The 135,487-nt window shown below is 43.0% G+C and overlaps 2 protein-coding genes across 7 annotated transcripts; both read right to left on the bottom strand.

Annotated features, from left to right (window-relative positions):
- Positions 1-32,786: 32,786 nt before the first annotated feature.
- kifc3 (kinesin family member C3) lies at positions 32,787-76,597 on the bottom strand. 6 transcript variants are annotated; one of them, XM_084016268.1, is made up of 22 exons: positions 76,325-76,597; positions 56,755-56,875; positions 54,048-54,190; positions 52,369-52,489; positions 51,133-51,209; positions 47,304-47,429; positions 47,048-47,197; positions 46,450-46,710; positions 45,969-46,142; positions 45,512-45,659; positions 45,302-45,432; positions 43,814-43,925; positions 40,819-41,000; positions 40,616-40,720; positions 40,187-40,317; positions 39,160-39,283; positions 38,835-38,964; positions 37,464-37,693; positions 37,232-37,384; positions 36,966-37,095; positions 36,330-36,388; positions 32,787-33,579 (listed from the first exon to the last, which is right to left on the bottom strand). In XM_084016268.1, exons 2-22 carry the CDS (start codon positions 56,834-56,836, stop codon positions 33,571-33,573), a joined length of 2,778 nt encoding a protein of 925 aa, XP_083872394.1. In that variant the 5' UTR covers positions 56,837-56,875; positions 76,325-76,597; the 3' UTR covers positions 32,787-33,570. The 6 variants fall into 6 exon arrangements, with proteins under 6 accessions (XP_083872394.1, XP_083872391.1, XP_083872393.1 ...); XM_084016265.1 differs by lacking the exon at positions 76,325-76,597 and adding an exon at positions 59,826-60,047; XM_084016267.1 differs by lacking the exon at positions 76,325-76,597 and adding an exon at positions 59,826-60,047 and having other exon boundaries at positions 47,364-47,429.
- A 3,891-nt stretch (positions 76,598-80,488) lies between these two features.
- On the bottom strand, positions 80,489-133,163 carry cngb1a (cyclic nucleotide gated channel subunit beta 1a; the record flags this gene model as incomplete). Its single annotated transcript, XM_084005408.1, has 40 exons — positions 80,489-80,571; positions 80,863-81,053; positions 83,937-84,083; positions 85,742-85,860; positions 86,520-86,603; positions 86,962-87,059; positions 87,388-87,547; positions 87,791-87,932; positions 88,563-88,685; positions 89,433-89,497; positions 89,680-89,766; positions 90,769-90,819; positions 90,897-91,105; positions 91,557-91,769; positions 91,922-92,070; positions 92,321-92,407; positions 93,204-93,357; positions 94,811-94,850; positions 95,509-95,659; positions 97,797-97,913; positions 98,587-98,628; positions 98,983-99,120; positions 100,260-100,354; positions 100,756-100,877; positions 112,352-112,379; positions 112,465-112,525; positions 114,218-114,401; positions 114,487-114,578; positions 116,277-116,340; positions 116,430-116,454; positions 116,581-116,692; positions 117,003-117,017; positions 120,980-120,999; positions 121,104-121,194; positions 130,148-130,199; positions 130,277-130,316; positions 130,517-130,664; positions 132,437-132,513; positions 132,855-132,982; positions 133,142-133,163. 40 exons carry the CDS (start codon positions 133,161-133,163, stop codon positions 80,489-80,491), a joined length of 4,026 nt encoding a protein of 1,341 aa, XP_083861534.1.
- Between the last annotated feature and the right edge of the window lie 2,324 nt (positions 133,164-135,487).

Here is a 135,487-nt window from a genome sequence, read left to right as displayed (position 1 = left end):
GACACCGGTTATGAGCGAAGGATGGGATACGGGAAAGAGGAAAGGAAATGAGGAAGGAGGATGAATGGGAATATTCTGTTTTATAAATTAAACACAATTGGATGTTAATATGGACACAAGAAACACAAATTGATAGGGTGCAAAAATCCATTTTTATTTGAAATACAAAGGATATACAAATATAAACACATTCGTATTGAAGAGGGGATATACGAACACATTCGGAGGGGAGAGAACAAATTAATTCGTGGACGTGGGCAGAGAGTATATAAGGGAGAACAACAGAGCGAATCAGTTTGGCTGAGAATTTCGGAGGAGCAACATCTCCCCATCACAAACCCAATTCGTGGAAAACTTCGGAGGAGCACTATCTCCCCATAACACAATTTAATGAGTACTTACCTGCATTGTGAACTTACCTACAGTTGGAACTTACCTGTGGATGGAACTTACCTGTATGATGGCCTCCTGAAGAAGTCTAAAAACTAGGACGAAACGTCGACGCCGCATACAGAAGATTATTACTGCTAACAGAACAACATGAAAGCCAAACAAAAAAAGTTAAAAATAACACAAAAAAACGGTAAAAACTGAAAACAACAACAAAGAGGAGAGTGGTGTATTATAAAACAAGTTATACTTGATATAAAATTTAATTTAATAATAAATATACTCAAGTAGATAAAACCCTACGTTATTATATATATACACCGCTACGTTACAAGCCCTATTCGAGGGAACGGAGAGGGGCGTCTGACCATCCCCACGTAGATGGACCGTGCATTCGGGGGGACAAGTGCTTGCACCTGTCCCCCCAACCCCCTTCATAACCCTAACCAGCCAGTGCCTCCGTGTGGTTTGGTTGGGCGTCCCTCCCCCTAATAAGAAGCTTAATTAAGCTAACCTACCCCTTACTCTAGCCCTAAACCTAAAACCCAATTGACATGGAGCCCTAACTCTAAGGCCCAGACCCCAATCCCAGGATTCTTCCCGACTTGGCTCCTAACTCTAATTCCTACTGCCTAACCCGGACTCTAACCCGTAATTTGGCCCTAGAGGCCCTAAAGGGATTTTACTGTATATAGCCTGAACGTAAATCCAAATGGTGGTTACCGTAGGGAGCCGGAACGTAAACCCAAATGGTGGTATCAAAGCTAACATGAATATACAAGGTACACTAATTTGGACACCGGTTATGAGCGAAGGATGGGATACGGGAAAGAGGAAAGGAAATGAGGAAGGAGGATGAATGGGAATATTCTGTTTTATAAATTAAACACAATTGGATGTTAATATGGACACAAGAAACACAAATTGATAGGGTGCAAAAATCCATTTTTATTTGAAATACAAAGGATATACAAATATAAACACATTCGTATTGAAGAGGGGATATACGAACACATTCGGAGGGGAGAGAACAAATTAATTCGTGGACGTGGGCAGAGAGTATATAAGGGAGAACAACAGAGCGAATCAGTTTGGCTGAGAATTTCGGAGGAGCAACATCTCCCCATCACAAACCCAATTCGTGGAAAACTTCGGAGGAGCACTATCTCCCCATAACACAATTTAATGAGTACTTACCTGCATTGTGAACTTACCTACAGTTGGAACTTACCTGTGGATGGAACTTACCTGTATGATGGCCTCCTGAAGAAGTCTAAAAACTAGGACGAAACGTCGACGCCGCATACAGAAGATTATTACTGCTAACAGAACAACATGAAAGCCAAACAAAAAAAGTTAAAAATAACACAAAAAAACGGTAAAAACTGAAAACAACAACAAAGAGGAGAGTGGTGTATTATAAAACAAGTTATACTTGATATAAAATTTAATTTAATAATAAATATACTCAAGTAGATAAAACCCTACGTTATTATATATATACACCGCTACGTTACAAGCCCTATTCGAGGGAACGGAGAGGGGCGTCTGACCATCCCCACGTAGATGGACCGTGCATTCGGGGGGACAAGTGCTTGCACCTGTCCCCCCAACCCCCTTCATAACCCTAACCAGCCAGTGCCTCCGTGTGGTTTGGTTGGGCGTCCCTCCCCCTAATAAGAAGCTTAATTAAGCTAACCTACCCCTTACTCTAGCCCTAAACCTAAAACCCAATTGACATGGAGCCCTAACTCTAAGGCCCAGACCCCAATCCCAGGATTCTTCCCGACTTGGCTCCTAACTCTAATTCCTACTGCCTAACCCGGACTCTAACCCGTAATTTGGCCCTAGAGGCCCTAAAGGGATTTTACTGTATATAGCCTGAACGTAAATCCAAATGGTGGTTACCGTAGGGAGCCGGAACGTAAACCCAAATGGTGGTATCAAAGCTAACATGAATATACAAGGTACACTAATTTGGACACCGGTTATGAGCGAAGGATGGGATACGGGAAAGAGGAAAGGAAATGAGGAAGGAGGATGAATGGGAATATTCTGTTTTATAAATTAAACACAATTGGATGTTAATATGGACACAAGAAACACAAATTGATAGGGTGCAAAAATCCATTTTTATTTGAAATACAAAGGATATACAAATATAAACACATTCGTATTGAAGAGGGGATATACGAACACATTCGGAGGGGAGAGAACAAATTAATTCGTGGACGTGGGCAGAGAGTATATAAGGGAGAACAACAGAGCGAATCAGTTTGGCTGAGAATTTCGGAGGAGCAACATCTCCCCATCACAAACCCAATTCGTGGAAAACTTCGGAGGAGCACTATCTCCCCATAACACAATTTAATGAGTACTTACCTGCATTGTGAACTTACCTACAGTTGGAACTTACCTGTGGATGGAACTTACCTGTATGATGGCCTCCTGAAGAAGTCTAAAAACTAGGACGAAACGTCGACGCCGCATACAGAAGATTATTACTGCTAACAGAACAACATGAAAGCCAAACAAAAAAAGTTAAAAATAACACAAAAAAACGGTAAAAACTGAAAACAACAACAAAGAGGAGAGTGGTGTATTATAAAACAAGTTATACTTGATATAAAATTTAATTTAATAATAAATATACTCAAGTAGATAAAACCCTACGTTATTATATATATACACCGCTACGTTACAAGCCCTATTCGAGGGAACGGAGAGGGGCGTCTGACCATCCCCACGTAGATGGACCGTGCATTCGGGGGGACAAGTGCTTGCACCTGTCCCCCCAACCCCCTTCATAACCCTAACCAGCCAGTGCCTCCGTGTGGTTTGGTTGGGCGTCCCTCCCCCTAATAAGAAGCTTAATTAAGCTAACCTACCCCTTACTCTAGCCCTAAACCTAAAACCCAATTGACATGGAGCCCTAACTCTAAGGCCCAGACCCCAATCCCAGGATTCTTCCCGACTTGGCTCCTAACTCTAATTCCTACTGCCTAACCCGGACTCTAACCCGTAATTTGGCCCTAGAGGCCCTAAAGGGATTTTACTGTATATAGCCTGAACGTAAATCCAAATGGTGGTTACCGTAGGGAGCCGGAACGTAAACCCAAATGGTGGTATCAAAGCTAACATGAATATACAAGGTACACTAATTTGGACACCGGTTATGAGCGAAGGATGGGATACGGGAAAGAGGAAAGGAAATGAGGAAGGAGGATGAATGGGAATATTCTGTTTTATAAATTAAACACAATTGGATGTTAATATGGACACAAGAAACACAAATTGATAGGGTGCAAAAATCCATTTTTATTTGAAATACAAAGGATATACAAATATAAACACATTCGTATTGAAGAGGGGATATACGAACACATTCGGAGGGGAGAGAACAAATTAATTCGTGGACGTGGGCAGAGAGTATATAAGGGAGAACAACAGAGCGAATCAGTTTGGCTGAGAATTTCGGAGGAGCAACATCTCCCCATCACAAACCCAATTCGTGGAAAACTTCGGAGGAGCACTATCTCCCCATAACACAATTTAATGAGTACTTACCTGCATTGTGAACTTACCTACAGTTGGAACTTACCTGTGGATGGAACTTACCTGTATGATGGCCTCCTGAAGAAGTCTAAAAACTAGGACGAAACGTCGACGCCGCATACAGAAGATTATTACTGCTAACAGAACAACATGAAAGCCAAACAAAAAAAGTTAAAAATAACACAAAAAAAACGGTAAAAACTGAAAACAACAACAAAGAGGAGAGTGGTGTATTATAAAACAAGTTATACTTGATATAAAATTTAATTTAATAATAAATATACTCAAGTAGATAAAACCCTACGTTATTATATATATACACCGCTACGTTACAAGCCCTATTCGAGGGAACGGAGAGGGGCGTCTGACCATCCCCACGTAGATGGACCGTGCATTCGGGGGGACAAGTGCTTGCACCTGTCCCCCCAACCCCCTTCATAACCCTAACCAGCCAGTGCCTCCGTGTGGTTTGGTTGGGCGTCCCTCCCCCTAATAAGAAGCTTAATTAAGCTAACCTACCCCTTACTCTAGCCCTAAACCTAAAACCCAATTGACATGGAGCCCTAACTCTAAGGCCCAGACCCCAATCCCAGGATTCTTCCCGACTTGGCTCCTAACTCTAATTCCTACTGCCTAACCCGGACTCTAACCCGTAATTTGGCCCTAGAGGCCCTAAAGGGATTTTACTGTATATAGCCTGAACGTAAATCCAAATGGTGGTTACCGTAGGGAGCCGGAACGTAAACCCAAATGGTGGTATCAAAGCTAACATGAATATACAAGGTACACTAATTTGGACACCGGTTATGAGCGAAGGATGGGATACGGGAAAGAGGAAAGGAAATGAGGAAGGAGGATGAATGGGAATATTCTGTTTTATAAATTAAACACAATTGGATGTTAATATGGACACAAGAAACACAAATTGATAGGGTGCAAAAATCCATTTTTATTTGAAATACAAAGGATATACAAATATAAACACATTCGTATTGAAGAGGGGATATACGAACACATTCGGAGGGAGAGAACAAATTAATTCGTGGACGTGGGCAGAGAGTATATAAGGGAGAACAACAGAGCGAATCAGTTTGGCTGAGAATTTCGGAGGAGCAACATCTCCCCATCACAAACCCAATTCGTGGAAAACTTCGGAGGAGCACTATCTCCCCATAACACAATTTAATGAGTACTTACCTGCATTGTGAACTTACCTACAGTTGGAACTTACCTGTGGATGGAACTTACCTGTATGATGGCCTCCTGAAGAAGTCTAAAAACTAGGACGAAACGTCGACGCCGCATACAGAAGATTATTACTGCTAACAGAACAACATGAAAGCCAAACAAAAAAAGTTAAAAATAACACAAAAAAAACGGTAAAAACTGAAAACAACAACAAAGAGGAGAGTGGTGTATTATAAAACAAGTTATACTTGATATAAAATTTAATTTAATAATAAATATACTCAAGTAGATAAAACCCTACGTTATTATATATATACACCGCTACGTTACAAGCCCTATTCGAGGGAACGGAGAGGGGCGTCTGACCATCCCCACGTAGATGGACCGTGCATTCGGGGGGACAAGTGCTTGCACCTGTCCCCCCAACCCCCTTCATAACCCTAACCAGCCAGTGCCTCCGTGTGGTTTGGTTGGGCGTCCCTCCCCCTAATAAGAAGCTTAATTAAGCTAACCTACCCCTTACTCTAGCCCTAAACCTAAAACCCAATTGACATGGAGCCCTAACTCTAAGGCCCAGACCCCAATCCCAGGATTCTTCCCGACTTGGCTCCTAACTCTAATTCCTACTGCCTAACCCGGACTCTAACCCGTAATTTGGCCCTAGAGGCCCTAAAGGGATTTTACTGTATATAGCCTGAACGTAAATCCAAATGGTGGTTACCGTAGGGAGCCGGAACGTAAACCCAAATGGTGGTATCAAAGCTAACATGAATATACAAGGTACACTAATTTGGACACCGGTTATGAGCGAAGGATGGGATACGGGAAAGAGGAAAGGAAATGAGGAAGGAGGATGAATGGGAATATTCTGTTTTATAAATTAAACACAATTGGATGTTAATATGGACACAAGAAACACAAATTGATAGGGTGCAAAAATCCATTTTTATTTGAAATACAAAGGATATACAAATATAAACACATTCGTATTGAAGAGGGGATATACGAACACATTCGGAGGGGAGAGAACAAATTAATTCGTGGACGTGGGCAGAGAGTATATAAGGGAGAACAACAGAGCGAATCAGTTTGGCTGAGAATTTCGGAGGAGCAACATCTCCCCATCACAAACCCAATTCGTGGAAAACTTCGGAGGAGCACTATCTCCCCATAACACAATTTAATGAGTACTTACCTGCATTGTGAACTTACCTACAGTTGGAACTTACCTGTGGATGGAACTTACCTGTATGATGGCCTCCTGAAGAAGTCTAAAAACTAGGACGAAACGTCGACGCCGCATACAGAAGATTATTACTGCTAACAGAACAACATGAAAGCCAAACAAAAAAAGTTAAAAATAACACAAAAAAACGGTAAAAACTGAAAACAACAACAAAGAGGAGAGTGGTGTATTATAAAACAAGTTATACTTGATATAAAATTTAATTTAATAATAAATATACTCAAGTAGATAAAACCCTACGTTATTATATATATACACCGCTACGTTACAAGCCCTATTCGAGGGAACGGAGAGGGGCGTCTGACCATCCCCACGTAGATGGACCGTGCATTCGGGGGGACAAGTGCTTGCACCTGTCCCCCCAACCCCCTTCATAACCCTAACCAGCCAGTGCCTCCGTGTGGTTTGGTTGGGCGTCCCTCCCCCTAATAAGAAGCTTAATTAAGCTAACCTACCCCTTACTCTAGCCCTAAACCTAAAACCCAATTGACATGGAGCCCTAACTCTAAGGCCCAGACCCCAATCCCAGGATTCTTCCCGACTTGGCTCCTAACTCTAATTCCTACTGCCTAACCCGGACTCTAACCCGTAATTTGGCCCTAGAGGCCCTAAAGGGATTTTACTGTATATAGCCTGAACGTAAATCCAAATGGTGGTTACCGTAGGGAGCCGGAACGTAAACCCAAATGGTGGTATCAAAGCTAACATGAATATACAAGGTACACTAATTTGGACACCGGTTATGAGCGAAGGATGGGATACGGGAAAGAGGAAAGGAAATGAGGAAGGAGGATGAATGGGAATATTCTGTTTTATAAATTAAACACAATTGGATGTTAATATGGACACAAGAAACACAAATTGATAGGGTGCAAAAATCCATTTTTATTTGAAATACAAAGGATATACAAATATAAACACATTCGTATTGAAGAGGGGATATACGAACACATTCGGAGGGGAGAGAACAAATTAATTCGTGGACGTGGGCAGAGAGTATATAAGGGAGAACAACAGAGCGAATCAGTTTGGCTGAGAATTTCGGAGGAGCAACATCTCCCCATCACAAACCCAATTCGTGGAAAACTTCGGAGGAGCACTATCTCCCCATAACACAATTTAATGAGTACTTACCTGCATTGTGAACTTACCTACAGTTGGAACTTACCTGTGGATGGAACTTACCTGTATGATGGCCTCCTGAAGAAGTCTAAAAACTAGGACGAAACGTCGACGCCGCATACAGAAGATTATTACTGCTAACAGAACAACATGAAAGCCAAACAAAAAAAGTTAAAAATAACACAAAAAAACGGTAAAAACTGAAAACAACAACAAAGAGGAGAGTGGTGTATTATAAAACAAGTTATACTTGATATAAAATTTAATTTAATAATAAATATACTCAAGTAGATAAAACCCTACGTTATTATATATATACACCGCTACGTTACAAGCCCTATTCGAGGGAACGGAGAGGGGCGTCTGACCATCCCCACGTAGATGGACCGTGCATTCGGGGGGACAAGTGCTTGCACCTGTCCCCCCAACCCCCTTCATAACCCTAACCAGCCAGTGCCTCCGTGTGGTTTGGTTGGGCGTCCCTCCCCCTAATAAGAAGCTTAATTAAGCTAACCTACCCCTTACTCTAGCCCTAAACCTAAAACCCAATTGACATGGAGCCCTAACTCTAAGGCCCAGACCCCAATCCCAGGATTCTTCCCGACTTGGCTCCTAACTCTAATTCCTACTGCCTAACCCGGACTCTAACCCGTAATTTGGCCCTAGAGGCCCTAAAGGGATTTTACTGTATATAGCCTGAACGTAAATCCAAATGGTGGTTACCGTAGGGAGCCGGAACGTAAACCCAAATGGTGGTATCAAAGCTAACATGAATATACAAGGTACACTAATTTGGACACCGGTTATGAGCGAAGGATGGGATACGGGAAAGAGGAAAGGAAATGAGGAAGGAGGATGAATGGGAATATTCTGTTTTATAAATTAAACACAATTGGATGTTAATATGGACACAAGAAACACAAATTGATAGGGTGCAAAAATCCATTTTTATTTGAAATACAAAGGATATACAAATATAAACACATTCGTATTGAAGAGGGGATATACGAACACATTCGGAGGGGAGAGAACAAATTAATTCGTGGACGTGGGCAGAGAGTATATAAGGGAGAACAACAGAGCGAATCAGTTTGGCTGAGAATTTCGGAGGAGCAACATCTCCCCATCACAAACCCAATTCGTGGAAAACTTCGGAGGAGCACTATCTCCCCATAACACAATTTAATGAGTACTTACCTGCATTGTGAACTTACCTACAGTTGGAACTTACCTGTGGATGGAACTTACCTGTATGATGGCCTCCTGAAGAAGTCTAAAAACTAGGACGAAACGTCGACGCCGCATACAGAAGATTATTACTGCTAACAGAACAACATGAAAGCCAAACAAAAAAAGTTAAAAATAACACAAAAAAACGGTAAAAACTGAAAACAACAACAAAGAGGAGAGTGGTGTATTATAAAACAAGTTATACTTGATATAAAATTTAATTTAATAATAAATATACTCAAGTAGATAAAACCCTACGTTATTATATATATACACCGCTACGTTACAAGCCCTATTCGAGGGAACGGAGAGGGGCGTCTGACCATCCCCACGTAGATGGACCGTGCATTCGGGGGGACAAGTGCTTGCACCTGTCCCCCCAACCCCCTTCATAACCCTAACCAGCCAGTGCCTCCGTGTGGTTTGGTTGGGCGTCCCTCCCCCTAATAAGAAGCTTAATTAAGCTAACCTACCCCTTACTCTAGCCCTAAACCTAAAACCCAATTGACATGGAGCCCTAACTCTAAGGCCCAGACCCCAATCCCAGGATTCTTCCCGACTTGGCTCCTAACTCTAATTCCTACTGCCTAACCCGGACTCTAACCCGTAATTTGGCCCTAGAGGCCCTAAAGGGATTTTACTGTATATAGCCTGAACGTAAATCCAAATGGTGGTTACCGTAGGGAGCCGGAACGTAAACCCAAATGGTGGTATCAAAGCTAACATGAATATACAAGGTACACTAATTTGGACACCGGTTATGAGCGAAGGATGGGATACGGGAAAGAGGAAAGGAAATGAGGAAGGAGGATGAATGGGAATATTCTGTTTTATAAATTAAACACAATTGGATGTTAATATGGACACAAGAAACACAAATTGATAGGGTGCAAAAATCCATTTTTATTTGAAATACAAAGGATATACAAATATAAACACATTCGTATTGAAGAGGGGATATACGAACACATTCGGAGGGGAGAGAACAAATTAATTCGTGGACGTGGGCAGAGAGTATATAAGGGAGAACAACAGAGCGAATCAGTTTGGCTGAGAATTTCGGAGGAGCAACATCTCCCCATCACAAACCCAATTCGTGGAAAACTTCGGAGGAGCACTATCTCCCCATAACACAATTTAATGAGTACTTACCTGCATTGTGAACTTACCTACAGTTGGAACTTACCTGTGGATGGAACTTACCTGTATGATGGCCTCCTGAAGAAGTCTAAAAACTAGGACGAAACGTCGACGCCGCATACAGAAGATTATTACTGCTAACAGAACAACATGAAAGCCAAACAAAAAAAGTTAAAAATAACACAAAAAAACGGTAAAAACTGAAAACAACAACAAAGAGGAGAGTGGTGTATTATAAAACAAGTTATACTTGATATAAAATTTAATTTAATAATAAATATACTCAAGTAGATAAAACCCTACGTTATTATATATATACACCGCTACGTTACAAGCCCTATTCGAGGGAACGGAGAGGGGCGTCTGACCATCCCCACGTAGATGGACCGTGCATTCGGGGGGACAAGTGCTTGCACCTGTCCCCCCAACCCCCTTCATAACCCTAACCAGCCAGTGCCTCCGTGTGGTTTGGTTGGGCGTCCCTCCCCCTAATAAGAAGCTTAATTAAGCTAACCTACCCCTTACTCTAGCCCTAAACCTAAAACCCAATTGACATGGAGCCCTAACTCTAAGGCCCAGACCCCAATCCCAGGATTCTTCCCGACTTGGCTCCTAACTCTAATTCCTACTGCCTAACCCGGACTCTAACCCGTAATTTGGCCCTAGAGGCCCTAAAGGGATTTTACTGTATATAGCCTGAACGTAAATCCAAATGGTGGTTACCGTAGGGAGCCGGAACGTAAACCCAAATGGTGGTATCAAAGCTAACATGAATATACAAGGTACACTAATTTGGACACCGGTTATGAGCGAAGGATGGGATACGGGAAAGAGGAAAGGAAATGAGGAAGGAGGATGAATGGGAATATTCTGTTTTATAAATTAAACACAATTGGATGTTAATATGGACACAAGAAACACAAATTGATAGGGTGCAAAAATCCATTTTTATTTGAAATACAAAGGATATACAAATATAAACACATTCGTATTGAAGAGGGGATATACGAACACATTCGGAGGGGAGAGAACAAATTAATTCGTGGACGTGGGCAGAGAGTATATAAGGGAGAACAACAGAGCGAATCAGTTTGGCTGAGAATTTCGGAGGAGCAACATCTCCCCATCACAAACCCAATTCGTGGAAAACTTCGGAGGAGCACTATCTCCCCATAACACAATTTAATGAGTACTTACCTGCATTGTGAACTTACCTACAGTTGGAACTTACCTGTGGATGGAACTTACCTGTATGATGGCCTCCTGAAGAAGTCTAAAAACTAGGACGAAACGTCGACGCCGCATACAGAAGATTATTACTGCTAACAGAACAACATGAAAGCCAAACAAAAAAAGTTAAAAATAACACAAAAAAACGGTAAAAACTGAAAACAACAACAAAGAGGAGAGTGGTGTATTATAAAACAAGTTATACTTGATATAAAATTTAATTTAATAATAAATATACTCAAGTAGATAAAACCCTACGTTATTATATATATACACCGCTACGTTACAAGCCCTATTCGAGGGAACGGAGAGGGGCGTCTGACCATCCCCACGTAGATGGACCGTGCATTCGGGGGGACAAGTGCTTGCACCTGTCCCCCCAACCCCCTTCATAACCCTAACCAGCCAGTGCCTCCGTGTGGTTTGGTTGGGCGTCCCTCCCCCTAATAAGAAGCTTAATTAAGCTAACCTACCCCTTACTCTAGCCCTAAACCTAAAACCCAATTGACATGGAGCCCTAACTCTAAGGCCCAGACCCCAATCCCAGGATTCTTCCCGACTTGGCTCCTAACTCTAATTCCTACTGCCTAACCCGGACTCTAACCCGTAATTTGGCCCTAGAGGCCCTAAAGGGATTTTACTGTATATAGCCTGAACGTAAATCCAAATGGTGGTTACCGTAGGGAGCCGGAACGTAAACCCAAATGGTGGTATCAAAGCTAACATGAATATACAAGGTACACTAATTTGGACACCGGTTATGAGCGAAGGATGGGATACGGGAAAGAGGAAAGGAAATGAGGAAGGAGGATGAATGGGAATATTCTGTTTTATAAATTAAACACAATTGGATGTTAATATGGACACAAGAAACACAAATTGATAGGGTGCAAAAATCCATTTTTATTTGAAATACAAAGGATATACAAATATAAACACATTCGTATTGAAGAGGGGATATACGAACACATTCGGAGGGGAGAGAACAAATTAATTCGTGGACGTGGGCAGAGAGTATATAAGGGAGAACAACAGAGCGAATCAGTTTGGCTGAGAATTTCGGAGGAGCAACATCTCCCCATCACAAACCCAATTCGTGGAAAACTTCGGAGGAGCACTATCTCCCCATAACACAATTTAATGAGTACTTACCTGCATTGTGAACTTACCTACAGTTGGAACTTACCTGTGGATGGAACTTACCTGTATGATGGCCTCCTGAAGAAGTCTAAAAACTAGGACGAAACGTCGACGCCGCATACAGAAGATTATTACTGCTAACAGAACAACATGAAAGCCAAACAAAAAAAGTTAAAAATAACACAAAAAAACGGTAAAAACTGAAAACAACAACAAAGAGGAGAGTGGTGTATTATAAAACAAGTTATACTTGATATAAAATTTAATTTAATAATAAATATACTCAAGTAGATAAAACCCTACGTTATTATATATATACACCGCTACGTTACAAGCCCTATTCGAGGGAACGGAGAGGGGCGTCTGACCATCCCCACGTAGATGGACCGTGCATTCGGGGGGACAAGTGCTTGCACCTGTCCCCCCAACCCCCTTCATAACCCTAACCAGCCAGTGCCTCCGTGTGGTTTGGTTGGGCGTCCCTCCCCCTAATAAGAAGCTTAATTAAGCTAACCTACCCCTTACTCTAGCCCTAAACCTAAAACCCAATTGACATGGAGCCCTAACTCTAAGGCCCAGACCCCAATCCCAGGATTCTTCCCGACTTGGCTCCTAACTCTAATTCCTACTGCCTAACCCGGACTCTAACCCGTAATTTGGCCCTAGAGGCCCTAAAGGGATTTTACTGTATATAGCCTGAACGTAAATCCAAATGGTGGTTACCGTAGGGAGCCGGAACGTAAACCCAAATGGTGGTATCAAAGCTAACATGAATATACAAGGTACACTAATTTGGACACCGGTTATGAGCGAAGGATGGGATACGGGAAAGAGGAAAGGAAATGAGGAAGGAGGATGAATGGGAATATTCTGTTTTATAAATTAAACACAATTGGATGTTAATATGGACACAAGAAACACAAATTGATAGGGTGCAAAAATCCATTTTTATTTGAAATACAAAGGATATACAAATATAAACACATTCGTATTGAAGAGGGGATATACGAACACATTCGGAGGGGAGAGAACAAATTAATTCGTGGACGTGGGCAGAGAGTATATAAGGGAGAACAACAGAGCGAATCAGTTTGGCTGAGAATTTCGGAGGAGCAACATCTCCCCATCACAAACCCAATTCGTGGAAAACTTCGGAGGAGCACTATCTCCCCATAACACAATTTAATGAGTACTTACCTGCATTGTGAACTTACCTACAGTTGGAACTTACCTGTGGATGGAACTTACCTGTATGATGGCCTCCTGAAGAAGTCTAAAAACTAGGACGAAACGTCGACGCCGCATACAGAAGATTATTACTGCTAACAGAACAACATGAAAGCCAAACAAAAAAAGTTAAAAATAACACAAAAAAACGGTAAAAACTGAAAACAACAACAAAGAGGAGAGTGGTGTATTATAAAACAAGTTATACTTGATATAAAATTTAATTTAATAATAAATATACTCAAGTAGATAAAACCCTACGTTATTATATATATACACCGCTACGTTACAAGCCCTATTCGAGGGAACGGAGAGGGGCGTCTGACCATCCCCACGTAGATGGACCGTGCATTCGGGGGGACAAGTGCTTGCACCTGTCCCCCCAACCCCCTTCATAACCCTAACCAGCCAGTGCCTCCGTGTGGTTTGGTTGGGCGTCCCTCCCCCTAATAAGAAGCTTAATTAAGCTAACCTACCCCTTACTCTAGCCCTAAACCTAAAACCCAATTGACATGGAGCCCTAACTCTAAGGCCCAGACCCCAATCCCAGGATTCTTCCCGACTTGGCTCCTAACTCTAATTCCTACTGCCTAACCCGGACTCTAACCCGTAATTTGGCCCTAGAGGCCCTAAAGGGATTTTACTGTATATAGCCTGAACGTAAATCCAAATGGTGGTTACCGTAGGGAGCCGGAACGTAAACCCAAATGGTGGTATCAAAGCTAACATGAATATACAAGGTACACTAATTTGGACACCGGTTATGAGCGAAGGATGGGATACGGGAAAGAGGAAAGGAAATGAGGAAGGAGGATGAATGGGAATATTCTGTTTTATAAATTAAACACAATTGGATGTTAATATGGACACAAGAAACACAAATTGATAGGGTGCAAAAATCCATTTTTATTTGAAATACAAAGGATATACAAATATAAACACATTCGTATTGAAGAGGGGATATACGAACACATTCGGAGGGGAGAGAACAAATTAATTCGTGGACGTGGGCAGAGAGTATATAAGGGAGAACAACAGAGCGAATCAGTTTGGCTGAGAATTTCGGAGGAGCAACATCTCCCCATCACAAACCCAATTCGTGGAAAACTTCGGAGGAGCACTATCTCCCCATAACACAATTTAATGAGTACTTACCTGCATTGTGAACTTACCTACAGTTGGAACTTACCTGTGGATGGAACTTACCTGTATGATGGCCTCCTGAAGAAGTCTAAAAACTAGGACGAAACGTCGACGCCGCATACAGAAGATTATTACTGCTAACAGAACAACATGAAAGCCAAACAAAAAAAGTTAAAAATAACACAAAAAAACGGTAAAAACTGAAAACAACAACAAAGAGGAGAGTGGTGTATTATAAAACAAGTTATACTTGATATAAAATTTAATTTAATAATAAATATACTCAAGTAGATAAAACCCTACGTTATTATATATATACACCGCTACGTTACAAGCCCTATTCGAGGGAACGGAGAGGGGCGTCTGACCATCCCCACGTAGATGGACCGTGCATTCGGGGGGACAAGTGCTTGCACCTGTCCCCCCAACCCCCTTCATAACCCTAACCAGCCAGTGCCTCCGTGTGGTTTGGTTGGGCGTCCCTCCCCCTAATAAGAAGCTTAATTAAGCTAACCTACCCCTTACTCTAGCCCTAAACCTAAAACCCAATTGACATGGAGCCCTAACTCTAAGGCCCAGACCCCAATCCCAGGATTCTTCCCGACTTGGCTCCTAACTCTAATTCCTACTGCCTAACCCGGACTCTAACCCGTAATTTGGCCCTAGAGGCCCTAAAGGGATTTTACTGTATATAGCCTGAACGTAAATCCAAATGGTGGTTACCGTAGGGAGCCGGAACGTAAACCCAAATGGTGGTATCAAAGCTAACATGAATATACAAGGTACACTAATTTGGACACCGGTTATGAGCGAAGGATGGGATACGGGAAAGAGGAAAGGAAATGAGGAAGGAGGATGAATGGGAATATTCTGTTTTATAAATTAAACACAATTGGATGTTAATATGGACACAAGAAACACAAATTGATAGGGTGCAAAAATCCATTTTTATTTGAAATACAAAGGATATACAAATATAAACACATTCGTATTGAAGAGGGGATATACGAACACATTCGGAGGGGAGAGAACAAATTAATTCGTGGACGTGGGCAGAGAGTATATAAGGGAGAACAACAGAGCGAATCAGTTTGGCTGAGAATTTCGGAGGAGCAACATCTCCCCATCACAAACCCAATTCGTGGAAAACTTCGGAGGAGCACTATCTCCCCATAACACAATTTAATGAGTACTTACCTGCATTGTGAACTTACCTACAGTTGGAACTTACCTGTGGATGGAACTTACCTGTATGATGGCCTCCTGAAGAAGTCTAAAAACTAGGACGAAACGTCGACGCCGCATACAGAAGATTATTACTGCTAACAGAACAACATGAAAGCCAAACAAAAAAAGTTAAAAATAACACAAAAAAACGGTAAAAACTGAAAACAACAACAAAGAGGAGAGTGGTGTATTATAAAACAAGTTATACTTGATATAAAATTTAATTTAATAATAAATATACTCAAGTAGATAAAACCCTACGTTATTATATATATACACCGCTACGTTACAAGCCCTATTCGAGGGAACGGAGAGGGGCGTCTGACCATCCCCACGTAGATGGACCGTGCATTCGGGGGGACAAGTGCTTGCACCTGTCCCCCCAACCCCCTTCATAACCCTAACCCTAACCCTAACCCTAACCCTAACCCTAACCCTGAATCTAACCTTGACCTGACCTTTACTCTAACCCTAACCACTATAACCCTTGCCTAAACCTAATTCTAACTCCTAAAATAATTTTAACCCTAACCCGAACTATAGTCCTAACCCTAATTGGTTTCATCACTATGGGATAATTTTAATTTAATTTAAAATACATTAAAAACTTCATTATCTATATATTTGGCATTTTTAGGGTTAAAAAATCTAATTCGGCAATGATGGGGTTAAAAATCTAATTTAAAATACATTAAAAACTTCATTTTCTATATTGGGCATTTTTAGGTTTTAAAAAAATCTAATTCGGCAATGATGGGGTTAAAAACATTTAAAAACAGTTAAAAAGGGTTAATTAATTCATAAATATATAATCACAAAAAAATAATTAATTCATAAATATATAATTACAATAGAGTATATACATAGTAACATGGGCAAATGCAATTGGCAATACAATTCATATGGAAGGGACGGAACTAAAAGGATACTGCTTTAATACATGGTTCTCTAAGGGCAAAATTACGTACGAAGACGGAGGGTATAAAAGGAGGAGCCTCGTAGGAGAGCTCATTCCAGCCTTGACCAGCGACAGATGCAGTCCTCATTCAGCAGACTCTCTGACAAGCTAGCCAACGCAGTTTTCAGTGTGCCATTACCTGAAGAAGACCTTCTTAGGTCGAAACGTTGTATTTTTTCTTTGGCACACCTTCCTTAGTTATTTATCATCGAAAACAACTTGATTTCATTTAAAAAACAATTTTATTTCATTGAAAACAATTTTATTTCATAAACATCAACAACAATTTAAGAACTTTTTATTTTCAACAGCTTCCTTTTTGTGGAGGAAGACACCGTATTTTTTCTTTGGCTCACTTACCTTAGTTATTTAGTAAAAACAATTTTATTTTATGTAAAAACAATTTTATTTCATTGAAAACAATTTGATTTCATAAATATCAACAATAATTCAAGAACCTTTTATTTTTCAACAGCTTCCTTTTTGTGGAGGAAGACTTTTTCAGTTGCTCTTTATTAAAAACGATAAAAAAAACAACAAAAAAATTTAAAAATAAATTAATACTTTAAAAAAATTGGAAAGAGATGGAGGATTGGACCGAGGTGCGGTACGGCCGTAGGCGCCGTCGCCCTCGCCAGCCCCCCTGGGACCAGGGCCATGGACGGTCTGAAGGGTGGAAGGACCGAGCACCCACCTTCTCCAACCGGAGGGGGTTTCAGGACCCCTACTCCAACCGGAGGGGGTATCAAGACCCCTACCCTAACCCAACATCCAGAGACGGAAAAACACTCACACACACCTGGTTCATCACTTCCTGCTGCACGGCTGACAGCCTGTTCGAGCCACGGTGGTCCAATGTGACCTGCGGTGGACCAAAGCACAGTGGTGCTACCACGAGAGGGTGTGGATCTCCAGACTCGACTCCACACATCTAAGGGGTCTCAATGATAGGTAGCCGCTGTTTGTACTGTGACGAGGGATGGGCCGCGCACGGGATAAAAGCCGTCGATGGACTGTGCATCGGACTCCGCCGCTGCTTCGCAGCGTCGGTGTCCAAAACCCTCTTCTCCCCCTGACAGGGTTTTCGCTCTCACCCTCCACAAAATTTAACTAATGATTATGCTTAAGATAAGCATAAACAGGAGGGAATGTTATAAGAATTTTGTATAACCTCATGTCTTAAAGTTTTCTTAGTTCACGTTACAGCTTTATGTGTTGAACTGTTTGATAACATTTAGGTCAGCAATGGGGAGACTAAAGTAATAGAGGCCTGGTAGTCATGATGTCTAGTTCTGCATGAAGATTAACTGTCGATGACGCATCATCTCCTGTGCCTTTAAAAGACTCAAGTCACAACAGTGATTTGAGCACTTCCTCTGTAGCATCCTCACACGTTGTTGCACTGTAACTGCTCCTCTTGTCCAAGATTAAAGTCAGACGTCGACTTTACTTATGTCTCCGATCTCCTCCTTGGGTGAATTTATTCGTTTACGGAAAAATTATTTTAACAGGGTCCATCTCTGGTGAACCCCACTGCGACCCCCAAAGTCTCCGTGGCCGTCAATCCTACTCTGCCTCCCCAAGCGTCTACAACCAATCCATGTGTGTCGATGCTTGATCAGGACATTATTGAGACATTGGGTTCAGAGGATGAGGGAGAAAAAACTGGAGACCCTTATGTTAGCACACCGGTGAAGAAGGAAGCTGACGAGGAGTCAGAGGTGGACATGTTGGACTCAGACTATGCTGACACAGAGCCCCCACCACCCCCTCCTCCTCCTCCTCCCCCCTTCCTCTCCCCTCCCTCCCTCTTCCCCATCACGGGATACCAGAGACCACTACCCACAACGGGGATCAGTTTGACCCCAAGACACAAAACCACGGTTCAAACTAAACTGGAACTGGTTCTGAAAAAAACGCTCTCTTCTCCCAACGAGTCGAAGTGCAAACCCACCAGACACCCCAACACGACTAAGAAGTTGCAGTCATGGAGTTTGCATATAGTCAAGAAATGGATTGTTATAGGTGACTCCAACGTCTCTAGACTCCCACCATTCTCCGCTCCAGACTTACAAATCGATAGCTTCCCAGGTGCCACACTGAGACACGCAGAGGCTATTCTCTCCACAGCCACGAACACCACAACAGTGGACATAATGCTTCTCTCTTTCGGCTTGAACAATAAGGGCCAACAAACCACCGACACGGCCGTGAAAGAACTGCAAAGACTGCTCAAGACTGCCAGAGTCAGGTTTCCACATGCGGAGATCTTGGTCCCCGAGATCAACTACTCCAGAAGCCTCCCCCACAGAGAACAGACTATTCTCACACATCTCAACCAGTACATTACTGCGAACTGTAACTTCATTGAAGCTTTACCACAAGACAAGTTTCACACTGAAAGGGACATGGTCCACTGGACCCGAGCCACAGCAGTTAACATCTCAGAGCACTGGGCTGACCACCTAAACTAGACTTCCCCACAAGCCTTCATCAGGAGGGGAATAGTAGTAATAATAATTATAATAACAAAAACAATAATAATAATAATAATAAAAATATTATAATTTTGGCTAAAAATTTCAAATTAACGGACGCACAATTTGCCCTGCTTAACAGGGGTCTTTCATTTATCCCCTCAAACGGATGCAACAAACAAATTGTATACCAAAGCAGGTTTGACAGACAGACATCCAAAAGTATCACAGAAAACTAAAACTATTTCCAAGATAAACAAGACTCGAAGCCGCCACCCTTCACCCCAAAATCGGTCTGGACCCCTCCTGTTGGTAAGATTCCCACAGCCATCAATGATCTCATCAGAGCAGATATCTCACATTTTGACACTGCTTTTAGAGTTCTTCCTGTGAAGCCGAACCTCCTCCCTGGAGAAGTTGAGGCACTTAAACTGCTGAGCAGTAACAAACACATTGTGATTAAACCGGCTGATAAGGGCAGTGCAGTTACCATCATGGACAGGTCACAGTACCTTTGGGAGGGTTACCGGCAACTAAACAATACACAGTATTACACCAAGTTAGACAAACCTATCTATTTGTAAAATTTTTAGCCACTAAAGGAGTAGTGTCTGTTAAAATAATTACCCGTTGGTATAGAACTGGAGGAAGGAGATCGGAGTCAGCTCAAGGTCCAAACAGGGATTTAATCTTGATCAAGAGGAGAATTCACAGAACAACATGCTGGTCTGTTGCAAAGTGTAGACTCAACGTATTGTGAGACAAACATGATATTTATCCATCTTCTTGTGGGTGTGTTTTCACTCAGTTCACAGGGATGGAAGTCATAAACTCCGATGTTTATCTAAACCTTGCATGGGTCGCAAACCCCACCTGGGTCATAAACCACACCCATGTCGCAAAACACCCATGTGTTGCAAAACACCCACAAATGGCCACAGGCCACACGTCACAGGTCACAGGACACATTTACATTCACCAAACCTTCTCATGTGTAAGTCTTCAGTTCAGATGCCTCTCATCAAGAAGTACAAAATTTCCATATCATATCCCTCCTGTTTATGCTGATTCTAAGCATAATCATAACATACATTTTGTGAAGTGTGAGAGCGAAAACCCTATCAGGCAGTTCAAAACATTCTTATTATCCATTATCCTTCTAGAAAGGGAAACTCTCTCACGGTCCCGCTGCCCCGGCAACCACCCACAGGTACTCCATTTAACAAGGCACAGAAATTATATAAAAATAAGCATAAATTCAAAAGCATTTTGATTACATTGTTGCCCCCAAAAACAAAACATAAATGTCCTCGCCAAGCTAGTCAACCTATCGGGCTTGGCTACGGACCTATCCCTACCTAGTTAAACTATCCCTTGCACGTAAAAAGAACAAAAACAATGGGGTCACCTTCAATATGTACAAATGCTGTGAATATTTTTCTCCTAAGTGGCTCTAGTCGGCCAATTCAGAAAACTACAACTTCAGTTAGATTTTCTGTAGTCTCATCATAATCAGTAGAATAAACATATAACAGCAATTATCTCTTAGTCCGTAGTGTCCTTATCCTCATCAAAGAGGTTACCATATAAATCATCATCTGTCAGATCAGAAGTAACATTTTCTTGTGCTGCATTCTCATAGTCCCCTCGGTGATCATCGGTGATGGGGATCCTTTCATACAGCATAGTTGTTTTAGTCACAGCGGTGTCAATGAGTCTCTGTAACAGTCCTCTCAAACAGGGGATACAACAACATCCACAAACGATTAGAATGGTAATCATTACGGTTACAGATAACATCATAGTTTTTATAGAACCTGCCCATTTTCCAAAAATGTCCTGGAGCCATCCTGTCAGAGGATCTTCAAAACCAGAGTTTTCAGCTAACTCTGCAGATAGAGAGGTTAATCCATTCAACGCCTTAGTGATGCTGTCATCAGGTGCTGTATTGTTAGGAATAAACGTACAACACATATCTCCAAACATTTTACATACTCCTCCTTTTTCAGCCAACAACATATCTAACGCCATCCTATTCTGCCATGCCATTAAACTAGTCTTATCTAACTGTTGATGTATGCCCCCAATTGCTTCCTTAGTGTAATTTAAAAATCTTTGTTGGTTATAATAGACGTAATTTATCCAATCCACATTCTTATTAACGGTTACCCACCAAGCCAGGAGTGATTCAAATCCTGCAGCAACCTGATTTCTGGCTTTAAACTCATCAGGAACACCTCGAGGAACACCAATTGCATCTATATAAACTCTGCTGTCAAAAGATCCTGCTGGTGCATTTCTTTTTGTTCGTAAATTATGTATCGCCACTTTTTCTAATGCCATTGTGTCATATGGTAAAATATATGTCGGCATTAATAATTGTACCATAGCACAAGTTCCCTTCCAATCAGTTGGTAATTTTGCTCTGAGTATCTTACCTCCACAGAACCACCATACATCAGCTCTGGCCATGGTTTGATCATTCACTATGCCATCAGTGACATTGCTCTCGCCCTTAATTACATTAATGATGGTTTTACAGGTTGTCAATACTCCTACTGACACAGTACCTCTGCTTCGTGTCAAGCAGGTATAATTCCCGGTGTATGGCGTAAACCAAGGTGGTTTAATCTGTGATGACACTGGAGGGAACAGAAGTTTCAAAGTAGTGCAGTTTGTAGCACTCTCTGATTTGTATAATTCTAGCATGCAACGAAAACCTTTTGGATCATTATCTGGATTAAGGGGAAAAGGCACTGTGCCTAACCCCGGCCTGGCTGCTGCACATGCTAGACAATTGGAAGAGGATAACTTGCTGTTTCGGGCTGTGTGAACGATCCATTGTAGCCATACATTTGAGTCTGTGAATCCTGTTTCTAGGGCATACGTTTCCTTCATATTTCTTATGTCTATATATTTTACAGGATTATTTTTTATCGAAGTCGGTTTGGTTGGTGTGGCTGTTACAGATATTGTCTGATTTCTTGGGCTTGGGGACACTATTATATGGAATATCCCAACCTTGTTTATTCCACTCCCCCCATGCTCCTATACCTGGCCTTGTGTCCCTATATTTGAAATAAGGAATGCAATTGTGGTCACACATAAAACAGTTATCAAGCATAGCTTTAAATCCGGCATGGTGAATGTTTCTACTTATCTGACAGTGGTATTTGTGCTCTTTTGCAGTGTGTGAGATGGATCCAAGTCTGTCTTTCAGCTATGCGGACTGCTGTGGGTGTAGACAGTAACACTTGATAGGGTCCTTCCCAGCGGGGAGCTGACCAATTCTTTCGTCTCAGGACTTTGATAAACACCCAATCTCCTGGGTTTATTGGCCCTCCTGTTGGTGCTGGATCTGTAGGAGGAGATACTGTAGACATAATACTTTTGTTCTTCATCATTTTTGACATGTAGTCAACGATTGTTTCAGTCAATCTTGTATCATCTCCCTTTGTATCTATTAGCGGGACCCTAAATGGCCTTCCATATAATATTTCAAATGGTGATAATCCTGTACTGTTAGGTTGAATGTGTAAGCTTAATGCTACAGCTGGTAGACATGTTACCCAACTCTTCCCTGTTTCTTCCATAGCCTTCCTCAGTTTTGCTTTAATAGTTCCATTGTTTCTTTCCACCAGTCCTGCTGACTGTGGACGATGGAACCTGAGTTGGATTGGAAATATTTCCGATAGCTTTTGTATTACTTGATTCCTAAAATGAGGACCGTTATCACAATAAATCTTTTCTGGAAAACCATACCTTGGAGCTATTATTGTAGCTAGAATTTTGGTCACAGTTATTGCATCATTGTTCACTGTTGTAAACTGTTGTAATTTCTACCCATTTGGAGAACATATCCACTATTACTAAACAATATTTCTTTCATTCGGCTCTGTTTAATTCAATAAAGTCCATACAGATACATTGGAATGGGTATGTCGCTTCTGGGAATTTACCTGGTTTAGGACGTAGTCTACCTTGAGCATTATGTTTAGAGCAAATCAATCATGAGGCACAAATTTTTTTGTGTAATTGTGAAATCCATATGTAGTAAAAATGTTCTCTATTGTGGATACCATCCCTCCTGTTGAGACATGGGTAATCCCATGACTCAATATCGCAGCAAATCTAAATAAATTTTTTGGTAGTATAGGCTTTCCGTCGAGGCTCTCCCAAATCCCCGTTTCTGTCTGTGTGGCTCCTTTATTTCGCCACATGTTTTTCTCAGTCTCAGGTGAACTATTTTGCATGTCTCTCAAAATGTCATGATCTATATGTGTAAGCGTAGTCTCAGTAGTATAAATGTCATCTACATTTTTCTGAGTAGCAGCCGCTCGTTTTGCTTCTTCGTCCGCTTTTTATTCCCCATTGAAATAAAATCTTTACCCGTAGTATGTGCAGCACACTTGCATATTGCAACTTTTCTTGGCAGTTGAATGGCATCCAGTAGCTGCAAAATGAGATCTTTATGTGTAATAGGTTTCCCTGTAGATGTTACCATGCCTCTATTTTTCCACTGTTGTGCAGACACGTGAAGTGTCGAGAATGCATACTGGCTATCTGTATTTACAGTTATATCTTTATTTCTCCCTATTTTGCACGCCTCTGTAAGTGCAACAAGTTCTGCTGCCTGCACAGAGAAATGCGACGGTAAGGAGCCTGACTTCAAAACCTTGTCAGATGTTACTACAGCATATCCACTTACATTTGTCCCGTCAGGATTCTTTTTACATGAGCCATCTACAAATATCACAATATCAGCAGCATCAAGTGGTACATCGGTGAGATCTGGTCTTGGTAAAACTCTAGCACTAATTTCTCCTACACAATCATGTGCTATTCCATCTGTTTCATTTGGTAGCAGGGCTGATGGGTTTAATGTAGTGCATCTCTCTATAGTGAGATGTGGCTGTGACAGTAGGATAGTCATACAACTAAGATGTCGCGCTGGTGTGACATGTGACACCATAAGTGTCAGTGGGTGAAATAACACTATAGAAGCAGAACTCTGCACACTGAGTGCAGCTGCCTGTACTGCCTGCAAGCAAGGTGGCATAGCCTTTGTGATGTTATCAAGTTTTGATGAATAATATGCAATAGGTCTCTGTTTTCCTCCAAATGGTTGTGTTAGAACACTAGTCATAAAACCAGATCTTGCATCGCAAGTCTGAACAAATGGCTTTGAGTAATCAGGGAAAGCTAATACTGCAGAGCTCACTAGAACTTGTTTGAGTCTAACAAAAGCATCATTAGTTTCTTGAGTCCATGTTATTTTGTCTTGAGCTGCCATAGGCTGGTCATATATAGCATTTTGGAGCGGTTGTGCTATTTCAGCATAATTAGCAATCCATTGTCTGCAAAAATTAGTCATACCTAAGAAAGACATCATTTGTCTTTTGGTTGTAGGTTTTGGTGCTTGTAAAATAGCTGTTTTCCTTTTCTCGTCTAGATGTTTACCTGACTGTGAAATATTAAAACCTAAATATTTTACAACCGTTTGCCACAATTGTAATTTATTTTTGCTGACCTTATGTCCTTGTTCAGCTAAGAACTTTAATATAGCTAAGGTATCTGTTTTACAATCTATTTCAGTTTTAGACGCTATTAAGATGTCATCCACATATAATAGTATCTGACTTTTACACAAATTTTACAAATTACAAATTTATTACAAATTTTGCTAAGTTTGCGGACATGGCCATAGAAAAGATAGTTGTCTGTAGGCAGTCTACCACCGCCTTCATCTTTTCTGATTATTCTAATTGTTCTGCATGCTCCCGTATCGCATAGAAAACATTTTAAAGTTTTATAATTGTTAACCAATAATCTGGTGATCGGTAATCGGTTTTTGAATCATGCTTAAAAATATTTCAGCACTTTCTAGTGAACATACTTCTTCTTCCTCATCTTCTGTGTCTTGGTGTGTGTGTGTGTGTGTGTGTTCATGCATGACCTGATTTATTGAAGTCACGCCGATGAATCATCAACTCGTCTGGGTCTCCCTGCTCCTCCTCTCCCCCGCCAGCCTCCTTGACCTCTGCCCTTTGGAGCTCTGCGTTCTTGAGCCCAATGTCCAAATTTACCACAACTGTAGCAGCTCTCATCTCCAAATCTCCGTCCTCCCCGTCCTTCTCCTCTTCCTCTCCCTCTCCAGCATCCACGATTGACATTGCCTCGGAAATACACATCAGTGAATGAATTAGCATAATTTTCATCATCATCATCATCATCATCCATGACAAATATTTCACTTGCCTTTTTTGTTCCGCCTTTCTTGGCTTTTCATGGTCAGTCGTAGCTTGTATCCCAGCAGTTCCAACACCAATTAGGTGCTTCCTACGGCTGTTGCTATCGGTGCAGGAGTGGAGAGAGTAGATGCGAAGAGAGAAGGAGGGCGAAGGAGTGGAGCTGAGGCCTGGACAAGAGGCGGTGGTGGCTGAGGGATGATGTACGGGGGAGGGTGGAGACCCAGAGGCACATACTTGTCATCCTGTTTATCTCGGTTGGAGTACAAAACAGGATAAAGTTTATTACATACTGAATCTTTTTCTTTTCCTTTTTCTCCTTTTCTTCCTATCTTTTCCTTTCTTCAACCTCTCTTTTCTCAGTTTCTTCTTTACATTGTCTCACTTACTTTTACTTTCTGTTTCTACATTCCTCTCTTCCTTGGTTCTGCCTCTTCTAACCATGCTTTCGCCTGTGTGTAGCCCTCTTTGTTCTGCCTTTTCTCACTTCCCTTTGACCTTTCCTCTATTTTTTCTACCAATTCTTTGCACTCTTCCACCTGCAACTTTCCTTTAAACCCATACTTCTCTTCCCACTTCTTTATATATTTTACATTATCTAGAGCTTTCTGGCTCATTCGTTTTGCATCTCATATATATTGAACCTCGTCAGGTTCACAACAACAATTTAAAACAACTATTACAATTTCCCAGCTTGAATTTGTTAGTTATTTGTTTATTTATTTATTTATCTATTTAATTATTTTCAATACGTATTTTTATTTAAACGTTTTTTCTATTTTACCGGTCTTTTCATTTCTTTCCTTTTGAGTACTCTTACCTATGGGTCTCTAACCCTCCCTGACGTCTTTTTGTTTTCGCAGGCCTTCGGGATTAGTTTAATCCTTGTCCTTCCAAAGACAGTTTACCTGGATTTAGGGTCCTGCCCTAAATCTAAGAGAGTCCTGCTCCCCCAAGCCTGGGCTTGATTCTATTTATTTCCTTTTTCCTATTAGGTCCTTTGACCTATTCTAAGAGATCGATCCCCCAAGTTCCCGACTTGCTTTACTTATTAGAAATTTCTTACCCTTTCGATGAGTCCCTGACTCTGTTTGCCTGGCTGGTCCGTCTCCCCTCTGTGGTTGGCCCCGTCACCGCCCCCTCTTCAGAGGACCTGGCCTCCTGTCCCAAACGAGGCTATATGAGCCCCGCGGTGGAGGTCTTTCAGAGGGTTTCTATTTCCTCTGCCTTAAGGTCTTCAGGTCCTCTTGTATGAAGAGAGGGAAAGATATTCGAGCCCCACGTTGGGCGCCAAAGTGTTAAAATAATTACCCGTTGGTATAGAACTGGAGGAAGGAGATCGGAGTCAGCTCAAGGTCCAAACAGGGATTTAATCTTGATCAAGAGGAGAATTCACAGAACAACATGCTGGTCTGTTGCAAAGTGTAGACTCAACGTATTGTGAGACAAACATGATATTTATCCATCTTCTTGTGGGTGTGTTTTCACTCAGTTCACAGGGATGGAAGTCATAAACTCCGATGTTTATCTAAACCTTGCATGGGTCGCAAACCCCACCTGGGTCATAAACCACACCCATGTCGCAAAACACCCATGTGTTGCAAAACACCCACAAATGGCCACAGGCCACACGTCACAGGTCACAGGACACATTTACATTCACCAAACCTTCTCATGTGTAAGTCTTCAGTTCAGATGCCTCTCATCAAGAAGTACAAAATTTCCATATCAGTGTCCAGTCACTACAAGACAAGAAATTCATTGATTCCAAACAGAAAAAGTACTTGTTGGGTAACTGTGCCTAGAGCCAGGCTATTTTACATGCTACCTAAAATACATAAGGACCCCTCAAAGTGGAGCGTTCCATATGTTATTCCACCAGGTAGACCCATTGTATCGGATTGTGACAGCGAAACATATTATACAGCTGAATTCCTCGACTTTTATCTTACTCCTCTCTCGACCAGACATCCCAGTTACATCAAGGATACGTACGATTTTGTACACAAAGTGAAGCAGCTCCACATCCCTGACCACTCCATTCTTTTCACCATGGACATTGATAGTCTTTACACGAATATTGATATTGATGAAGGCATTAAAGCCATTAAAAACATCTTTTATAAATATCCAGACAAAAAGAGACCGGATAAAGAGTTACTTCAACTACTAGAAATCAATTTGACCAGAAATGATTTTGAATTTGATGGGAAATTTTTCCTCCAAACCAAAGGTACAGCCATGGGGAAGAAATTCGCCCCAGCATATGCCAATATATTTATGGCCCAATGGGAGACCTCGGCCTTGGCAGCATGCAATAAAAAACCTGCACACTACTTTAGGTATCTGGATGACATTTGGGGTGTGTGGACTCATTCGAGAGAGGACTTTGATACATTTTTAACCACCTGAAACACACACGATGCTTCAATCACACTTAAATGGACTGTCAGTGAGGACTCTGTGTTTAAAAGTGGTTGTGTCCAGGAAATCTACAGTGACTTCCAGGAAACTCACAGACTCGAAGTAAAGGTGTTCTTTAAGGACACAGACACTCATGCTCTTCTCCACAAGACAAGCTTTCATCCCAAACACACCTACCGGGGACTAATTAAATCTCAATTACTCAGGTTTTACAGAATATGTACTCAACGCTCAGACTTCCTGCAAGCCACCAAAGTGTTATTCTTTATTTTGACCACCAGGGGGTATTCTAGGACCTTTTTGAGAAAATGTTTCAGGACTTTCACACTGAGAAAGCCCATTGTTTTGGATTCTCTGTTGCCGTTCATCACTACATATTCTCCCTCTACAGTTCAGTTGGTTAGGGTGGTTAAAAACAATTTTCAATCATTTACACAGGGAACTCAGCTGTTACAAGATTACAGGATTATCGCAGCGTTCAGAAAAAATAAAAACCTGCATGATCATTTAGTTAAAGCTAAACTTAAGACACTTTACAAACCTAGACAATCGGTTCACGGGGAATTTTTTCAGCACCAGAAATGGTTGCGAAACCAATACAATAACAATGTTTTTGAAACAGAATGCCACGGTAACTCCAAATCGAAAAACTGTGTATATGTTATTAAATGTCAACAATGTACCATACAGTATGTGGGCGAGACCAGTAACACTATGCTGGTTAGGTTCACCCAGCACAGGTACAATGTTCTTAGAAAAAAGAACACTCACACACACCTGGTCCAACATTTTATATTACACGGTTGGCAGGCTCTTCGGGCCACAGTTGTACAATGTGATCCAGGATGGAATAAAGTTCAAAGATGTAGATGTGAAAAGATTTGGATCCTGAGACTTGACACTATATACCCCAGGGGCCTTAACGAGAAATAAACACATTGTTTTGTTGTGGGTTAGATAGTGCTTGGAACAAAAATTGTGACGGACAGTGCATCAGACTAAAACTTTCATTCCCCTAACTTAACCTTAACCCCCAGCCTTAACCTTAATCTTTAACCCGTAAACACAAATAATTGATAACGTTAAATATACTTATTTGATTAATAAATAAATTAATAAATAATAAAGAGAATAAATAAATGTATAAAACATGAGATTTATAAATACAAGATAGATAAATAAGTAAATATATAAGGATAAATTAACATACGGATAATAGTAATGGAATAATATATAGTAGATTTAATTCGATAAAGTAGTTAAAGGGTTAAAAATTCTGGGGAGGATTCAATTCAATTCATATTAGATAGTTACAAGTTAAAAAAGTACAAAGTTAAATTAATTTGGCATTTATGGGGTTAAGATTCATACGAATCCGTAGACCGGAGGGCATATAAGTGAGGAGAGCATTTTAGGAGCTTACTTTTCATCTGACCATCGAAGGGATAACACCCAGCTATAGAGAGAGAGCCATTTAGCCAGTTTTTTTGTGTGCCAGACCTGAAGAAGACCCTAGTTGGGTCGAAACGTCGTTGATTTTGATTTAGGCACACCTTCCTTTGTTGTTTAGAAAAAATATTTCTTTTATTTTTTTAGTAAAAACACACAATTTATTTTTTTTTTTTTTATAGAAAACAAACTGTCTTTAAAAAGACAGTTTGTTTGTCTTTACAAACAGAAGACAAACATGGACGGTTGGACGGAGGTGCACCCGCCAAACCAATAGGGACCAGTGGTACGGACGGTCCCCCGGCTGGAAGGACCGTGCACCCCCTTACTCCTACAGGAGGAGGGATCAAGTCCCCTACTCTAACCCTAGCCAAATTAAGACTAAAAAAGTCTAAAACAAGCCCAATTTTGGAGGCAAGAGGTATCAGGGGGACTTGGACTCAAGGTATAAGAAGGACCGTGCATTTCCCGGACTCAGTGCCGGTTTCTTTACCCTCCCCCTAACCCATTTCAAAAATCCTAACCCTAATACCTAACCCTAACTCAGTTGAGGTGTCTACGGATCCACCTGATCCATAGAAATCCATAGACACCTCAATCATGTCTCCAGTACCTTCCTATCTTGAGTTATTCCCAAAAAGAGTCACTTTGAAGTGACTCTTTTTCCATATCTCGGCCTCCGTAGGTGCTAGAGACTTGGGGATGGTACCAAACGATCCGGGGGGGATGGAAGTTGGTTTGGAGTCGATTGGACCTTTCGTTCTTGAGCTATTCCCAAAAAGAGTCACTTTGAGTGGTTTTTATCCTTATACCTAACCCTAACCCCCTTATCCTACTAAAATAATGGACTACGACAGTGTGCATATGTATTAGCAGTGTCTGTGTGTGTGTGCATCAGTGAGAGCTGTTTGTAGATTCTGACTGCTGCAGGAAGGAACGGATATTGAATATGGCAATTAGGCTACATTTATATTGGCTACATTAAATTGGATATTCAATTGAACGTACCGGGCTGCACCGTGGTGTAGTGGGTAGCACTCTCGCCTCACAGCAAGAGGGTCCTGGGTTCGATTCCCGGGTCAGCCTGGGTTCCTTCTGTGTGGAGTTTGCATGTTCTCCCCGTGTAAGCGTGGGTTCTCTCCGGGTTCTCCGGCTTCCTCCCACAGTCCAAAGACATGCAGGATGAGGATAGGTTCATTGATGACTCTAAATTGCCCATAGGTGTGAATGTGAGCGTGAATGGTTGTTTATCACAGGGCCGACATGTAGAGACAGACTGGCGTCCTGTCCAGGGTGTACCCTGCCTTCACCCAATGACAGCTGGGATTGGCTCCAGCCCCCCCCCCCCCCCCCCCGACCCTGAATACAGGATAAGCGGTAAACAATGGATGGATGGATGGAATTGAACGTACCTTATAAGCAACACTTGAAATTATCCCTCCGTCTCCTATCCATTCAAAGTGGATATATTTGTGTAGTGCCACCAGCCAATATTAATGGTGCCTATCCATCTTCAGCCACTAGATGGAGCCATCCCAATATGATGATAGAACTTGTGCCAGTGGGTTTATTGGAACACAGATGTTTTTAGAATGTCCCCAACATGTATTTAAAAAATAAAATCACAATGTTTAATTCATTATTTTTTATTGCAACAATATAAACTACATTTATGAAATCAAATTATATAAACAGATAATTTCATGTTCAGAGTTCAGATTGGAAACATCCAAACTCAGCTGGAGCACATCTTACTGCAACATCTTCATCAAAGATGCCAAGTGTCACTTCACTTCACAACCATGATGTGGCCCCACTGACCCAGGACCTGTGTTTTCAGGGCCAATAGCTCATGGTCGTGTTAGGCTACTGTCATCCCACTTCATCGCTTATCCCTAAACAACCATCCATGGTCATCACTCATCTGCATCCTGGTGAAAACCTCATTAACAGCTGATTTCTTCAGGATTCTGAAGACGTCCTTTTCAGAATAGAAACACAGAGGTCTCCCGTCTCTGGGGAAATGAGGGAATGATGCACAACTATTCAAAAATACTACTGGGTTTCTACCCATACAAAGCTTAATGCAAATGGTGAAGTTTTCATTTAAGCCATAAGATATGAGACAATCATAGAATTCATAAAACGAAAAGCACAATCAAAAGTCAGTTTCTTAGAATCAGAAAACAGGTTGGCATAATGGTTTCACATATATGAATACGACTTTTAAAATTAGGGTTAGCCCTGAACCCTAATGCGGCATTCACACCGGACGCGATAGACGCGAATACAATCGCTTGTATCGCGCTGCTTGATCATTTTAGACTATTTGTGTCATTCGCGCATGATGCTCATTTTTGAACCGGTGCTGCTCTAGCGGGGGAAACGAGGGCATCGCTGGCAGGGGCCGGCTGGTCACGTCGGCGGACTCTCCTTCTCCGCCTCGGGGTATCCGATGCCAGAGTCTGTGAGCCTCCTCCGGGAGCCACGTCCCTGGCACCTCTCCCCAGGGAGAGTCGGGGCCACATTCGACTACGACCTCAGATCAGACGAGGCAACATGCTGAATTTAAGCATATTACTAAGCGGAGGAAAAGAAACTAACGAGGAGTCCCTCAGTAGCGGCGAGCGAAGAGGGAAGAGTCCAGCGCTGAATCCCCGTCCGACGGGCGGACGTGGGAAATGTGGCGTACGGAAGACCGTTTGTCCGAGTCCTTCTGATTGAGGCTCAGTCCGTGGACGGTGTGAGGCCGGGGTCCGGTCTTCTCGGAGTCAGGTTGTTTCAGAATGCAGCCCGTCCATCTCAGCTGCGGAGCGCCGGTCCATCTGTCTGTCGGCTTGAACTCGTCGATGATTGGATGTCGCGGCGCCTGAAAAGTTCGATATTTTCAACTTTATTCGCGTTGCTTCAGGGTTAGGGTTAGGGTTAGACGCGCCAGATGCTTCATTTGCGCAGCGTCTCATCGCGCCGACGCTCCATTCGTGCCGCCGCCGCTGCCTGAATCACGTGTCATTGCGTCATTTACATTGATTTTCGATGTAGAGTTGCCGCTCAATTCGCATCTATCGCGTCCGGTGTGAACGCCCTTTAATGATGACATAACCTTCCTACTCTACAGAGTGCACATTGTATGTATGCACTGCCTCTTTAAAGGAGCAGCGCAACAAATCATTGTTCATTAAATGATCTTGTGTCAGAGTTAGCCTTTTCATTTAAAGTTGATTTGAATAGGGACAGATAATAAAACGTAGATAAGCTTGAAGCAGTCATCTGATGCTTGCATCATAGTGATTTTAGCTGAAACTAATTTACGACACTTCGTGTTCGGCTAGCTTGGCATTCAGACTCGAGTTCACCCATTAATATGCATCTGGACCAGGACTGCAGCTCCGGACTGAACACACAGACATGTTTGGTTTGGATGTCGATTTATTAAAAAGGGAATAAAAAAGAACCAAACTGTAGAAATCCACAACAGAGACAACAGCAAGCAGACATGTTGATCAGCAGCTTATGGCATTTCTAAGCATTCCTGTTTCTACAACTACACTAACTAGTCACTGCTGCTGCCCGACGGCAAGCCTGACGGCGAGCTCGGATCCACTACACGTCCAAGACTCCACCGCTATACGTCCTTCATGTCACAGGTCAAAGGTCACCTGACAGCTCCTTGTAGAGCCGACGAGGCAACAAGCACGATGAGGAGAAACAGTGTCAGCATGAAAACAAAAACATGAGAAGAGTTCCTTGTATTGCTCGCGACTGATTGGACAACTCTGGACCAGCGGACTACCCTGATTGGATAAAGGAGGACCAGTCAAGCCTTGATGAAATGAGATTAATTTTGAGTAATTCTGATCATTAAAGCATTGAAACATAAATACATAACGGTATTATGCATATATTAGAAATCAACCACATCTGGAATCGTGGGTTAGAAAATAATCTCAAAGTTTAAAGTGCAACTGTACAAAAACAATAAAAGAAATACTGTGATTGAAAAGCGTATACTGTTGGTCGGGAACATTTTATGACACGGATCCTTTCCCAGCAGCCTTTGCTCCAGACTGAGCAGGAAATCAGTCCAGTGGGAGGAGCCTCAGAGTGCTGGTCGACACCCTGCAGTCAGACCTGGACCTCCACAGCATCGTCTCCGGGTCTCTCAGGCAGTCAGCTTCAGTCGTCCTGCAGGGAGAACCAGATCATCAGACCAGCAGTCATGTGACCCTTCAGATCAGCAGTCATGTGACCAGACTCATGTCCACACTGTTGCTAATAAATGTGAAAACTCTTGTTGGTCTTTAGATTTCTGTCTCTTGGATTAAGACTGAAATACGACAACATCACTGGATGGATCTCAATGACAACAATTACTGGATGGATCTCTATGACAACAATAGCTGGATGGATCTCCATGACAACAATCGCTGGATGGATCTCCATGACTTTCTTGTGAGCGCCATCATCAGATCAAAAACTGAACCAGTCCAAACTAACGAGTATCAGCTGGTCTGAGCTGCTCCTGAACATGAATCATTCACTGGAAATGTGAACATCTGAATATCAAATGTGATTTATATTTAAACTTCAACATCAAGTTTTACTAGTGATGAAATATTCAGTTTTTTCTAAGATGGTAATCTTTCATTAGTGCATGTGGACCTAGAACCACTACAACTAACAGAGGTCAAAGGTCGTATCATTTAAGACCGTTTATCATCTTGTTCTTCCTGCTGCACTGTGTTAATAGTTCAACTGTTTTCAGATTCCCAGCGGGGGTTAGAAGGGGGGTTAGTCAATTCATCCAGACACCAACTCACAACACCCACCGAGTCACAAGGAAAAGATTCAGGATTGAAATTCTACCAGCTCAGTCCACAACGCCACAGTCCACAACGTCAGAGTCCACAACGTCAGAGTCCACAACATCAGAGTCCACAACATCAGAGTCCACAACGTCAGAGTCCACAACGTCAGAGTCCACAACGTCAGAGTCCACAACGCCACAGTCCACAACGTCAGAGTCCACAACGCCACAGTCCACAACGTCAGAGTCCACAACGTCAGAGTCCACAACATCAGAGTCCACAATGCCACAGTCCACAATGCCACAGTCCACAATGCCACAGTCCACCATTTAATGCAGAAGACTTCATCAGCCAATCAAATTCCTCGATGGCACGGTTCACCTGTCTGACAGCTAGGGCTGCACGATATATCATTTGAGCATCGTCATCGCAATGTACGTGTGAGCGATAGTCACATCGCAGAGCCTGCGATGTCGGAGGCGAATGAACTCATCTAATTTCAACGGTAGCTGACTGACATACAGTGCATGTACACTCTGTGTTGTGCAGCGATCCACCAATCACATTCCTTCTTTACTCAGTTGCCAAGCACACTACCCTGCCAGCCGCCAATCAAAATTAGAGAGTAGGAAACCACGCCCCTGCACATGGAGGAGTCGCTGGCGCTGCTGCTAACAACAACGTTTGCAAAATGAGCAACGAACAAGAGAAAAACGAAAATGAAGACTTGTTGCCAAAAAGAAAAGCAACGTCAGTTATCTGGACTTATTTCGGTTACAAGAGGGATGATGTCGACCAAACACGTGCTCTGTGTCGGCAGTGCCTTTCATCTGTTACGAGTGGTAACGCAACAAACTTGTTTGATCATTTACGTCGGCAGCACACAGCTCAGTATGACGAACGCAACGCCAGATCTGAATGTCGTCCAAAACAGAAAACATTTGTAAATCACTAAGGCAGCTGGCAATATGTTAATATGTTTTATATAGATTGTCGGAATCGTGTTTACTTCTTTTCTACTAGATTCTGCTCTTATTTATTTATTTGTATCATTTTTGATTAAAAAAGAAAGATGTTTAGTTTTACTGTAAAATATTTCAGTAATTCAGTTGTTGAATAAAAGGTTGAAACATGTTTATCACTCATTGTTAGTTTCTTAATGTAATTGTGTTAATATAATATAATAATACATGATTGAACAAAACATGTCCTCAAGTCCCAGCACAATAAAAGCAAGCAAAACATATCTCCAAAACGGACAGAAGCCATTCTGCTAAAATTCACAAAAAGAGGTCAGTGCATGTTAATTGTCCACAATATTTCAGCAGTTCAGCATAGCATAAAGTGCTATTCAGGTCATCTGGTGAAAATTCCTGTATTTTTTAATATCGCAATATATATCGCAGGGTTGAAAAAAATTGCAATGTTAGTTTTTTCCAATACCGTGCAGCCCTACTAAACGCATCTAATATTAGGAAACTATCAGTAGATTCAGGTTTCAGACTTTTCCAATAAATCCAGAATTTAAAACCAGTGTTCGTGTAATGAAATCTTAAGTCTGTATCTGTTGACTATAAAAGGAGGCAGCAGTGATGAGTTCTATTCATTAGAAACATTTCAATAAATAAATAAATATTTACTGACATCAGAATTTGTTTGGTAATTACATCATCAAATATGATGACAGCCTTTTGAAGAGCCATGGATGAACGAAGATAATACGTAACATTGGGTGGTGCCCTAGTTTCATCTGAATTTCCAGGACAGAATTAGCCTAGCTTAGCATAAAGGCTGGAAACTGTGTGAAGCTAGGCTAACTCTCCTGGATGATGAAACAAGTTGTGAGATTTCCAAAAGGTTCCGTTTCCTTGTGACTCGAACAACGAGACTCAAACAGGCGACACAAACAGCACAGTGCTCCAGGCGGTGGGCACCCGGCACGGTGTGCACCAGGTACAACCTGCAGGCACAGACTCAAGCTGCTGGAGGTTATGGGTGTTGGGGGGGGGGGGGGGAGGGGGTGGCACAGCCTCAAGCTTCTGGAGGTTAGAGGTGTTAGAGGGGGGGGCACCATGCCATGCTGAAAGCCTCCATGCTCTCCACCAAGCAGCACACAGCCACACCTACCTGCCCACCATCGCCCACCAACAGGCCGGCTTTGTCTACCTGTCTGTCTGCCTGTCTGTCTGCAAACCAACCAATCAGACCACAGAATGAGGAGGAGGACAGACAGGCTGCTTTACATTTCCCTAAATGACTTGTCAGCCTGCAGAAAAGTTGATTATTAATAATAATAATAATAACAATTAGATGACTGACAAATAATCCCTCAGTTACAGTTTGTCTTATCAATAGTGTGAATCAGAAGTGTTGGTGCTGTTTAAATAAACAAACAATAATTATGATGAATAATTAATTCCTCATTGAAGGATTTGATCAATAAGAAGCTGTGCGGTTAGTCATCATGTTGTTTGATCTTCTGATCGTCTCATCTGTCAAACAGATCCCAGGATGTGTTAGGGTCGTTGTAGGAGTTTTAAGCAGAGTTTGATGATTATCAGGATAAAATCACATTTTCTCATCGTCTCATGACTTTTCATCAGAATTCAGCTTCTCAAATGTGGGTATTTGGTGAATGTGATAAAAATATAATATAACAATAATAATTAGCTGCAGATTCAAGCTCAAAATGTCTTCCTGCTGATTAGTTGAAGTAAGACAATATGTCTGTCTGACGCCCAGGTCAGTGAACGCATCACGTACCGGTGGACAGCTGGGACTGGGACCTCCGACGGGAGCCACTGGGGGTCCTGGAGGTAGAGGACAGTGTGGATCCGGCACTGCTGGCCCGGGATATGGGGAGGGGGAGGGGGGTCAATGGGGGGGAGTCCAGCTGAGGACCAGAACCACGTTTACATCACAGATCACATCATCATATCCACATGTCATTAATTCATTCTATTCTGAAAGCATATTAATTATTGTTTAAGATGTCATACTTTATGTCATTATTAAAATATTCTCGTTACCTCAACGCTGTCGTGGGTTGGTGAGGACGACGTGGACGAGTTCTCGTGTCTCCGGGAGGACGAAGACGAGCTGCTCAGCTCCACACTGCGGACGCGCTGAGCAAACTTCAGAGAGCAGACCGACTCGCTTATGTTGCTTGGCAATGGAGACACCTGAAAGCAGCACAGACCACAAGAGTCAGAAGCGTCCACTGTGAATCTGGCATTGTGTTGCTGGGGCGTCTGGTCTCACCTGGACCATCATGAGGGTCTTGCTGTCCCCGTTCAGAGAGTCTTGCAGCAGGTAGGTGAGACGAGAGTTCCTGAACGGGACGTGGGAGTGTTTGCCCCGCAGCGCGTTGATGACATCACCGAGCGCCGACAGAGATTTGTTGATGCACTGAGCTTCTCTGAGGCGACTGCCCTCCGCCCCCGACCTCCCGATCCTCTCGGAGCCGGCGAGGTCCACCAGGTTCAGCTTCCCTGCAGCCGGAACACGAAGACGGACTCAGGACACGCAGGCAGACTCAGGACACGCAGACAGACTCAGGACACGCAGACAGACTCAGGACAGACTCAGGACACGCAGGCAGACTCAGGACACGCAGACGGACTCAGGACACGCAGACGGACTCAGGACACGCAGACGGACTCAAGACAGACTCAGGACACGCAGACAGACTCAGGACACGCAGACGGACTCAGGACACGCAGACGGACTCAAGACAGACTCACGACACGCAGACGGACTCAGGACACGCAGACGGACTCAAGACAGACTCAGGACACGCAGACGGACTCAGGACACGCAGACGGACTCAGGACACGCAGACGGACTCAAGACAGACTCAGGACACGCAGGCAGACTCAGGACACGCAGACGGACTCAGGACACGCAGACGGACTCAAGACAGACTCAGGACACGCAGACGGACTCAGGACACGCAGACGGACTCAGGACACGCAGACGGACTCAAGACAGACTCAGGACACGCAGACAGACTCAGGACACGCAGACAGACTCAGGACACGCAGACAGACTCAGGACACACAGACGGACTCAGGACACGCAGGCGGACTCAGGACACGCAGGCGGACTCAGGACACGCAGGCGGACTCAGGACACGCAGGCAGACTCAGGACAGACTCAGGACACACAGACGGACTCAGGACACGCAGGCAGACTCAGGACACGCAGACGGACTCAGGACACGCAGACGGACTCAGGACACACAGACGGACTCAAGACAGACTCAGGACACGCAGACGGACTCAGGACACGCAGGCAGACTCAGGACACGCAGACGGACTCAGGACACGCAGACGGACTCAAGACAGACTCAGGACACGCAGACAGACTCAGGACACGCAGACAGACTCAGGACACGCAGACGGACTCAGGACACCCAGACGGACTCAGGACACGCAGATCCATACCCTGTGTGTATGTGTACCTTGTGTGTGTGTGCATGTGTGTACCTTATGTGTGTGTGTGTGTGTGTGTGTGTTTATGTGTACCTTGTGTGTGTGTGTGTGTGTGTGTGTGTGTGTACCTTATGTGTGTGTGTGTGTGTGTGTGTGTGTGTGTGTTTATGTGTGTGAGTGTGTGTGTGTGGGTGTGTACCTCGTGTGTGGTTTCCAGTAGCAGAGTTGAATCCTGACACTGTGATGATCAACAGAGCGTGAGATCGGGAGCTGTGTTCATTCAGGTTGGTGCAGGCCGTCGCTCTGTTCATGTGACCCAAGTCAAACACCTGAGAACAAGTACCACACACACACACAAATTCACCCAAAGTTAAAAAAATAACTAATTCTGTTTATGAGCTCTTCTGAAAGAAAAAGTAAGGGGATCTTGAGTTAAACTTCGCAGTAAAGGGTTCAGGTTATAGCAGCAGCAGCTGACTGGAGGCGTTCAACACTGAAAGGATGGTGGAGCAGGAAGTCCTCACCCTGTTGATGTCCTCGGGACTCTGGACCGTGAACTGGGTCAGTCCGGGGACGTACAGCTGTCCACTGCCATCAGGGTTCATCTTGATGTCTAGCTTGTCAGAAGGATTCTCCCCCAGCAGATTCCTGTTGGACCACAGAGATCTTCAACCTGCAGAACGGACTCAGGGCTATTACAACCCACCAGGAAGGATTAATACCTACATACATATATACACTGATCAGCCATAACAATATGACCTTTCATATCTCGTTGCCATGGCACCTGTCAGTGGGCGGGGTCTATTAGGCAGCAAGTGTACAATTTGTCCTCAAAGTTGAGTGTTACAAGCAGGAAAAAAAGGGCAAGCGTAAGGATGTAAGAGACTTTGACAAGGACCAGACTGTGATGCTAGACCACTGGGTCAGAGCATCTCCAGAACTGCAGCTCTTGTGGGGTGTTCCCGGTCTGCAGGGGTCAGGACCTATCAAAAGTGGTCCAAGGAAGGAAAACCGGTGAACCGGCGACAGGGTCACAGGGGGTCAAGGCTCATTGATGTACGTGGGGAGCGAAGGCTGGCCAGTGTGGTCCGATCCAGCAGACGAGCTAGTGGAGCTTAAACTGCTGAAGAAGTTCATGCTGGTTCTGATAGAAAGCTGTCAGAACACACAGTGCATCGCGGTTTGTTGCATATGGGGCTGCGTAAGCCGCAGACCAGTCAGGGTGCCCCAGCTGACCCCTGTCCTTAAAGGTCAGCCCACCTTAAGTGTTGCTAACCTCCTTCACGTTTATTATTAGCTGGATGACAACAAGACAGGAACTTCACTTGTAGCATTTATTCACCGACAAATAAACTGTACCCACAATGCACTGCTACATTCAGACTAGCATACACACATCCCCACCTTGCATGTCAACCCAACTTTACTAATCTAGATGTTTTGATCTGTTACTTTTGATAGCCCTAATGGATATGCAAGTTTCTACTACTACTACTCTGAACTAATCCGTCCGTGAGTATGACCCGGGATCAGTGCTGGTCTCCTCACCGCAGCGTCTCGTTGTAGATCTCCACCATGCTGACGGAAATCTTGTAGTCCCAGTCTGGAGCTTTCTCCGTCACCTCAGAGAACAGCAGGCGGAGAGCTCGCTGGTTGATGCCGGGGTTGTCCTCCACGCCCTGAACACACACACACGTACACACACGCATGCACGCACGCACGCACACACACATACATACATACATTAATAGACACACACGTACACGTACACACACACACGCTTACTAGCTACATAACTAACTAGCAACCTAGCTCACTAGATACATTGCTAACTAGCTACATATAAAACAAGCTAAGTAGCTAACTGATGTCTGTTGTCACCATGACAACTGAAAAACAATCACAATTTTCTTTTGTACTGGTCACATGACCACTGTGTTCTACTTCGGTTCTATCTCAAGAACTACTTCGTACTACCTCCATGGTGTAGGTTTTCCCTGAGCCCGTTTGTCCATAGGCGAAGATGCAGACGTTAAAGCCGTCGATACAGGAAGTGACCAGAGACTGGACCTCCTGAAACACCTGGTGGACCAATCAGAGAGAGAGAGGTACTATTTAGACATCATCCCTCTAATGTTTCACTGATATCTGCCACCAAGTAATCAGAGGTCATTAAACACCTCTTCCTGTGTGGCCTGAGGAGGGAAGACTTTGTCCAGTTCAAAGGTCATCACTTTGCCCTTGTTAGAGAGGTAGAGGACTGCGTCATCTTCCGAGTCAAAGTTCAGCATGCTTTTGGCGTCGCCGGAGTCCAGCTCCGCCTGACTGACCGGCCGGACACGGCAGAAGACACGGATGTTACCTGGAGAGAGAGACATGAGGACACGGAGACATGAGGACATGTCCCTGATCTTCTCTGGGAGACAAGAGGTCTGAATATATATACAGACATATACAGTGCATCTGGAAAGTATTCACAGCGCTTTCCACATTTTGCTATGTTGCAGCCTTATTCCAAAGTTGATTAAATACCCCATAATGACAATGACATTTTCGCTAATTTATTAAAAACAAAAACAAAAGCTCAGGTGCATCCTGTTTCCACTGATCATCATTGAGATGTTGCTACAACTTCATTGGAGTCCACATGTGGTAAATACAGTTGGAGGAATTGTCTGTAGACATCTGAGACCAGATTGTATCGAGGCACAGATCTGGAGAAGGGTACAGAAAAATGTCTGCAGCATTGAAGGTCACAATGAGCACAGTGGCCTCCATCATCCGTAAAAGGAAGAAGTTTGGAACCACCAGGACTCTTCCTAGAGCTGGCCACCCAGCCAAACTGAGCAATCGGGGTAGAAGGGCCTTAGTCAGGAAGCTGACCAAGGATCCGATGGTCACTCTGACAGAGCTCAAGCGTTTCTCTGTGGAGAGAGGAGAAACTTCCACAAGGACAACCATCTCTGCAGCACTTCACCAATCAGGCCTGTATGGTAGAGTGGCCAAATGGAAGCCACTCCTCAGTAAAAGGCACCTGAAGGACTCAGACTATGGACAATTTTCTGGTCTGATGCAACAAAGATTGAACTCTGAATGCCAAACGTCATGTCTGGAGGAAACCAGGTATCGCTCATCACCTGGCCAATACCATCCCTACAGTGAAGCTACATGCTGAAGTGTTGTTTTTCAGCTGCAGGAACTGAGAGACTAGTCAGGATGGAGGGAAAGATGAATGAGACAACCTTGATGAAAACCTGCTCCAGAGAGCTCTGGACCTCAGACTGGGGCAAAGGTTCATCTTCCAACAGTACAATGACCTTAAGCACACAGCCAAGATAACAAAGGAGTGCTAAGGGACAACTCTGTGAATGTCCTTGTCCTTGAGAGATCTGAAAATGGCTGTGCACCGACACTTCCCATCCAACATGATGGAGCTTGAGAGGTCCTGCAAAGAAGAATGAGAGAAACTGCCCAAAACAAGGTGTGCAAAGTAATTGGTGCCAAAGGTGCTTCAACAAAAGTATTGAGCAAAGGCTGTGAATACTTATGTACATGTTATATTCTCGTTCTTTATTTTTAATACATTTGCAAAGATTTAAAACAAACTTTTTTCACTTTGTCATAATGAGGTATTGCGTGTAGAATTTTGAGGAAAAGAGTGAATTTAATACATTTTTGAATAAGGCTGTAACAATAGCAATAACTATTTGTGGAAAAAGTGAAGCGCTGTAAATACACTCCGGATGCACTGTACATGTACACCGATCAGCCAGAACATTATGACCACCTGCCTACTATTGTGTAGGTCTGAGAAGCCTGGACTCCACTAGACCTCTGATGGTCTGCTGAGGTATCTGGCACCAAGACATGAGCAGCAGATCCTTTAAGTCCTGTAAGTTGCGAGGTGGGGCCTCCATGGAGTGGACTAGTTGGTCCAGCACATCCCACAGATGCTGGACTGGATTGAGATCCATGGAGGCCAAGTCAACACCTTGAACTTGTTGTGTTCCTCAGACCATTTCTGCTTTGTGGCATGATATACCATCTCAATGAAAGGGTCTACATGGTCTCGTCTACATGGTCTCCATGAAAGAGTCTACATGGTCCCCAACAATGCTTATGGTGGTTACTGTCAATGTGATATCCACATGAATGGCAGGACCCGAGGTTTCCCAGCAGAACATTGCTCAATGCATCACACCGCCTTCTTCCTATAATGTATCCTGGTGCCATGTGTTCTCCAGGTAAGAGATGCACATGCACCCAGCCAACCATGTGCTGTAGAATAAAATGTGATTGATCAGACCAGACCACCTTCTTCCATTGATCCGTGGTCCAGTTCTGATGCTTATGTGCCCATTGGTGGGGGTTTCAATAGTGGACAGTGGTCAGCATAGGACCCTCACTGGTTTGTGGACAGGGGTCAGCATGGGCACCCTGACTGGTCTGTGGACAGAGGTCAGCATGGGCACCCTGACTGGTCTGTGGAAGGGGTCAGCATGGGCACCCTGACTGGTCTGTGGACAGGGGTCAGCATGAGACCCTGACCGGTCTGTGAACAGGGGTCAGCATAGGACCCTCACTGGTTTGTGGACAGGGGTCAGCATGGGCACCCTGACTGGTCTGTGGACAGGGTCAGCATGGGCACCCTGACTGGTCTGCGGCTACACAGCCCCATATGCAACAAACCGCGATGCACTGTGTGTTCTGACAACTTTCTATCAGAACCAGCATGAACTTCTTCAGCAGTTTAAGCTCCACTAGCTCGTCTGCTGGATCGGACCACACTGGCCAGCTTTCGCTCCCCACGTACATCAATGTTTCAAAATTCCTTCCTTGGACCACTTTTGATAGGTCCTGACCCCTGCAGACAGGGAACACCCCACAAGATCTGCAGTTCTGGAGATGACCATGACTTGTCTGATCACAGTCTGGTCCTTGTCAAAGTCACACACATCCTTACGCTTGCCTTTCTTTCCTGCTTGTAACACTCAACTTTGAGGTCAAAATGTTCACTTCCTGCCTAATAGACCCCGCCTACTGACAGGTGCCATGGTAATGAGATATACAGGGTTATTCACTTCCCCTGTCAGTGGTCATATTGTTATGGCTGATTGGTGTATATATTTATATATGTAACAGCCATGAAGTCAAAACATAAAGTTGATTTTAGACCTTTGAGTCGAACCAGCTCGTTGTGACATTTCTTCCTCAGGTTCATCTCTCTCTTGTATTTACACAGCAGCTCCTGATTGGTGCTGCTCACCTGGCTGATCACCTGGCAGATCTGACCACACATATTCATCAGAATAAAAACCAGAATTAGAGCTCAAACAGAATGAACACATTTAAACAAACCTCAAACTAAACAGTTTTTTTTTTTTTAACTAAGATGAAATGATAATGTGTCATATATGTGTCTCACTGCTGTCTTATCGAGTGGGGTTACACAGGATCAGTGGTAGGCCCAGCTGGGTGTTATTATTATAACGCTAGGACATTTTAGATTTTCTGACCTCATGGGAGGCATATACAAGAAAAATTAAAGAGGACCTAGTATGACCTGTCGGGTACTGAGGAGACGGATGAGTTCAACGTTGGTAAGGACTGAGGGGAATGAGGTTAATGCTGCCGGATCACCAGAGGATGGCAACATCTGAGATCATATCATATAGAGTCTAATGAAGTACTGACGGGTATCCAGGGCGACCTGCAAACTTGGGAGTCTATGGGAACATTTGGAGATGAAATTAGAAAAATCTTTGGTCGTCTATGCTTAAAACTGCTGCGGATGTTCTACCAGTCTGTGGTGGCCACGACCTCTTCTACGCTGTGGTTTGCTGGGGAGGAAGCAGCAAGAAGAGGGACGCTGCCCGACTGGACAGACTGGTGAGGAGAGCTGGCTCTGTGGTGGGCACAGAGCTGGACTCTCTGGTGACAGTGGCAGAGAGAAGGACCCTGGACAAACTGCTGTCTATACTGGACAACACCCACCACCCTCTGCACAACACCTTCATCAGGCAGAGAAGTTCAGTGGCAGACTGCTGTCCCAATCCTGCTCCACCAACAGACTTAAGAACTCTTTCGTCGCCCTGGCCATCAGACTATACAACAGCTCTCGGTGATAGTTGATAGTTGATACTTTATAGTTGTAATATAGTTTATAGTTGTGTAAAACAAAACATTTTATTTCTAGTCACTTTCTATTTTATATAGCTTTTGTATAGATTCTAATGTATGTTTAATGTATGTTCTATGTATGTTATTGCTACTGGATGCTTGAATTTCCTTCAGGATCAATAAAGTATCTATCTATCTATCTATCTATCTATCTATCTATCTATCTATCTATCTATCTATCTATCTATCATTCTATCTATCTATCTAACACATGGTTGGTATTTAACCAGACAGCATCTATTAATTAACTTACTAATATTTACACCTGATCATCTTCAGGATTAGAATCATTAATTCATTTTACAGTAAAGCCGTTTCTAGCTGACCGAACAATGAGCAGATAAGGAGTGTTGTCAACCTTTAGAAAACTTCCAGAGGACACACTTGTGGGTCCTCGTCTCCCCTGAGACACCTAAATTATGACGATGACTGAGGACCTGGATCAGGTTCGGAGGACGGACGGAGTCACAGCTGATCACTCACCTCCCGCTTGGCCTCAGTGATAGCTTGGTCCAGCATGAAGGGAAACTCCTGCACCTGCCTCTTCAGACAGTTGTAGTCGCAGGTGAGAGTCCGGAGGGCTGGCTGCAGACTCAGCAGGTTCATACGTACTCCTGAAACACAACGCAGACACTCTGAAAACGGGTCCATGCAAACACACCAATACACAGGAAACAGGAAACACTGTCTGACCTGCCAGGTTCTCGTGAACTGCCTTCATTTCGCTCTCAGCTCTGATGAACGCCTCCTCAATCACACGGTTCTTCTCCTCCTCCAGGTTCTGCATCTCCACCTCCAGCTGTCCCTGAGCTCGCTCCATCTCCCCTTCATAGACCAGGATCTGAGGAGCACAAGATGTGGAGGAGGTGGTCAGAGAGGAAGGACGAGGAGGACATGGTCAGAGAGGAAGGAGGAGGCTGTGGTAAGAGAGGGAGGACGAGGAGGACGAGGTCAGAGAGGGAGGACATGGTTGTTGACGGTGAATTGACTCCCACCAGGAATCTGAACTTACCCTTGAAAACATCAAAGTCACAACAACACAAATTAACTAACTGATGAAACCGGATGAAACCGGTATGCGATGATGGATGTAGACTGGCTTTGACCTTGTGGCTTAGACCGCATAGCCTCGACCTCCTGTTGGGGCTACCTGGGTCCTGAGCTGGGCGCAGGTCCTCTGGGACTCATGCAGCTGGGTCTCCAGACCCCTCAGCAGCTGCCTCTGCACCACCAGCTGCTCCTGCAGGCCGGCGTTCTTCATCTGCAGCTCAGCCAGAGCTCTCTTGGAGGCGGCTGAGTCCACCTCTACGGTCTGGGTCACGTACTGAAGACGGAAAACCATCACGGGTTAGATTCCAGGCTGACCGGCCGTGAATCCTCAGTCACCTCACCATTCCATTATCCAACGATTCTCCAAGCATCACCATGCTTCTCAATTTTGGATTTAAACATAATGAGACATTTTTCTACAGCTGATCTACAACATTACTGACATCAAATGTGGAAAGATTGCAAAAAAATAATAATAATGGATTAAAGACTTTCCTGCCTCGATGCGGCATCGTGATGCATCATAGAATGGATTCTTTCTCCCACCTCGACTGACCAGTGTCTGACCAGCACCTCCTCACCTGGACTCTAGGGGGCGCTGCAGCCTGTCTTGCAAGCTCCTCCTCACAGTCCTGCAGTCGGAGGGTAAGGGTCTGCTCCGCCTCCCCCTGCCTACGTCTCAGCTCCTCCAGCTGCCGGGTCGACTCGTCCAGCTGCCAGCAGAGACTCTCCACTCTCGAGGTTTTCTCCAGCAGCTCTCGCTCCAGTTCAGCCAGCCGCCGCTCCCTATGCCGGGCCTGGTTCTCCCAGCGAGACACCTCCCTCTGCAAGGACTCAGCATCCTGCAGGACAGAGTCCTGGTTCAGGTTTCTATTTCTCAACACAACCTCGCACCACTCCAGGGACAGTGTCAGCCCAACGTTTACTGTGGCCCAGCACTGCTCATGAGGTCATTTTGGGACTGTAAATGGTTTAGACCTGCCCCTAGACCTGATGCCTCCTGTGGAACCATATCCCAGTGTCTTGGACCACCCCTTAGTGAAGCTGCTACAGCAGGCCTAGACTGGTGAGGGACTTCCTCTGAAACACTGAGCTCCTGTCCTCCTCTCCCTCTGGATCATTCATGTCCCATTGTATACCTACCTACCTGCCTGCCTGCCTGCCTGCCTGTCTGTATACCTGTCTGTGAGGACAGTGGCTGCAGCTGCAGGTCTCTCCAGCAGCGCCAAAGTTCTGACGCTCTGAGTTTCTGCATAACTTCAGCTCCTTCTTCAGACGCTGGTTCTCCACCACCAGCAGCTCCAGCTGCTTCTCCAGGTCTGTCGCCCCCTAGAGGAGGACACAGGCACAAACACTCCAATTTAAACATTTAAATAGCTTTATTTATAAACTGGTTCATGTTTCAAGTGTTATTCAGGACACAACAATGTGCTGCCTTCAGGTATTCGTCTGATATTTGAGGGTTCCTCAGGAATGTAGACGAGCAGGGTCGCACCAGTTCAGAGCGAAGCCTGTCCACCTCCTGAGTCTGATCCAACAGCTTCGCCTCCAGCTCCTCCACCTGCCGACAGGGAACCACATGTAAACATTAGGGGTGTAACGGTACATGTATTTGTATTGAACCGTTTCGGTACGGGGTGCTCGGTTCGGAACGGAGGCGTACCGAACTAGTTTCCATACGGACATATTAAGTAGAGGACCGCATGTGTGGAGGATGCTGCAGCCGCACATGCAGCTACTTTATGCTAATCAGAGGCACCGGGCTCGACTCGCTGCCTCGGGAACGCTCGCGAACGCTCGCAAAAATCTGTTGTTTGAAGGAGAGCGCCTGTCAATCATCATCTAGTGGCAGCCCACCAAGCGTGCAATACTGGGAAGCGGCGCGTCCACTCGCGTTTAAAATCGCCCCTGTGGACACGTACCTTAATGCCGCTAGCGTTGGCAACAAGCCAGAGTTGGAGGACCCTCCCGCGACATTAAGGTCTCCCGTTTGGGAACACTTCGGCTTCCCGGTGAGATACAAACAGGGACAAAGAGAGGTTGATAAAACCAAAGCGGTTTGCCGACATTGTTCATGTGAGGTCGGGTATATTTCTGGCAACACGTCAAACCTGTTGACGCATTTGAAACGGCACCACCCCCACGTGAACATCGCTACAACGAGGAGAAAGACGAGCGTAACGTTAGTGCAAACATAGCTCCCCACCGCGTTTAAACCGCCTCTCCCTGCCCTGTTCAATTTTGCACCATCAGATGGAGAAAATATTAGTTTTTAAAGAAACAGTCTGTTATTTTTATTTTTTTTTATTTTTTAAATAAATATTTTAAATACTTGTATTTATATTTTTGAGCAGCATTCTAGCTCCAGTGCATGTTCCTACTGTTAAAACTAGCACATTTATATTTTGCATTTTGTTTTCTTACTGTACCGAAAATGAACCGAACCGTGACCTCAAAACCGAGGTACGTACCGAACCGAGATTTTTGTGTACCGTTACACCCCTAGTAAACATCACCCTTGTTGCAAGTCTAAAAACCCTCTTTTACTCAAAGTCCAAAATGTGTACGTATCACAGTTAGTTAGTCAGTTCCGTTCTTGATAAGAAATCGAAAAAAAAGCTTAGCAAGAAGCACCCAACCTATTCTAAAAATGTATCAAATCTAGCATCCATTCCTCATCAACCAGAGCCATATATATGTTGGGACCTAACCGTTAGGACTACACAATGCAGCCTACAAAGCCTACACAATGCGGCCCGGACAAAGGAACAAAGGAGATAAAAACTACAACCACCATTTTAGTGTCACCTCGCACCTGGTCGCGAGATGTGAAGTCACACAACTGGTGCCCTATTGGCTGACAACTGCAGGGGACTCCAGGGGGTCCCCCGGACCAGCCGTGAGCTATAAATCCCGGCGCCACCAGAAGAACTTTCTCTCTCCAACGTAACTCGCGTTACACCAGGAGGTGAGCATTACGTCTGCAGCGTTTTCCTTTGTCCTAGGCTGCAGTCTTTCCCCCAAACTCGCTGGACGAGCAACAGACTGTTTTACCCCTCTTTTTCTCTACTCGTTTTATTTTTCTTTTGTTTATCATTTTGGATCCCGAGGAGACCACCGCGACAGTGCGACTCTCCCGTTCCCCGCGGTAAGAAGAAAACTTTCTTCGTCCCAGCTGCCAGCAGAACGTATAACTCGACCCGTCTTTGTCTGAAATCAGCTGACTAAATCGCCGAGCCCCGCGATTGTTCCTCATTTCCCTGCAGAAGGAAGAATAACTAACGGTTTTCTTCAACCAATTGGATCCGGCGCTGAACGAGCGCCCACGAACTACCGTCCGTTGCCGGCGTCAAGGAACGCCATCACCGCACGGGACGAAACCCTCACATCGACGCATCTCACATCGACAAAAGTAAGAGGCTATTTGTCTGGGCAGAAGCAGAGATTCGATAGTGTAGGACATGCTTGTAATTCTTGTTAATGTGTTTTAAGTTCTGATCGCGGACCGCCGAGTCCGTTTGTTCATGTGCTGCTGTATTCGAATGCTGATCGTGTACCCACGCAGCTGGGTTGATTTCTGTAACAGTGTTTTCGACTAACCTCCGCCATATTCGCGAGCTCAGAAAGCCTCTACTATCATATAAAAGACCGGTGTGATAGCGGCACGCCTTCTGAGCCTCAGAATATCACTCGCGCATTCTCTCTCTCTTTGTTTGTGTCCCGCTAACACACACACACACACATACACGCCGCACACACATGTCCTAAGCCAGCTGTTCCCGGCGGACGCTAGGGACATAGCTACATCCTGTGGCTGCACTCGGCCATCTCTCCCCCTCTCTCGCTACGCCATCTGACGTCAGTGGCTCCGCCCCTGAACGCTGCGAGGAATAGCTCCACCTCTCGCTCTCTCTCTCTCTCTCTCGCTACCCCATCGGACGTCAGTGGCTCCGCCCCTGAACGCTGCGAGGAATAGCTCCACCTCTCGCTCTCTCTCTCTCTCGCTACCCCATCGGACATCAGTGGCTCCGCCCCTGAACGCTGTGAGGAATAGCTCCATCTGGTGGCCGCACATAGCCATCTCTCCCTCTCTCTCTCGACACACACGCGCACACACACGCACGCACGCACGCACATGCACACGCACGCACGCACGCACACACATACGCACACACACACACTCCACGTGTGCCTCTTCCTTGTTTAGCTTAGCTTTGTGTGTTAGGTAGTTAGGTAATAAGGCTTTGTTAATTGCAGTGTTATTGATTGTGATCATTATTACTGATGTTAATACATTTTATTATATTATAACTAGCGGTCTCTTGTGCTTGTTGTGTATATGTCACTGGATAACAGCAGGTTGTGAAGGCTAGTGCTTGAATTTCACGCCTTTTAAATTGTTAGATTGTTTTTATGCTTCTATGCCAATGATCACGATGATTGGCATGTGAGTATAAAACCTTTATATTGAGACTGAATACAGTTTTAGGTTATCTTTTCCCTTATCCCAGGGTGGTGCCCCGTTTATTCATGATTATATCATGATGATAGATTAAATATAATTATTAATACCGATAATCATATTGATATTAATAATTAACTGTTGATAACCAAATCTGCTCCTGCTACAACCCCAACATATATATATATATACACACACACACACACACACGATTGTCAGTCCTATCGATTCAACTAAATAGATCTGCTAAAAAAAATTAATAGAATGAATCATTTTGGCTTCACCAATAATCTATATAAATGCGTTTAATCGTATGAATCATGATTCTTACTTATGATTAATGTTTTAATACATTTAGATAAGTAAGATATAAGACACTCTCTCCCTTGCAAGCATGTAGTCTATTGAAAAATGTAAAAAAAATACTGAGCAATGTTTAATTACATTTTTGTATTCAGCATAAAATATTATGCAGGACTACTTTTTTTATAGAATAAATATGTTAAATAAGTAATTCTGTGGTCTATTTATTTCTTCACCTTTCAGAAGAATACAGATAGTTTCACTCGCATTATTGCATGTTTATTTCATGGATATAGAGGAGTGGTTTACAGAATCAAATTGAATCGTTCCAAAAAAAAAAAAAAAGAAATCGTCCTTGAATCGAATCGCCAACTACTGTATCGTTAATCGAATCGAAGTGAAGCCAAAGATTCACACCCCTAATATATATATATAGATATATATCTCAATACAGTATATATACATACAATAATTATAAATACAGGTGTGACGTGTTTACCTGTATGTGCAGCCGAGTAACGAGCTGCTCTTCTGGACGATTGAGATGATGCTCACTGGGCTGTAACACCTTCACACCTGCGCACGCACACACGCGCACACACACACACACACACACACACGAGTTTAACGCATCCAGATACGTCACCTGACTGCAGATCAGGTAGTAATAACACAATCAATGTAGAATTGAATCAACAACACTATAAACACAGGCAGCTCTACTTATTTTTAAACTTTCTTTGTGTATCTTATGAGTTTTGACGTGACTTCCTGTCCGAGATAACTAGGGCTGTGTCCGAAATCACTCCCTACTCCCTATATAGTGCACTATATAGGGAGTTCGTCATTTTGTAGGGGTGTCGGAATATGTAGTGAGCATTACTATTCCCTATATAGTGCACTCAAAGTTTCCCACAATGCATCGTCAAAAGTAGTGTACAGCCGATGGTCACTAGCCGAGCAAATTTTACCATCATGCATTGCGCTGACAGAAAAATCGTGAAGGGACGAGAGGAGAGCAGGAAAAAGCGGCAGAAATATGAATAATCGGATAATAATAAATGTTAATATTTAATATATGTATTGCAGAGCAGAACAAGACGACACGAACGGCCAAAGTGTGATGTTTTTCTTTATTTACTTAAAAAAAACGCAATATATATTAATTATTCATATGAGACTTTGGGTGAGCGGTGGCGGCGGCCGACGAGAGGCAGCAGCAGCAGTGGGGTCTTCGTCCGTCAAAAACCGACACTGGCCACTCAAAGCAGCGGACTGCAGCCTGTTCAGGTCCGGTGGATCGCGGAGATCCGGTAGTGCTGCAACCTGGTCCTGAAGTCCACCTGGACGCGATCGGGATCGTTGAAAATAAAAATAGCAGTGAGGACGATGTAGTGATCGTCTCATTATTGAAAATTATAATTTTTTTCCTCAAGAAATGAGACGGCCACAGAATCCCCCTCCTACTGGAGGACTCGTTCTTTTGGTTTTGTAAATTTCTCTGGGTGTGAGACTTAAGAGCCATCGGCGGAATCTGACACGTATTAATTATGCGTCAGGAACAACGTCATCAATGTTCGGCGAAAGAAATCCCCCGAGTAGTGTCCGAAAGTGTCTTTTCATTTTGCCTTTGAGTCCACTATATAGTGCCCTCCATAGAACTCCCCTATATAGGGAGTAGGGAATGATTTGGGACACAGCCTACGAGCACATCAGACCACGTGGACAGACTCACCGCTGGGTGGAGCAGGCGTAGGCTCCTCCTCCTGCGGTGTCTCAACACGCCGTTTGTTCTGAACGCTCTGCAGCTGCTGCAGCAGACAAGTCTGGAACTGGCTCTCCTGGTCCTGGAGAGTCTGAACACAGAGACCTGGATGAGGGACAGACTTCACTGTCGGGGGACTAAACTCCTGTTTCCTTGCTTGAGTGGGTTCACACAAGCAAGGTCTATGATAGTAGCTCACATTAGTCCAGAGACCAGACCAGACTATGAGGAGGAACCAGAGACTGTCTGTGGTCCCCCAGAGGTCTAGATAGTAGCTCACATTAGTCCAGAGACCAGACCAGACTACGAGGAAGAACCAGAGACTGTCTGTGGTCCCCCAGAGGTCTAGATAGTAGCTCACATTAGTCCAGAGACCAGACCAGACTATGTGGAGGAACCAGAGACTGTCTGTGGTCCAAACAACAAGATCTCTGCTGTATTTATGTCTAGACGACCTTATTTGGAGTGTTGATGCAGCATACAATGTTAGCATAGCCTAGCACCATCAACCAGACTCCATTCAGAAAACCAGCATTTTAAAAGTAGTTATCTTGTGGTCTTGCAGACAGACCTAACAAAGCATGACTCAGCACTTTTTACTGATCACCATCATTATGGAGTTATTTCAGCTAGAAATGTTCCGATACCATTTATCCCTCCCGATACTCGTGCTGTGGTTATCGGCCGATACAGAGTACCGATACCAGCGTGTGTAAAAAAAAAAGAAAAAGATCATACTACGCCTGCATGAATATGATATGATTATCATTGTGGTAAGGCCTGGCAACCCTTTGTAAAACATGAATGAATACAGCAAATGGAAGCCATTTATTTTGAAATAGAACTGTATAAAACAATAGTGAAACAGCAACTTAACTAAATAAATATAGGAATAATTATTAAAAGTATAGTTGTGAGCAGTAGTGAGCTAACGGAGCTAACCAGTAAATCAATTCCTATTTCTAATAAATTACGTGGTATCGGATCGGTGCCTGGACTCCAGTACTCACAGATACCGATGCCAGCATTTTCGGCAGTATCGGAGGCATTTCCGATACTGGTATCGTAATCGGAACAACTCTAATTTCAGCATCCTTTTAATCTGGTTATTGATATTAAATCACAGATAAATCGTTTATTCTGGGTTCCTCCGGCATGACGGGACATGATGCTGCATGTCACTTTAATTTTATGGCAGAAAATATGGCATCTAAAGTTTGGAATTTTATTTGACAAGTTTAACAGTCTGATCTGAGCGTCTTCCAGACTCTGGTCATCCCAGACCAGACGTACCTATTGTATTTACTTGATTTAGGTAAACGCCTTCAATAAGCTAAATTAAAACAAATTGATAATAGTAATAATAATAATAATAATAATAATAATAATAATAATAATAACCACCGTGCAGCTGGGATAATGTGTGATCAATGTGTGTGATCAGAGTGTGTGATCAATATGTGTCATCAGAGTGATCAGAGCGTGTGATCAATGTGTGTGATCAGAGTGTGTGATGAACAACATGGAGAGTAACAGTGATGTCACAAATATGATGGGCTCTTCAACAGGAAGTGTCTCTGAGGTGTAAACACAGACACACACACACACACACACACACACACACAGACACAGACACAGACACACAGTACCTGGATGAGTAGCTGCTGGCTGGGTGCGTTTGTTTCCGTCAGCTCTGCAGTCAGAGAGGGGCGGTGCGAGAAGGCGGCGGTGGGCAGAGACAGGAAGGAGGCGTCGTCTTCACCATCACTCATCAGGAAATCCACTGAGCTCGCTACGGCAACAAGGAGGGACAAACAGGGCAACGCTGTCTTAACCTGCAGAGTTCCTGTGATTGGACAGAATGTTTTTGCAGCATCTAAACTATCAGCAGACAGACATTTGACAGCTTTCCTCTATATAAACCTCATAATAATGATGATCTGCAGTACAGTCACAAACAAGCATAGCAATGTCAACCGCACGATTAAAAACCAGCATAGCAACGCCTACCGTAGAACAAAAAACCAGCATAGCAACGCCAACCGTACAGCCACACAACACAACCGTAGACTGAAAAACCAGCGTAGCAACGTCAACTGTACAACGAAAAACCAGCTAAGCAACGTCAACCGTACAACGAAAAACCAGTGTAGCAACGTCAACCATACAACGGAAAAACAGCGTAGCAACGTCAAACGTACAACGGAAAAACAGCGTAGCAATGTCAACTACACAACCACAAACCAACGTAGCGACATCTACCATACAACCACAAACCAGCGTAGCAACAGCAACCGTACAAAAACAAACCAGCGTAGCAACGTCATCCTTAGAACCACAACACACAACCATAGACTGAAAAACCAGCATAGCAACGTCAACTGTACAAAGAAAAAGCAGTGTAGCAACATCAACCATACAACGGAAAACCAGCGTAGCAACGTCAATCATAGACTGAAAAACTAGCATAGCAACATCAACCATTAGCAAAAAAACAGCTTAGCTTCATTGTACATTAACCGTACAACGAAAAAAACAGCCTAGAAACGTCAACTACAAACCAAAAAAAACAGCCTAGAAACGTAAATTGTACAACGAAAATCCAGCGCTTCAATGTCAACTATAGTTCGAAAATCCAGTGTATTAATTTCAACTATAGACCGAAAAACCAGCGTAGTAACATCAACTTTACAAGGAAAAAACAGCGTAGCAATGTGAACCCTATAAACCAGTGGAGTGACAAGAACCGCTCAACCAGAAACCAGCATAGCAACAAAACCGTGCGACCACAAACCATAGCTATGACAACTGCTCAACCAGAAACCCCTTTGGTCCACGTTGTGAACTCTCCTGAGCTCCACAGACCTCCTGATGTAAATCTCTCCAGGCCAACAGAATGAACAGAATTAAATCTTTAAGCAGATTTGTGATCAGTGATTGAGGTCATTGAACAAAACAATAAATAACTGAAATTCTTTACTGCATCAGACTTCACGGCGTCCTTCTGTTCCCGAGACACCTGCCCTCGTCATGGAAACCAGTCCGGCCAGATAACAGCCGATAAGAGCCGCTGACAGAGTGACCTGCTGAAACTGTGTCTCTGTGTTCCCAAGTTTTCTAAGAGGCTTCACATCTTATCAACCGAGAACAATCTGCATTCTGTGGGAGAAACCTGAGCATTAAACAGACTTACCGGCCTCCGGATCCAGACCTACACGCGTGGACTCAAACCTGCTTCAGGATCCAGACCTGCACACGTGGACTCAAACCTGCTTCAACTAAATACCACACACTGACGGGACGACTGAGGAAACGCTCTGAATCTCTTCCAACTAGTCCAACCAGTCAGCTGGGATCAGCCCCCCGCGACCCCGAACAGGATAAAGGTGAACGGTGATAGATAGATGATCCTGACATTGTGCACAAATACATCTGAGACACCAATCAAAGGACACAAACAGAAGCTGGGCAGCTTTCAGAATTCAAAGGTCATGATGTGAACAAACTATTCGGCTCCAGTTTCTCAACGATAGATCAAGAATCAATATGGAACAATGAAACCAAACATGAGAAAGTACATATGCTCACCTCTCATGATAAACATTTACATTACATTTAGGTCATTTAGCAGACGCTTTTGTCCAAAGCGACTTACAATAAGTACATTTGTCAAAAGAAAGAAACAAAGAAACCACAACATATCATTGCTGATAAAGTAAGAGCCAAAAAAAGAGTGATTAAGTGTAAGATCCTCGTCTGAGTAAAGTAGTAGCTGTTCAGCAAACATACCTTAAGAATAACAGTGCTATGATCAGAGTGCTATAGGTAAGGGTTTTTTTTGGGGGGGGGGGGGGGGGGGGTGTTAGTGGGTCATGCTATGTAGAGTCAAGGTGAAGTCTGAACAGGTGAGTCTTGAGCCTTTTTCAGAAGATGGCGATTGACTCTGCTGTCCTGACATTGGTCGGGAGTTCATTCCACATAAACATAAACCTGAAGCAACAATATTAATATTAATAAGGACATCAACTAAAATAAAACACATCCTCTTTGTGCTGCTGCTGTTTACATATTCAGGATATGAATATTTGTTTTTTCTTGTGTAACATCAATGAGCTAAAACTACATTCAGTGTGATGACATCATCCTGTAATCTATTCTCGTCAATAATAACGAACAAATAATTGCTGAGTAAAATCAGTTGATTAATCGTTGCAGCGCCACACACACACACACACACACACACACACACACACACACACACACACACACACACACACACACACACACACACACACACACACACACACACACACACACACACACACACACACACACTGTGACAGACGTCTGACTCACCGTCCAATGAGAGGTCTTTCTTCCAGAGCTCCTGCAGGCAGGGGGTGTGGCCAAGGTCCCAGGTCTTTCTAGAGCTGAACATGACCGCCGGGCTGAGCAGAGCGCTGGACCACTGGACCGGCTGACAGAGACACAGGAAGGCAGAGCATTACACCTGGTGATTTCACAATAAAACACACACAGGAAGGCAGAGCATTACTGTTGGCAGAGCAGCCATACAGCGGCTACTGGTGTAAAACCCACGTTGTCAGCACCGAACGCGGAGGAGAAGAAAGGAAGACGAGAGAGACGCTCAGTTTGCCTCACATGGCACTCAGCACCGCAACTGCTCACAGCTGCGTGCAGGAGGGCTCTTTTATTAACCACGCCCACCAGACAGGTGGGCTTCACCTTCACAGTTAAATCATATGTCACTGTCAATGTCCTGACAAATAAACATAAATAAATAAACAATCAATAATTGAGAATAATTGGTGGTTTCACAATAAAACACACACACACACACACACACACACACACACACACACACACACACACACACACACACACACACACACACACACAGTTGCAGGATGAAGCTAAACAGATGTCTAGTGAGGCTCCACTACACCAGTTAATTTAGCTGAGAAGTCGTCAGCTGTGTGTCTGCTGATAGAATCAGCAAAAAAATAAGGCAAATTCTGATGCGAAGCATCCAGGCTTTGCAGAACCAGACAGGCGAATATGGCGCCGCAGGCCGTGTGACATATTCAATGAGCGTCGGAATTCCAAATAGCTCGTGGCTTCAAAAGTTGCTGTGCATCATGTACATGTTGCTGCATACAACGGCAGCCTCTTACGAGCAACTAGCGACGTTTTATCTTCTTCGGATCTACATTCTCATTAAATACTCCGGTGGCGCGTCGTCTTGTAACACTTCTTAAAAATGTCGATGTAAATGAACACAATGTACGGCGTGTGCATCTCCCCCTCCCACCTCTACTGAAATGGGATCTCTGTCATGCCAGCCTCGGCTCGCTAGGCAGCGGGGCGGCCGCAGTTTGTGCACAGGCCCCCTCGGACACTCGCCGATCCATTTATTAATAATCACAATATTATTTGAATTGCTTATCATTATTGCTGCTGATTACTAATGCAATACAAGTTGGATTTAAAGCCGTGGGACCGTCGGCACAGGTCGCTGATGTTTTTAATTTTCCAGAACATGTCATGACAAATGCCGGTTCAACCGGTTTAGCCCCATACACCAAACCGGACCAGTGAAACTGGAAATCTGCCCAATCCTACTTCCCGCATCTATACACATACCTGCATCTATACATGTACCTGTATCTGGACCCATATCTATAACCGTACCTGTACCCGTACCCCTATGTATACCCATATCTATACACATACCCGTATTTATACTCGTCTCTATACACGTACCCATATGTATACCGGTCTCTATACATGTACCCATATGTATACCCGTCTCTATACCCTTCTCGTCTCTATACACGTACCCACATATATAACCGTCTCTATACACGTACCCGTATGTATACCTGTATCCATACACGTACCTGTATCTATACACGTACCCGTATCTATAGACGTATCAGTCAGTCAGTCATTCTTGTGAGACTAGAAGGACGTAAAATTACAACAAACACCATCTCTTAAAAAGAGGAGCAATGGTAATAAAAGCATTATTGGTCTTTGGTGGGAACCAGCCTGTTTCAGTGAACCAGACATTATTCTTACTGCTGATCATCATCATCATCATACACATAAACGGTTAGAGTGAAGACGTTACCAGACAAAAGGAGGACTATCAGGACGAGTGAGGACACAAAGATGAAATAGAAAAATAAAGCTCTATGCTGCCGACACATATTGAGGTCATGAGAAACACAAGACTCTGCATCAGGTTGAAGGCAGACATCCGTCTCCCTGGTTAGAACCGCCATCTCGACTCAACATGTCTGCTTCCTGTTCTCTATCCTCCATCACTCCTCTTTGTGTCCCTTCATTGCATCCTTACCTTCCTCCCTGCGGCCTCAGCATCCACATTATCGCTGCATCCTCTTCCTCACTGCAGCTTCACACACAGATGGAACAGGATCAGCGTCAGCGCCACCCGCCGACCCCCTCCACACACACGCCTCCCTCTCTGTTCCCCTAGCAACAGCTCAGCAGCATCACACCTCCTCTACCACCGGCCCCCTCCCCCCTCCCCGTCATACAAATATTTCTGCCTCCACTGTAGCGTGAGGCGCTGCTCCTCCCCCCGACTGAAATATTTAACATCTGTGTGTCTGACGGGGAGGTGGTGGGGGGTATAATATATTGCTTTAGTAATATGAAGGCTGCTTTATAATTAAAGTTGTGCGAATCTTATTTTGCCTTCAACTTCTATCAGTCACTTTTTGGTAAACCATATTAAACTGTAATTTCTTTCAATTTATCCTTCGTGGTTTTTAATTATTTGTGATTTTATTCATGTTCTGTTAATGGGTAGGGTTTAATTGTATTTTCTTTTTGTACATAAATGTAAATATAAAATAAATGTATTGCTATTAGGCTATTTTTGATAATAAAAGCTAAAAAGTCTCTGAGAGGATGAAGCATAACTTCCCTGATTCAAACAAACACTACAAGATCGTTCAGTGATGAAGCTTCATCAGAAAACCCGGATGTAAGATTTAAGGACAGTCATAAATCCGACCTCTGGTGGCATCTGCTGGTCACTACAACACATCACATCTACACAGCATCATAATAAGAGGAGCGTCTCTATAGTGTAACAGACAGAAAGGTCGTTTTTCCATCTTTTCTTGCCTTAAAAAGCTTATAGTTTATAGTTGGGATGTCAGTTTTTTCCTTTCACTCCTGACTCAATGAGCTTTCCGGCCACTCTTCCTCTACGCAGCCCTACACTCATCCTGATCAGGAGAGCTGATCAGATGACTCATCTGATTCTAAGTTGAAATGTTTTCAATACTCGTTTGTCTGCGTTCAAGCTGCTCTTTAATTGGCTGTGAGAGCGACACTGTATAAGCGTATGTCCAGACCTGTCCTGTACCTACCTCGCCTTCGCGTCTTGGCTTCTCTTCAGTCCTGCAGCTCCTCAGTCCTCTTCGGTCCATGTTCTTGGCTGAAACTTCTCGTCCACCCTGAAACCTGGACACCCCCCACATCTCCTCCAAGCTTCCACCGGGATCCAGAGCTTTGTGGTTCCAGTGCTTAAAGAGGCTGTGGAGGGTCAGGACCGCCAGGGTGCACAGCACGTACATGACCCTGTCCCACAGGTCCAGTCCACCTTGATGAAACCTCTCAGATGGAAGATTGTTGTTGGTGGGTGTTTCGCTTCATCCTATCTGAACCCAGCCCGGTGAAGACTAGGTGGGTCTGGACCAGATGGGCCTGGTCCTGGTGGGTCCGGTCAGTAAAGAAGCAGGACTCCTGGTTGGTACTCCTCCAAATATTCTCTGTCCCAGCTGATAAGCTGTTTAAATCCTGTGATGAGTTTGCTTTTCTGTCTCAGGTGATAGTCTGAGCAACAGAGCTGACAGAAAGCTGAGAACCTCCGAGTAGGTAACCAGAGACGGCGGATTGAGTGTCTCCGAGCAACTGGACTCACGCTAACCCTCCGAAGTCTCAGCTTCAAATGAACTACCAAAGATCCACACAAAGAAAAACTAAGACAATGATTTAAAAGTCAAATCACCAAAAACAAAACGGCAAATAATCTCTGAAATGTTATTTAAAAAAAACAAGGTTTTTCTTGTAAGAATCACTTAAACAAAGTAAAATATAAATAAAATATAATAATAGTGATTAATACATTAATTAGAAATTATGAATCTTAGCGCTGGAATTTCATAACTGTAATTTCTAGCTAGATTTAGATTATAGTTTGACTAAAAAAGCAATCATTTTAAACTGTTGGTTACTTGAGGAGGCAGAGCTGCATTTATACTTCAAAAGGAGCATTTAATCTCAAATTAAAGTGATATTAGTTGTGAAATTGAGCTTCAGAGAGTTAAAACACCAACGTTGTACCAGAATCTTCAGGTTCACATTTTGATACGAGCGATATAACTTTTAACAGTCAGAAAAAAATACTAGAACCGCAAATTAAATCCATGAACAAGAGAGAAGCTGCTGCAAACTTCCTGATGTTTCTTATCCACACAAAGAAAAAATAAAATCCAGAACATCAGTTATGTCCGTTAACTTCTCCATGATTGTTCCACCTCAGTTCTCGCCGCTAGTTATGATTGGCCGAGCAGCAGGGATCCCATGGACTGGTCTCTGTGGACTGTTGTCCTCTGCAACAGATTAAAGCTGGGGCAGGTCAGGTTTTCACCTCCATCAGTAATAACAGAGAGCGAGCGAGCGAGAGAGAGAGAGACCTCCACTGTGAGAGAACCCTCTCCCCCCTCCCTCCCTGCTGTCCTTGACCATCTGCTGCAGGATCAAATCTGCAGACGCTCACTGATGATGTAACACGACGATACACCATCGTACGGTTATGTAAAAGTTCAGACATGTCCTGGACCACTTCTAGTTTAATCAATTTAACCTTTTAATCTCAGGTTTCCATAAATGTGTTTTCACATGGTTCCTCTCGTGTGTTTCATGTTCAGCACTTATCACCACCAACCTGTTACAATGCGCCTTAAATGACAACAGAATGATAAAAGAATGAAAGGGGGGCGAGGATCAGACATTTCTTTTTTCTTTGAGAAGATTTCTTTTAGATGAACGCCACCATAAAGATGACATGATCTTACTTTACATATTTGTTTGAAATAAAAGACTTGTTCTCCTGGTCAGAGATGACCTCATTGCTCAGTGTCCTGGAAATCTCCACCTCCCCTCCTGTATACATGACAGACCCTGGGTACTGGACTCAGTAGGGGCTGCCAGTCTAAATCATGATGCATGGATCAGTTCAGGACCTCACTGTATATGGAGGTCATCCACCCTGAAACCTACTATAAAAAGAAGCTGGGACTGTTTCTGGAAACTGTTTAGCAACAACAAAAGAGGACCTTTCCAGTCCACCGAACACTTTCAGGGTCCTAATGAGAGGGACGGATCAGGCAGGAAACTGTCAAACTGAGTCAAACTGTCACATGGTACCATGCCTCCAATCAGACATATAAACTCATTTTCTCCTGGAAGATCCAGCTCACATCAGGATCTTTGATGTGTCAACCAAGAGTCCATATATCCTGGAGAGGGAACAAAGAGTTCTTCAAGAATTGGCAAGAACTGAGGAGGTTCAAGTGGCCTGTAAGATGTTGTACGGATTGTTGTGGGAAAATGAATCTGCCCAATAAAGATCAACAACCAGGATCTGCTTTTTCTCCGAGGTTTATTTCACTAAGTATTCTCATCTGCAGAGGAGGGGCTGGTCACCCCTGCCTTCTGATGCAAAGGTTCAGACTCAGCAGGAACGACCCTGAGTCCAACAACAGTCTCCCTTTTAAGGAGGAGGAACCAAAGGACGGATCATGTCCTATCTTACAAAGACAAGATGTACAGGCAAGGCCAAGATTTACAGAACACAGGCATCATAGTCCTGAAATTATCTTATGTCAATGTGGCACTCATGTTCATATCATCTACAAACAGGCATTCATTTTCGTCATAGCATAACAGTCAGATGAGGAGATGAGGATCGAGTCAGCCTGACAAATATTCTGATTATAAAGTACAAACATCCAAAATGGATACTGAAGTACAAAAATGCATTGCTTGACAAACCAAACAACTTACAAAACTAAAATATTTGCTTTTGTTTGAAATCTACATCTGAACACCCCTCAAGCCAACCCAAAATTTAGGACTCTAAATGTTGATGCACCCTGTGGACCACGTGGACCCTATGGGCCGCATGGACATCAGTGATCCTTTGAACCATGTAAATTTAAATAAAGGGCTCAGTCTCAGTCTAGTTAGGGCTGCACAACATATACTGTTCGTTGAAATTGATGCATCGTTTACATGATTAAACATTTATGCATACAAACAGCTGCACCTCTAGTCACCAGTCCGTCAAGCTCCTGAAGTATTCGGATGACACCACCCTCCTTGGGCTGATCTCTGGTGGAGAGATGAGACTGCCTACAGGAGGGAGATTGACAACTTGGTGACTTGGTGCTGCCAAAACAACTTCGAGCTCAATGCTCTAAAGCCAATGGAGATGGTTGTAGACTTCAGGAGGAATGCACTCACGCCACTATAACAGTTTCCTCCGTCTGCAACTGGCCTCATCAACAACGGCCCGGAACCCCCCACTCTAAACTCTCTCCATCCCAGAAATTGACGGAAAAAACAGCCTCATACATTGAGGTTTTGTTGCCTCAATGTATGAGGCAACAAAACCAACGTTAGCTTTAGGCAACGAAACCAACGTTAGCTTTAAGCAACAAAACCAATGTTAGTGTTAGGCAACAAAACCAACGTTAGTGTTAGGCAACAAAACCAACGTTAGCTTTAGGCAACAAAACCAATTTTAGAGTTAGGCAACAATACCAATGTTAGCGTTAGTCAAAGTCATGTGTCCCATCCACATCCCCACCCCCCACCATCAGTCGTCTGTCAGTATTTAATTCTATGTCACCAGATCTGGACGTTACAGTGCCACACAGGTGTTTAATTCATGTGTCCACCATGAAAAAAAAACCTAATTAGCGTCGTTTTAGTGCTCGCGAACAGGTAAAAATGGACAATTAATTTCCCTGAAGATGAAACTAACAGATTTCATTTAAAAGTATTTGATGACCTGTTGTCTAGAATGAGTAGTGACATATCCTGTATAATGACGGCAGACTGTAACATTAAGTCCTTAATATGTTGCTTCAGTTATGTTGTAGTTGCATCTCTGAGCCATGTTGGAGAAAGCAGCTGTATTCAGGTGAAGATTGGTCAGTAGAAAACAAAGATGCCTTCTGGACCAGCAGAGCTCCATTCTGCTTCCTGTCCACACCAAGAATCAGTGAAGTAATAACTCCAACAATAAAAACCCTTCCAAATGTAGAAAAGCTGCACTCAGACTGTCGACTGTTCAAAGAGATGAAGGAGAGAGAGATGAGCCGTTTGGTTTAGTGGTTTACAGATTCCCAAAATGCATTGCACGCACACCCATTTCAGCTTTCCATGTGAGCTATTTTAGGAGGAAATTATAGTGAGCAGCTGGATGGATGGACACACACACACACACACACACACACACACACACACACACACACACACACACAGATGTAACATGACATCAGTCATGTTAAAAAAAGTGGCACAAAAAAGCTGACAGTGAAGGAAATGAGGAGGGAGGTCTCCTCCTCATCTTCCCATTTACAACACTTTGACTCTGACATATTTGGGACAAACTACATTAGCCTATCTTAGAACAAAGACCGGGAGCAGAGGGAAACTGTAAGCCTCAAGTAGCTCCACCAAAAGGGAAAAAACCCACCGATGACTAAAATGATCAAAGGCTCTGGTAGCTTCTTTGGAGGCTCACGTGGCCAGCAGTCTCCAACATCACCCGGCGTGGAGGTTGTGTTCGCAAAGCTAAGACTACATCATCCAAAAGGTGCATATCTCTAGCTCCAGTCTCTCCAATTCTGACACTTGAGCATCATCTCAACAAGACTCTAGTCCTCCTAGTCCTAATCCTTCCACAATGCACTCTACTCGTTCTTCCCTGAGGACGCACTCCTTCAGAGATCCTTACTAATAACACTTTCATTGTCAATGATATAATACGATCTCATAGACTTGACTGTATTCTCCTTACTGACACTCGGCTTGATGAACCTAGAAGCTCGAACTGATAGAATCTCACCATCTCACTTTTTATTTTCACAATGTAACAGGTCCAACAAGAAGGGTTGCTGCCATCTTTTCAAATATTTTAACGTGTAAATGTGTCTTATTTGATTCTGACTCTCCTTTTCAATATTTAGCCCTCAGATCTGTACATCGACACAACAGTGATAGGTGTGTGGCGGGCCCAGCAGCCCTCCCCAGGCAGCCACAAACCGAACATTTAACACTGCGTAAAATATCACCATAGAACATTTTAAGTTTAGTTTTAAATAATTGGTTATTTGATGTGTTGAAATTTATATTAAGAAAAAACATTTACATAATGTATTAATAAATTACGTGTAAATTATGTGTATGGGAACTATAAAGAAAAAGGTATATAGGTGTATTATTGGGGTGCCGGGTTTCACTGCACCTAAATTATGTGCTGGTGCACCTAAATGAGTCCTGATGATAAAATAACTTTTCTTAAATTATTGCTGAAAATCTGAATTTTGTACAATTGGCAAACTGGTTAATCCTCTCAGACCAAACCCTGCAGAGCTCCACTACTCAGAGAAATGTAATCAATTTGCCTAATACTTCAAATACAACAGTTCCAACATTAGAAATTATATTGTGGTTTCCACTGCTGGTGGGTTTGAGCCCTCTTCTTCTGCTCTTATTCAATGTAGTGAATAAGAGCAGCTCTTAAGTTCTCCATTGTAGTCTTGACCAATAACCCACAAAGCTGCTAGACGATGTACTTGAAGTCGTCAATGCCTCCCAATTCTCTGGACATGGTAAACACATTAAAACACCATTGCTGAAAAAGAATACCGTAGATGACCATTTAGTAGCCCGGGCGTTTAATATGCTAAATCGACTTGGAGCCCAGGCGTTTATAAGAACCAGGCGCGTATTTGCAACAGGCTACAATTTATTTTTGCAATGAGCAGCACCAGACCATCATGCAAAGAACAAGGAGCTCACCATAGCACCATAGCACCACTGGAACAAAACTACTTTTTCCCCCCGACGCATCTTTATTGACATCAGACAATAAATACAAAGACAGTTTGTCTGTGTTACCGCGACACAGGGAGCTGATCAGAGCAGTGTTATGAATGATAACGGAAGGGGGGGTCGATCGCGGTAATATCAACACTGTACATTAGCGCATTTATCTATATCCCTATATCCCTCAGTCTAGCGCGCCTGTGTTTGTGTGTCTGTGTGTGTGTGTGCGCGCGCCTGCATGCGAGAGAGAGAGCGAGAGGAGGGGCTGACTGACAGAAGAGGTGAGAGCCGGTGAAGTGCTGTTAAAAAACTTTTGTTGTCTGTGCAAGACTATGGTAAACACTTAATCGCCCGGGCGTTTAATTGAACCGGCGTTTATTATGCCAAATGAGGTCGGACCCCGGCGGCTATTAGAGCACAGGCGCGTATTTGCACGCGGGCGATTATTTGGTCATCTACGGTAATCAAAATCCTTCTATTCCAGGGAAATCAAGAAAAGTTTTCACACCAACAATTACATACATATCTGCCACTAAAACTGCCCTGTCAAAAGTTAATGATCTTAAAATTAGCTCAGACAACCACAACAGTTCTATTCTGGCTCTTCTTGACCTAAGAGCAGCCTTAGACACCATCGAGTCATGGTTTAGGCCTTCGAGGCACCGTTCCTGATCTTACTGGTAGAACTTTCTCTGTTTCCATTAGCAACTTTGAATTAGAGGACATTTTCATATGGAGTCCTTAAAGGGTCAAGGTTCTCAGCCTACTGCTGTTTCATTTGTATATTCTCCCACTCGGGTCCATCATTCAGCAATATAAGATTTCATATCATTCCTACGATGATACACAGTTACATGTTTCTGCTGACAACATCAGCCCAGTGAATGATCTCAGCCGATGCCATGCTGATATTAAACACTGGATGAGCCAAAACAACTTAACAAGAAGAGAGATTCTTTGTGTGGGTCCTCAGAGATCTTTTTCATGAGCTTTTGGTTGTATGATCGATTATTTAAGAATCTGTATTTTTATTATTTCCAACATTATTATTAACAACATCACCATTTATTTTATACTTATTTTATTTTACATGTTCTTATATATTGTATGTTTTTGTCATGTATTATCGTTGCTAAACTGAACTATTGAGTTATGAATAAAGTTTACTAGAGCTCTTAACAGTTTATAGATCTAGACTCTTAATTAAATACAAAGTGAATCAAACTGATGCATTTAACTTCAAAATGTAATTAAATTTGAATATAAATAATGATTTCACTGATGTCGGACAGCTGAGACTGATATACTGAAACTAAAGCTGAATAAAAACAGCTTTAAGAACAGCACAAAAAGTTTACTATAATGCTTTTTAAAGGAATCGGTGGTTTGTGGAGCCCTCAGGTTATCTGGCAGGCAATTCCACAACTATAGTATGTATTATATTGTAGTATGCACGATATTGAGCTGACATTAATGTCTTGAGTAGGAGCCGCATCATGGGGGATTTGGTCCTACAGCTCCACCTACTGGTATGAACCGGATCAGTGTGAGAGTTTGATGGTGTCTAGTTCTAGTCGCACGGTTACAAAAGAGCTGAGCCAGACCCTTGATGCTATCGGCCTCTCTTCTGCACGAGTGAAAGACATGAGAAGTCTATGCGATCTGATTCACTGGCTAAGAAGTTGCAAAACAATATTGTTCATGATTTTTGGAAGGAAGTCAAATGTATAAATAATTGCAAAATGACTTTACCTTCGAACATTGAAGGGATCAGTGATACTGACAAAATATCCCAGATGTGGAGACAACATTACTTTGAATTGTTTAATTGTGTGAGAATTAATCAATTTGAAGTGGGCACTGCTGATACAGATGTGAACATAGCTATTAATTTAGAAGAGGTACACTCTGCGATTTTAGGACTAGATGATAATAAATCATGTGGAGCTGATAAGATAACTGCTGAACATCTAAAATATGCAAGCAAAAAAATTTGTATTTTACTTGCTATCTGCCTGACAGGTCTATTCAGTCATGGAATCCTGCCTGACTCTATGCTGTCTGATTTATTAGTGCCTGTAGTTAAAAACAAAGCAGGCAAAATAAACAGTTTGGAGAACTACAGGCCAATTGCATTGGCTAGCATATTATCAAAAATTGTGGAGAAAATCCTCCTCAATAGGCTGGAAGAGTACATAATCACAAGTGACAACCAGTTTGGTTTTAAACAGAAAGTTGGTACCGACATGTGCATTTTTGCCTTGAAAGAAATTTTAGACAAATATAATAGACAGAACTCAACAATATTTATGTGTTTTATAGATGCCTCCAAGGCCTTTGACCGCATCAATCATGAGAAATTGTTTAATAAATTGCGTGTTAGAGGGGTCCCAACATGGATTTTAAGAATTCTTGTCTACTGGTATGCTCAACAGACTTTTCAGATAAAATGGGGAAATTCGGTGTCAGAACCTTTCCGAGTCAGTAATGGGGTGAGACAGGGTGGTATACTGTCCCCGTTCCTTTTCAATGTATATATGGATGACTTGTCACAGCAACTGAATGTATGTAATACAGGGTGTATGGTTGGCTCTATGTTAATTAATCATCTTATGTATGCTGACGATTTAGTAATTTTTTGCCCATATAGTGCTGGCTTACAACAGTTATTGAAAATATGTTCACAATACGGCCTCGACTTTGACATCAAATACAATGCAACTAAGAGCAACATTATGATTGTCAGAGGTAAAGGTGATAGGAAATTAGTTTTCCCTGAATTCTTTTTATCTTGTTCTGTTCTTAAAGAATGTAATGAAGTGAAATATCTTGGTCATCATATTGTAAACGATATGTCTGATGATAGAGACATAGACAGTGTCGGAGTCTTTACTTGCAGGCCAACATGCTTGCACGGAAGTTCAGTATGTGCACTAGTAATGTCAAGGTAGCGTTATTTAGAGCATACTGTACTCCCCTGTATACTGCACACTTGTGGAGCGTTTACAGTAAAAAAAAAAACATGCAGAGACTAAATGTGGCCTACAACGATGGCATGAGGATACTTTTAAAGCTACCCCGATGGTGCAGTGCCAGTGAGATGTTTGTTAATGTTGGAGTGCCAAACTGCTCTGCTGTAATACGCAATCTTATGTATAAATTTATGTGCAGGCTATTAGCCTCTAGAAATGATATCATTTTGTTTCTGTGTGATGGTGAGAAGAGCTCATTAAGGTTCTCCTCAAGACTGTGGAGCCACTGGCGCTCCAGTCTGTATGTGAGGGCTGATGTCTGTCCCTCTGGGACCGTATCTGGTTGATATTGATGGCTATGTTTGTGATCGATGTTTGTTTTACATTAACTGTTGCCATGTTTTTATTGTCTGTCTTTTATGTATTTTTATGTATTTCTAGTCCCTATGGACCTCTGATTGTGTCCTTAATAAAGTCTTATTATTATTATTATATTATTATTAGAGGGATCAGCTGTAATTGACCAGGAACCTCGTTATAGGGATCAGCTGTTATTGATCGAAGAGCCTCCTTACAGGGATCAGCTGTTATTGATCAGGAACCTCATTACAAGGATCAGATGTTCTTGATCAGGAACCTCATTACAGGGATCAGCTATTATTGATCAAAGAGCCTCCTTACAAGGATGGCTGTTATTGATCAGGAACCTCGTTACAAGGATCAGCTGTTATTGATCAGGAATCTCATTACAAGGATCAGCTGTTAGACTAAAATCAACTGATTCACAACTGGAAGTGAACCTGTAAATTGTAGATATGCCGAGTTGACAGATGACTGACTTTGGACCCGGTAAAAACTTGGGGATTCAACGTAACGATGTAAAGAGAGTGTAACGTGTCCCTCTGCATACTTTGGGTCCCACGTCCAGGACTCTAACATCGTCTGAATGTGAGGCTGAATCACACGCCATGTTTCAGCAAATAAGTAAATATAATGTAAATGTAATGGCCGTTTTATGAATTATTTTCATTCAGATAGACGACGTCTCCTTTGGATCTTTCACGCTCTCATTCTGCAGGTTTTCCTACCATGAAGCAGTTCATCGTGTTTCCACACGAGAAACTAAACCTGGTCCTGCTGCTTCATCATTATTTCAAACTCCAACACTGGAAACACTAAGTGGTTTAAATCATTAACAAACAGCATCACCTGCAGACATATTAGCACTAACGTTAGTTTTCAGCAGCTTCGTCTCAGACCTTGAACTCGGCACGCAGCCAAACCCATTTAAACAGGCTGCTTACTGTGTTTGTTCCAGAGGCAGAGGAGATCCACTTTAATCAGATACAGTGAACACATCACATGCTCCCGGTTAGCGTTTAGTTCACTGTCATAGTTCTATGAGTTAAAACAACCATTTATCAGAAAAACAATGCAGCTGCCTATCCCAGCTGATGGACCTGCTGGTTGAGAAGTTAGCCTAGCTTCTTCTTTTCGAGTCCGTTGAAATCTCAGATATCGTTCTGCCAGTGTCTGGCGCATGTCACAGCTGATGTGGTCGGTTCAGCCAGGTCCCAGGGGCTGCACTTGGGGGGTCGTCACACTCCAGTAGGTGGGACATTGTCTGCACTGCTCCACAACTGCATGTGTCTTCTGTCTGGTAATCCCATGCTTTCATGAGTGCTTTGCACCTCCCCTGCTCCACTTGTAATCTGTTGAAGGTCTTCCAGGTTGGCCATGGGACGTCGTGCCCGCTGGCGAGGCATTCAGTTGGAGTGATTCCTCTCTCCATCCAGTCATGTGTTGAGCTGGTTCCATTCATCTTTACAGATGTTGGTCCTTGCTATTTCTTTGGCCGTCTGGAGAGATGGGACTGTCTGCAGGAAACTGGCTCTGGATTTCATTCGGGCTGAAGGTGCTGTGTGTCTGTGCAGGGGGTGTCTGGTATCGATCTCTGTGCTCTCTGCTTGGCTTGGGCGAGGATGGATTGTCTGAAGTAGGGGGGGGCAATGCCAGCTAGGGCTAGAGGCATGGGACTGGCATTGTCTTTAGGCATCCTGTGATGATGCAGCAGGTGCCGTTGAGGGCTATGTCAAACGGTTTGCTGTTGTGGGTGCGGCTCCAGCTTGAGCACGTAGTTGCACGGATGGTTGATGGATCGGTACCCCACTTTGGGTTTACCAGTTTGAGCAGGATGTTGCGAGTGTTGACCTTGGCTTTGGTGTTCCGAAGGTGGGTTTTGAAAGAGAGTGTCCTGTCGAAAGTGACTCCAAGGTAGACGGGGTGGGGGTTGTTGGAGAGTTTGTTGCCATCCCATGAGACTCTCAGTTCTGTTCCTGCGTCTCCATTTTTAAGGTGGAAGCTGCATAGTTGGGTTTTTGATGGGTTGGGTTTCAGGTGGTTGTTATTGTAGTAGGTTGTCATCTCTTGGAGGGTGCTTTCTAGGACAGACTGGATCTTCTGGAAGTTCTCCTGTTGGGTGGTGATGCAGAGGTCATCAGCAAAGATGAAGCAGCGGCATTGTGGGGGAAGTGCTTGGTCGTCGGTATAGATGTTGAAGAGGAGGGGGGCCAGTATGCTGCCTTGTGGTAGGCCGTTCTTTTGGGCTTTCCATTATCTCTTCTTGTTGTTTAGTCAAGGGTGTAACTTTGAGTTGAACATTGGGGGGGGTTGAGATTTCCACCTCTTGAGGACATGCCCCGCATGAATTCCAGCATGATTTTCTCATGCTCTCATGTCTCTATATATATATATATATATATATATATATATATATAAACACTCAACAAAAATATAAACGCAACACTTTTGTTTTTGCTCCCATTTTTCATGAGATGGACTTGAAGCTAAATGTGTGATAGTGAGCACTTCTGCTTTGCTGAGATAATCCATCCCACCTCACAGGTGTGCCACATCAAGATGCTGATCTGACATCATGATTAGTTTTTTTGCTTTATTGGGGGTCTGGGGACTCAGAACCAGTCAGTATCTGGTGTGACCACCATTTGCCTCATGCAGTGCAACACATCTTCTGTGCATAGAGTTTATCAGATTGTCAATTGTGGCCTGTGGAATGTTGGTCCACTCCTCTTCAATGGCTGTGCGAAGTTGCTGGATATTAGTGGGAACTGGTACATGCTGTCGTATACGCCGGTCAAGCACATCCCAAACATGCTCAATGGGTGACATGTCCGGTGAGTATGCTGGCCATGCAAGAACTGGGACATTTTCAGCTTCCAAGAATTGTGTACAGATCCTTGCAACATGGGGCCGTGCATTATCTTGCTGAAACATGAGGTGATGTTCATGGATGTATGGCACAACAATGGGCCTCAGGATCTCATCACGGTATCTCTGTGCATTCAAAATGCCATCAATAAAATGCACCTGTGTTCTTCGTCCATAACAGATGCCTGCCCATACCATAACCCCACCACCACCATGGGCCACTCGATCCACAACATTGACATCAGCAAAGCGCTCACCCACACGACGCCACACACGCTGTCTGCCATCTGCCCTGAACAATGTAAACCGAGATTCATCCGTGAAGAAAACACCTCTCCAACGTGCCAGACGCCATCGAATGTGAGCATTTGCCCACTCAAGTCTGTTACGGCGACGAGCTGGAGTCAGGTCAAGACCCCGATGAGGACGAGGAGCATGCAGTTGAGCTTCCCTGAGACGGTTTCTGACAGTTTGTGCAGAAATTGTTTGGTTATGCAAACCAATTGTTTCAGCAGCTGTCTGAGTGGCTGGTCTCAGACGATCTTGGAGGTGAACCTGCTGGATGTGGAGGTCCTGGGCTGGTGTGGTTACACGTGGTCTGCGGTTGTGAGGCCGGTTGGATGTACTGCCATATTCTCTGAAACGCCTTTGGAGACGGCTTATAGTGGAGAAATGAACATTCAATGCACGAGCAACAGATCTGGTTGACATTCCTGCTGTCAGCATGCCAATTGCACGCTCCCTCAATGCTTGTGGCATCTGTGGCATTTTGCTGTGAGACAAAACTGCACATTTCAGAGTGGCCTTTTATTGTGGGCAGTATAAGGTACACCTGTGCACTAATCATGATGTCAGATCAGCATCTTGATGTGGCACACCTGTGAGGTGGGATGGATTATCTCAGCAAAGCAGAAGTGCTCACTATCACACATTTAGACAGATTTGTGAACAATGTTTGAGAGAAATGGCAATATTGTGTATCTGGAATGAATTTTAGATCTTTAAGTCCATCTCATGAAAAATGGGAGCAAAAACAAAAGTGTTGCGTTTATATTTTTGTTGAGTGTATATATATATATATATATATATATATATATATATATATATATAAACTATGGCATATTCTTAAACATCCTTTTTTCAGAACAACCTGGGCTTTCAGAATATTCATGCTATGGTGGTGTCATATGAACATAGAAAAAGTCATATGACCAGATACAGAAAGGAAAATAAAAAACAGAACATTTATTTCACACATATTAACGGAAACACACAGAAAATTATGAAATTATTTCTAAATGTTATACAGCGGTTCTTTAAGGGCTAAGGGATCAGGGGGGAAATAATCAAGGCTCTAACTATGATAAAAAAAAAATATTATTTGTATTATGTGGAAAATGCACTCGCCTGGTATGTGTGTCATGGAAACTGTGTGTGTGCGTGTGTGTGTGTGTGTGTTAAGTGCGGCAGAGGCACTGCACAGCCCAGACATTAACATGAGCTACAGACATGTTTTGTCATGTTTCCTGCACCAAACACGGGTTCTCCTTCATTTCAAGGATATGTACTGCTCTCAGCTTGTGTTAAATGCATAAATAGCTGTTTATACATTATTTATTAGGATTTACAGCTGATACCGCCGATAGTAGTGATCATACAGGGTCACGGAACATCTTCCTGTATATAGACGTTCTTTGGCTGATCAAGTGACCGCACAGAACTGAATAGCGAATCTTGCTAACTAGCTAAAACACAGCACGGCAGAAAGTAGGACTAACTTCTGTTCACTTAACATTATTTGACTTGTGAGTGGTGGCACTCAACCACGCAACTCCTGTTGGGAAGATTTTATTATTTTGCCCAACCAACAACTTAAAATTGTTGGTTGGGCTTTCTTTTTTGTGTGTGCTTTCCTCATACCACCGCTGATGCTTCGTACACATACGGGGAGAGACGGGAGGGAAGCGCAGGTCCGAGCGTGGTGGGCGAAACCAAATGTCAGAGCAGGAGGGGCACAGACAAACGTCACTATTTTTTACTGGTAAATTGAGAAAATCTACCACATTGTTGTGATTATAATACTTAACATTCATTGGCTGCAGTCGAATAGTCTTCTTTGCTTAGGAAGGTTCCTAACTGAAGAAGTGACCCGGAAGTAAACAAGTGGCCGCCATGATAAGAGCCATTCGATTCTCTAAATGCAAAGGAAAGGAGCTCCAATGCTACCTTTCAGATCTCCTTTAGCATAGGATGCAACGGACCTTCCTATATGAAAGGAAAGGAGATTACGGTGACCCACAATTCTTTGCGAGAGAAACATTTAAAGTGTCGCACACCTCGGCCGTTCATGAAAACAAACTATATGTGCATTTGCATATTTAACAATTACTTTCATGCAGACATATAGTCATTGGAATAGTGATGATAAATGTGTGTGGACAGTGATCATAATTGAATGGTATTTTTTATTTATTTCAATCATGTTACAAATTTGACAAAAACGGAACTAAAACCACAAATGAAATGTAAATACAGCAAACGGTCAAACAGGAAGGAAGAGTTGCTGGACCTGAAGCCGGTCAGTGAACCAGCTGTTTATAAAACCAACAACATGGGGAGAAGTGGACCATGTGCTTTTTGTAGTCCATTATGTAGTTTCTCCAGCGCAGATGCACGTCAATCACCGGATCATCAGCTGTCAACCATCAGCAGTGTTATAATGACATAGCTTAGTGAAAGTCTGGTCGGATTCTCTGAGCACCGCGGTTGACATTTCCTAAATCCTTTTGAGTTCTCCTATCACCTTTCCTTAACCCCGTGACGTTTTGCCCAGAGGTCAAGGAATGGGAGTTAGCAATAGGAGTTAGGACCTTATTTTTTGACTATTCGACTGCACCCTTTATCAATAATTATGATATCATATTGGGTGGGTTGTGGTGGCTGGTTTGGATTATTGGGTGTCCCCCCCCCATAAATTACGCCTATGCGTTTAGTTGAACGAAGAAGCGCCTGTTGTTGAAGAGGCTTTTGATGACTTGGCACAGGTCGAGGTCACCAGTCATGGCAAAAAGTTTACTGATCATGGTGCGGTGCTGGACAGTGTCCTCGGCAGCGGTAAGGTCTATGAAAGTTGCTTGGGTGATGAGTTTGCACTCAAAACCATCTTGAATGTTGTAAGCCTAGCACTTAGCCTAGATGTTAGCTGGAGGATCTGCTAGCCCTGACGTTAGCTGGAGGATCTGCTAGCCCCGACGTTAGCTGGAGGATCTGCTAGCCCCTACGTTTGCTGGAGGATCTACTAGCCCCTACGTTAGCGCTAAGAAACTAACATCAGGCCTTCCCAGTGAAGTCCTGGCGGAAGTCACCAAGTTTGTGGATAAGGTCCAGGCATCCCAACAAACCGTGGGCTAGCAACGCCCAAAAACTTCCAAGTCTCCAAAGAGACAGGACGTCACCAAAACCTGCACACCTCCGGACCTGCCATCCCTAGAGGATCTGTTCACCTCCAGGACCTGTTTCCTTCCAGGATCTGTTCGCCTCAAGGACCTGCAATCCCTCCAGCACCTGTGTCCCTCCAGGCCCTGCAGTCCCTTGAGGACCCTCTTGCCTCCAGGACCTGCCGTCCCTCCAGGACAATGAGGCGAGCGGGACATTATGGACGACCCCTCCCACACCGGACACAAACTTTTTTTAAACACTCCCCTCCGGTGAGAGGTTGAGGTCTGGTTTCTTCCAGTCTACAACTGGCCTCATGAACAGGTCCGGGACCCCGAAGAAATAATAAAGGTCCGCACACTAATTAAAGCTCCCAAACGTGGATTTATTTGAGGTCCGGGACCCCCCCACGGACACACTATATATATATATATATATATATATATATATATATATATATATATATATATATATATTATTGTATGGCTGAATACCTATGTATAGTGTCTTTTTTCATTTATTTATGTTCTTGACTACAGTACTTTGCTTTATTGTTTATTCTTTATAATCCATATTATCAGAATATTAGTTTTGCTGTCAAATGTGAGAATTTACTACTTTTCCTCCTCTTGTTTTATAATTAATTGATATTTTTTGTTTTGAAGAAATAATTGGTAATGTTTGATTTCTGCAGTAGAGCTGCAATAACTGATCGATTATTCATTGATTAGTGACATCATCAATAAACACGTTCAAACAGAAGAAACGTCACCTCGCGTGTGTATGAGTGCGTGTGCGTGCAGTGAGTGTGCGCGTGTCTGTGCGCGTGCCGCCCAGGTGAGGCCGCGGCTCTTTGTTGGACATAAAAGCTCTTTGACGGATGGAAACTGCTGGATGAAAGAGACAAATGTGCACCGTCGGTCCGTTTAGAGGACAATCCCGGGACAACAGACGAACCGGGGACAGCTGACAGACAACAGACGCGCAACAGACAAACCGGGGACAGCTGACAGACAACAGACGAACCGGGGACAAACGGAAGTTGTCCCGGCCCCACAGCCGGACTTTGCGGGGGAATATAAAGTTTTGGACGCCGGACTTTCCCTCACCTCCGGTCCGAAGCAGCGCCTCCTCTCCGGCTCCTCCTGCGGGAACCTTCCGCTCCTCCTCCGGCTCCTCCTGCGGGCTCCTACTGAACCCTGCTCGGGGCTTTCTCGCAGTGAATCGGGTCCAGGTTCACTCAGGTCCAGGTCCAGCCGGTCCGCCGTGGGTTCCGGGGTAAAGCTCGCTTGTAACCCGCCGCTAATGAGCGTTTTCCCCGTCGGAGGCTCCGCGTGTCGCTCCACCGCTGAGAGTCAGCTACCGCTGTCGGCGCTGCATTCACTGACTGTCGGACATGTGGCAATTCAGTGGTTTCAGCGCGCATGAGCGACGGAAAATCCAGTGACTATAAAGACGAGGGCGGGTCGATTGTGTGGCTTCGGAGAACATTAAAAATACCCGGATTTAAATAAAGCGTGAAACATTGACCCGTTGTCATGAATGTTACTAAATGTTCAGTTTATGTCTGGAAACTTTTAACCCTTTTAGGTCTTCACTTACTTGACAACATACATCCAGGTAACCAGTCTATCACAGGGCTGTTTTTAAAGCCATGTGACATGTCGCAAAGGGAAGTTATCACCAGCATTTCTGACGTTTTTATCCCAGAATGCCTGGTTATGCGAGGCAAATGCATGCGCACGCATGATTGGAAACGCGCATATTAGTAGTGATCGGTTACTGAGCGGGCGGTAGTGGAAACAGGAAACTAAGGAGCGATGCCCAGAACAGTCTTCTCCTGGTCTCTGAGACTGGAGAGAGGGGGATCAGGGGACCAGGGGACCAGGGTAGTAGGGTAGTAGGGTATCAGGATCTGATGGTTTAGTTTCACAATAAATGCCTGGGACTGGAACGATACCCTGGTTAAATGAGACCATGGTAAACATGACGTAAACACGTTTCTGTCACCATGATGATGCGTAAACACACACCAACACTCCGGTTTAGTTCATCGTTATTTTCACAGATTTAACAGAAAACTTCCACATTTTAACTGAGTTTCGAAAAACAGTAAAAAAGCGCCCCCCTGAGTTAACACTGCAGATGAACGCCAGTCAATGTATGTGGTCAAAGACGGTACTGCACCCTTGTGTGAAGACCAGAACCATCACGGACCTGTCGGAACACGTGTCATCATGACGATGGCTCAATGTATTATTAGGGCCCGAGCGCCAACAACGTCGGGCTGCGAAGCCCTTTTGTTATTGCAATGTTTATTATTCTTACGAGGGTTCGACGTGCCTTTTGGGGGCATCAGCATTAAAAAAAACGAACCAAATTTAGTGTGTCCATGCAGCCTGGTGAAAAATTTGAGAATTTGGCGTTTTCGCATTCGGCCATGAAAAAGTTGCTCGCTAGCGCCACCTAGTGTGGAGATTCGCCAGCCCCGCTGCACTGTACTGTAACTCCGATTGACATGAGATTTTACACACATGTGCGGACAAGTGTTCTTTCCAAAAAATCCTCTTGGAGTACCAAAGTCCGCCTACCGAAAATTTCCGCCATCTTGGATTTTTTGAAAATCCAGACATTGCGCATTTCTCGGACACCGTTGATCCGATTTGGATGGAATTTGGTACGCATACTCGTTAGACCTAGCTGGGGTGAAAAACTTTTGAAAATATGCATTTAATCAGAAGATTTTGGCCAATGAACATCAGAGGGTTGGGCTACCAAAAGGCAATTAGTATAACTCTATAACCTTTGCCCCAAAAATTACGAAACCCGAAACCTATGTTGTCATAGCTTCAAAGAACATACATGTCAAGTTTCATCAAAATTGGGTAATGTTTGGCGCTGCCACAAATTTCCAAAAAGTGCCATTTTTGGCCGTTTTTGGCTGTTTTTGGCCATTCAGAGGGGTCGTACAAAATCAAAAACTGGCTATACCGTTAATCCGAACGATACCAAAATTGGATATGTAGTTGGAAAGGCCTTAAGGACAAAAAATTACTCAAAGATGCTCCAAAAGTCTAGGGGCGTGGCCACGGCGACGCCATGACTGCGCTACTATTTTCAACCTTCGCCATAGGCATTAAAGCTGTTATAACTTCACAGTTTCTTCTCCGATCTGCTCCAAAATATTCATGCTTGTTAAGAGTCACGTCCTGAACACAACTGCACTGCAATTTTAACTCACAGGTAGAGCGTCACCTAATGGCGACATGAAATGTGACTGATTTTAGGCCCTTTTTCTGAGCAACAGCCCCCCCTCTAGGTAGGGCGTACACGCATGAAATATTTTTTCCTAGAATATAACCCTAACCCAGCCCAAGTAGAGATGTACAACAAAGCCTCTTGGACCCACCGCCTAAAGTCATCATAAAGTGGGTAAAAAAATGTTTTTAGCCAAGTGTCTAATTTAGCCAGGTTTTCACTCAATACTCACTCAGGACACATAGGGGGGACAGACACAGGGGCACAGCGACCACCAGGGGGAGTCAGAGATCTATCAGTGACACATGGAGAATCTGTGAATCTCACATGCAGTTGCAGTCTGCTTTACACCAGATCAACAGTCATGCCACTTTTAATTCAATTTTTTAAATTCCTCTCGTTTCAGCCTGGACACAAAGGGAGGAGGAGAGATGGCACACATCTCCACATGCATCTCACGTGTGTGTTCTCTGTTACTGGAATGTAGTTTCACTTGTGAATGCAGCCACGACACGACTGCACGTGACAGACAGATGGCTTTGAATGTAAATCGCTTGTGTCTAAAGTTGCGCTACGAGGGGCTGGCCGCTGCACAGGTAGGCGGCTGCCACGCTGCCGTGTGAATGCAGGCACTCCACGACCGCACGTGAGAGATGGATGCCTTTCGGTGTCCATCGCTTGTGTCTCGACTTGAGCCACGAGAGGCGGCCGCACCAAGGGTAGCGTCCACGACACTGCCCTGTGACCGCAGGCAGTCCACGAGCGCATATGAGCGAGGGCCCGTCATGACACTGCTATGCAGTTTTAATTATTATTTTTATTGTTATTATTATTATTATTATTATTATTATTATTATTATTATTATTGTTATTACCAACGTTATGTATTCTGATTCTTTCTTTACGTTTTCTATTGTCATAAATCAATGGCAATTAAAAGAGTTGTCTTATTGGACATCAGACGTGTGAATGAGGACAGTTTCTCGTCTTTCAACTGTAAACGTGTTTATTGGCTGGCATCATTCAGTCACCTGCTTATCAATATCTATATCATATCTGTATCATCTACAACAACAACTCGGTTCATTAATTGATGAATTAACAAACCCAATGTTATTAAAATCAGAAATGAATAAAAACTCTTAAATGTCTCTTAAAATTACTAATTACATGAAATAGCCAATAAAAGCAATTCTAACAAAGAACAAACAGTCAAATATGATTTATTTCCACATTCCTAGTCAGAGGGTTAAGCTGGTCCTCAGGGTCACATGACAGGAAGTGAGCGAAGCTGCCGATGAGTGGTCCTCCTCAGGGTCACATGACAGGATGTAAGAGAAGCTGCCACCGAGTGGTCGTCCTCAGGGTCACATGACAGGAAGTGAGCGAAGCTGCCGCCAAGTGGTCGTCCTCAGGGTCACATGGCAGGAAGTGAGCGAAGCTGGAGTGGAGGGGTCAGATGATTTTCACATGAACCTTCTGTTAGTGAAGTTAATTCTTTGCGGCTGTTTTATTGTGAAACAGGAAGCAGTTTGAATCTCAGCTTCCTGTTTCTTCTTCTTGTTCTTTCTCTTGTCAGTCTTTTTGTTCTCCGTCTACTAAACTACATCACATCTATCAGTGAAGAGGACATTCTACTGAGACAGACAGACAGACAGACAGACAGACAGACAGACAGCTGAGCGTCGTCATCAGCGATCATTCTTTGTGACGGAGACAGAGACAGTAAGATGTAACCATGGAGACGGATTGGAAGGGAAAGAGAAGCTCCCGCACAAGACGAGGATTCATAGTCCAAGCTGGTGTTTGAGTCAGAGCAGAGAGACCAGAATGCATTGGGGTATGAAACCCACATTTCCTGTGGAGGTTGCTGAAAGGCATTCTGGGAAGCTCACTCCGCCTCCGACTGTCCGTCTGCAGGCGTCACCTCCACGGTCAGAAGCTCCTCCCCTCTCTGTTGCGGTGTCATCCTGATGACCACGGAGCTGTCAGCCGTCTCCGACACGGCGTCGTCCTCATCCCGGGCCGCGGCGAGAGGAAGCGGAGAGCGGCGGTGCATCGGAGACGGGGGCGGGACCAGAGAGATGGGGGGCGGTGCCTGGGATGGGAAAACAGCAGGACGCGAGAGGCTGAATCTGCTTCCTCCTCCAAAATAAAATACCAATAAACACATACGCATTTCCTGCAGCAGATATTTAACATTTGAACCAAAACGGTTTTCAATAAAAAAGTGAATGTTTAGTTTGCAGAAGTCATATAAGTCTTATATAATAACCATTAAATAACGCTGGTCTCGTTTACACTGGAGACGATCTAAAGAATATTTATTTCAGGAGCCAATGATATTGAACAGAGAAACGTCTCCAGCATCGTCCCTCAGAGACAACACAAGGTCTCTGTCTCACCTCTGGTTTGTAGGATTTCCTCAGTTTGGAGAAAGACCCCTCAAGTCCCGCCTCCTGTGACACCTTCAGGGCCGCCTTGAACATTTCAGGTGTGTCGGGTCTGGATGGGATAATCGGCATCGTCTCTCTACCTGCAGCCTTCTCATCAGGCTTCTTGTCCTTCGTCAACATGGTCCTGAACGGGGACAGAGACACGAGAGACACAAGGACGAGTTAGAGGAAGACACAAGGATGAGTTAAAGGAAGACATGAGGACGAGTTAGAGGAAGACACAAGGACGAGTTAGAGGAAGACTGAGACACGAGGACGAGTGAGAGGAAGACATGAGGACGAGTTAGAGGAAGACCGAGACACATGGACGGATAAGGGGAAGACATGAGGACGAGTTAGAGGAAGACCGACACACGAGAACGAGTGAGAGGAAGACATGAGGACGAGTTAGAGGAAGAATGAGACACGAGGACGAGTGAGAGGAAGACATGAGGACGAGTTAGAGGAAGACTGAGACACAAGGACGAGTGAGAGGAAGACATTAGGACGAGTTAGAGGAAGAATGAGACACGAGGACGAGTGAGAGGAAGACATGAGGACGAGTTAGAGGACGACCGAGACACATGGACGGATAAGGGGAAGACATGAGGACGAGTTAGAGGAAGACCGACACACGAGGACGAGTGAGAGGAAGACATGAGGACGAGTTAGAGGAAGAATGAGACACGAGGACGAGTGAGAGGAAGACATGAGGACGAGTTAGAGGAAGACTGAGACACAAGGACGAGTGAGAGGAAGACATTAGGACGAGTTAGAGGAAGAATGAGACACGAGGACGAGTGAGAGGAAGACATGAGGACGAGTTAGAGGAAGACTGAGACACAAGGACGAGTGAGAGGAAGACATTAGGACGAGTTAGAGGAAGACTGAGACACGAGGACGAGTGAGAGGAAGACATGAGGACGAGTTAGAGGAAGAATGAGACACGAGGATGAGTTAGAGGAAGACCGAGACACATGGACGGATAAGGGGAAGACATGAGGACGAGTTAGAGGAAGACTGAGACACGAGGACGAGTGAGAGGAAGACATTAGGACGAGTTAGAGGAAGACTGAGACACGAGGACGAGTGAGAGGAAGACATGAGGACGAGTTAGAGGAAGAATGAGACACGAGGACGAGTGAGAGGAAGACATGAGGACGAGTTAGAGGAAGACTGAGACACAAGGACGAGTGAGAGGAAGACATGAGGACGAGTTAGAGGAGACTGAGACACGAGGACGAGTGAGAGGAAGACATGAGGACGAGTTAGAGGAAGACACAAGGACGAGTTAGAGGAAGACTGAGACACGAGGATGAGTTAGAGGAAGACCGAGACACATGGACGGATAAGGGGAAGACATGAGGACGAGTTAGAGGAAGACTGAGACACGAGGACGAGTGAGAGGAAGACATGAGGACGAGTTAGAGGAAGACCGAGACACATGGACGGATAAGGGGAAGACATGAGGACAAGTTAGAGGAAGACTGAGACACAAGGACGAGTGAGAGGAAGACCGAAACACGAGGACGAGTTAGAGGAAGACAGTGACATGAAGAAGGAAGACAGTAAAAGCAACAGTTTGTATCCTACCAGCACATACAGCACCTCCATCCAGTCTGCTGCACCATGACCTGATCCACTCCAACCCTCCACTGATCCACTCCAACCCTCCACTGATCCACTACAACCCTCCACTGATCCACTACAACCCTCCATGCTCTGACCCCATTCTGGAGTGTCTGCAGCAGGAAGTAGACCAAAGATTAAGACCAGTCTAATCTTGTCCAGGACAGACGTGACAGATCAGACGAGGGTAGGAAGATGGAGCTGTCCAAGAATGATCAGGCTAATTGGGTCGGTATTGATTTCACAAAAAATCACAAAAAACATCACAAAACAAGCAAAAAACTGAAAAAAGCCAAAAAAGTGTGATTTCCTGTCAAGTTTTGTGATAATTGGCCCAAAGGTTATGGAGTTATGGGTATTGTTTTCCAGAGCCATGTCCCTCTGATGTTCATTGGACAATATCTTCTGACAACAACCATATTATGACAACCTTTTGCAACAACTAATCAGCTAATCAGATCAGATGATCAGATCAACGGAGGAATTAGCAAAAACATGTTTTTCACAAAATTAAAAATGGCAGAAAGATTCGGTAGGTGGACCTTAGTATTCCGAATTGCAACTGTGTAGAGCACACTCAGTCAGCTGCACGTGTGGCAAATTTCATGTAAATTGGAGTACTGTCGCCTCACAGCGAGAGGGTTCCAGGTTCGATTCCTGGCTCGGGTTCGGGTTCCTTCTGTGTGGAATTTGCATGTTCTCCCCGTGTAAGCGTGGGTTTCACTCCGGGTTCTCCGGCTTCCTCCCACAGTCCAAAGACATGCAGGATGGGGATAGGTTGATTGATGACTCTAAATTGCCCATAGGTGTGAATGTGAGCATGAATGGTTGTTTGTCTCTACATGTTAGCCCTGCGATAGACTGGCGACCTGTCCAGGGTGAACCCCGCCTTTGCCCAATATCAGCTGGGATCGGCTCCAGCCCCCCCGCGACCCTGAATACAGGATAAAGCAGTAGACGATGGATGGATGGATGGATGGAGATAAGGTGTGAGGGGCGTGGCCTAAAAGGCATTTGGTGGCTTTTTTTTGTGGCCGAATATGAATCCTCTAAATTATAAAACTTTTCCCCAGGCCCCATGCACACACCAATTTTGCTTAGGTTTTTTTAATGCTATGGCCCCAAAAAGGCAATTTACTTGAATAATAATAAATGACAATAACAATAGGGCCTTCACTGGCCCGACGTTGTCGGTGCTCGGGCCCTAATAACACTGTTGTATATGGACGATGCCGGTAGTTCCTTCGAGCAGAGCTGAGCTCATAAACTTTAGAAACAACTCCAGTTAACCCAGTCAAACACTTTCTCCTCAATCAAACATATTTACCAGTAAACCACCTGGTTCTGGTTCTATGACCCATAAACCAGGCATAACCAGGGGGACAGGACTCTGTCTTACTTGGCCTTCTTGCGGAGTAGTTTCTGAGACTCTGGATAGTGCACCAAGATCTCTGCCAGGTCCTTCTTATCCAGGATGAAGAGGTTGGCGAATCCATGCGCCTTCACATTGGCCGTACGTCGATTCCCTCCGCCTCCTGCCAGCAAACTGACCAATCAATGAAAAGACAGATGTCACAAAGGTTCAGAAAAAATAGACAGTTGACAACTTTAAAGTCCAATTAAATCACAGGAGTCTCCGTTTTTTCTCAGTGGAAATATTTTATCTAATATTTTAGAGAGGAGGACGATCTGTCAGAGAAACATGGACGCTGATAAACGTAACATTCAGTGTCCGCCGGCTGATTGATCTGCTCCCACTCATGCCTTTTCTTTGTTATGATGCCGTCTGTCTGAAATACAGATCAGGAAAAAACAAGATCCTCCTCTATTTTATATAGTGACATCACCAAATGTTTCCCCACAGTTTGTAGTTTAGTTATCTCACCCTAACTACGTAGTTTAGTTGTCTCAACCTAACTACAGTATCTAGTTTTTTTGTTGTGTTGTGTTGTGTTTTGTTTTGCTTTGTTCATTAACCACATTGTTTATTTCCCCAGCAACGAGTTCCAGCTCCTCTGAGAGGAACCTGAGGCGTTCCCAGACTAGATGGGCTATATAATCCCTCCAGCGTTTTCTAGGTCTACCCCGGGGCCACTTCCTAGTTGGACGTGCCTGGAACACCTCGAACAGTAGCCGTACTGATGGCATCCTGATCAGATGCCTGAACCACCTCAACCGACTCCTTTCAATGCAAAGGAGCAGTGGCTCTACTCAAAGCTCATTCCAGATGTTCAAGCTCCTCACCCTATATCTCAGGCTGAGCCCAGCCCCCTTATGGAGGAAATTCATTTCAGCTACTTGTGCCAGCAACCTCTTTCTTTCAGTCACTACCCAAAGCTCATGGCCATCAGTGAAGGTTGGAATGAAGATGGACTGGTAAAACGAGAGATTTGCCTTCTGACTCAGTTCCCTAATCACCACACCAGTGCTGCAGTACGTCACATTCTGAAGGAGCCAACAGAACCACATCATCTGCAAAAAGCAGGGATGCAATTCTGATGTTCCCAAACCAGACACTCCTCTTCCACCGGTTGCACCTTAAATTCCTGTCCATAAAAATCACAAACAGGATTGGTGACAAGGAACAACCCCGGTGTAGGCCAACACCTACTGGGTACATGATTTTGTGCCGAGAATACGGACACAGTACTTACTTTGGTCATACAAGGACCGGAAGGCTCATTGAAATTTTGGGCCCTGGTGCCCCATATTCCTGCAGTGCCCCCACAGGATGCCCCAAGGGACATGTTGTACGCCAACACCCTTAGATCCTCAAAGTGCTATCTCCAGGGTTCGACAATATCCCCAGTCCGGGTCTGCAGTTCGTCTCCCTTGCTAAACAGAGCTTGAGGAAAGTGTTGCTTTACTTTTGAGAGTCTAACAGTTTGCTAGAACCTCCTTGAGGCCAACGAAAAGTCCTTCTACATAGCTTCCCTGAACGCCTCCCACACCCTGTTTCGGCATCTTCTGCACTCCTAACAGCTACTTCCACAATAGAAGTTTTAAACATGGACCACTCAGATTCCATGTCCCATACCTACCCTTGCGTGCCGCTTGATTTACAGAGCAACTGATGCTGATGCCTAACCCTGCCCTGCCACGAGGTGCTTGGCAGTCTGCCTAAACTGGGCGAGGTAATGCAGCCTTTATTGTGATGTTTCACCAGGGTATCCTGTGTTCCTCTTAGTCGTCTGCTTCTCTGACCTGATCTCTCCAAACACAGAGCCGGATCTGATGGTGACGAACACCGTCTGCAGGTCTGGACCGCCCACCACCTGGACCTCCCCCTGCTTAATGATGTACATCTCCCTTCCGATCTCCCCCTGACACACAAACACACACACACACACACGGCAGGTCAACATACATCTTAACAATGTCTTCATGTCTGCATAGACACCAACGATAAAGGGACACAAAGATTAAAGATGCCATAAAACATGTTCACTAAATCCTGGACTAGAGGCAGTAGAAACCATAGTAGTCCTACTCAGCTCTTTTCACACTTTAAAGAGAAACTAAACCTAAAGTAACTAACGTAAACCAGAGGTCTGTCTGAAGAGATGCACAGATATAGGAGCTATATGTAAATTGAAATTATATGTAAATTATATGTGATAATGTAATGAAGGGGCAGGACATGATAACTTAAGCATAGCTTCCTCCTGTCCCTCCTCAAAGATGAAAGATTTTATTGATTTGTCTTTTTGTATTTTTCATAATTGTATGATGTATTTCATGTCATGTAATTATTGTACTTTGTATTTGAGGAAAATAAAGATCAACTCAAATCAAATCAAGAGGGAAATTAAAAAATGTATTAGCAGACCTAGTGCTAATCGCCAATGCTAATGCTAGCATGATGAGTGTTGTTGTGGTTATGATGCTCTAAACGTCTGTTAAGGTGACAACATGCTGTGTTCAATTCAAATACTTTGAAGTTAAATGTGACACACGCAGCTTCCAACAGGTGTGTGTTCACCTTCTTGCAGACAAAGTCTCCGGGCAGGTAAACCACAGACTTGAGCCTCGTCAACATGTCAAACACCATCTGTCTGTCACAGCCCTGAGACAAAAAGACACATAGACTCTGAGACTCTGGGACACAGAGACTCAGGGCACAGAGGCTCAGGGACATAGAGACTCTGGGACACGGGGACAGAGGGACACAAAGACTCATGGACACAGAGAATCAGGGACATAGAGACTCTGGGACATGACGATAGAGGGACACAGAGACTCAGGGACAAAGAGACTCAGGGACAGACTCTGGAACATGGGGATAGAGGGACACAGAGACTCTGGGACATGGGGACAGAGGTACACAGAGACTCTGGGACATGGGGACAGAGGGCCAGTGGTTGACACGGCTCCTTCAGGATGTGACCATGTAAAAACCCAATGTGTTTTTGTGCCTTCCTGACCTGAAACAAGGCGACTTTGCTGACGATGGCATAGTTGACGTCCACAGCCATGTCCTGTCTCATTTTAGCAGGAAGCTGCACCAGCAGCTCCTGTTCATCTGCAGAGACAACATTACAGTCTGAGTGGACCTGAGCTGTACTTTCCCTTTTACTATGGTGTGGTTACGAGGTGTGGTACTACTACTACTAATACTACTACTGATACTGTTCCTACAACTGCTACTAACTACTAAGAATGTGTTCAAAGTTCAAGAAGAACTATAATCATTTTTGTCAATTTATAATTTATTTTATTTATATTCTTCTTTTCACATTTGATTGTGTCCTTTAAATATTCTTCTCCTACTGCTGAACTTTTGATCTCACTGGTTTTTACCTACTGAAGTCAGACTCGCATTAACATTAAGCCAAACGTTTGTTCCTTACCCAGCATGCCTTGGCTCTTCCATGTGTAGTCGTACCAGGTCTTGATGCGGTTCTGGACCTCTCCTGGGATGTTGTAGGAGTTCATGTATTTGACTGTGCTGTCCATAGAGGCCCGGTAGTAGTTCTCACCGGCTGTCGCAGCACCGACCACGTCTCTCATCTGAGACCATCACAGCAGAACCAGGACCGGGACCAGGAACAGGAACAGGAACAGGACCAGGACCAGTCAGGTGAAACACAGACTATTATCTCACTTAATCTTTTCAGACAGATCGGAGTCATTTGCATTCTTTGTTTAACTGTACCAAGTTTATTATTATAAATGGTACCCAGAATCCCTAAGCATGTCTCTACTAGCAGGTGTCCAGAAACAGGAAGTGAAACAGTCTGATGGTTAACTGACCTGGCCGATCATGATGGAGAACGCAAAGACTCCAACAAAGTAGTTGATGAGCTGGAAACAGATCTCGAAGACGGTGGTGGGGTCTGGAAGTCCTCCGATGGTGATCAACGTCTTCACGGCAAAATAGTAACAGCGGATATAACTGGAAGAAAATGTTAAATGTCCTTACAATGGTTTTATAGTGTAACATAGTCCCGATGAACAGAATAAAGTACGCATACGCAACAAACTGCGATGCACTGTGTTCTGACACCTTTCTATCAGAACCAGCATGAACTTCTTCAGCAGTTTGAGCTCCACTAGCTCGTCTGCTGGATCGGACCACACGGGCCAACCTTCGCACCCCGCGTACATCAATGTGTCTTGGCCCCCCATGTCCCTGTCGCCAGTTCACCGTTTTTCGGTCCTTGGACCACTTTTGATAGGTCCTGACCCCTGCAGACCGGGAGCACCCCACAAGAGCTGCAGTTCTGGAGATGCTCTGACCCGGTGTTCTAGCATCACAGTCTGGTCCTTGTCAAAGTCACTCAATCCTTACGCTCAACCTTTTTTCCTGCTTGTAACACTCAACTTTGAGGATTGTTCACTTGTTCCCTAATAGACCCTGCCCACTGACAGGTGCCATAGTAACGAGATATACAGGGTTAATCACTTCCCTCATCAGTGGTCATAATGTAATGTCTGATCGGTGTGTATACAAATATATATATATATATATACACACACACACACACACATTTAGTGGAGCAGAAACCTCACAAAGTTGTCTTACGCATTGCCTTTTCCATTGTAGACCCACTTGGTGGATCCCAGTCCTTCATAGTCGGAGCCCCAGTAGAAGAGACAGGCATTGATGTGCAGAGAGTACAGCAGGTAGGTGGAGGTCCGGATCACCCTGAGACCCAACAACAACTGGAATGTTACATTACACTTCATTAAGCTGACGCTTTTATCCAAAGCGACTTTCAATAAAATCAGTCAAACGTGAGGGAACAAACCCAGAAGAGCACATCGGCTTCTAATAAGAGGTGGAAGGAGTGGAGGAGCGGTACTGCTAAAACTACTACCAACACCAAATCCAGATGAAGCCCAGATCCTGGTCTGCTCCAGATTTCTGCCTTAAGTCTGTTCAGACAGTGTTTTCTCTCCATTATGTGGCGCTGTAACTCTTGATTAGGACTTTCAAATTCATTTGCCCTGAAAATTCTGACCCTGTTCTAGTCCTGCTCTGTGTGGAACGTGTCCTGAGATAATGATAGTGATATGACACTATAAATCAAATTGAATATCAGCTTTTATGCTGATGAAACATTGTTTTATGTTGCTGTGGTTTATGCTTTTTCCTTGTTTTGATGCATTACATAAAACATTCTACCACGACAAAACAAAATGTTGATTATTGGGGGAAACTCTGCTAAATAACTTGAACCAGCATGTTTTTGTTATTAAAGTTGACTCTAAACATGCAAGAAGGAGCAGGTCAGGTAGTTAATGAACAGCTGCAGTAGGCTGCAGTAGTCTGGCGTTAATGACAAACTATACACTGGTCGTCCAAAACTGTTCCCAAACACCTTACTGATGTTTTCAGATACCAGAGACTTAAAGTTGTAAGTGGATTTTGTTGAGATGAAATTGTCCTCACCTGTAGATGTAGGCCTTCTTCATCACAGCTTCCATTCTGTCATTGAACTCAAAGAAAGCCATGTACTGCAACAAAAGATAACATATCTATGTGTCATCAACGTTACGTGATAAAGTCCTGTCCCATTAATATTTTTGCTATTTAAAGCTCTTGCAGCCTCTCACACTCAACCATAAACCAGGTGAGGGTGCTGGTCTAAGGTCTGGACCAATATGAACATCTACATGAACATAAAAGACGTCCTGACCTTCAGCAGACGAGGGAACCTGAGCAGAGAGTTCACTCCAGTGAAACAGTAAAGTATCTCCATGGGAAACAGACTGATCACGTCCATCTGTAGAGATTCACACATTCATCAATAACAACACTTACATACTTAGATAGAATGTGGATCCTTTATCTTTCTCAAGTTTTAAATATTTGGATGCAGCCTTCAAGTTTAATAATCCAGAACAATTAAAAAATGAATTGTATTCAACCTGAACTGTTCTGGCAATGCAATGTATTATTATAGTATTATTAAGTAAATGTCATTGTCAATGTCAATTTAATGTTTTCGGAGTAGCAGACCAGACATATCTGATAGGTGATGAGTTTGATGACAGACAGTCAAATCTTCATCATGACTAAAATCATCAATTCTTTCATGTCACTCAGTACGACTTTCAAACTGTAGACAACAAAACCAACGTTAGATTTAGACATCAAACTAACGTTAGCTTTGGACAACAAAACCAACGTTAGCTTTAGACAAGAAGACCAACGTTAGCTTTAGACGGCAATCACCAACGTTAGCTTTAGACAACAAAACCAACGTTAACTTTAGACAACAAACCAACGTTAGCTTTAGACAACAAGACCAATGTTAGCTTTAGACAACAAAACCAACGTTAGCTTTAGACGGCAAAACCAATGTTAGCTTTAGACAACAAAACCAACGTTAGCTTTAGACGGCAAAACCAATGTTAGCTTTAGACAACAAAACCAACGTTAACTTTAGACAACAAACCAACGTTAGCTTTAGACAACAAGACCAATGTTAGCTTTAGACGACAAAACCAACGAGGTCTGGTGGTCTAAGTCCTGTGTTAAGCCCGGTCTAAGCCCCCCCCCCCCCCCCCCCCCCCACACACACACCATCAGTAGTCTTCGTCAGTATTGAATACTATGTCAACAGATGTGGATGTTACAGTCACATGATGAGTTAAGTTCATAGTCCACCATGACCTACTACATCAGTTGGGGACCCTGGCTATGGTGGGTCTGGTCTGACAGGCGTTATGTATTTACTCATCCATGTGACATTAACTAAAGTTTTATCTGACAGACTTCTTACCTTAAATCTCTCCGTGGTCATGTAGTTTTCTCTCATGTCCTTTTTATCACACTGAAATAAAACAGTTCCAGATTAAAGAAGCTCAAATAAAAGATTTAGATTGATGTAGTTCTGTCGACGTCACTGACCACGATGTCTCCTCCACGGACAAACTGCAGTCTGGGCTGGAAGATGAGGATGTCGGCAATGTAGATCAGGTCACAGGTGTAGTCCATCAACAGCCACAGGTGGATGTTGTCAGGGGTTTGGTAGGGGAATGCCCAGCGGACGGGGATCAACCACACGTTCCAGTTCCAGGCTGCCACAACACAGAAAAGCCAGATCACGTAGATCAGGTCTGTGGAGACAGGAAGTCCTCGTCTTTCACAGGGCTGACATGTAAAGACAGAGAGGTAACCAGTCTATCCCCATCCTGCATGTCCTTGGACAGTGGGAGGAAGCCGGAGAACCCAGAGAGAACCCACACTAACACAGGGAGGACATGCAAACTCCACACAGGAGGAACCCTAACTGGGACTGGAACCCAGGCCCCTCTTGCTGTGAGGCAACAGTGCTACCTTCTACACCACCCTATTTATACATTAGTATAATTGATATTATTTTACATAATTATACTTTTACTTTTGGTACTTGATTTGGATGATAATACTTTTGCAATTTCATCTAAATTCTGAATGCAGGACTTTTACTCATATTTCCATTATTTTTTTATCAGTTAGTTAGTTAGTTAGCTAGTTTAATGGCAGATTTAGTCCTCCATATAAAAGTGTATGTCAAGGAAGGCTGACCAGTGAAGGGGTCGATACTGGAGGGGAAGCGATAGTCCACGATGGATCGGAGCCAGTCAGGCATCGGGGGCAGTTTGGGTAGTTTGGGAATTTTCACTGGACGTCCCAGAAGTTCAAAGGGGAGCAGAAACTCCTCCTCTTCCTCCTCTTCTGCTGCTGCAGGCACTTCATCCTTCTTCTCTTCTGGAGGAGGAGGAGGAGGTTTGCTCGGGGCTGCAGAAATCAGACAGAATCAATATGACGGTGTCCTTTTGATCATTTAGATGATATCAGACTCTTGATTGCGCACTGTTCCTTTAATTCTCATTGTGTGAAGAAACATGATAAAATGAGGAAAACAACACGGGACATGAAGACAAACTAACAGGCTGAAGGACTTTCCTCCTCAGACTCATCCGGGTCCAACATCCGGTCTTTTTGCTGCTCTGTCCGACCTTTAAACAGCCTGACGAGTTCACTGAGACGGTCCTGGACCACCACGCTACCGGCGCTGGCTGCTGACAGAGGACGCAGCCTGCAGGATGACAGGAGGACAGTCAACATGGAGGCAGTTAACATGGTCAGTCAACATGGAGGACAGTCAACATGGAGGCAGTTAACATGGTCAGTCAACATGGAGGACAGTCAACATGGAGGCAGTTAACATGGTCAGTCAACATGGAGGCAGTCAACATGGAGGACAGTCAACATGGAAAACAGTCAAGTCAACATGAAGGACGGACATGAGGGGGGGGGACGAAGTGTGCCTGCGTGGTTTGTCTCACCCGTCGTCTGCATTCAGCAGGTCTCCCTGACTGAGCCAGGTCTTCAGACCGGACCTCAGTTCATCATCCTCCTCATCATCTGCAGCACTGAGGGGGGCAAGCAGGAGGACATGAGGACAACAACATAGAATAACAAATAGAATTAAAACCCAGTTGGGGTGAGGGGGTGTGGTCATGGTGCTGAATTAAAACCCACTTGAGGTGAGGGGGCGTGGTCATGGTGCTGATCTAGGAACACATATTTTGGACATTTTGTATATTTTATGTATTTTGTGTATATTGCCAAAACTGAGTGCTGCTAAATGGTGCATCATTGTCTCAACAATGACAATAAAGATATATTCTATTCGATATATTATATGGACGATGACAACAAGCTCCATGCTTATAGTCCTGCTAGCTCAACAGCTAACCCTAGCCAACAACTAATGCTAGCTCAACAGCTAATGCTAGCCACATGGCTGCAAGAGAACTGGCCCAAACTTGAATATTGGACATTGCCACTGAAATTGTGGTTTTGAACTCGATTTAGGGTAATAAGTGAGATGTGTGTGACTTCTCGAGAGGGTTTGACTACACGGACGGAGGAGAAGGTCAACTACATGGAGGAAGGAGAGGGTAGACTACACCGAGGGAGGAGAGGGTAAACTACACTAACGGAGCAGAGGGTAGACTACACCGACGGAGGAGAGGGTAGACTACACGGACGGAGGAGAGGGTCGACTACACCGATGGAGGAGAGGGTAGACTACACCTACGTGGCAGAGGGTAGACTACACGGACGGAGGAGAGGGTAGACTACACCGACGGAGGAGAGGGTCAACAAGACTTTTTACAGTGTGTCGAGCATCAGGCCAGAAGCAGACGAAGAAATGTTTCCTACCTGACATTTGACATTAGGATACTCAGATCGCTGAACCCTGGTTCTGGGGTTGTGATAATTTTGGGGATGTTCAGGCCTTTTCCCTGCCCCACATCCTGATCCACATCCTCCACCCTCAGTACTGGAGCTTCAGTCACACCTGGACCACAGCTCCCTGAGGGACAGACAGACAGACAGACACACTGATGGATGAGAGATAACACCTCCTCACACCACCTGACCGAACACAGATGCTGTGTTGTCTCAGAGTTGCATCAGGATTCAACAACTCAATGGAACACGTTTCCTAGTTAAACTGACCTACAAGGCTGTCAACGGAACCACCCCGACCTACGTGCAAGTGCTAGTTAGACCTCACGCACCAGCTAGAGCACTCCACTCACTCCACAACACCTCAGCTGGCCGGCTGGTACCAGTACCACGTAGTACTCATTACTGTACTGTACTGTACTCATTTGTATGTACTGGCACTTACTTGCACTTTGTATCTCAGCACGTATCTCTGTCGTATACCAGCTACAGGTTAACTGCTTGAAACTTGTTCCTGTGAAATCCTTACTGTACTGATATATACAGTATATATATAGAGAGAGATATACACAGTATATATTGAGATATAGATATAAGTTAATTTAACAAAGCACAGCACAAACATCCACTTCCTGTTAGGTCACCTGACGTGTGGTCAGCTGGCAGCTGGTGGTGAAGCAGAGCAGAGCATGATGGTAGTGATGATGAGGAGGATGTGGGATGTATACATACAGAGGCACTTTTAAGTTTTCCTTCTACTCTAGAAGGTTTCTTGAAGGCTCTGCTGGAGGAGGGCGGGGTTAAGGCTGCTGAGGATGCTGGGAATTAAGGCGTGTGAAGCAGCTGATGATGCTGGTGCAGCACTGGCGCGCCTGCTTGGGGAGCTGTGACAGCGCCTGGGGGAGCTGGGTGAGCTCCAGCGGCAGTGTGGACAGTTTGGGGTGGGTGAGGTAACGTTCATGCATCAACTTCCTGCAGCTCTCCAGACACTCAGCAGCGCGAGGGAACGGAAGCAGCAAGCTCTTTATTGGAAAACAAGTGTCGGGCACTGGACAGAGAAACAGGCAGAGTCAAAGACCAGGTCCTGGAGGACCAGAGACCAGGAGACTCATCTAACCCCATCAGTCTTTCCCTCTTGTACACAAACTGATCAGACTGTCAATCAACATATCAATAGTGATTATGAGTCTCTGCAGTTGAGCATCACTGTTCTTTATTACTGTTATTGTGAACTATTCACCCTACAGATGTGACTTTTGACCCCTACAAAGGTTTTTTCCTCACCAATGTCACTGATTAGTTTCTCTTCTGAAATGATCAATCAGACTTAACTCCTGTACAGTTTCTCTGGAACTGAAATTATAAATGGATTTATAATCAGTCGTAAATCTGAACTGCAACTATTCTTTCATATAAATGTTCGCTTTCTGTCCTCATTACTCTAAAAGAGAATTTAAGAGGCTGAAAAATGTTACTAGGAAGGAACAGTACCTGGAAGTGAAACTTTAAATTTGTGTTGAAAATATTTCTATTCACCTGATGAGTTTGTTAGTGAAATCTAAATGTTCAGCTCTCACCTCCAGATCCACCTCCAGCCCCACCTTCAGCTGCATCGCCCTGACAGACGAAGAAGAGAGAAACATATTTAAATGATCTGCCAACCATGTAGTCATAATAAATAAAACATAATTTACAGAAAGCATGTTTTGTTGAGTATTCATTTACTGCTATCAGAATTTTTATAAGCAGGAGTTTGTTCAGGTGTCAACACTGAAAGCGCCATGAAATAAAAGAGTAAGTGGACCTTTATTTTACACTGAAATGAAGGTTCTTCATTTAATGATCTTACATAATGGTATCCTACGGTAAATATTCTTCATGTTTGAATAAGAAACAATATGACCCACCATGGTTCCGTTGTAACAACTTGATTTTTTTTTGACAGATAAAGTGTATATCTTTTTAAAACTTTATTAATCAATCTCTTCCAAATATATCACAATGAAAATGGAACCACACTCAACCTTTACAAATTGTAGTCAGGCTTGAACAAAATTAGGGGAATTGAAATAATAGGATTAAGGCTTTGTTTAAATTCCTCAAATTCTTTGGCCCCCCCCGAATCCACCATGAACTCCTGCTACACAGAGGGAGGTGTAACTGTATCTGACGATACCGTTTCATTGCAAGAGCACGTCGTTTGTATGTGAGTAGGCTGTAAAACTGCTCTAGAGACGATGTATATGTTACGTATCTGCTGGGTTAAAGACTTCACCTGATTGGTGGTTACTGGACCTTGTGACTCTCGTTGGTGGGTGATGGTTTGGGAGTCTGGAGTCTGCAGATCTCTCCTCTCTGATGCTGGTTCCAGATCTGTTGATGAAGGGGTCCCATCGTTTTCAGCTGGACAGACGTCCATCATGCTCCTGGTGCAGATGGCGATGAAGCGTCATGAATAAACATCCTGAGAAACTGGTGTTCCATAGTTTTAATCAGAGGTTTAGTTGTCTGTATATCTGTTCAGATGTGTTAATGTATAACCTAACCCCAAGTCAACAAAAAGGATTAAGATGAGTCAAGGTATATATCAACACTCAGTTAGGACCATTTTTTCTTCAGTTACTGATTTCAAACATTAAAAAGTTAGGACTTCACCAATGTCATGCATCATCTGGAGACCATGAATATTGACACATGTCATTGAATGAGCAAAACTTTTTCAGACATGCCAGATATGTTCAGGTTCTCCTAGTCATCTCACGATCTTAATGTTTCTTTATGCTTTCCCTCCCTGTGTGTGTTGTGTGTCCTTAGTTTTTCTTTAGCTGTGTGTGTATGTGTGTGTGTGTGTGTGTGTGTGTGTGTGTGTGTGTGTGTGTGTGTGTGTTGCGTGTGTGTGTGTCCTGCCTGGGCGTGGCTGACCTACTTCCTTCCCTGTCAATCTACCTACACAACTGTATGTATAATAACTATAAAACAACCACTTTGGTGAGAAAAAGCACATACTGACTGCAAGACACAAAGCTTCTGAAGAATAAGACATGCAGCAGATGGTTTAAAGACATTATCTAGAACCAAAGTCCTGCCCTAGTTCCTCGCTAACTTTGACCTAAGAAAGCTTGCTAACATAAATGGAATTGGACCTTGTAATTTCATCAAAGATATAACAATAATTTAATGAGAAGGTAACAACAACCACAGCTTCCATTAGCTTTGCTAGGGTTTGAGACCCATTTTGATTAAAGGAAACTAGGGGACGAATGTGATCCAGGCCCACGTGTGACTGCCATGTTTCATGGTTATCAGATCCAGTTTGCAAAACTATTGTGGGGCTGGATCTGAGTGTTAAAACCTGAAATTAGGCCACGTACTTGGGTCAACTCAGTTGTGTCACACAGTCAGGCATGTCTTCTCAAGCCTGTTTTGGGCCAGATACCAATTCAGCTTGGAACATGGACTGGAAGAAGTGCTGCTATTATATCCTACCACATACCATCGTCGGCAGATGCCTAACCTTTGATGACATACTTGTTGAATATTTTAATCTATTGTTTTGTGTTCTTTTATATTGCTCAGCACGACTTTCAAAGTAATGTATTTCAGTTGAAAGTATTGTTGGTGCGTGAACCAGTGTTTCCCACAGAATCAGATTCTATTTGTGGTGGTAGCCTCCCAAATAACTGAACAATATATACAGTACCATTGCTTCACATTGTGTCATAAGTAAAAAACATATACAGTGAGTTCTTGATTGCTACACTGTTTCAAATAACTGAAAAATATACAGTGCTCCATTGCCAACACTTTGTGTCAAATAACTGAAAAAATATATATGAGTCCATTGCTCCACTTTAAGTGACAGTTCCACGAAAGGGGCTGATGCGCTGCGTGCAGCTCTACAATTATGTAAGATTTTACACATTTTAAATAGTTAGAAAAAATAAAATCAATATGTGGCAGGCCACCACAAATAAATCAATGTATGGGAAACACTGGCGTGCAAAAACGTTAGCTTCAGACATAAAAACAACATTAGCTTTAGACAACAAAACCACCAAAAAGTTAATTTATGAAAACCGTCACCAACGCATCACTTCTCGACAACAATTTGGGACTTGCGGTGTCAAACACAACCTACACAGGAGTGGAGAAAGTTTATGGACCCAGGTTGTCCTGTGGGGGAGGATGGAGTGCAGAGCCCTCTTAAACTATCCATCTCGTATTTTGCTAAGGCTCTATGGGCAGCCAATGAGTAGAGAAAATCCAATTTTGACAGAACAATTTTCGACCTTGTATTAACAAGAACAAGAGCTTCAATTAGGGCAGGACTTCAGCTTGCTCTAAAAAGTAAAAAGCTTCTTAGATCTGGTACAGTACAAGTAGGCTACAAGCTTGGGCACAGGAAGTAAACAACCCATACCAATTTATAATATCTTCTTACAGAACTCCACAACAGGATCAGAAAACATTCGTGTAATAAATACATTAAATCATAAGATGCATGGGAGCGTCCGTCCATCTTACTGCAGAGACAAACCTTTATCTAATTTTGGCTCAGCTTACTCGATAGGTTTTTTGTCCTTCTCAAAAGTGGTCTGGTTATTTTCCTCTTTTACTTTATTGTCCCCAGGACTCCTAATGTCTGTGATGTCCTCATTTTCCTCCTGCAGATTCTGCAACCTGGACAGTGGGCAGCGAGGGACAAACAAGATGAGCCCCCCGTAAGACCCAGTTACCCAGTTCAGCTTATTGTGTCAGAAAGCGAGGAAGAGATATACAGGATACCACATAAAGTGTGAAAGTAACTCAAAGCTGATATGGATATTTTGTACTTCTTGATGAGAGATATCTGAACTGAAGACTTACACATGAGAAGGTTTGGTGTGAATGTAAATGTGTCCTGTGACCTGTGACCTGTGGCCTGTGGCCATTTGTGTGTGTTTTGCAACCCATGTGTGTTTTGCGACATAGGTGGGGTTTGTGACCCATGCAAGGTTTAGTTAAACATCTGAGTTTACGACTTCCATCCCTGTGAACTGAGTGAAAACACACCCACAGAAGATGGATAAATACCATGTTTGTCTCACAACACGTTGAGCCTTCACTTTGTAACAGACCAGCATGTTGCTCTGTGAATTCTCCTCTTGATCAAGATTAAATCCCTGTTTGGACCTTGAGCTGACTCCGATCTCCTTCCTCCAGTTCAAAACCATCGGGTAATTATTTTAACAAAAGCAGTCAGTAGTGAGTGATGTAATGTATGATGTTCAAGTCAAGCTGCAGCAGCTATGAGCAGTACACATAGAAGCAGTGTGTCAGATAGCAGCAGGGTGTTTGATGAAGATGGACTTACTCTGGATCGTCCTCATTTTCCTCCTCAAGGATGTTGGGCAGTCTGAGGCAGTTGAGGACAAACAGCAGGACAGGGTCTCAGGTTGATAAGGATTTTAGTTGTTTGTCTCTATCTGTACATCTAGTGTATGTGGACTGCAAGTATTACGTGTCTTAAACTGATTCTGTCTCAGGTCCAACTTTTCTTGAAAGAAAAGAAAATTCTGCCAATATAGTGCGAGACATTTTCACGACGCATTTTGTGTTAAAAATGGCACCAAGCTAGCTCAAAAGATTCAAGCTCAGAATAAAGTTATGTCTTATTATTTCTTGAAAAGCTGACAGTTTGGGGTGCAGGGTTTTGACTGGACAAGATATGCATACATTTGCTGATGTGCTGTGTGTGTTTATGACTTACTGCTCATTGGGCTCTGGCAGAGTTTCTAGGGCGACCTTAGCTGGATGCTCGACCTCCAGCTGTCGGACCGCCTCCTCTGCTGCCTTCCTGGCCATCTCCTCTGCGATGCGGGCTGCCTCCAGACGGTCCTGCTGCAGTCTGTATAACAGGGAATAGATCAGATACTCACCAAATTTAAGCAAATTACAATTTCAGAATCAGAATCAGAATCAACTTTATTGGCCAGGTTTGCATAACAAACAAGGAATTTGACTCCGGTTAACCTTTGCTCTCAAGTACAACACACAAATAACACACAAAAATAGAAATAGAAAAAATAGAAATAGAAGTAGAATAACAATAGGGCTTTGCAGCCCGACGTTGTCGGCGCTCGGGCCTTAATAAGGGCAGTAAGCTATGTATAAGAATAAATGAATAAATACAGTATATACATTTACAGATAAATAGATGCTATGGGTGGGATAATACAATTGTTGTCCCTGTCAAGGTTGCCATGGTCGTGGACACCCCAACAGGCACAGACAAGATGCAGGATGCAATATACAATTGAAAAGAGGGTGGGAATAGTGCAGTATCAGTATAGACTGAGTTTTAAGATTAAATATAAATCTAGTGCAAGGCAGTTCAGTGCAACGATGATGCATTAATAACAATTTTAAATGTCAAAGAAAGACAAGAAACAACTTGCAAGCCCTGCTACAGTCCCAATAATGCTACTAGTGTCAGGGCCCGTAAAGTTTGACAGGTTGTTTTGTGTTTCCTGTTTGTCTTTTATTTTCTCTCCCTGCATGTATTCCTCATTTCCTGTCTAGTTCTCCCTTGATTACTGATTGTCAGCACCTGTGCCTCATCCCTCTTGTGCTTGAATACCCCTCTCTCCCCATGTGTCTTGGTCAGTTCGTCTGCGTCTGTGACTGTAGTGTTCCGGCCCTGTTCCTCGTGGATTTTCCCTAGTGAAGTATTCTGTATTGCCTGTTTTTGGTATCTGACCCTCGCCTGTTTCTCGACCTGCCTCTGCCTCACGTTTTTTTGTACTGTAGCCCTGTGGACTGACTTCCCGTGTATCGACTCTTGCCTGGTAATAAACTCTGTCTATTGAACCCGTTCGTCTCTGATCTGCTCTGTGGGTCCTGTCCTGCCCGTCTGGTCCTGACAACTAGTTCTACAATAACAAAGGCACATCTAATAAGTAGAACTCTTCATTCTCAGTGGACTCATAGTACAAAAAAAACAGACAGGAATATAGAGCCAAATAGGCAGAGAGATTAGTCACCAACCTTTCCTCCATGTGAGGTCGAACCACCTCTCCAGCCTCCTCCTTGATGCTTGCTGGACTGTACTGATCCACCTGAGTCACCTCTGCATCTCCTGTCTGCAACACACCACAGAGCACCAGAACTTTCCTTACAAAAAATCTCTGTGGAGGACTTTTTTAGTACCTTTTCAGAAGAATTATCGGAGCACCCTTCCCAGGGGACCTACGATGAGTGTTATCTGGTACTCTCTGAAGTACCACAGTACCCTGATATTATCATGGTACCCTTAAAAGTGCCATGGTGACTACCTTTACTACGATGGTACACGCTGAAGTACCATGGTACAGATTCCTGTACTACCATGGTACCCTTCAAACCATGGCCTCCCATGTAACCTTTTAAACTACTCTGGTTAACATTTTAACATGCATGCTCACAACTGTTCATTCTATCACTAGAGTTTTAGCAAAATATGTAGGTATTATGCTCACGGTAGAATGGTTTTGTTGAGGCTTACCAGATTCTCTTTGTCCTGAGACTCGTCCCCGACTGTCTCCTGCTTGGCCTCCTTGTCCACACCCTGTCCCATGTCCTCCATGTCCTCCAGCACCAGGTCCGTCTTCTTCCATACGATGCCGACTGAATGTCATATGGCAGGAAAAGCAGGGCTGAGGATCATCTGTATATGTGTGCATTTGTGTCTTGTATACGTATCAACCACTAGAAATTATAAATTCAGATCACAGATGATAGAGAAGTGATGAGTTAGATTATTTGTGTCTATATCAGGGCTCTCAAGTTTTTTAACTTAGTTCAGCGTGAGATTTTGGCTGAACATACGTGATATGGAAATTTTGTACTTACTGAACTGAAGACTTACACATGAGAAGGTTTGGTGAATGTAAATGTGTCCTGTGGCCTGTGGCCATTTGTGTGTGTTTTGCAACCCATGGGTGTTTTGCGACATGGGTGTTTTGCGACATGGGTGTGGTTTATGACCCAGGTGGGGTTTGCGACCCATGCAAGGTTTAGATAAACATCAGAGTTTATGACTTCCATCCCTGTGAACTGAGTGAAAACACACCCACAAGAAGATGGATAAATATCATGTTCGTCTCACAACATTTTGAGTCTACACATTGTAACAGAACAGCATGTTGCTCTGTGAATTCTCCTCTTGATCAAGATTAAATCCCTGTTTGGACCTTGAGCTGACTCCGATCTCCTTCCTCCAGTTCTATACCAACGGGTAATTATTTTAACACTTTGGCACCCAACGTGGGGCCCCAATATCTTTCCCTCTCTTCGTACCAGAGGACCTGAAGACCTTAAGGCAGAGGAAATAGAAATCCTCTGAAAGACCTCCACCGCGGGGCTCATATAGCCTCGTTTGGGACAGGAGGCCAGGTCCTCTGAAGAGGGGGCGGTGACGGGGCCAACCACAGAGGGGAGACGGACCAGCCAGGCAAACAGAGTCAGGGACTCATCGAAAGGGTAAGAAATTTCTAATAAGTAAAGCAAGTCGGGAACTTGGGGGATCGATCTCTTAGAATAGGTCAAAGGACCTAATAGGAAAAAGGAAATAAATAGAATCAAGCCCAGGCTTGGGGGAGCAGGACTCTCTTAGATTTAGGGCAGGACCCTAAATCCAGGTAAACTGTCTTTGGAAGGACAAGGATTAAACTAATCCCGAAGGCCTGCGAAAACAAAAAGACGTCAGGGAGGGTCAGAGACCCATAGGTAAGAGTACTCAAAAGGAAAGAAATAAAAAGACCGGTAAAATAGAAATAACGTTTAAATAAAAATACGTATTAAAATAAATAAATAAATAAAATAAAATATATATATAAATATATATAAATAAATACATCCAAAATGGGAAATTGTAATAGTTATAAACATAAACCTGACGAGGTTCAATATAAAGGAGATGCAAAACGAATGAGCCAGAAAGCTCTAGATAATGTAAAATATATAAAAAAGTGGGAAGAGAAGTATGGGTTTAAAGGAAAGTTGCAGGTGGAAGAGTGCAAAGAATTGGTAGAAAAAATAGAGGAAAGGTCAAAGGGAAGTGAGAAAAGGCAGAACAAAGAGGGATACACACAGGCGAAAGCATGGTTAGAAGAGGCAGAAGCAAGGAAGAGAGGAATGCAGAAGCAGAAAGAAAAGAAAGTGAGACAATGTAAAGAAGAAATTGAGAAAAGAGAGGTTGAAGAAAGGAAAAGACAGGAAGAAAAAGAGATAAAGGAAAAGGAAAAAGATACAGTGTGTAATAAACTTTATCCTGTTTTGTACTCCAACCGAGATAAACAGGAGGATAACGAGTATGTGCCTCTGGGTCTCCACCCTCCCCCGTACAACATCCCTCAGCCACCGCCGCCTCATGCCCAAGCCTCAGCTCAAGTCCTTCGCCCTCCTTCTCTCTCTGCATCTACTCTCACCGCTCCTGCACCGACAGAAACAGCTACAGGAAGTCCAAAAACAACGAGGTCTGGTAAGTTGTATGACTCTTATAACCTTCCTACCATGCCTATACTCTCCCCACCAAGGGAGTCACTGAGTTTGAACATACAAGAAGAAATGTATCCGATGATAGAAATGCCTAACCCGAGAGCTGGGGATGGGCAAGGTGCAACAATAAGAGTGTATAGAGCGTGGACAGAGGGAGACGTGAAAGACGCAGCATGCGGGGTCCCACACCCTAGGGAAAACACAGGAGAGTTTAGAGAACAGTTTCAAAGATTGTGTAACAGTTTCCAGCTGAACACTTTAGAGGCAGAAAGAATACTAAGGTGCATTGTAAAACAAGATTGGTGTTTGATTAAGGGAACATGGGACCCATTTCGCAATAATGTTGCCATACCATATACCGACGCTCAATGGACTGTCCGAATTGATGCTTTAACTCAAAGAATAATAACTCATTTTCAGGGAAGAGCAGACTATAGCAAAATAGCACGGTGTGTACAGAATGCAGATGAAGGTGTGTTGATTTACCTAGAGAGACTGAAAATAGTGTTTGCAGCAAACAGCGGCGTACAACAGGATAATGCAGACAACGGTCCCTATAATATGCAGCTAAAAAACGCATTCCTGAATGGAATGAAGCCAGAGATCTCACAGTTTATAAGGAAGCACCTAATTGGTGTTGGAACTGCTGGGATACAAGCTACGACTGACCATGCAGTACACGCAGAGAACGTACTGAAAGAAAAGAAAAACAAGAAAGGTGGAACAAAAAAGGCAAGTGAAATATTTGTCATGGATGATGATGATGATGAAAATTATGCTAATTCATTCATTGATGTGTATTTCCGAGGCAATGTCAATCGTGGAGGCTGGAGAGGGAGAGGAAGAGGAGAAGGACGGGGAAGACGGAGATTTGGAGGAGATGAGAACTGCTACAATTGTGGTAAATTTGGACATTGGGCTCAAGACTGTAAAGCTCCAAAGGGCAGAGGTCAAGGAGGCTGGCGGGGGAGAGGAGGAGCAGGGAGACCCAGACGAGTTGATGATTCATCGGCGTGACTAGCCAATAAATCAGGTCATGCACAGTCACACACACACACACAAACACACCAAGACACAGAAGATGAGGAGGAAGAAGTATGTTCACTAGAAAGCGCTGAAATATTTTTAAGCATGAATCAAAAACCGATAGTCACTCTGTTGGTTAATAATCATAAAACTCGTTTTCTATGCGATACGGGAGCATGTAGAACAATAATCAGAAAAGATGAAGGCGGTAGTAGACTGCCACTCCAACACGGTAATGGCATGAAGGTTAAATCTGCGACAGGACACATAGTCACTGAGCCACTTAGTCAACCGGTGTCAATTACCGATCTAAAGACAAATACAACAGTCTTAGCAGTGGTTGCAATCTCAAACCTGTGTCCAGTGAATCTGTTAGGGAGAGATTTAATGGAAAAATTAGGAATAGGAGTAATTCCAACCCCGTTGGGCATGGAAGCCTGCAGGATGACAAAAATACAAATGTCTCAAATGACAGAATGATACTTACTGACTGATAAAGAAGAAGAGGAACTGAAAGTTGTTCCTGAAAAACTATGGTCTAAAGGGACAGCAGATGTAGGGCTAATACGGGGTATATGACCAGTAGAAATAACCCCGAAGGGTTCATTTAGGCCCTACCAAAGACAATATCCATTGAAACAAGAAGCAATAACAGGAATACGGCCAATAATCAAGGATTTATTGGCTGGAGGGATAATCAGAGAGTGTCCAGATTCACCATGTAATACACCATTATTCCCTGTAAAGAAGTCGGCACCGTCACAAGGATGGCGCATGGTTCAGGATCTGCAAGCAGTAAATCGAGCAATAATACCAAGAGCTCCTTTAGTTCCTGATCCACATACTTTATTAAACGATCTGGACCCGAAAGTAAAATACTTCTCAGTAATAGATCTGGCAAACGCATTCTTCTCAGTTCCAGTACATAGAGATTCACAATTCTGGTTTGCATTCCAGTTTGAGGGTAGAAAATATACATACACGAGAATACCTCAAGGTTACTGTGAAAGTCCAACTATCTTTTCTATGGCCATGTCTGCAAACTTAGCAAAATTTGAACCCCCGTGTAAAAGTCAGATACTATTATATGTGGATGACATCTTAATAGCGTCTAAAACTGAAATAGATTGTAAAACAGATACCTTAGCTATATTAAAGTTCTTAGCTGAACAAGGACATAAGGTCAGCAAAAATAAATTACAATTGTGGCAAACGGTTGTAAAATATTTAGGTTTTAATATTTCACAGTCAGGTAAACATCTAGACGAAAAAAGGAAAACAGCTATTTTACAAGCACCAAAACCTACAACCAAAAAACAAATGATGTCTTTCTTAGGTATGACTAATTTTTGCAGACAATGGATTGCTAATTATGCTGAAATAGCACAACCGCTCCAAAATGCTATATATGACCAGCCTATGGCAGCTCAAGACAAAATAACATGGACTCAAGAAACTAATGATGCTTTTGTTAGACTCAAACAAGTTCTAGTGAGCTCTGCAGTATTAGCTTTCCCTGATTACTCAAAGCCATTTGTTCAGACTTGCGATGCAAGATCTGGTTTTATGACTAGTGTTCTAACACAACCATTTGGAGGAAAACAGAGACCTATTGCATATTATTCATCAAAACTTGATAACATCACAAAGGCTATGCCACCTTGTTTGCAGGCAGTACAGGCAGCTGCACTCAGTGTGCAGAGTTCTGCTTCTATAGTGTTATTTCACCCACTGACACTTATGGTGTCACATGCGGTCTCAGCACTTCTAATGCAGAACAAAATAGCCTTTATGTCACCAGCGCGACATCTTAGTTGTATGACTATCTTACTGTCACAGCCACATCTCACTATAGAGAGATGCACTACATTAAACCCATCAACCCTGCTACCAAATGAAACAGATGGAATAGCACATGATTGTGTAGGAGAAACTAGTGCTAGAGTTTTACCAAGACCAGATCTCACCGATGTACCACTTGATGCTGCTGATATTGTGATATTTGTAGATGGCTCATGTAAAAAGAATCCTGACGGGACAAATGTAAGTGGATATGCTGTAGTAACATCTGACAAGGTTTTGAAGTCAGGCTCCTTACCGTCGCATTTCTCTGCGCAGGCAGCAGAACTTGTTGCACTTACAGAGGCGTGCAAAATAGGGAGAAATAAAGATATAACTGTATATACAGATAGCCAGTATGCATTCTCGACACTTCACGTGTTTGCACAACAGTGGAAAAATAGAGGCATGGTAACATCTACAGGGAAACCTATTACACATAAAGATCTCATTTTGCAGCTACTGGATGCCATTCAACTGCCAAGAAAAGTTGCAATATGCAAGTGTGCTGCACATACTACGGGTAAAGATTTTATTTCAATGGGAAATAAAAAAGCGGACGAGGAAGCAAAACGAGCGGCTGCTACTCAGAAAAATGTAGATGACATTTATACTACTGAGACTACGCTTACACATATAGATCATGACATTTTGAGAGACATGCAAAATAGTTCACCTGAGACTGAGAAAAACATGTGGCGAAATAAAGGAGCCACACAGACAGAAACGGGGATTTGGGAGAGCCTCGACGGAAAGCCTATACTACCAAAAAATGTATTTAGATTTGCTGCGATATTGAGTCATGGGATTACACATGTCTCAACAGGAGGGATGGTATCCACAATAGAGAACATTTTTACTACATATGGATTTCACAATTACACAAAAAATGTTTGTGCCTCATGATTGATTTGCTCTAAACATAATGCTCAAGGTAGACTACGTCCTAAACCAGGTAAATTCCCAGAAGCGACATACCCATTCCAATGTATCTGTATGGATTTTATTGAATTAAACAAAGCTGAAGGAAAGAAATACTGTTTAGTAATAGTGGATATGTTCTCCAAATGGGTAGAAATTACACCAACAGTGAACAATGATGCAATAACTGTGGCCAAAATTTTAGCTACAATAATAGCTCCAAGGTATGGTTTTCCAGAAAGGATTTATTGTGATAACGGTCCTCATTTTAGGAATCAAGTAATACAAAAGCTATCGGAAATATTTTCAATCCAACTCAGGTTCCATTGTAGTTATCATCCACAGTCAGCAGGACTGGTGGAAAGAAACAACGGAACTATTAAAGCAAAACTGAGGAAGGCTATGGAAGAAACAGGGAAGAGTTGGGTAACATGTCTACCAGCTGTAGCATTAAGCTTACACATTCAACCTAACAGTACAGGATTATCACCATTTGAAATATTATATGGAAGGCCATTTAGGGTACCGCTAATAGATACAAAGGGAGATGATACAAGATTGACTGAAATAATCGTTGACTACATGTCAAAAATGATGAAGAACAAAAGTGTTATGTCTACAGTATCTCCTCCTACAGATCCAGCACCAACAGGAGGGCCAATAAACCCAGGAGATTGGGTGTTTATCAAAGTCCTGAGGCGAAAGAATTGGTCAGCTCCCCGCTGGGAAGGACCCTATCAAGTGTTACTGTATACACCCACAGCAGTCCGCATAGCTGAAAGACAGACTTGGATCCATCTCACACACTGCAAAAGAGCACAAATACCACTGTCAGATAAGTAGAAACATTCACCATGCCGGATTTAAAGCTATGCTTGATAACTGTTTTATGTGTGACCACAATTGCATTCCTTATTTCAAATATAGTGACACAAGGCCAGGTATACGATAAAATGAGGGAAAGAGCTATAGGAATACAATCCAGGTGGGACACTAGTAGAGGTGTAGTGATAATAAAATGTACTGAAGGGATGAATTGCATTGCTCAGATTGATGCATGTCAGGTTTTCCCCTGTTCAGGACAACACTTTCACTGGCCGGAGACAGAAAATTATATCTGTGTCACCACGGAGGTATGCAGCGCATATAGAAAAGCGTGGGGTAGAGCTGTTCATATAGGTGGGTGTGCGTGTGAGAAGTGGAGTTGGGTAATTGCTAATACAGGACCACGGGATTGGGGATACAACCCAAATTCTAACTTGAAAAACCGACTGAAAATTATCAAGATATCTGCAAAACAAAATATTTGCAAAACAAACAATTGCATGCCTGGAATAATAACACTTAAGACTCCTAAACGCACTGATAACGGAACATATGTGTTGGGAGCATGGGGGAGTGGAATAAACAAGGTTGGGATATTCCATATAATAGTGTCCCCAAGCCCGAGAAAGCAGACAACATCTGTAACAGCCACACCAACCAAACCGACTTCGATGAAAAATAATCCTGTAAAATATATAGACATAAGAAATATGAAGGAAACGTATGCCCTAGAAACAGGATTCACAGACTCAAATGTATGGCTACAATGGATCGTTCACACAGCCCGAAACAGCAAGTTATCCTCTTCCAATTGTCTAGCATGTGCAGCAGCCAGGCCGGGGTTAGGCACAGTGCCTTTTCCCCTTAATCCAGATAATGATCCAAAAGGTTTTCGTTGCATGCTAGAATTATACAAATCAGAGAGTGCTACAAACTGCACCACTTTGAAACTTCTGTTCCCTCCAGTGTCATCACAGATTAAACCACCTTGGTTTACGCCATACACCGGGAATTATACCTGCTTGACACGAAGCAGAGGTACTGTGTCAGTAGGAGTATTGACAACCTGTAAAACCATCATTGATGTAATTAAGGGCGAGAGCAATGTCACTGATGACATAGTGAATGATCAAACCATGGCCAGAGCTGATGTATGGTGGTTCTGTGGAGGTAAGATACTCAGAGCAAAATTACCAACTGATTGGAAGGGAACTTGTGCTATGGTACAATTATTAATGCCGACATATATTTTACCATATGACACAATGGCATTAGAAAAAGTGGCGATACATAATTTACGAACAAAAAGAAATGCACCAGCAGGATCTTTTGACAGCAGAGTTTATATAGATGCAATTGGTGTTCCTCGAGGTGTTCCTGATGAGTTTAAAGCCAGAAATCAGGTTGCTGCAGGATTTGAATCACTCCTGGCTTGGTGGGTAACCGTTAATAAGAATGTGGATTGGATAAATTACGTCTATTATAACCAACAAAGATTTTTAAATTACACTAAGGAAGCAATTGGGGGCATACATCAACAGTTAGATAAGACTAGTTTAATGGCATGGCAGAATAGGATGGCGTTAGATATGTTGTTGGCTGAAAAAGGAGGAGTATGTAAAATGTTTGGAGATATGTGTTGTACGTTTATTCCTAACAATACAGCACCTGATGGCAGCATCACTAAGGCGTTGAATGGATTGACCTCCCTATCTGCAGAGTTAGCTGAAAACTCTGGTTTTGAAGATCCTCTGACAGGATGGCTCCAGGACATTTTTGGAAAATGGGCAGGTTCTATAAAAACTATGATGTTATCTGTAACCGTAATGATTACCATTCTAATCGTTTGTGGATGTTGTTGTATCCCCTGTTTGAGAGGACTGTTACAGAGACTCATTGACACCGCTGTGACTAAAACAACTATGCTGTACGAAAGGATCCCCACCACCGATGATCACCGAGGGGACTATGAGAATGCAGCACAAGAAAATGTTACTTCTGATCTGACAGATGATGATTTATATGGTAACCTCTTTGATGAGGATAAGGACACTACGGACTAAGAGATAATTGCTGTTATATGTTTATTCTACTGATTATGATGAGACTACAGAAAATCTAACTGAAGTTGTAGTTTTCTGAATTGGCCGACTAGAGCCACTTAGGAGAAAAATATTCACAGCATTTGTACATATTGAAGGTGACCCCATTTCTTTTGTTCTTTTTACGTGCAAGGGATAGTTTAACTAGGTCGGGATAGGTCCGTAGCCAAGCCCGATAGGTTGACTAGCTTTGCGAGGACATTTATGTTTTGTTTTTGGGGGCAACAATGTAATCAAAATACTTTTGAATTTATGCTTATTTTTATATAATTTCTGTGCCTTGTTAAATGGAGTACCTGCGGGTGGTTGCCGGGGCAGCGGGACCGTGAGAGAGTTTCCCTTTCTAGAAGGATAATGGATAATAAGAATGTTTTGAACTGCCTGATAGGGTTTTCGCTCTCACACTTCACAAAATGTATGTTATGATTATGCTTAGAATCAGCATAAACAGGAGGGATATGATATGGAAATTTTGTACTTCTTGATGAGAGATACTGAACTGAAGACTTACACATGAGAAGGTTTGGTGAATGTAAATGTGTCCTGTGGCCTGTGGCCATTTGTGTGTGTTTTGCAACCCATGGGTGTTTTGCGACATGGGTGTTTTGCGACATGGGTGTGGTTTATGACCCAGGTGGGGTTTGCGACCCATGCAAGGTTTAGATAAACATCAGAGTTTATGACTTCCATCCCTGTGAACTGAGTGAAAACACACCCACAAGAAGATGGATAAATATCATGTTCGTCTCACAACATTTTGAGTCTACACATTGTAACAGACCAGCATGTTGCTCTGTGAATTCTCCTCTTGATCAAGATTAAATCCCTGTTTGGACCTTGAGCTGACTCCGATCTCCTTCCTCCAGTTCTATACCAACGGGTAATTATTTTAACAATACGTATCCACAGGCAGCATTTCCACGCTTCCCATTCATTGTCTATTTAAAAAATCGTGAAATGCCTTCGCGCCGCTGCGAGTTTCGAGAGACGGCGCCGCCTCCCGCAAGCTCTCGAAAATCTTTTAAACTGACCGTTGTTGATCTAAAATAAAGTAAGATTCAGCAACTGAATAGATTATTTCTTGCATAAAATGTTTTCAGAAACACATTTCGGTGAACTATATTCGTAAGATAAGAAAACTTTTTTTTAATTATCCCGGTAAATTGTCTGCGTGTGAAATACTAGATGTGTACAGCATGTGAGCGTGTGAACAGGTTGAAATGTGTGTGTCTCACGCCCAATGCGTGAGACTTGAGAGCCCTGCTATATTGTGGAGGATTCCATTCAATATATGTTTATCAAGAAAAGCATGAGTTAAGCTGATTAGGAACGTAAAAAAAATTGGTTAAATCAATAATACAAACACACAGGGGGAAATCTGATGCATTCTGCAATACATACATACAGAATACAAGTTTGTGTTTGGACGCTTCATAAATATGTCATAGACTCATTGATTGCTGTTAAACCTGAACCCATAGGGAATCATTCAATCATACACAACAACAAAAAACTCAATAAGGCTTAAATCTTCCTCCCAATTTCTTTATTTTCATAATCAGCAAAATTATTTGAGGACTTGTGATTGAGTTATATAAGGCAGAAGCCTTATATCTTGGATCAGGACTAAGCTCTGTCATGGTGTCAGTGTGAAACGGTGCAGCTTGATGGATCAGGACTGAGGTCTGTCATGGTTTCAGTTAGTGTCAGTGTGAAATGTTGCAGCTTGCTAGATCAGGACTGAGGTCTGTCATGGTGTCAGAGTGAAGCGGTGCAGCTTGGTGGATCAGGACTGAGGTCTGTTATGATGTCAGTAAGTGTCAGTGGGAAATGGTGCAGCTTGATGGATCAGGACTGAGGTCTGTCATGGTGTCAGAGTGAAGCGGTGCAGCTTGGTGGATCAGGACTGAAGTCTATCATGGTGTCAGTTAGTGTCAGTGTGAGCGACTCTGTCCTGCTCTTCCTTCTCCTTTTATTTTAAGGGGCTCTCGTTGCTTTCCCCCCTGAAACAGAAGGAGAAGAGCAGCGCGGTTAGAGTCCGCCTCATCACTGACCCCAACCACTGCCAATCAATACACAATCTACCATCAATCAATTCCTCATGAGTCCCACCAGTGATGGAGCTTTGTACAACAAGACCAACCAACGTTAGCTTTAGACGGCAAAACCAACGTTAGCTTTAGACAACAAAACGAAGATTAGCTTTAAACAACAAAACCAACATTAGTTTAGACAACAAAACCAACGTTAGCTTTAGACAACATAACCAACGTTAGCTTTAGACAACAAAACCAACATTAACTTTAGACGACAAAACCAACATTAGCTTTAGACGACAAAACCAACATTAGCTTTAAACAACAAAACCAACGTTAGCTTTAGACAACAAAACCAACATTAGCTTTAGACGACAAAACCAACATTAGCTTTAGACAACATAACCAACGTTAGCTTGAGTCAACAAAACTAATGTTAGCTTAAGACAACATGACCAACGTTAGCTTTAGCAAACATAACCAACGTTAGCTTTCGACAACATAACCAACGTTAGCTTAAGACAACGAAACCAACATTAGTTTAGACACCAAAACCAACGTTAGCTTTAGGCAACACAACGGACTTTAGGGTTAGTTTGACCAACACAATATTTACAGTAATTCTACATCACTAGCTCTCGACCTTACTTAGTCATATCGATGTGTTCATGTACCAATGAAAAGGGATCCTGATAAACTTTGCATAGTCATAGTTTTTTAACTATATAGTCAAACAATTTATGTCCATGTACACGAACCACTGAATTGTTAAGTCTTGTTTGATGAGCTGCTGTGAGACTATGTTGAGATATCAGAGACGGATCAGACACTGATGTGTCAAGTTTGTACTTACTGCTCTGCACCTCGTCACTGCCAGAGTCCTGAATGAGGAGAACACATACTATTATTAATGGTCTGCTGTCTGCACATGGATTCATGTGTATTAGATGAATCATGTAGACTCACCTGCTTCTGTACCGGCTGAGGCAACATGCGTTCGATCTCACCGTAGAGCCATCCCAGCATACTGTCAATACAGAGGAGCCAGTTACAGTTGTACCTCTGCTACAGCTAGCATCTACAGCTAGCATCATGCTGTTGGTAGCTGAGGTTCCACTAATCGTTAGCATAGCCAATGTTATTCTACCTGATATCATGACACTATAGAAGGTTTGTTTTGAATGTGGACACAGTTGTGGCGGATGTTCACTAAAAACAGAGTGTACGTCACTGATGCGATACAAATATTTGTTTCCAAAAAAAAAAAAAAAAAAAAAATGTCCCGGATGTTTCAGGGCCATTTTAACAGTGGTGTAATGGAAGGTATACACAGGTATACAGAGTATACCCACCTCCTTTTCTGGTGGTTTACAGTACACCCACCTATCAGCCAGAAAGCCATTGGAATTTATATGAGAGTATACCTACTTCCCCCTCTGTAACCTACCCATCTACCTAGCAGTACACCCACCTCATCAACTACTACTACACCACTGCATGTTAAGAGTTTAAATCATATTTGAATGATTATCAGGATAATGAGCCTGGAGTAGCCCCAGTTGTGTCGAAGTGTGATGCATTGAACATTGGAGACTAAACAAACATCCTGAGGAGCAGGGGTAGTGTTCAGATGGGTGACCGCCACAGGAAGAAGCTTTCTCTGAACCTGCTGGTCCGGGTACAGAGAGACCTGTTATGCCTGTTGGAGGGGAGTGGGGTGACCAGTTTGTGGTGGGGTGAGCGCAGTCCTTAACCATGCTGTGCGCCTTGCAAGCACCGTTGCCCTGGATGGCGTCAATGGAGGGGAGTGAGGAACCGGTGATCCGTCGGCCGGTTTTCACCACCACCCTCTGCAGTGCTTTCCGGTCAGAGGCAGAGCAGTTGCCATACCATACTGTCACACAGTTGATAAGGATGCTCTCTATGGTGCAGTGGTAGAAGTTCACCAGGGTCTGAGGAGACAGGTGGACCGTCTGGAAGAAGAGCCTTCTTGAGGTTTTGAGGGTCTACTTGACTTTACAATGGTGTTAGAGCCACGTACAGTCGAAGCTGAAGAGGGAGTAAAGGAGAGGGCTCAGTACAAAGCCCTGTGGAGAGGGTTCAGGAGGTGTGGAACCTAACACTGTGGTTTGGTTGTTGGGAAGTCCAGAATCCAGTTGCAGAGGGAGGTGTTGATGCCGAGTCCACAGAGTTTCATCAGTTTGGAGGGGATAATTTGAATGGTGAACTGAGGTCAATGAACAGCATTCTCACATATGTGTTGCTACTGTGGAGGTGGGACAGGGTGGAGTGAAGTACCGTTGAGATGGCATCCTCTGTGCTCCTGTTCTAATGGTAGGTCACTTGAATGGGGTCCAGTATGCATGGTAAGCAGGTCTTGAGGTGAGCCAGGACCAGCCTTTCGAGGCATTTCATAAATCACTGTCCATTATTTTTTATATATTTGTTATTGACCAATATTTTAACAATGTCCTTATCATGTGGTTTCAGTTCTCACAGGAACCTCACATGAACCTGACAGGAACCTCACAGGAACCTGAAAGGAACCTCATATCCCATATCAGAACAAATGTATCCTTGTTTGTGTTATTGGCAGATTCGAAGCATAAACCAATGACTGTGAATAAAGAACAACAGACATAAGCCTCCTGTTGTGGATCCTGGGACTAGTAATTCTAGTCATGAAGTCCAGCAATCCACTAACAAAGATTTGACTCACTTATCTGCGTCAGCAGCTGGTTTTAGCGCTGGAGGGGTTTTTGGTGGAGGATCAGGTTTTGGTGTTGGAGGAGCTTTTGGTGCTGGATCAGGTTTCGGTGTTGGAGAAGCTTTTGGTGCTGGATCAGGTTTTGGTGTTGGAGGAGCTTTTGGTGCTGGATCAGGTTTTGGTGCTGGAGCCTCAGCTGTTTAAAGAACCAGACGGTCTCAGGTGAGGACAGTCTCCTGTCTAACACCACAATAATACCATCCTGATGATGTCAGACTGACCTTCAGCTGAAGCAGCAGTGACATCGGTCTTTTGTTGCAGGGGGATCTGAGGAACAACCTTCTCTAAGCTGTGTTTGATCCAGTCCATCATCCTGTTCAGAAACCACAAAGAAACACAAACACCAACCTCAAATCTTTTAGCTTCTTTTCACTTGTTACCAGTAAGTTTTCAATTATAGCACTTCATGGTTAAGCTCTGAGCTACATGCAGCCTCAGAACCCTCAGACCGTAATATGCACAGACCCTCAGACCTTCAGAGCCACAGACCCTCAGATCCTCAGATCTCAGATTATTTGCAAAACACTTTCTGTATTGTAAAAAAACCCACCAGAGTTGAATGAAATACATTTATTCAGAGTTCCTCTAAATAAAAATAAAAATAAATTGGATTAATTTCATTATAAACTACTTTTCTCTAAGGTTGAAACATCATCAACATGTCTAGGCTTGTTTCCAGAAGTCTTCAGCTTTATAATTAACAAATTCAATTTGTTTTAATCTTATCACTGAGCTTGTTTCTGCAAGCTGAGAGCTGTTGTTTTCTGTTGGGTCCTGCTGTTTCCTGTTGTTTCCTGCAACACGAAAACAGCAGGAAACACCAGAAAACAGCAGGAAATTATGGGAAACTACAGGAAGCAACAGTTAACAGTGGGAAACAGCAAGAAACAACAGGAAACAGCAGGAAACAGTGGGAAACAGCAGGACACACTGGGAAGCAATAGGCTTGTTTCGAATCAAGCATGCGCATGCATTTGCCTCGCAAAACAAGGCATTCTGGGAAAAAAACGTCACAAATGCTGGTGATAACTTCCCTTTGCGACATGTCACATGACTTTAAAAACTCGCGGTATCTCCAGGTACCTCCCTTCGCATGCTTTTCTCTGCAGATGGTCTGAAATAAGTGCGGACATAAGACACTCCCCTCAACGTTGCCCTAGTTGGTTAGAATTATCACGTGGTATTTCCCACGTGAGAAAATTCCTCAGCCTCCGTCAACAACGGGACTTCAAATGCCTCGGCTCGAGTTCGTCAGCGACAAAGAAAGCCAGCGCCACTAGGCAGGCCATATTCTTTGTGCAAAGTCCGTGAAGTTTCCCCTGGCGCGATAGTTTTTGTTATGTATACAATTATTAATAAAGTTTAAATTAAAAAAAAAAAAAAAAAAGTCCGTGAAGTGCACCTGTGTCCGACTTGACGTGGTGGGAACTTGGCGTGTTTATGACGAGTTCCGGCGGATCCTCTCAAGTCTCGTGCATGCATCGGCGCAAATGCATGCGATCCGAAACGCGCCCAATGGGATGGGAAACAACAGGAAACAGCAGGCAACAACAGGAAATAGGAAACAGCAGGAAGCAGCAGGAAACAGGAAACAGCAGGAAACAAGAAACAACAGGAAACAACAGGAAACAACGGGAAACAGTGGGAAACAGCAGGAAACAGCAGGAAACAGGAAACAGCAGGAAACAAGAAACAACAGGAAACAACAGGAAACAGCAGGAAACAGCAGGAAACATCAGGAAACAGGAAGCAGCAGCAAACAGCACTGATCAGATTAAACAAATCTCATTTGTTAATTAGAAATCTGAAGCTTTCTGGAAAGAAACCTAAACGTGTTGATGTTTCAACCGCAGAGAAAAGTAGTTGATGCTTCATAAGATTAAAATAAAATGTGGAGTGTGTGTGTGTGTGTGTGTGTGTGTGTGTGTGTGTGTGTGTTTGTACCCAGTTGCCGGTTGGTATGCAAGTGTACAATCTTTGTACATATATGTGTACACACACACACACCTACCTTGGTGGGAGGGGCTTGTTGTCCTCGGATCTCACCTCTGCCAAGGAGACCTGAACCTCTGCAGCTGAAAAAAAACAGCGATCCATTCATTGAAGAGAATTGATTGAATTGATTGAATTGAAGGGTCTGCAGGAATCCTTCTCGTGTTCTCACCTGCTGCTGTTGCTGTCGGACACACCTGAGGAGAAACACACCGCAGGTCACATGACCCGCACATTTCTCTTTGCATGTATGAATCTCAGTTTGGATCAGTCTGGTTATTTAAATTGATATGAATATATATATATATAAGTACGTCCTGTACCTGCTGATGGACGGTGGCGGGGTGCTCAGCTGGTGGTGTCTCCTTCCTGTTCACTTCAGGCTGAGGGACTACTTTCTCCAAACCCTGAGCGATCCAAGATATCATCCCTCTACTGAGAAAAAACAGCAAATCATTCATGACTTCATGAGACATTGCTGGGACAAATATGATGAGGATCAGTGAATGCAGCTGATGGTCCGTTTTCAGAGAGAATCTACTTGGTTCACTATGCTGATGAGTCAACAAAGCAGCACACTATTTGGCAGTCTGCCTGTTGCTGGGTTAAGAAAGCAGCTCACTATTTGGCAGTCTGCCTGTTGCTGGGTTAAGAAAGCAGCTCACTATTTGGCAGTCTGCCTATTGCTGGGTTAAGAAAGCAGCTCACTATTTGGCATGCAATGTTTCCTGCCATGGCTACTCACTCATCTTCAGGTTTACTGTCATCCACAGGGAAGAAAGAAGACAGAGGGGACATCAGTCTACCAGGACAGACTAAGACCTGGTTCAGTCTTTTATTTAAAGAGACTTGTCCTTGGTGTCTAGAGTCCAAGGCAAGGCAAGGCAACTTTATTTGTATAGCACATTTCATACACAAGGCAGTCTCAAAGTGCTTCACATTATAAAAATGTCATACATCCATCCATCCATCCATTTTCTTCCGCTTATCCGGGACCGGGTCGCGTGGGCAGCTGCCTGAGCAGGGACACCCAGATTTCCCTCTCCCCGGACACTTTCCCCAGCTCCTCCGGGAGGACCCCAAGGCGTTCCCAGAACAGCCGGGTGACATAGTCACTCCAGCGTGTCCTGGGTCTTCCTCGGGGTCTCCTCCCGGTGGGGCATGCCTGGAACACCTCCCGAGGGAGGCGTCCAGGGGGCATCCGATGCAGATGCCCGAGCCACCTCAACTGGCTCCTCTCGATGTGGAGGAGCAGCGCCTCTACTCCGAGCTCCTCCCGTGTGACGGAGCTCCTCACCCTATCTCTAAGGGAGTGCCCCGCCACCCTGCGGAGGAAGCTCATTTCGGCCGCTTGTATCCGGGATCTTATTCTTTCGGTCATGGCCCAAAGTTCATGACCATAGGTGAGGGTAGGAACGTAGATTGCCGCTCAGCTCTCTCTTCACCACAACGGACCGATACAACGACCGCATTACTGCAGCCGCTGCACCGATCCGCCTGTCAATCTCACGTTCCATCCTTCCCTCACTCGTGAAAAAGACCCCAAGATACTTGAACTCCTCCACTTGAGGCAGGAACTCCCCCCCAACCTGGAGGGAGCAAGCCACCTTTTTCCGGTCGAGAACCATGGCCTCAGATTTGGAGGTGCTAATCCTCATCCCAGCTGCTTCACACTCGGCTGCAAACCGCCCCAGGGCATGCTGGAGGTCCTGGCTCGAAGGAGCCAACAAGACCACATCGTCCGCAAAAAGCAGGGATGAAATCCAGTGGCTCCCGAACCAGATCCCCTCCGGCCCACAGCTGCGCCTAGAAATCCTGTCCATAAAAATAATGAACAGAACCGGTGACAAAGGGCAGCCCTGCCGGAGTCCAACATGCACCTGGAACAGGTCTGACTTACTGCCGGCAATGCGAACCAAGCTCCTGCTACGGTCATACAGGGACCGAACAGCCCTTAGCAGAGGGCTGCTTCCCCTTCCTGAGGCGCCGGATGGTTTGCCAGAATTTCCTCGAGGCCGACCGATAGTCCTCCTCCATGGCCTCCCCGAACTCTTCCCAGACCCGAACCTTTGCTTCAGCGACCGCCCGCGCTGCAGCACGCTTGGCCTGCCGGTACCTGTCAGCTGCCTCGGGGGTCCCCCGAGCCAACCAGGTTCGGTAGGACTCCTTCTTCAGCTTGACAGCATCCCTTACTTCCGGTCTCCACCACCGGGTTCGGGGATTGCCACCACGACAGGCACCGGAGACCTTATGGCCACAGCTTCGAACAGCCGCGTCCACAATGGAAGCAGAGAACAAGGTCCATTCGGACTCAATGTCCCCAGCCTCCCTCGGGATCTGGTCAAAGCTCTCCCGGAGGTGGGAGTTGAAGACCTCCCTGACAGAGGGTTCCAAAATGTCATACAATAAAGTGAAAAAAAAAAAAAAAAAAAAAAAATAGAAGGAATTAATAGAAAATAAAAGCAAAATTAAAATGCATAGAAAAAAACTCATTAAAACCAGCCAATAATAAAATAAAGTTTAAAATGTAATAATAATAAAATAAAACAAGAATAGAAAATACAGTGCAGCATAAGAAGTTCACAGATAGTATTGATTACTGAAAGGCAGCGGCAAACAGATAAGTCTTCAGTCTTGATTTAAAACAGCTGAGATTTGCAGCAGACCTGCAGCTTTCTGGAAGTTTGTTCCAGATATGTGGTGCGTAAAAACTGAAGGCTGCCTCTCCATGTTTGGTTCTGACTCTGGGGACACAGAGCAGACCTGTCCCAGATGATCTGAGAGGTCTGGATGGTTCATAGCTAAGCAGAAGATCAGAAATGTATTTTGGTCCTAAACCATTCAGTGCTTTGTAAACCAGCAGTAGTATTTTAAAGTCAATTCTTTGACAGACAGGAAGCCAGTGTAAAGACCTGAGAACCGGAGTAATGTGATCCACTTTTTTGGTCTTAGTGAGGACTCGAGCAGCAGCGTTCTGAATTAACTGCAGCTGTCTGATGGACTTTTTAGGGAGACCTGTGAAGACACTGTTACAGTAGTTAAGTCTGCTGAAGATAAATGCATGGACAAGTTTTTCCAAATCCTGCTGAGTCATAAGTCCTTTAATCCTTGATATATTCTTTAGGTGATAGTAGGCTGACTTTGTAACTGATTTAATGTAGCTGTTGAAGTTCAGGTCTGAGTCCATGACTACACCTAAGTTTCTGGCTTTGTTGGTGGTTTTTAGCATTACCGCTTGAAGCTGGGTGCTAACTTTTGACCGTTCTTCCTTGGTTCCAAAAACAATGATTTCAGTTTTGCCTTTGTTTAATTTGAGAAAATTCTGCTCCATCCAATTATTGATTTGCTCAATGCATCTAATCAGTACTGGAATTGGACTATAGTCACCTGGTGATATTGTTATGTAAACTTGTGTATCATCTGCGTAGTTATGGTAACATATTTTGTTGTTTTTCATGACCTGAGCCAGTGGAAGCATGTAGATGTTGAACAGAAGAGGGCCCAGAATGGAGCCTTGGGGAACTCCACATGTAATTTTAGCCCGCTCAGATGTGTAATTATCTATAGACACAAAGTAGTCTCTGTCCTTCAAGTAGGATTCAAACCATTTTAATACTGTGCCAGAGAGTCCCACCCAGTTTTCCAGACGGTCTAGGAGTATGTTGTGATCGACTGTGTCGAATGCAGCACTGAGATCAAGTAATACCAAGACTGAAATTCTACCATTGTAATACCAAGACTGAAATTCTACCATTGTCCGTGTTTAAGTGGATGTCATTGAAGACCTTAACAAGAGCTGTCTTTGTGCTGTGGTGTGGTCTAAATCCTGACTGGAAGACATCAAAACAGTTGTTCATTACCATAAAGTCGTTCAGCTGCTTAAAAACTGCTTTTTCGATGATTTTACTCAAAAATGGGAGGTTTGATATTGGTCTATAATTGTTCATTAGTGAAGTGTCTAAATTTTTCTTTTTTACGAGAGGCTTGATAACAGCAGTTTTCAAGGCCTGTGGGAAGACACCTAACAGAAGAGACGTGTTAACAATCTGTGAAAGATCTGGGGTCATGCAGTTTGATGCATTTTTGAAAAGGCCTGTTGGCAGAATATCAAGGCAGCAGTTCAGGAGCTACTGACACAGGAGGGTTTGTTAGCCTGTCGACAGTAGCAAACAAGGTCTGTGCGTTATTGTTGTTTTTGGCAATGATGTCCGAGAAGAAGGATTGTCTTGCTTTTCTCAGTTCCAGGTTGTAGATTCTAAGTCTTTCTTTATAGATATCATAGTGAACCTGGAGATTTGTTTTACGCCACCTACGTTCAGCTTTCCGACACTCTCTTTTTTCTGTTCTTACCAACGTGGCATTTCTCCATGGAGACCTTTTTTTTGCCAGGGACCAGTTTCAGCTTAGTGGGCACAATGGCATCAATAATATTTGTGATTTTCACATTGAAATTGTCAACAAGCTCATTTACTGAGACCCAAGGGAGGGAGGGTGTGGAGGAGAACACCTGGATAAATGTTTCACAGGTGAGTCCAGGAACTGGAGGGTTCCAGCATCAGTTGTAAAGCCTCTAGTCTCAGCAGTTGGACCTGACCCAGCAGACCTACTCCATTACTCAGAGATTAAACGTTCAGTAAATCTTTCTGGATTCTGTTTTTGGTTCCATCTGGTGGACCGGACCCTTAAATCCAGATCCAGGAACACGCTGAAGACGATATTTACCTGCTGGTTGTGTTTTCCTCCTGAGGACATGAAGGAAGGAGAAGACATGAAAACATTAACAGGACATACAGGTGACCCAAATCCACAATGTATCTCTGATCCTGGACCAGAATGTGATCCTGACCTTGGCTCGACTCATCTTTGGTGAAACTGCAGGTTGAGGCAGAGCCCCACTGATCCACATCAACACACCGGGCTGATAAACAGGACCTGGACTGAGGACAAAAACCTCTCATTCGCTCAATGTTTGATATGAAACCCGATGGAAAACAAGTAAAAACACATGACGACGTCTGAAAGCAACACAAAGGTACTTCAACTATCGGCTGATGCCACTGAATCAGCTTCAACTTCAATTTCCCTTTTATGTCATTGAGCTAACTTTCATTTTCATTTTCTCAGAAATGTCCAGTAAAACAAGTCCACGTGGTCCCAGTAAGATATTTACTCACTTCCCATCATCTCTACGTAAATTTAGCTGGGGAGTGATGAGGCTGGGGCCTACTGCTGCTACAATAAACATGTTAAACTGAGTTGTCTGACTGAAATGACGTTATCATCAGTACTCGAGTTGTAAAAAATAAATCAGGGGGATGGTGGATTTTAACGTTTAGGGACAGATAATTTGTGTTGATGACGGCGCACATGGTGGGAGACCAACAGTGTACCCTTTTGATAATTGTTTAAGCACAAATATAATGATAATATTCTATTACTCTAAAACAACACGCATGCTATGGACATATTATGTGTCAGATGCTTGGCCCCAGGCTGGCATGGCTACCACTGCTCCTACATAGTTAGGGTAAATGCAGAGGACACATTTTTCCACAGGGTGCAAATGCAACTTCATACTCATGATACCTATAAATCTATTGGGAATACATCTATTCAATGTTGAAACAAAACCTTACAAAACATTGTAAATGAACATGAATCCTCTCAAGTGTAGTTCATTTTAATTCAAGTGCAAGAACAAATGGATTAAACAAATGTGCCATTTACAAAATCTGAAAATAATACATATAATACAAATAATACAAATACATAGCACCACCTGACATTTCTTAAAGGTAGCCAACAAAAGACAAAAGAGGGGAAGTAAAATGGATAACTGACCAAGTTGGGGTTACATTTCCCCCTCTTCAAAAAAGAAGTGTCTATTTAGAATGATCAAATCTTTTTTTTATTATCTTTTTATTTTAATGAACAAATAGACAAACAAAAAACATAGTAAAATAATCAGACATTATGAAAAGTAAAAATAATAATAGTATCAATAATAATAATAAAAATAGAAAAAAAAATACAAATTCCAATAATTACATAAAGGTTTCAGTCATAGGATACATTTTCATAATGTATATGCACTAGGTACGGCAGAAAATACATTACTTACAATTGAAAATACTTTACACATCCTTTGTTATATATCTCACCCATTTCTCCCATCTTTTTTCAAAAACACAAACTTGATGTCTAACTCTCATTGTTATTTTCTCCATTACATATATCTCATTAACCAGATCCTTCCATTTAGAATTGTTTAAATTGTCAACTTTTAACCAGTTTCTTGTAATTTGTTTAATTAGTGCTACTCTTATTATTAAAAAAATATATATATCATTCTTCTTGATGTTTTCTGGTAGTTTTCCAAGTAATAAAACTAAAGGGTTATTATTCACAGAGATACCAAAAATATTTGATAATTCTGTAACAGAATCCAACCAAAAACCATCTAAAACTTTACAGGACCAAAATATATGACTGTGGTGTGCTATTTGCTCCCCGCATTTCCTCCAACAACTTGAGTTTACATTAGTTTTATATTTACTTTGGATTTGGGGTGTCCTAAAATATCGGTTTATAATCTTCCATGCAAATTCTTTCCAGTAGTTTGAGTTAGTTGTTTCATGTATGTTTTTGCACATTTGTTCCCAATCTACTGGTGAGATATTGCAAGGAATTTCATTTTCCCATTTGTTTTTTACTTTGAGATCCATTTGTTTATCTTGATATTCAGCTTGTATTATTTTAACTAATTTAGTTAAAAGTTTTATTTCAGTACCACAGTCATATATTTTAAGCATACATTTTATGAGAGGATTTATTTCATGAATAGATTTCTTTTTCACAACATCAAAAAGATAGCTTCTCACTTGGAAGAATCAAAATAAATGAGATTTCGGCAAACCATATTGCACCGATAGCTGTTCAAAAGATTTAATTTCTTTATCCCCAAACATTTGTCCAAATTTACATAAACCTTTGTATGCCCATATGTTAAACGTTTGGTCCATTTTATTAGGCGAAATGTCTGGATCATTCCCCATTTCTTTAAAAAAAAATTACATCTTCATTTATTTTTAAATTGTGGCAGACTTCCCTCCAGACCTTGAGTGTAGCCACTACCCATCTATTGTCTACATTCTCAACTTACGATTTTTTGTATTTGGAAAAAGGGAGAACAGTTAATGTTATATCTCCACAGTTTATTTCCATCTCTCTCCATTTTGTATGTGAAGATTCTCCCATCAAAATTTTGACATTCCTTACTTGTGCTGCTTGATAATAAGTCTGCAAATTTGGAAGGTCAAGGCCACCCATTTCTTTTGACAATTTGAGATAATTCATTTTAATTCTTGGTTTCCTGCCATTCCATATAAACTTCCAGTGACCATAATATGGTAGCACTTTCTTTGAGGACAAAAGTTCCCAAAGCTGGGCCTAAAATAATTTCTAAGAGAATTTATAAGTAATTTTCAGATGATGAATTTAGAAAAGATATATCCAAAATCATGTGGAACTCAGTGCTGAATGTTAAGAATGCAGAGGCATTGTGCAAGTTTATGGATTTATTTATGGATGCTTGTCATAAACATGCTCCTATGAAGAAAATCTCTGTGAAAAATATCAGAACACCCTGGCTGGATCTTGAACTTAAAAACTCCATGAAAGAAAGAGACACACTGAAAAAAGTAGCTGTAACATCAGGAAATCCATATGACTGGAAAGTTTACAGGTCATCTAGAAACACGGTAACCAAAATGAACAGACAGAAGAAGAAAAAGTATTACCAGAGTAAGCTTGAGGAGTATAAAGGAAATAGTAACAAATTATGGAAAACATTAAATGAAGTAATAGGAAAAACAAGAAGGAGCAAAACACCCTCTTTTATTGAAGTTGAAGGAAAATTTATTACAAAACCTGTTGACATTGCAAATCATTTCAGTAATTATTTCAAATGTAAGGTGGATGTAATCAGAAATCCGATGTTGCTAAAGGATGGAGAGCTGTCGGATGCTCTAATAAGGAAAAACATCATGATAAACAATGTAATTTTGAATTCAGAGTCACTAATGTTGATGAAATTAGAAAGCTTCTTCTCTCCTTAAAAACAGACAAGCCTAGTGGGATTGATGATCTGGATGGTAAACTATTACGACTGTCAGCAGAATTTGTAGCCAAGCCTCTAGCCTATATTTTTAACCTATGTTTTAAAGAGAAGGTGTACCCTCAGCGTTGGAAAATAGCAAAGGTAACACCTCTCCCAAAGAACTGTAAGGAACCTTTTGCAGGCCCAAACAGCAGACCTATTAGCATTTTACCAGTAATAGGTAAACTTTTTGAAGGCATTATCTATAAGCAGATCCAACAGTATTTGAATGATTTTAGCTTAAATACAGACTTCCAGCATGCGTATAGAGTGAACCACTCAACAGCAACTGCCTTAACATCTTTAACAGCCTGTTGGTTACAACATATTGATAAAAAGGAGGTGGTGGGTGCAGTACTTTTAGATTTTAGTGCTGCGTTTGTTATTTTATAGACCACGACCTATTAATCAAGAAACTGAGGGCCTATGGTTTCAGGAACACTGCCACAGAGTAACTAAAAAGTTACCTGTCAGACAGGCAGCAATGTGTTGGTTTTAATGGTTCAATATCAAATTTAATTACACTGGAATGTGGTATTCCCCAGGGCAGCTGCCTAGGACCGCTCCTCTACTCAATTTTCATTCATTTTCATAAATGATATCCCTTATATGTTAGAGAAGGCGGGCATGGTGATTTATGCTGATGACACCACCATGTTTGCATCAGGCTTAAGCTCTGAGCAGGTCAATAATACACTTCAAAAGGAAATCATGTTGGTTTCAGAATGGGTCAATGAAAATTAAATTAAATTAAATGGTTCTAAAACCAAATGTCTAATGCTAGGATCCAGATATGCCTTAAAGTTGGATCACAAACTATCTCTCTCCCTGAATGATACTGAGATTGAACAGGTCAGGGAGGCTAAACTGCTCGGGTTACGATAGATGAAACATTGTCATGGATATCTCATATTGGCAACATAGTCACAAGGATGAGTAGGGGTATCTCCATTATTAAAAAAAGTACTAGTCTCTTAGATGAGTCATCTTTAAAAATTGTTACTCAGTCTCTTGTCCTCTCACATCTGGACTATTGTCCGACAGTCTGGTCTTGTGCATCACAAAAAGATATGTCAAAACTTCAGTTAAAGAATATATATACAGTTGGTAAACCTAACTGCTTATATTTACAGCTAATGCCAACTAAAAACAGACATAACCATGAGACAAGACAAGCAGTAAACAGATTCACATTACCTCTGCCGAGAACCAACACACTTGGGAGAACAGTTATGTACAGAGCTGTTGCAGAGTGGAACAAGCTACCATTGGAGCTAGTATCACTGGAAAGCAGAAGTACTTTTAAAAACAAACTAAAAAAGATGGTGTTAGAATGTTGATAGTATAAAATCTGACTTCTTGATTTTTTGTTTGTTTGTTTGTTATGTTGGTTAATTTTTTGTTTGCTTTTGTTTTGTAAGCTTAGGTATTGTTCTGTGTTTGCAAAATTTTAAATTGTTTTTAGTAATTTCTTCCAATTGAAATGAGTAGTCCACTTGGTGGAAAATTATTGAATTCAATTTTGTATATATATATTTTTTTCCTTCTCCATTGTAACTACCATAGAGGATTCTAGTTGTTACTATGTATGTTTTTATTATGTATTCAATTTTGTGTAAGGACCCCAGGAAGAATAGCCATTACTCCCACAACAGAGTGATGGCTAATGGGGATCCTAATAAATAAACAAATAAACAAATAAATAATAGAGTCCCACTGTTTGAAGATGTTAGAGACAATATATATGGGTAGTGCTTTAAAAAGAAATAAGAATCTTGGTAGTATATTAATCTGTATAATCTTTACTCTTTCCCATAAGGCGAGTGGGATTATGGACCATCTGTTTAGGTCTTGCTTGATTCGACTTATTAATTCATCAAAATTATTTGTGAACAAATTGTCCAAATTCTTTGTTATATTAATCCCAAGATATTTTATCCTTTCCACATCCCAATGAAATGCATATTTATGTTTAAGTTCATCACTAATTATGCCACCCATAGTCATTTCTTCTGATTTATTAACATTCAATACATAGCCCGAGATGGCTCCAAATTCATCAATGCTTCAATTGACTGTTCAGGATCTGACAAGTAGACTATTATATCATCTGCATACATTGACAGTTTATGATTAACTCCTCCTATGTCTATACCATTTATTTTCTGCTCTAATCTAATGCGTTCTGGTTCTATACATAGTGCAAAAATCAATGGGGATAAGGGATCTCCCTGTCTCGTACCTTTAAAAATGTTAAACGAGTTAGATATTACCCCATTAACCTTAATTCTGGCGTTTGGCTCTTTATACATAGCTTTCAACCATTTTTTAAAAAATGTTGTGTATACCAAACTTATTTAAGGTTTCGAATAAATAAGGCCATAAGACCTTATCAAAAGCCTTTTCGGCGTCTAAGGTAACTATTGCCACATGTAGATTTTTTTTCTGTGCTATCTCAATAAGATTTAATGTTCCTCTCACATTATCGACAAGCTGCCTTTGACTGATGAAACCAGTCTGATCTGGATTTATGAGATGAGGTATAATTTGTGTTAATCTTGTAGCTAGTATTGAGGATAGATGTTTATGATCTGTATTTAAAAGACTGATTGGCCTATAAGATGAACAATCTGCTGGATTTTTCCCTGTCTTATGCAGCACAGAATTCCATGTTGCTGCCCAAGTTTCTTTGTCTAGTGCCCAGTTATGTTTTACACAAAAGAAGTTCCATCTGAAATTCTTTAAAAAACTCATATGTATATCCATCACTCCCAGGTGACTTATGTAGTTTAAGTTTTTTAATATGATTATAAATTTCTTCCTCTGTTATTGATTTTACAAGTGTAGTATTCTGTTCTTCAGTCACTTTAGGTAAATTCAGCTTCTGAAAAGAGTTTCTTAGATTCATTATATGTACAGGATTTTGAACAGCATCGTACAATTCTTGATAATATTTTGCAAATTGATTTCCTATCTCGTTTCGACCTCTAATTACTGCTTTTGTGTTTTTGCAATTAAGTTGCATTACTGATACTCTCTTTTGCTGTTTTTTAAGTTTATAAGCTAACACCTTGGCTGCTCTGGGTCCTCCATCATATGTCCTTTGTCTCAGGAAGGACAATGATTTTTCTATCTCCATATTTAAAAAGTCATTCATTGCAACTTTGGCTTCTTTAAGTCTCTACAATACTAAGGTTTCCCCAGAGGCTTTGTGTGTTCTTTCTAACTCCTCGATTTTCCTCTCAAGTGAAATCCTTGCCTTTTCTTTTTGTTTCTTCCTATATGAGGCATATGCTATTATTTCCCCCCGTAAAACAACTTTTGCCCCTTCCCATAATATTAATGGATTTACATCCTCTGTGTCATTGTGCCTTACATATTCTTGTAGCACACTTCTCATCTTTGTTTTAAATTCCTTTTCTAAAATAAGAGAATTATTAAACCTCCAGATACCAGCACTTTTCTCCCTGCTACTCTTTATTGTCATCTGTAAGGGGGCATGATCTGAAAGATATATATGGCCAATTTTAATATTTTTAACTGGTAGGTCTTTAGAGAACATAAAAAAATAGTCAAGCCTTGAATAGTTTCCTGTAACTAGGGAATAGTATGTATAATCCTTTGGGTTGGATTTAAAGTTCGCCATACATCAAGTAATCCCATGTCCTTGGAGAATTTTCTCATCAAATGAGCGTCTTTTTGAGCCTTATGTTTTCTACTACTTTGTGAATCCATCTTTTCATTCATAAGTAAGTTGAAGTCTCCCCCTAACACAATTATCCCTTTACTTTGCACTGTAATTAAATCAATAATTTTCTCAATTAAACTTGTCCCTTCTTCGGGAGGGTTATAATAATGTAATATATTCTCCATCGATCTTCCCTACCACAAAAACATATCTGCTCTCTTTATCACATACTGTATTCTCTACCTCAAATGGAACATTGTTCCTTATCATTGTTATAACACCTCTTCTGGATGTGTGGTAAGACGAATAAAAGACTTGGGCTTTAAACAATTTAGCTAATTTCTCATGTTCCATTTTGGACAGACGTGTTTCCTGCATAAATACAATGTCTCCTCCTAGGGACTTCATTTGTGCAAGCAGTTTACTCCTCTTAATTGTCTTGTTCAATCCATTCACATTAAATGAAATTAAATTAATATTCATACAGCAACACATAACATATTCTGTTTTCTATTACTTGTATTTTAAATCTACCAAGTTCATATATTTGAAGTCTACCAAATTCATGTAAATTAAGTCTACCAAGTTCATTCAACCTATATCCTATAAACCTAAGTGCCTTATTTATATAAAAAATATTTAATCTATCCTCTAGAAACCTTTGATACCCAAAAATACAAAATATACAAGGAAATATAAAAGGAAAAAACAAACAATAAAAAAATGACTTCCACTTGGGCTACCATGCTTAAGGTAGCTATTTACTTCCATGCTTGTGCCAATGCATGGATCCTAGGGTCTTTAGTAATGACCCAGGGCTGCAAGATTTTAAGAACAGCCTGAAAGAATGTTTGCATCTAGGTAGTAGACGCTTTTGTGGTTTAAGGTAAAGTGGCCGTGACATCAAAACCGCCACCGCCAACAAAACAATACAGGCAAACAAAATGAGTGCCGTGACTACTAATGATCAAATCCATTCCTCCAGCTTTATGCTCCTCTTCTCTCCATCCTGCTTGCTCCCCATGGTTATCCTCTATATGAAGAAAACAACGACATTATGATTTTGTTAGAATAAGCAGACAGTCAAGTGCTATCAAGTTATGTTTTTTGGTTAAAATAAGAGGGCAGTCACCTCGCCCCATATTCAATTAAAGAAATGTTTACTATTCCAGTAAGATATTCCAGGTAAAACCTTGTAACCTTTCCTTTTCTATTTTGTGGCTATGTATGTGAGTTTATTTCACCAAAATCTTGTAATGTTCAGCCATTTCATGGTAAGGGCGCCCTCTATTGGATAGTGGTGGCTATAGGCTGCATTTTCCTCTGTCTGCATTCTCCCTGACTGAGCGAGGCTGCTTCTGAATGAAGATAGAATCCTGAACTTTTGCTCTCATTGAATTTGTACAGAATAAAGTGCCTCAAGTGCTAAAGAACGTCAGCGTCCTGTCTTCAGTGTACCGGAACACAACGCAGTAATCCGCGAAGTGCAGACCGGCTACGTAAAGTCTAACCTGACGTTAGCTAGCTAGATGCACGTAACATACATCGTTAACTGTGTCGTTATCGGCTCTGTCCAGAGATTCCACCTTTGGTGACATATCAAAAGTATAACTGACTCCTGACTTACCTTCAGTGCTACTTTTTGGCCTCTTAAATCCGAAGTCCTGTAGATCAAGCTGTCCTTGTCGCTTGGCCATGATGCTGAAATCACCAACAGTTCCTGCGCTGCTTATGTCGGTGACTGACGTGACTTCAATTTTTTTTAAAGTCACTATATGTGCGTGTGCCCCTCGTCCACGGTATTTTTAGCATACTCAATATGCGCAAAAAGTAAATATTGAAATAGTGGTAATATTTCCACATTCATTGATAAAATTATGCAGGGGATGGGAAGGGGGGATGGCCGTTTCAGAAGGGGGATTATTTTGACCATCTTTATTTCAAGGGGGATGCCATCCCCCCGCATCCCCCCTCAACTCGAGTACTGGTTATCATTGATAACTTTATCATTGATAATTGCTAACTTAACGTCAGTCTAACTCACCCATTGCCCTCTGCTGGTAGTACTTCTTGTTTGGGTATTTCACGGTTTGGATCTGTCAATAAAGCAGTGAATTATGTTTATTTATGTTTATAAACATGAGCACCATCATGTTCACTGTTACTGTCTCACCTTCATGTTTACACACATCTTGAAACGTCACTTTCTTCTCCTGTTGAAAACAGTAAATGCCATCTTACATATTGATTTCATTAAAATAAAACCTCATTTTATAATTTGCTTTGTTTATCAAAATATCCAGAATGATATTAAACATAAAGTAGCTGTTAATCACAGCGCATGAAGACGTACAGAAACAGAACAAACATTTTCCATCTGAGAAAGAAATAGAAATAAAGGGGTGTGGCTTACAATGACAGGTGGTGTGGCAGAAGCTGGGGGAGGGGCAGCAGCTGGGGGAGGGGCAGTGGTGGTGGGAGGGGCAGTGGCGGTGGGCAGGGCAGCTGTTGTTTTCGCCTCTGGGGGCTGTGGAACGACTTTGACCACCCAGCTCAACATCCTGGACCAGCAAACATCCAACACAAGACCATCCAACATTAAATTATATTACACTTTCCTCTTTTTCATCTTTCTTTTGTGATTTTTTAACCTCTTTACTTCTTCTAATTAAAATAAGAAAACATTTTCTCTGAATGATAATAATAATAATAATAATAATAATAATAATTATTATTATTATTATTATAATGTATCAACCTCAGGGCTATTGCACAAAAGTAGAATCCAGATAATTGTACTGATCTTCAAGGTGTTTGGATCAAGTCTGGCTCAGTCACCTTCAATTAGAGCTGACTAGTCTTGACCCTAATCCACCACAGAACACCAGCACCAGACAGCAGCTGTGGACATCTAGCTCAAGCTGGGTCCAGTTTGTCAATTACACCTGTTAGTCAATCAGTCAGTCAACCAGTCAGTCAACCAGTTGGTCAACCTGTCAGTAGACCAGTTAGTCAACCAGTCAGTCAACCAGTCAGTCAACCAGTAGGTCAACCTGTCAGTTAACCAGTTAGTGAACCTGTCAGTCAACCAGTCAGTCAACCTGTCAGTCAACCTCTCAGTCAACCAGTAAGTAGGTTGGCTCGTCACACAATAGTCAAACTGGTTAATAGTCAGACAGCTGACCTGTTTAAAATGGACCTGAATTTACGTGTCTTTCTTCACACACACACACACACACCGAGGCAATTTGGGGTTCAGTATCTTGCCCAAGCAAGATTCTACATGTGGACTGGCGGACAACTCGCTCTAGTCGCCCAGTAAAAGTTTTCCAGGTAGTTATTAACCAGTCAGCAAATCAACTAGTTAACAAGTAGGTCAGCGTTCAGGTGACCAGTATGTTACCCTGTTAGCTAGTTGGTAGGTCAGCGATCAGGTGACCAGTATGTTAGCCTGCTAGCAAGTTGGTAGGTTACTGATCAGATGGCTAGTATGTTAGCCTGTTAGCTAGTTAGTAGGTTAGCGATCAGGTGGCCAGTATGTTAGCCTGTTAGCTAGTCGGTAGGTTAGCCGGTCAGTAATTTTCTTCACTTAACAGTTGGATGGAAACACATATTGAAGACTTAAATATTTGTGTATCATATTTGAAATTAAAAGTGTCCAACCCTGTCACATCTTTAGTTCAGTTAAACAATCATACAAATTACATGAAACTTTATTATTAATGCTTAATTTCTGCTTCTAGAAACAGAAACAAAATCCAGCAAAAGTTCCAACAAACTGTAAACAAACAAATTCATCAGATAAACAGATTAACAACAAATAAACAAAGAGGTAAACTAAGACAACCAGACACACAACTAATTCAGAATCTGACCTGGTGGTGGTCTAGGTGGGTGGATGTTGATGTAGGTAGTGGTCTGGGTGAGTGGATGTTGACGTAGATAGTGGTCCAGGTGAGTGGATGTTGATGTAGGTAGTGGTCTAGGTGGGTGGATGCTGATGTAGGTAGTGCTCCAGGTGGGTGGATGTTGATGTAGGTAGTGGTCTAGGTGAGTGGATGTTGATGTAGGTAGTGGTCTAGGTGGGTGGATGTTGACGTAGGTAGTGGTCCAGGTGAGTGGATGTTGATGTAGGTAGTGGTCTAGGTGGGTGGATGTTGTCGATGTAGGTAGTGGTCTAAGTGGGTCGATGTTGATGTAGGTAGTTGTCTAGGTGGGTGGATGTTGACGTAGGTAGTGGTCCAGGTGAGTGGATGTTGATGTAGGTAGTGGTCTAGGTGGGTGTACGTTAATGGAGGTAGTGGTCTAGGTGGGTGGAGGTCTCTGGTCCTACCTGAATTGCTCAGTCAGGGTCCAGCAGCATCCCTCAGAGATGCAGAAGAAGCTGTGAAGACCTGCAGGACCTGAACACTGTGGGAGGATTACAAAGGAACTGATAACAGGATTACTGGGGACGTCAAGGACAGAGTGAGATGGGACTTACAGGAGGACGGGGGCTCAGATTAGCCTCCCAAAATCTGAAACATCTGAGACCCTCTTCCTGTGCCCCCCACAGAGAGGCTAAGCCCCACCTCATCCATGCCCCCAACAGGTTCCATGAATTTCTGATATTTGTCGGTTTCAAATAATTGTCATCATAATTGTTCAAGTCCAATTTGTCATCGTCTGTCATCACTGACAAGAAATAACTTCTGCATGTTCTGAATTAAATTATTTATTTTGAGTCAGTGATCTACTTTATGTGCTGTTACTGTATTTTCTTCATACTTGGGTGTATTTTTAACCTCTGCAGTTGTTTTGATGGACCTGGTTCTGGGTCTCAGTCTCTGCAGCAGCTGCAGGTTCAAGTGGTTAAAGTGGCTCTGAGGAGGATCAGCTGCTAACAAGGTTAATCCAGCGTCAGCGAAACAGAGGATTGGAGCTACCTGAACCAGATCACAGACCTAAGAACTGATCAGGGTTTGTTGGACTCTTCTCCCCGTGAGACCAGACATGTCCCAATAAACCAATCTGACTGACTTCATCACAGTGTCCTTACCTTGTTCTCTGCTTCCTCCCATCACACCCTCTTCTGCTTCTCCCTCTTCTCCTGGATCTGAAAACCTGATCTAAAATGAGGACCTCATCCACTAAACAGGAATGTGAATCTGCTTGTAATTCTGGTTTCATTGGTTTGTCTTGAGGTCTGGAAGACACTGCCTCCTTGTGGTTAAAGTGTTAACTGCAAACCTGACTAAGTCACAACATGTCGTCATTCCTGGTTGTCCCAGGGACACTGGTCTGTACTGAAAGGCCTGGACAATGTTGAGGATTAAATATGAGGGCGGGACACTGTGGACCAGAATGAGACAGACAGAAATGAAAGAGAGAAAGAAAGTGAAAAGGGAGGGGATCAGTTCATCTATCTCCTGATGAAGACTTTAGAAGAGTGAGGTCTGATGTATGAATGTTTGTAGAATAGAAACAGTAGAAGAAGAGTGAGGTCTGATGTATGAACATTAGTAGAATAGAAACAGTAGAAGAAGAGTGAGGTCTGCTGTCATCTCCACCTTACTGTGTTGTTTAGTCTAGTAAACTATAGTTATTCGTCTCAACCCAACTATGTAGTTTTGTCATCTCAACCTAACTATGTAGTTTAGTGGTCTCAACCTGTAGTTTAGTTGTCATAGTTTCTCTGTAACATGTCTCAGATTGTCATTGATTGTATTGATTTTATTATTACTACTATTATTTGATATTACACTTGCCACACTGCAAATACATCACTGTGTAAATATGCCAGATTTAGCTAGAAGCTCATGTCCATCCGCAGTCCTCAAATACAGAAGAACATTAAACATTAAGACATAACATTGGAAAAAACAGGAGAGACATTGAATAAAAATAGGCTACTAGATAAAATCAGGAGATAGAGTTTAAGACGACAGAGTTTGAACTTTCTTTCGCCATCTGAAACATAACTGCTTCTGTTTCATTCATATAATATCCTGGTGGACATCATTAGTCCCATCACCATTTCTATGATTACATTAATCTTGTCTATAAAGTAGATCTATATCTAATGCAATGACGGTCTACTCCTCACTCTGTAAACTATAAACACTTTACCTTCCAACATGGTTGTTAAACAGGAAGGAGGTCCTAGAGGACACAGGTGAGGGACAGGTGTGTCAGGTCAAAGTCCAATAACAGGTAACAAGGATCAGGATCAGTTTCACATGGCTGTAACATTAAGACAGAGGCATCAGTGACAATGTGTCCAGCAGCAGATGGAGGGATGCTATAGGGGGTTCTGGGTAATGATGAACAGTTGAGCAGGTGTTGGGTGTGTCTAGACTGTCATGGTGTGATAGGTCAAACATAATGAATGATTCATGAATCAAAAAGTGAAGAACCTTAATGAAGGACTGATCAGTGTAGGCCTGAACAATAACAAGGAAGAGAAAATAAAAACCAGATGGTGAGAGTAGATCTACCAAGCAACTGATCAGGTTTCAATACATGGTGTGTCCCAGGTCCCTGAATCAGGTCTACTGATCTGGAGACAGACAGCAGAGACCCAGCAGAGGACCCAAGTACAGGGACCATCACAACACAACACAATCGATTGAAAATCTAAGGGTTCAACATTAGTTGTTGGGCTGATTCTCTACTGACCAGCGTGTCACTTGGTTCTCAATGGTTTGAAGTGAAGGGCCTCAACAGTTTCTGTTGTCTGATTCAGTCCAGCTCGTAGTTCTGGTCTCAACATATGTCGGTGGGTTTACTTTAAGTGTTGTATGAGGTTTTATCTGGGCACAGAGTGATAACAAGGGGGGTGGGGGGGGTGGGGGGTGCTGGTTTATGGATCTGATCACAGTCACTAAGTTACAGGAAGCCCCGCCCACAGCCTCAGGTGATCAGGCAGGTGAAATTCTGCAGAAATAAACTAAACCAATTGACAAAGCTTGCTAGTATGCTAATATGTGAAAGACATGAGTCTGACCTGAAACTTGATGAGTGACACATTTCACTTAAATAAGACCACTATAAACCTTGTAACGGCATTATATACTACATTATATACAATAAAAACATTATATATAATGTAGTATCAGTTAGCTTAGCATATTAATATATTTTAGGAAACGTTATATTAAATGTAGCATCACCTAGATTAGCATAATCATATGTATTATGAAATGATAAACATAACGTAATGTGACATAAACATAAACAGCCTGTATTGTGTAAATAAAACTGATGCTGTAATGTCTGGACGCTATGCTAGCTGGTGATGCTACCGTGACTTCCTGTCACCATGGTTGATTGCTACTGATTGGACAGATCTACTTCTAACAATGCAAACTAGTAGCTGAGAACTGAGGAAGGACTTTATGTTCAG

Source organism: Eutrigla gurnardus (assembly GCF_963514095.1).
Source record: "Eutrigla gurnardus genome assembly, chromosome: 1".
NCBI lineage: Eukaryota > Metazoa > Chordata > Actinopteri > Perciformes > Triglidae > Eutrigla > Eutrigla gurnardus.
This window is presented reverse-complemented; position numbering and strand designations above follow the sequence as displayed.

Bases quoted from the DNA above. Each gene is read 5' to 3' on its own strand.
- kifc3 (XM_084016265.1), bottom strand. From the start codon at position 60,032: ATGTACGTGCTGTGCACCCTGGCGGTCCTGACCCTCCACAGCCTCTTT. The intron at 39,284-40,186 runs GTGAGGAGACCA...GTGGTCCAACAG, and splicing joins ATCTACAACGAGACGCTGCG to GAATCTGCTGGGGGAGAATC. The intron at 38,965-39,159 runs GTGAGGACTTCC...ACTTGTTCTCAG, and splicing joins GTCCCGAGGACATCAACAGG to GTGTTTGACTTGGGTCACAT.